The sequence below is a fragment of the Macaca nemestrina genome, chromosome X, assembly GCF_043159975.1.
Source record: "Macaca nemestrina isolate mMacNem1 chromosome X, mMacNem.hap1, whole genome shotgun sequence".
Classification (NCBI taxonomy): domain Eukaryota; kingdom Metazoa; phylum Chordata; class Mammalia; order Primates; family Cercopithecidae; genus Macaca; species Macaca nemestrina.
The window spans coordinates 45,828,733-45,972,911 of NC_092145.1; the positions used below are offsets into that span (position 1 = coordinate 45,828,733).

The 144,179-nt window shown below is 39.5% G+C and overlaps 1 protein-coding gene across 2 annotated transcripts; it reads left to right on the forward strand.

The window, feature by feature from the left end:
- Nucleotides 1-12,812: 12,812 nt before the first annotated feature.
- On the forward strand, nucleotides 12,813-120,050 carry LOC105490463 (guanylate cyclase 2F, retinal). 2 transcript variants are annotated; one of them, XM_011756108.2, is made up of 20 exons: nucleotides 12,813-13,033; nucleotides 18,678-19,498; nucleotides 29,868-30,169; nucleotides 41,575-41,929; nucleotides 43,329-43,413; nucleotides 47,259-47,355; nucleotides 51,641-51,772; nucleotides 60,214-60,303; nucleotides 82,404-82,580; nucleotides 87,108-87,264; nucleotides 92,916-93,065; nucleotides 96,131-96,279; nucleotides 98,524-98,687; nucleotides 99,474-99,666; nucleotides 102,916-103,090; nucleotides 106,261-106,359; nucleotides 109,320-109,414; nucleotides 115,498-115,586; nucleotides 115,679-115,767; nucleotides 119,188-120,050. In XM_011756108.2, exons 2-19 carry the CDS (start codon nucleotides 18,769-18,771, stop codon nucleotides 115,764-115,766), a joined length of 3,327 nt encoding a protein of 1,108 aa, XP_011754410.2. In that variant the 5' UTR covers nucleotides 12,813-13,033; nucleotides 18,678-18,768; the 3' UTR covers nucleotide 115,767; nucleotides 119,188-120,050. The 2 variants fall into 2 exon arrangements, with proteins under 2 accessions (XP_011754410.2, XP_070944621.1); XM_071088520.1 differs by lacking the exons at nucleotides 12,813-13,033; nucleotides 119,188-120,050 and having other exon boundaries at nucleotides 18,769-19,498; nucleotides 115,679-116,189.
- Nucleotides 120,051-144,179: the final 24,129 nt, after the last annotated feature.

Here is a 144,179-nt window from a genome sequence, read left to right on the forward strand (position 1 = left end):
ATGAATTAGATATTGTTTCACACAGTCACTATTTTAGCTTACTCATGTATTCATCACATTATAAATGTTAGATCAAGGGGAAGAAATGTAAGATATATTGACAGAGTTTCACCCTCCCAAGATTCAGGATTGAATATGATAGTATTCAAGTACAGTCATGCTCTGCATCATGATGTTTTGTTCAATGAAGGACCGCATATATGGTGGTGGTTATATAAGATTATAATGGAAGCCAGGCATGGTGGCTCACACCTATAATCCCAGCACTTTTGGAGGCTGAGGCAGGAGGATCACTTTAGCTCAGGAGTTCAAGACCAGCGTGGGCAATATACTGGGACCCCATTCTCTACAAAAAGTTTTTAAAAAATTATCTAGTCATGGTGGTGTGTGTCTGTAGTCCCAGCTACTCAGAAGAATGAGGTGGAAGTATCAATTGAGCCCAGGAGGTCGAGGCTTCAGTGAGCTGTGATCATACAACCACACTCTAGCCTGGGTGATAGTGTGAGTGAGACCCTAAAAAAAAATTAAATAAAAATTATAATGGAACCAAAAATTCCTACCACCTAGTGATGTTATAGCCATTGTAACATCATGATGTAGTTATCTTACTTATTTATTTATTTTTTTACACATTTAGTGTAGCCTAAGTGTACAGTGTTTATAAAATCTACAGTAGTATACAGTAATGTCTTAGGCTGTCACATTCACTCAACACTCACTCACTGACTCACCCAGAACAACTTCCTTTCCTGCAAACTCCATTCATGATAAGTGCCCTATACATGTTTACCATATTTTATATTTTATATTGGACTTTTGCTGATCCTTTTCTAGGTTTAGATATGTTTTGGTACACAAATACTTACTATTATGTGTTACAGTTGCCTATAGTAATCAGTACTGTAATATGCAGGACAAGCATGTAGCCTAAACAGTAGGCTGTCCCATATACCCTAGGTGTGTAGTAGGCTATACATCTAGATTTGAATACGTGCACTCTATAATGCTTGCACAATGATGAAATTGCCTAATAATGCATTTCTCAGAACATATCCCTGTCATTATGTGATGTATGACTGCACTTGGGATTGTCATTAGTGGTCCACTAGGATGACTAATCAAAGCTTAATCTCAGTATATCAATCATGGCCTAGTTAATAAAGCAAAAATATTTGAACATCCTGAATGCACTGTAGAAGGAGTCCATGATGTAGTGGAATTGGATTCTCTGATCACTTTGTGAATAATGGATTTTTGAAATTATAGAACACATATAGTAACACCTAACCATTAGAAATAAGGGAATACAATTATCACAGTAAGCCACAGTGGCATAATGGCAACTAGAGTATTTTGGAATGGAGAGAACTGTGGTAGCTAATTGGTAACAGAATCCCTCAAATGAAATATATGGGCAGCCTATTAAAATGCTGCTTGTTTGATACACGTGGAAAAATTTTAGGTCTATTGGACAAAAATCTAACTTGAGTCAAAACAGTGGCAATTGATAGCCTCTTACCTAGTTCTTAGACTTAAGCTTGTTAATAGACTTGGAGCTTCTCAAATGGAGAGGTGGTTGGATCCTTTTGAAGAAGCACTCTATTATATGGCCATACGTATATACTGTCAATCTTTCCCTAAACTTCTCCCAAAGTGGCCTTCAGCCATGTACTAAGGGGACTGTGCAGTGGGGAAAAAAACATACCAGAATTTTAAAATGATCTATCATACACTGGCTCTGATCCATTGGAACAAGAGATCCATTCAGTGGTTATTTCTATAGACATTGAACGTATAATATGAACATATATACTTAGTAACTGGCAGAATCCCTACCTTGTTCCCACCTGAAGGATGAGGTATCTTATGGTAGGAAGTGGCCAAGTAAAAGCCCTTGGAAATTCCCTTCATCCCACTCAAAGACAATAAACCAAAAGCAATACCATATCTCTGGAGGAACTGCAGAGATAAGACTAGAGAGATGCAGGGGTGATAACTTCTACCTCATCCCCATTTAACTCATCTGATTAACTGGTACAAAAGTGAGATAGGTTGTGGATAATGACTGCAAATTGTTACAGACTTATTCTGGTGATGATGCCAGCCATAGCTCCAGTTCTGGATATGGTATTTTTACTAAGGCAAATCAACACAGATTCTGGTCCGTTGTATGCAGCTGTTGACTTGGAAAATGCTTCCTCTTCCCATTCCTCTCAGTAGTGAAAATCAGAAGTGGGGATGACTGTTATGTTTTTCCTTGTTCCCAGAGCTATTCTAATTTTCCTATTCTGTATCGTAATATAGTTGAGAGGGATCTTGACCATCTTGATATCCCACACTTCATTATTGTTCTATTAAATTGACAATATTATGCTAATTAGATTTCATGATCAGGAAGTAGAAATAAAACTAGATACCTTAGTAAGATATGTTCATATATATATGGTGGGACATAGTTCAAGATCCTGTCATGTAGATGAAGTTTCTAGTGGTCCCATTTGAAGCATCTTGAGATATCCTTCTAAAAGGAAAGTTGCTGCACTTTGCACTGCTCATCGTAAAGAAAAAGGCTTAATGTTTGGTGGGCCTTTTTGGATTTTGAAGGCAATGTACACTATATTTGACCATGTTTAATTAGGTACTGAAGAAAGGCCCAGTGCAGAAAAGGGTCCAGACTGTGGGGCAAGTTGTGCTGCCACTTCGGCCTTATGACTAGAAAATAATAATAAGGATGAGTCTACAGAAGACAAAGTTTCTGAAAGATGTCTCTGGAAATCTCCAATAAAAATATCACATTGCAGACCAAATGCTTGGAGTAAGTTCCTGCTCTCCTTGACTGACAACAATTCTCTGTTTGAAAGTCATCTCCTAGCTTGCTATTAGACCCTGGCAGGAACTGAATTCCTGACTATGGGACATAAGGAAACTATATGACCTGAACTTCTCCTTATAAATTGGGTGTGTTAACTGATTAACTGAATCATGAAATGAATATATTCATCAGTATTCTGCTATAAAATTGAAGTGGTATATACAAGACTGAGCACAGGCAGGTATGAAAGGCATCCACTTGAGCAGGTTATTTAACACTCCTATGGTTACTTGCTCCTGGTACTTTACCAATTTCTCCTGAAACATACTCCTATGGCCTCATGAAGGTTTTCCTATAAAGAATTGCTGTGGTTTAAATGTTTTTGTCTCCTCCAAAACACATGTGTTGGAAACTTAATTCCTACTGTAACAATATTGAGAGGTAGGACCTAATAGAAGGTGTTTACCTTATGAGGGCTCTGACTTTGTAAATGAATTAATGCTGCTATGAAAAGGGTTGGTGGGACTGGGTTCTCTCTCCTGCTTTTCTGCTAGGTCAGGACATAATGTTCCTACCTTCCAGAGGATGCAGCATTTAAGTTGCTGTCTTGGAGGCAGATAGAACAGGCTCAATCCTGCTGGCACCTTGATCTTGGACTTCTCTGTGCCCAGAACTGTGAGTGATTAAATTTCTGCTCTTTATGAATTACCCAGTCTGTGGTATTCTGTTATAGCAGCACAAAACAGACTGAGACCAAAATTGGCACCAGGGAAGTAGAGTGTTGCTATAACAAATACCTAAAGATGTGAAAGTGGCTTTGGAACTGGGTAATGGGTAGAAGGTGAAACAGTTTTGAAGTGAATTCCACTGGCCTCCCACTGCTCCCAATCATGCATTCAACATTCCAGCCAAACCACGTGACGCTCTATTCTCTTTGGTTACACCAGTTCCTCTCTCTGAGTTGCTCTCCTCTTTAAGCTCTGTTAAAATCCTATCTATCTGTATTGATCATGGTCCTTTGTTAGCAAGTAACAGAACTGACCTTGGCTGTGGTATGTAGACTGCAGATGCTCATACATAATAATATTCTCCTCTTTTGTTTGGACACCCATCTAGATTACATTTCCCTGTCTACCTTGCACCAAGGTATGGTCATGTATCTAAGTTCTGGGCAATGGAATGTGAGCAGAAGTGCTATGTGCCATTTTCCATAAAAATCTCCCACATTTTATCCTGCCAGTTGAATGCAGAGGACTTCTAAGACCTGGAAGAGAGGAGAGCCAAAGAATGGAAAGAGCCTGGGTCCCTGAGTAGACCCACTCTGGGTAGGACATGAATGGGAAATAGACTTTATATATATATATATACACACACACACATATATATATATATATATTTTTTTTTTTTTTTGAGACAGAGTCTTGCTCTGTTGCCCCACGCTGGAGTGCAGTGGCCGGATCTCGGCTCACTGCAAGCTTCGCCTTCTGGGTTTACGCGATTCTCCTGCCTCAGCCTCCTGAGTAGCTGAGACTACAGGTGCCCACCACCTCGCCCGGCTAGTTTTTTGTATTTTTTAGTAGAGACGGGGTTTCACCGCGTTAGCCAGGATGGTCTCGATCTCCTGACCTCGTGATCCGCCCGTCTCGGCCTCCCAAAGTGCTGAGATTACAGGCTTGAGCCACGGCGCCCGGCCTGAGGCTTATATTTTAAAGCCACTGCAATTTGGCAGTTGATGTATTATTTACCCGAATTAATACACTGGCTAGTCAAGGAATTTATTTGGAAGACAATGAGTTAGCTTGCAGAAGGAATAATTAAACTAGCAAGTCTCAAAAAAGATGGAAATCATGACATCATCCAGGATCTATATGGAGGGACTTAATGAGCTACTTTTCCAGGTGCATTAGACCCTTATCACATTGCTAATGAAGACATGCCCAAGACTGGGTAATTTATTAAGAAAAGAGGTTAAATTAAGTCACAATTCCACATGGCTGGGGAGGCCTCAGGTAACTTACAATCATGGCAGAAGCCACCTCTTCAGAGGGTGGCAGGAGAGAGAATGAGTGCCAGCAGGGGAAATACCAGATGCTTATAAAACCATCAGCTCTCATGAGACTCACTCAGTATCATGAGAACAGCATGGGGAAAACAACCCCCATGATCCAATTACTTCCACCTGGTCCCGCCCTTGACATGAAGAAATTATTACAATTCAAGGTTGGAATTTGGGTGGGGACACAGAGGCAAACCATATCACCAGGGCACCATTGGCACTATGAATCAGCTCTGTTTTTCATCTTTGCATTGCTTAGCTCAAGATTCAAATTCTTAGGCAAATCCAATTGACTTGGTTTGGACCTAGTGCCCACCACTTTCTTGGTCAGAGCAGGGCAGGGCATATTGATTGGCAGTCCCCGAATGCTACACACCATGGGAGAAGGGAGTCTTCCAGAGGGAATAACATAACTGGTACTCAGAATATCATACAAAGTAGTGGTGAACCTTAGACTTTATGTGGCCCACTATTGAATTATTAATTTCATTTATTGTATTTTTCATTTTCAGAATTTCCATTTGATTCTTTTTATAGATTCTAGTTTTCTGGTGAAATTCTCCACATTGTTTTTCATTTTCTTGAATATTTATGGTCCATGTCATATAACTGCAATAACTTGGTCATGAAGTCTGTTCCTGTTGCCTACTTTTTTTTTTTTTCTTCTTGGTGCTGTTTCTTGGTACATTAGTTAGGTTTTCACTGAGTGCCAGACTTTGTGCCTAAAAAAGTATATAGACTCCAGATGATCTTATGTGCTCCGGAGAGGATTCACCCTATATTTTGCCAGGCAGCGGAAGGGCAAATTATCTTAATCTTTTCAGCCACTGAGCTGACCTGAGGCTGGTTTGCAGTGTTTGCTAGACTCAACCTATTTCTAGTTTACTCCATTGCTAGGATGTAGCTCTCCAGGGATCCCAAATGAAAACCCGGGATAGATGTTTCCCAGGGACACTCCTCCTTGAGAAGTTCTGAACTTCAATTTTTGTATCTTCAGCTCTGTGAATCTTCCCGAAACTCCTCTCTACTTTTTAGCCGACTCTGCAGGGCTTACAATCTTTTGCCCTGCGCAACTTAATTGGCAATTTCCAGGAGTGGAAAAGTTGTGCTAAGTGTCAGGGTCACTTTCCTGTGCTGCTTCTCTCTGCAGTTTCATGGCCGTTCAAATCCTGGCTGGCCTTGGCAGACCTTAAACTTCAATTTTGTACTCCGAGTCCTGTGATATTATCTAAAGCTCTGTTGACTTCTCTGCCTCATAGGAGCCACCCTCTACCCAGTTTCTGGACCAAGAATTGAGAAATACCCTAAGGGAAAAACAACATGCAGAAAGTTGAGCTGATTTTGATGAGCTTCCCTTCTTTCTCGGTTCTTACCTCTCAAGGCCTGGCTCTCTGACGCTTTCAAAGAGGAACTTTTTGGGGAGTATTTCACCTGATTTTTTTCTAGTTGTTCTCAGCAACAGCATTAGTTTGCTACAAGTTGCTGTATCTTAAAACAGAAGTCCCTTGTGTGATAAAATATTTTAACAAGTATTAGGCCTCCAAGAATTTTCTTGTATATTTATTTTATTTATGAGATTCATAACTGGGATGAGAAACCAGCTGTTTGCATCACCTCAGATATATAATGTTTAATGGTGATAATGATGACAGTGTGTGTACCAGTCAGGGTTCAGGGCAGAAAACAGAAACCACTGTAAGTTTCTTAAGCAGAAAGGAATGTGCTTGCCTCTTTAATTACAAAAATGGAATCATACAGACCATTTCCTTAAATGTATCATGGCATACTTTCAGATCAATAAATGGACAACCTTTGCTTTTTAAAACAATTTTTAAATTTTTTAGTTTGATTTATAGTATTCTGCAGCATGGATGTTCTGTAATGAATGTAACCACTCCCTCGTTGGTGGGCATTCAGGGTTTCCTGAGGTTGTTCTCTGCCACTAAAATAACACTGCAATAAATATCTTTGTGACAATGCATGTTAATGCTTTTATTTCCGTGCAAGAGAATTTTCCAAGTACAATTGCTAGGTCAAAGTGTATATATATTTTTATATTGTAATATATACGGTTAGATCATGTTCCAAAAAGTTCCTAACAATTTACAGGAAGGAATTTAAAACAGGGTACTGAGTACTTATAAGATTGCTGGAAGGTCTACAGGTCTACTTCACAAGCATAGTTCCAGAAAAATATGGAACTGAAACTTTAAGGGAATTACTACCTTTGATGTCACCCGTAGAGCTCTGCCAGAATCAAGAACCTGCTATTTTCTCGTTTGCAGCAGCTGCAGCTGTTTCCGAATACTTAGGGAGCTAGACGAAGAGCATCCAATAGCTGTGACCCCGTGATTAGAAACCAGATCAGGATGCTGCTATTGTTGACTCTGGTGGGGATAGCACATCACTTCCTCTTGATACCCAGGAAGGTGGAAAATGAACACTGCAGAAAACCTCATGTATACAGATAGTTTTCCAGCCCACTTTTAACTGCCGAACTTCATATAAGTGCATCTACTTGGTGACATCTAATACACATGCAAAATCTTAGGTACCGAAGATTCTGCGGTGGAATGGAAGTGAAGCAAGCCAATCCATAGTATTAGCACAGTTTATAAGCACTATATAGCATTATTAACTACCTGCTTCTGCATAAGACTGTGCAAAAACACTAATTTTGGGGGATCCTCTGTCTACCACTGGACCTTAGAAGCAGGGAAAGAGACAAAGAGAAGATTCACAAAGCAGAAAATGTGTATGACTTATAAAATTATGAGAAAATAATTTTAAAATAACCCAATAGTAATAGAAAAATAGATGTTAATACCAAACATCTGTTTCTGGCCTATACAATTGACAAATATAAATTTGAGACAACCTGCAGCTGGTGACAGGGCAATAAAATGGACACTTTTATTTTATTGACCATTGGTGAGAGCATAAATTGGTCCAAATATTTTGGAAAGTAATTGGACAATACATGTTAAGCACCATTACTGATATTCATACACTCTGACTCAGCAATTTTACTTCTGGGAATCTATCCTAAATTAATAATCCTAATACACCGAAAAGAGGTTTATATTTAACGATATGCATTGTAGCATCATTTATAAGAAGGAAAATTTGGAAACTACCTAAATATATAATACTAGAGGAATGATTGAGTACATTTTGGAACATATACAAAATTTAATATTCTGTAGCCATAAAATAATGCATAAGTGAAATGATAATAATGTTAACCAGATTCTTTTATTTTAATCCATTGAGCACTACAAGGACAATACCTAAGGCCTACGAACTTCCCAAGGATCTGCCAAAGGGGTTTGAAGCTTGACAAAAGCTATTGGCTTCAAAATATGAAGATAACTGCAAAATCAAAGTCTATAAATGTTTAAGTAAATGTCAAAAAATGTAACTCATCATTTTTATAGATTATTACATTTTGTGTTCAGAACAATTTTGACACATTGGGAAAATGGTTGGTTAGATTGTATCAGTTTGTAAGAATTCTTTAGTATATATAATCTCTGCTAAGAAGCATAACTGATAATAAATTTCAAAGGCAAAATTTTAAAATCGTCTCAAATTTTTAGCAAAAAATATACTTATTTAACATAGGATACGGGGTGTGTACATGTCAAAGTATATGTGATAAAAAATGTAGAGTGGAGCTTCTAAAAACAAGAGTGCCATGGGATTAGCATGGTCTAAAGAAATGCCATGTTTTGAGCACCCACTGTGTGCGACACTTAATATGCATCATTCTTTTTAATCCCCACAACAGTGCTGGGAAATAGTTCTGTTTATCATAATTTCTTTCATTTGAGGAAACCTAAGGCTTTAGGGAAATTAAGTAATTAACCTCAGGTCACACAGCTAGGGAATATGGAGCTGGGATTTGAAGGCAAGTCAGTTTGACTCCAAATCCTGTGCCCTTAGTGAGAACATAGGTACGTTTTAATGTCAAATTAAAAAAAAAAGTTTACAAAATTGTATACCTGGTTTGAGTTTAACCTTGGAAAAATACAGGATTCAATACAAACAAAAAATTTTTTCTGGTTTTTACTGTTCCGAATTTTCTAACATATTTTTACAACAATCAGGCAACTTGTATTAATTTCTAAAAAAAAATTGATCTTAGAGGAGTTTGATAATAGTGGTAAAATATTGACATCTTGCGGCTATATGGTGTCATTACAACCTTGGCTTTACTTTCAGTGTGGGAGCTGACTACTAGAGGGCAGCACTGAGATCTATTCGGGTCACGTTTTCTGGGCTGAATGTGGCAGAAAGCTGGGTCACCTCTCCACTCAAAACTGAAGAAAAGCAAACTCATTTATAATGCCACAAACACACACACATATATGTAAACAAAATAACGTATACTGTAAATATGCAAGCGTAATACACTTCAATAACTTCTTTGCATCCTGAAGCAGTATAGCAGTTATTCAGCGTCAGGCCCTGGAACCATGCTACCTGAATTTGCATCATGGTTCCACCATTGCAAAGCTGTGTGACTTTGGCCAAAGTACACAAACTTCCTGTGCTTTATTTTTTTTTCTCTATCTCTAAAGTGAGAATAAGAATTTTCTCTACCTCTTAGGGATGGTGTGAGAAATAAATGAAGTAATGCTAACAGTGCCAGTTGAAAGGAGACACTCAAAAACCGGAAATTATCATTTTGCTTGTTGCCCAAAGCTATTCTACTTTTATGAAACAATATATGTCTTGCTGAGTGCTATAAGTATTTGTTGAGTACTATAAGCAGACAGAGAATTTTGTTATTACTACTGAATTAGAAAAATAACTTTCTGTCAGGTAGGGTTAGGTGAAAAATCTAAAGGAAAGTCAAGAACCACATTTCAGAGCCCTCACTGGAATGAAGCAAAATGTGTAAGTTTGCCTAACATCCTTTCTTGTAGTTTCCCTCTCTAATTCTAATTTGTCTTCGTCCATCACCTCCCTTGTTCCCCAGGTTCTCACTTTCCCCAGGACAAGGAGCTACTTGTCCAAGCCTTATTCTGGATGATTAACTAGAAGCACACCATTCTGAATCATTTTTATACCTCATGCCCCAGCCCTGCATCTTAGTCTCCAAAGGAATACAAGGATCCTAGGCTAATATTATGTAAGGCCATTTCCCATGGTGTATGTAATTAGGAGTTCCCTGTAGTGTTTAGTAGTAATATATATTAAATGTAAAAGGGCTACATTTTTTTTTTCCTTGCGGCTAATGTTAAGAGGAAAGCTAAAGTGATGTGACTGGCTTCATAGTTTTGTGGAGGGAGAGGGTGCTATTTTGGATTCTTTCATTCCATGGCACCTGAGGAAGTAAAGATCATCCAGAGAAGATGAAAATTTTGTAAATTGTTAGGCTTTGATATTGGAAACATAGAGAGGAACGGATATGAGTTCCAACAACATCTAGTAGAATCCATGAACATTCTGGTGCTGTGAGTCTGTGAGAACACTAAGGTCAATACTTAATCATACAGTGTGCTGATGTTTCTGATAGCAGTTCTAAAAGGTGTGTAGGAATAATTCTTAAGTTTGTACTCGCAAATGGATTTGAAGTATCTGTATAATTTTAGATTCATGAGGACCCCAAATGGTTTTAGATTTCTGTTCTAAAATCATCTTTAATTATACTGTAACTAAAACTTAGAGATCCAATGGGAATTTTTGAGTTTATGGATAAATCCAGTGAGCCCCATACTGTGATTAAGAGGCAGTGGTTAAGAGCTCTGACTCTAAAGTTAGATTACTTATTTTCACAGGTGGCTTCACCACAAACTAACTGTATGCCCTTGGGCAAGTTACTTAATCTCTTTGTGCCTCAGTTTTTCATCTACAAAATGTGGATGATGATAATACCTACCCCATAGGACAGTTGTGATGATCCATTGAGTCAGTATATGTAAAGCCCATAAAGCAACAAGTGTTTGTGGAACTCTTAATCAAAAGAAGCAAATTCACTTTAGAAATTTTATTTATGTGCCAATTCCCAGCTATTTCTACCTATAAATTTAGAATCTTATGTCTATTCAGGATTTTGGAACATTCCTTGAATGATGGTCCCTTGAACATCCTAGTCCTCATCAGAACCTTCTCATAAAATCCATGCTGGAGTTGCTCATGGCACCATGCAGCAGTAGATACAGAATGCTAACTGGGGCCCTCACTTGCACCAGTATTCCCATCAGGTCACCTGAAATTCTACAATTAGGGATTGTTTCCTTTGGGTAGTCATGGTGTGTTTCTGGAGACCCTGTTAGAGTGCAAGCAGTCTTTGGAGGGATAGCACAAAGGTGCATTAGTGGACTACATCAAGGATAAACGTGAGCTTTCTTGGAGCCAAATGGTTTAAATTTTCTGGCTCTATTACCTACTAGAATTAGAGTGTCTGAGTTCAAATTCTGTCTTTACTGACCAGTGGCTGTGTGATTTTCGGTAAGTTACTTTAACCTCTCTGGGCATCTGGGAATTCAAATAGTATCTATCTCATGGGGTCACTGTGGAGATCCAAGGAGACAGGGCTTCCAAAAATGCCTGTCACATCATCGGCACTCAGTAAGTATGATTATTGCCTAATTTATCTCAGTCTTGGCATCCTCATTTATAAAATGGAAAGAATGGGTAATATCTACCTTCATGGTTGTTGTGAATATAATGTAAGATAATGTACATATAAAATACCTGTCATACTTAAATAAAAATATTGATGGATAATAACAAGTGTTGGTAAGAATGTAGGTTAAAAACCCTCATATATTGCTGGTTGGAATGAAAAATGGTGCATACACTTTGGAAAACAGTTTGCTAATTCAAAAAATGTTAAACATAGAGTTATTATATGACCCAGCAATTCCCTGGGTATATGCCAAAGAGAAATAAAAACAATATGTCCATATAAAAACTTTTACACAAAGGTAATAAAAGCAGTATTCACAATAGCCCAAGGTGAAAACAACCCAAATTTCCACCAACTGATAGTGTGGTATATCCAAAAAAGTAGAGTATTATTTGGCCACAAAAGAAGTGAAGTACTGATACATGCTAGAACATGCATGAACCTTGAAAATGGTATGCTAAGTGAAAGAAGCCACTCACAAAAGATCACATGTTGCATGATTCCATTTATATGAAATGTTCAGAATAGGAAAATCCATAGAGAAAGTAAATTAGTGGCAGCCTGGGGCTAGGAGGAGGAGAGAAATGGGGAGTGACTTTTAAACAAGAATAGAATTTCTTTGTGGGGATAATGAAAATGTTGCACAAGTGTTTGAATATACTTAAAAGACCCCTACATTGTATACTTTTGTGGTAGATAAATTATATCTCAATACAACTATTATTAAAAAACATTACTCATTTAATAGAAGTCATTTTTGGCCCTTAACATCTCAGTTCGCACATTGGGAATCCAGAACAGGGCCCTGAGTGAATGGTGCCCAGGACAGAGAGGAACTTATTAAGGAAAAGGAATACATCTAAAGTATGGGAGAAACGATGTCTCTGTACAAAGGTGTAGAGGGAAGTAGGGAATCTCTCTTGGAAGGAAAGGCAGTGAAGGCACTTAAGGGGAATAGGAGAAGGAGACAAAATTCACCTGCTTTGAATTTTGCAGGGAGCCAGCCTGGATCACCTTTTATATGCTAGGCTGACTCACAGCTGATGAATGTTTTGGCATTTAGAACTGTCCTGGAGAAAGGGCGATTGGTGGTTATTAGACAGAATGGAAAAAGGAAGAACACAGAGGCAAAATCTGAGAGTTTGTGTCTGACTTTGAAAGGTAAAAGAAGGCAGTAGTCTGTGGAGGACGTATTTATCCAGAGGACTTTAATTGTTAATCTCTGGGTCATTGCATTTAGGTCAGCACTAACTCTGCTACAGGTGGGATCAATTTAAAGGATTAGAAGTGTCACTCTAAATCCTAATCCAAGTCTTGGTCTGCGGATGCTGAAGAGTGATTTTCAAAACGTTTACTAATGCTTTCAATTATTTACCCCATTAATGGAATTTATCAACAGACTGGAGTCCTTGACAGGATTGTGAATGCATAGAGGATGCAAAGAAATGGGCACACTGAGGTAGCTATGCCAGTGGTCTGCATGCGCAGGCAGTAAACTGAAGACATTTGAGCGGTGAATTACTTGGTGAGTAGTTGACAGTCCTTGTTTATAAGAAAGATTGTAATGGGGGAAATAAAACACAGCCCACCTGGGAGCTGAGACTCTGATTGAGATACATTAGTTTTACTGCAATATGTAGTAAAAAAAAAAAAAAAAATTAAAGAGTAAAGGAAAGACGGGTTAAAGAGAGCCTTCGAGATACTGTAAGTCAAGATTTGAGCTCAAAGGCTCTCATCCAAGCTTTCGTTTGGTTTGTCTCATGATTCCTTTTTATTTCTTCCTGATGTTGTCTTATACAAGCTGTTAACTTGATTCAGGCTGTAACTAGAAAGACAAATTAATCTTTCATAGAAGTCCTCGGCTTGACAAGCTAGTATGAGGAACCATTTCCCTCAGAGCTATTTGTCATAGTCTTTCTTTGTACATGTTTAAAGAACAGTGGTTTTCTGTGTGAAGCCAGGCTTCCCACCAGATTGTGAAAACTACCTGAAATGAAATTACACATCCCTATGCTCTAGCCGCTTTCCATAGAAGCCTGATCCCATGCAGGTGTTCATACCTGAGTAACCTAGGCAATGGCCCCAGAACAACTGTGGGTCACTAGTATTCTATTTCCAAAATTTCATACCTTCAAACTTTGTTTTAGTTATATCCACATTTCCCATTAACCCCAGGAAAGCCTTTAGTGAGCTAGTTTTTTTCCTTAAACCGAAATCAGCAGGTGGAAGTTCAAGGCATCCTCCCCCTATCTTGCCCCTTTGTTTCCCTCCCTCCCTTCCTTCCTTCCCTCCCTCCCTCCTCTTCTTTCCTTCCTTCTTTCTCTTCTTCCCTCCTTCCCTCTCCCTTCCTCCCTCTTCCTCTTTTCCTTCCTTCTCTCTTCCTCCCTCCCTCCCTCCCTTCCTTCCTTCCTTCCTTTTTTTTCTTTTTTAAAGAATAAGTTTCCTTCTGTGAAATATTGAGTTGGGGGATCAAGACTAAATCCTATAGCAACATAAAACTTTCTGGTTGTCCAGGGAGTCCTAACAGAGCTAGAAATATCACCAAATACATCACACCGGTACCAGAAAAAATGTAAGGGCAGACCTTCAGCTTGGGGAATGTTTATCTTGCAGTTAACAAAGGGAAAAGAGCAACAACTGAGAGTGAATGTCAAGGGGCACTTTGTGGCATGTGGCCTGAGGAGGGACCCACGTCGTACGAATTTGAGAAATGGTATAAAAAAGCCAATTTTCAGAATTTGGGGTGGGCATTGTGCTTAGGAGTGACCTGGATTATAACACAAAAATGCCAGCCTTAGACCTAGAATGGACAGTTAATCACTTTGATCTGAGGGGCACCAAAAGTTTCTTCAGTTTTTTACTCAAAAAGTAGTCCATCCTCCTCTGCCTACCTGCAACTGATGCTTGAAGTAGACATTATATTATTAGAGATTAATTATTTCGGCATAAACTTCTCCCCACTCCTTATGAGAAAACAAACATCACTGGTTGGGGAGCAATAGAGGAAAGTGTCAAATATTATCATTGATTTACATATTAGTGCAAATCATTTAAAGAGTTTCTTTAGAGTTGTTTTTCTCTCCATTAACGAGAGGGCAGAGAGAGCTGTACTAGAATTTTGAAGATGAACTTTATCCCTTGATAGTTTTGCCAAAGGTGGGTCCTGATTAAGGCTTAAAATAGAGCATTTTAAATAACATGGTAACACAAAACATTTTATTTGTGCTCCATATCTCCTCTTCAGTGTTAATTCAACACATATTTTTGGGGCACCTACTATGTGTCAGGCACTGCGAAGGGCACTGGAGATTTAATGTTAAGCAAAAGCAAGCAGGGAACTTACTAACTTGGTTTTCTCCCTCCTGAGGTACGTGCTTGCTTTTCTTGTTTAGATTTCTTGGCCAGACCCTTATACTCTCCCATTTTTTTTTTTTTTAGTTAGTCTTAGCACAGACCAGCTTCTCAACATGTGTTTGTTATTAATGATAATAAGATAACCAGTGATTTTAGGAGCCCAGGTTTTCAGTGTAGCGTAACTCCAGCATTGTGGGGGAGTGGGGTCTTCACATCACAGATGCTTGACAGAGGATTCTAGGCCAAAATTTAAAATGATCAGGAACTGGATCTACCAGATAGAAGCAAGAGCAAACTACTTTGGGGGAATCCAACTCCAGTGAGAAGCTAATTCGAGCAGCAAATGTTAGAAAATGTTGAATGAACTCAGCAGTTTCAAAGTGCAGAGGTTTAGAAAAGTAACTGCCTAGACAAAGTACACAATCCCAGGATGGATGGAGGTCAGAGAAGAAAGGGACTTGCTGATCTGCTAGTCCAGCTAAAGGGGAAAACGGAGAGACCTAGAGTAGGCAACAATCTGTTCGGGTCACACAATGAGTCGGTGCAGAACTGGGTCCAGGACCCTGGCCTTCTGATTCCCAGTGGAATCCTCTTTCCAAATAGCAAGGAAGAAGCAGTGTTTATTGAAAGAAAACTGTGTGCTTAGTATTCTAACTTATTTAATTCTTTATCTCAAAATGATTAAATTTACCCCCATTTTGCAGATGAGGAAGTTGAAAATTGGGGCTAATATGCTGAAGGGTATACCCTCAAGATTTCCATTCTCAAAGATTAGGATTAGCTTTATATAGAATGCAGTGGAACTGGTGTTCACCACCCCCAGCTGTGCAGCACTGTGCACTGAGTGAGGAGTAAGTGGGCAGTCCCAGGGCTAGGCTTGAACACTAGTAGCAAATTACTTCTGGTTGGATAATGAATTTCTGGTGGCTCCTCCCAATTTACTCTGCCCCTCCCCAACTCTACCTAATTTATTCTTTCATGGGTGACTGGGGGAACTTCTTTAAACTGCAAATGAGTGATTCAAACTCAGTTTGATTAATATAGCAGGTATAATAATGGTGGTCTCATTGACTTCATAGATGAGGGGCTATCTGCAGAACTTCTATCTAGTATAGTGCTCAATCAACTGGGGTGAAAATCTCCATTCTACCATGGTTTGCCCTTAGGCAAGTTACTTACCCTTTCTGAGCCTCAGTTTCATCATCTGTAAATAGTGATGATAATAACACATACTTCAAAGGACTGTGATGAGTTTTTTAAATTCAGTTTTTAAAATGAGACAATACATGGAAAGAGTGTAGCCCAGCGTTTGACACACAGCAAGAATTCGGTTTGTATCTTAGACTTTGTTATTCTAAGTGCTAATTTCTGGATTAAATGCACAGATACTGGGAAAGAACCCAGGAAACTAGTGTGTTTGGGGAAGAAGACGCATTACGTCAGCCTTCTGGCCCTGTTGCCCTGAATAGGGCTGTTTCCCATATAGAGCTGTCCTCACTGTTGCCCATTCCTAGTGGTCAAAAGAGTGAGGCCTATAAGGACAGAAATATCATGTAGTTCAAGATCCTTGTCACAATACAGACCAGAAATAGAGACCCTTCCTATATTACTCCAGATAATGAGTGGCTCCTACAGTGTCCTGGCTCCCAAATTTTGCCACGGCAGAGAAAAGAGGGAAGCCGGAAGAAGCTGGGAGGAGAAGCATGTGGCTCTTGACTAAAGCTCAGCCTGGGTTGTGAGCTCTTTGAAGCCTGAGTTAACACCTCAGACCTCTACCATCCTGTATCTCACTCTTATGCATTCAACACAGTGCAGAGAATAGATTTAAAGTTTTGGAAGCAGGTTAGACTAGATTATCTTTGAGGGCCTAGGAATAAATTTGAGGCTTTTATGCATATAATCAGCCCAGAATCATCTTTCCACTGTCCCCAAAGCAAAGTTAGAAGTCCTCCGCCATCCCACACACCCCTCAGCCATTGGCTTATGTTGTTTTGTGAACTGTTTGCTCCCCCAAGACTTTCTTGACTCTCGTTCAAATCAGCTTTCACCAATATATGAATGTTGGGGCATACTATTTGTGGTAGGTCTTTAAGATTCACTAGATATGCCTCAGATTGGTCTCTTCAGGAGTCAAGGTTTCTCATAAAATTAGGAGTGAGAGTCAAGATAATAACCAACAGGGCTGGCACAGACAGAATTGTTGCTGCCCATAAACAACCAGTTTGACCTGACTGGTGCACACCATCACTGATGATCAGCCCTGAAGAAAGCTATGCCATTATTTTGATCTTTGATTAGAATTAAGGATTTACTAAGGATTCTCCTTATTAACATCTCCCTGACCTATCTTTAAGTGTTGTGGGGTCTCGGGGTTTTGTCCTTTGTCTTCTTTCTTTACTCCACAAAAGGCATGTTTTAAATTACCCTCTGTCAATTGATTACACTCAAATTTATAACTCTTGTTCAGCTTTCTATTGAGAATTTATAACTCTTGTTCAGCTTTCTATTTTTTCCTAGGCCTTCCAGTATGTGATATTATCTACTGGATATTGCCACCTGTTGACCAATTCAAGATCTCTATCAAAATGCATCATCTCTCCCACCTCCTTCCTCCAATGTTTCCTATCTCAGAGACTTGTGCCATTTTCCAATCAGTTTCCTAGGTCTGAAAAGCTCAAAATCATCCTAGAGTCCTGCTTTCTTTTCACTTACCTTCTATATCTTGTCAGTCACCAAGTTCTTGTTATTTCTATTTTCTTAATCTCCTTGATATTTGTAATCTTGGAGGAAATGATCCCATTCCTCTAGGTCTTCACTACCACTCTCTTGGTCTGTCATCATTTCTCATAGGGATTATTATGATGCACTCCAAACTGGTCTCTCTGCCTCCAGTCTTGCTTTCTTCCAACTCATTCTCCACATTGTTGCTAGAGAAATCCTTTAAAATGGAAATCTGATAATACCATTTCTCTGCTTAAAGCCATTGGGTACACTATTAAATCATGGCATATCTTGGTGATCTGGCCCTTGCCTTGTCTGACATCACAGACTCAAGCAGAACAAATGCTTTAGAATTCTAAGAATCCATATATATATAATGTCTCTCTCTCTCTCTCTCTCTCTCTTTACCTCTGGGTCTTTCTGCATGTTGTTCCTTCTGTTTGGAAGGCTCTTAGCATCTTAGCACCAAACTACTCCTGCAACCTCATTCACCTGGCTAACTGTTTTTCCGTACTCAATCCAGAGAGACTGTTCTTCCTCCCTCCTCTCCTCCCCTGAAATCTGGGTTTAGGTGATCCTCTCTGTCTCTCTGTTTGGGCTACCTCAATCAAAGCACTTTTTACTCTGCATTGTCATTATCTGTTTACATCTGTTTCTCTCCAAGAGAACTGTATGGGACAGAAAAATAGACATATTTAAAACTATAATAATGATACTATGTCTAATATAATGCCAATGACTTGCCAGGCTCTGTTATAAGCACTTGCTGTGTGTTAACTCATGTGCTTTTCACAACACTGTAAGGTGGGCAGCTATTACTGAAGTTGAGTAAACAGGAATTGGTGATAAATTGAATGTGGGGAAAGAGGAGTCTCAGTGATTTCCAGTTTTCTGAAAGAAGCAAGTGGGCAAACAGTGGATGGATGTGCCATGTACTGAGATAAGGGGTACAGGAAGAGGAGGAGTTTTGTCAGGATGGGGGAAAGAAACTTTTAGTTTGGGCACTACCATTTCTTCGCCATTCTTTCACAACCGATTTTTTCCAGAAGCTTCAGAAATAATGTGAGTAACAAACCTTTTCCTCTGATTGACAGGCATTTGGAAACACCACTGTCCGTGTCGGGAAAACAGAATAACTCTCCAGTATCTCGTCATTAGCTTGCTGGAAGCAGCTAGAACAGGGCTATGTTCCTGGGACTCTGGCGTTTTTCTCGCCTTGTGCTCTGGTTTGCGGCTTTCAGGAAACTGCTGGGACACCATGGCCTTGCGTCCTCCAAGTTCCTGTGGTGCTTGTGCCTCCTGGTTGTCATGTACCTTCCGCAGCAGGTGTGGACACTCCCCTACAAGATAGGGGTGGTGGGCCCTTGGGCTTGTGATTCGCTGTTTTCAAAGGCCCTGCCTGAGGTTGCTGCGCGATTAGCCATTGAGCGAATCAACCAGGACCCATCTTTTGACCTGAGTTACTCTTTTGAATATGTGATTCTCAATGAAGATTGCCAGACTTCGAGGGCCCTCTCCAGTTTCATTTCCCACCACCAGATGGCCTCAGGATTTATTGGACCTACCAACCCTGGCTACTGCGAGGCAGCCTCGCTCCTGGGAAACAGCTGGGACAAAGGGATTTTCTCTTGGGCTTGTGTGAATTATGAATTAGACAATAAAAATAGCTACCCGACCTTTTCTCGGACACTCCCTTCTCCCATTCGGGTGCTTGTAACTGTCATGAAATATTTCCAGTGGGCTCATGCTGGAGTCATTTCCTCAGATGAAGACATTTGGGTGCATACAGCCAATCGAGTCGCAAGTGCTCTGCGGAGCCACGGCTTACCTGTAGGGGTCGTCCTGACCACAGGACAAGACAGCCAAAGCATTCGGAAAGCTCTCCAGAGGATTCACCAGGCAGACCGAATTCGCAGTGAGTGCTTTCTCCGGTTGAAATTTAAACGTGACTTCAGGGAAAGAGATTACAATCTCCAAAAGGTTTCCTACCCTCACACCCTAGGGTAGCACATCCCTTCCCATTTCTTCACACATTTGCCCTTTTTCACTCACACTCAGGTCCCAAGACTGCCCTGCTTCAACAGAGCCTATTTTATGAACTGAATAAAAGTACAAAGAACTCTGTGCTTCATATGCCTGTGGACGCTAGTGCCTGCTCTTAGCGCCTGAGTGAAGGATGGTGTCAAGAGCACTGTAGCCATACATCCTTTCTTTCTGCCCTTAGGACCCTGGTAGCTTCAAAAGTGCCAAAATGGTATGGGGAGGTGAGGGTCTTCTTATGGCTTCATTTTTGTTTGTTCTAGTCACTGAGGAGAGATTTACTTTTGACTCCTTTCTGGATACTTTCCTTCAAAGGTACCCAGTGTCCTTGTGGGACACTTATTTAGAATCTGTCTTCTCTGGACTCCAAAATGTCCATACCTTCTGCTTCTTCTCAAAGCAGGGCTTTTCTTTTTGCAGCACACAGCTAGTTGATATGGAGGGAACCTAGCTGATGAATGAAAGCATATTAAAATGAGAAGACTGTCTAAATTTTAACAGTTTCCCCTTCCAATGGAAGCTTAATGTTCAAAGATGATTCTTGCAGAGACAATAGACCAAATGTGAAGCAAAGGACTTGACCCACTAAAGCTATCATTCTCAAAGTTAGTTGGGTGGATTTTGGCAAAAGGGGGCCCTTCCTGGTCCTCTTGAATCAGATCTCTTTTACTTACACTTATGGCAAGCCCTTGTGACACCTGGTTTTGATTTTTTTCTATTCCAATTTTTTAACCTCCATTTTACCTTCCTCTGGAGATGGCTATGATTCATAGAAACACTGCTCATTCCCCCACTGCAGCCACTCCACCACTTTAGGACAGATACCTCAGAAACTATTTGACAAACTGATTCCTTCAAGGATTAGTCCTGGTCCCAGTAATTTCCTTAAAATGAGTTTGTTAGAGAATGGTGCAGCTTTGGCCTGGCCTATAACCAGAAGCCTGTTTTAAGTTTCAAGTGGCTTCAGTATTGGACCTTAATTATGATGATTACAAGAGGATGAGGGCAAGAGGAGTTTTTAGTTCCAGAACTACCGTAATCTGCCTCCAGCTCCAGTTGACAAGATTCCGTGATGTTTAGTAATCAGTGTGGCTCTGATTACTTCATAATAGAGCTTGATACTTTCAAAGCAGAGCATAGAATTATTTTGAAAGATATAAAATCATTTGCAGGGAGGAGCCATGCCAGGAACAGGCTAATATATTTAGTATCATAACTTTATAATATGTTACAAATCTTCTTGAAGCCCAATGTCTCCTGCAAGTTTATATTCCATGAATGTTTCACATCCCACCCATTTGTATACTTTGAAATGACATTTTGGCCTCTACCATAAAATGTTAAATAAATACAGGCCCTGAAGCTCTTTAGGCTGCCAGACTGAGAAGAATTAGGATTGAGTGCTAACCACCCACAACCCCTTTGAGGCAGGGAGGAAGCAAATGCACATATTATTGTCCTACCATTAGAGATTCCTTTAGGTCAAGGGTTCTCAGTCTGGCTGCACGCTAGAATTACCTGGACATCTTTTCAAGACTACTGGTGCCACAGTGCCACCTCCAGAAATTCTACTAGAATTGGTCTGTGGTGGCTCCCAGCAAAGGTATTTTAAATAGCTTCCCAGGCGCTTGTAATGTGCAGCCAGAGTTGAGAAACGCTGCTTTAACTTAATAATAATGCAAATAAATATTTCTCACTTTAAGTTCCCATTGTTTTAATATGACTTCGCTTAGTCAGATTGTTTTCTTTATTACAGTACAGATCTGCTCACTAAGGGAATGGAAATTTTGAGGATGTGGAGAAAAAAACTAGAGAGGATGGTTATGGAGCAAAGGAAGACCTTGAATAGCAAGTACAGCAACAGGAAGTGGAGGAGGGATTCAGAAAGAGAGATAAAAGGGAGTGAAGACAAAAGCTCTGCACTGCAGGATTTTCCTTTGTTTTTTGACAAAACATAGGCAGATTCAGATGAGGCATGCTGGGACCTCAGTGACATGAGTCAGAATGTGGGTGGGGTGGGGGCAGGGGAACTGAGCCATAGGTTGGGCTGTGGCCTGAGTACAACCTCAGGCAGCTCATTGTGCTTTGTTCAAAGGAGTGTGTAATACCCATACCTGGTACAGGCACATGTCTGTATCTGAGGGCATGCCAACTGGTGGGTGAGGTGTAACAGAGGGAATGGTGGAAGGGGAGTGAGTGTTAAAGTAAGATAGACATTGCCCTTGTTGTCCACTTGATCATTTGTTGAAAACAATGCCCCAGCCCATGGAAACATGTAAAGCAGGATCCAGAGAATGAACAAAAATAGATTATCAGAGCTTTAATTAAGTGGCCTAAAGTTCAGGGCACATCTTTGGTCCCATTAGAAAATTGGAGATTTGGTGAGAAACTGCGCCAGAAGCCAATGAGTACAGATTGGGTCAACATAGCAGTGAGGAAGACTGCAACACACCATGCATGGCACATACTAGATCACAGCTTTAGCTAATTTTCCAGCTCTTCTCAACTGCTGGGACTGAGAAGAACTAAACAGACAATAAACTTTTTGTGTGACCTCATCTGAGAAGGGCTGAAGAAGGCAGAGCCTGACTTCTTCCCTATTTTGCTGGATATGAGGCTGCTTTTTAACATTGTGGACCCCCAAGCAAACCTTCAGAGAGGAGCTTTTGTGACGTGCAAAACACAGTGGAAAGGGACCCCTTCCTTTGGAGGGGCCTAGAAATATTTGGAAGTAGTAGAAATAATTGAAAGGTTTTTTTTATTTTTCATTTTTTTTATTATTATTGTACTTTAAGTTCTAGGGTACATGTGCATAACGTGCAGGTTTGTTACATATGTATACTTGTGCCATGTTGCTGTGCTGCACCCATCAACTCGTCAGCACCCATCAACTCGTCATTTACATCAGGTATAACTCCCAATGCAGTCCCTCCCCCCTCCCCCCTCCCCATGATAGGCCTCGGTGTGTGATGTTCTCCTTCCCGAGTCCAAGTGATCTCATTGTTCAGTTCCCACCTATGAGTGAGAACATGCGGTGTTTGGTTTTCTGTTCTTGTGATAGTTTGCTAAGAATGATGGTTTCTAGCTGCATCCATGTCCCTACAAAGGACACAAACTCATCCTTTTTGATGGCTGCATAGTATTCCATGGTGTATATGTGCCACATTTTCTTAATCCAGTCTGTCACTGATGGACATTTGGGTTGATTCCAAGTCTTTGCTATTGTGAATAGTGCTGCAATAAACATACGTGTGCATGTGTCTTTATAGCAGCATGATTTATACTCCTTTGGGTATATACCCAGTAATGGGATGGCTGGGTCATATGGTACATCTAGTTCTAGATCCTTGAGGAATCGCCATACTGTTTTCCATAATGGTTGAACTAGTTATTTTTCATTTATTTATTTTTTTTTTCTGATCTGTTCGCAAAAGTAGTGATGGCATTGCCATGTGGCAGTGGCAGTGATGGTTGTAGTGATGGTGGTAGTGGTGTGGGAGGGGAGAGAAGAGCAGCCTATTACTGGCTGGTATGACACTTCTGATTCTTATAAATTAATATTTCCAATTAGGAACTCTCATTGGCACCTTACTGGAGTTAGAGGAAGTGTCTTTCTCAGAGACAGGTCTAAGTTACACTTACATAATATCAATGCAATGATATATTTAATAGTAGGTAATAATAGCAATAATAATAGCCATGGGCTCTTGGGTGGGGAAACAGCAGAGGTGTTACTATATGCTGCCATAGAGACAATAAGAGCAACCATACTATTACTTTACGTGTAAACAGCTCTCTACATTTTACAAGACATTTGCACATAGATCTCATTTAATTCTCAGGATTATCCAGGAGATAGGCATTTTCTTTCAAGTTTTACAATATCTGCGAGTCTCACAGTAATAAGTACATAGGTGTAAGCACTATCAACACCAAAGAAAGAATAAATAAATTCTCAGAATAGGGGGATTCAGTCTCTCCCAGATTCTCAACTCAACTCTCTTAAGCCTTGGGAGCAACTACCAATTTTCTTTGCTTCTGACAAAGTCAAATAGGAGAGATTATTAATCAAAGACGAAGGCCTTAATTTATAGTCAGGGCTGCTGTATGTGGCTATGTAGGTTGTGCCCTGCACAAGGAAACCTAGCTGATTAGACTTGAGGGCCAAAATCCAGTCCACTCTCTGCTCCTCAAACCATGAGCCCTGTTGGAAGTTTTTGTCCAATGGCACAAAAGGGCATTTACTCACCAAGCAAGGCACCTGTAGGGTTGCATTCATTCAGAAGGGGTTCCTCTTCTAATTCCTGCAAAGGTTAGCAGGAGGCCCTACCTGCAGCTCTTTAGAGAACTTTTCAAATGGCTATTCTAAGCCCTCTTTTCTCCTCATCTTCTTGCTGATCAGCCCTGTGCTTGGCTGATTGTGTAATCCTTTCAATTTGGGCTTACCAGGATGTTGGACCATTTGGGATTTCCTTTCAATCCTTCCAAATTGGGAATGCTTCATTACAACATGATGTTAAGTAAATATGACACCATTGGAATAGCTTTCTCTTGTTCTTCCAAAATTAGATACCTGATTGCTATCTTATTGCCTGGGACAGAATGGCTTCTTCTCATTTATTGAAGATTCTTGTGTATAAGAAAAAGATAGCAATAAAAATAATGATAACAGTTAATATTTATTGGGAGTTTACTATGTGCTAGTAATTTTTCAAGGGCTTTGTATGGACTATGTCATCCAATAATTGCATCACCCCTATTAAGTAAGGGCAATTATTGTTTACCTATTTTATGAATAAGACTTCTGAAGCTAAAAGCGGTTAAATAACTTACCCAATGTCACACAACTGGTGAATGAGAAAGCCAGGATATATATTCGGAGTAGTCTAAAGCAGTGGCTCTCAAATCTCAGTGGGCATCAGAATCCCCTGGAGGACTTATTAAAACACAGATTGTTGGGTTCCTCCTCCAGAGTTTCTGGTTCAGGAATGCTGGGTGGGGCCCCGGAATTTGCATTTCTAATACTGCACATTCTCAGGTGGCACTGATGCTGCTGGTCCACGGACCACACTGAGAACCACTGGTCTAATGCTAGACCAATACTATACTACCTCCCGTCCACTTGTGGTATGCTCCTGAAGCATATTCACTTGAGATCCTGTGTTCTATATGTGGCATATAATTCAGCCCTTCCACCTTTCTTTCGTAACATTTGGACCCATAGATAAAATTCTTTCATGTGCCTCAACGTACAGGTGTCATCCCTGTTTTCCTATGCTAATAACAACAGTGATACTGATAATACTATGATTAGGAGTCTTTGCACCAATAGGGAATTTGGTATAGGATTTGCTATAATGTAACACCAAATGTAAGTAAATATAAATGGCAAGAGGACCACTTGCTTTCATGAATGGCAAATGATCACTAATGATCAAATTATTGAAGACTTGACACAAGAGGAAATCTCTAAACATCTAGACTTCTTGCATTTGAGAGGCCTTATGTATATAGCTATTTAGGAAAAACAGGAGAAAACATATGTTTCAAGGTATGGAGAAATATAAAACCTTATCTCAAGCTGGACAGCAATGTTAAGGCAACAAATGCAATTGCAATACAAGTTTGAGTATGGAAAAAGCATAGTCTGATGTAGATGGAATAGTCTTTGAATGTTATATTTGTGTGCCATCATGCTGAGCTACTTGGACCAGTTCAACACCAGTGGTAGTTAAGTAAGTGGTAGCTTCAGGACTTATGGCCAAAAATGCGTGGGGTGTCCTTAGCTGATAGAGATACCCACACATCCCCTAGTGTAGTGTTCTAAAAGTCTACTTTGAGGGCCTCCTGCACTGAGTCACACTTGGGGATAGGGCCTGGGAAACATGCATGTTCCAGAGCCTCCCACCTTCTTCTTACACAGCCATTTATTAGGCTGGGTGGGAGAAAACTGAGAGGGAGAGGGTAGGAATGTATTCTTTCACAATATAGCCAGATAGGAAAGAATCCTGAGAGAAGATGAGACTTGGGATAAATCTGCATGCTGCCCTCCTCCTCTGGTCTGCCTCCCCTCCCCGCCCTCTTAGCAACTGTTAAAATGAATGACAGTGATAGGAAATATCACAAAGGGGTTACAATAAAGAGCAAAGACAGTACAATGGGGGGTGTCTCTGTGGTTTGTGAGCAATATCGATGGCTCACAAATATGAATATGGCTCCTAAGGACTTCTATAGCAGCAGCAAGTGGAATCATTTCTATCTCGCAAGGTGTGAAACTGGGCCCAGTTTCCTCCATGGAGGACACCATAGTCAGTAATCTGAGAGAAATAAAGTGACCTTTGCCTTTTCAGAAACACAGTTACTCTCTCTCAAGAAAATATTTGATAGAATATTTTAATTTAGGAAGAGAAATAGGAATTGAGTGACATGGAAATTGACTTCTCCCGGAGTTTCATGACATTTCCTGCTGCTAGTGAAAGAAAGGGTCCTAGACAGCCTGCTATGGTTGGTGCCACAATATGAAGACATAGACGCTAGACAGCTCAAGTAGCTCAGAGAAAGTGCTGATGTCATATCCTGGTGAGATGCGATCTCAGAAGGGTGTATTTCCTGGTCCTTGTTTTGACTATAAAGTAGCTTGACAGGATGGAAACTTACCAATTAGTATTATTCAATGACCACCTGTTGACCCAGGCCTTGTTTAGGATTTAAGGTTTCTGTACACTAATCCTTTCCTGACAACAACTTACAGGCCAAATCCCATTTTAATGAATGTAATTTTAACATAATAAAACTATTTAGTAAAATTATCTTGTAGAACAGATGTATCTACAAATCCCTGTTCACGAAGCACTCAATCTATTAAATTAAGATGCTTTTGTTTGAATTCAGTATTTATGCTTTCTACTTTAATCATGTTCAATGGCAAAATCTTGCTAGGCAAAAAATAGAGAAGCCTGTGATTATTCCCTCTTGAGTTTCTTATTTCTTCTTCTATAAAATGATGGGGACAGGTTGGTCTACTTGGTCTTAAAGGGTCTTTTCAGTCATAAAACTTTGGGCCCTTTGAAATATGGTCAGTGTGGGTCAATGAAAGAAAAATAAAGCGGAGAGATTCAGGGTTGAGGGTAAGGTACTGGGCATAGTTAATGATAGTAGGCATGAACAACAGGTATGGCAGTATCTACCTGCCCAGCAAATATCACTTCCAATTGTTCCTCCATCCTAACAATCAATATATGCTCATATCTCATATCTCAAGGAACGCACAAAAAATACCCAAGTGTACAAGCTCTCCTCCTGAAGAGGCTGTTAGTTTACAAACATTCATCTAAACAACATTCATTGTGTGCATAATATGTACAAGGATATGGAAATAAATAAGACACAGTTCCTGACCTCAAGGAGCTCACAGTTTGGTAGTAGAAGCTGATATAGGTAAATAAGAGCAACAAATCTTGTAAGTGCCAGGGTAGAAATCATCTCAGGGTAAGGTGGGGGCTCTAATCCAGTGTCACAAGTCAGTTTCCCTGGAAAGCAGCCTGTTAGATGGAGCTTTGAGTGCAGGAAGCTTATTTAATGAGTATTTTCAAGGAGAACACCTGTGAGGAAGAGAAGACAGTAGCATTGGGCAGAGAGAATTGAACTGCAGTGCAGCCACAACAAAGGCCTCAGCCGGTCTTAGGGGGCGCTCTAGAACTGGTATGACCCTTCAGAGTTGTCCAGAATTGAGATGAGGAGTCTGGGCTCTTCTACCTCCATGTGGAATAGTCATTAGGTTCAGTTGCACCCACAGAAAGGGGCACAGTGTGTAATAATAATTGTTTAACAGTCAGATCTTCAGAGTGAAAAAAGTTCTGATTTGTAGTGTTTGCTGATTTCCATAGTGTAGTCACTCCCACAATGGTCAATTTCAAGCTAATAACATGATGTTAACTAGCTCACAAAATCTCTGGAAGTTGAACCAGCAAAAGTGAGCCCCAACACACTATTGAGATCATGTAACCTTGAGAGAGGTGCTTTTCCTTAGCTGAGGCCAACTCTCAGAGAAAAATCACCTATCAGCTGCCAGCACACCCAGCAGCTAGTGGAATGAGTGCTTCAGTGCTGAAGTGTATATCTTGATGGCACATCGTAATAGCACCTACTACATGTAATGTATGGTAAAGTATTTGCTGTATTGCAATCAGCATCAAACACTAGTTCTATTTAACATTTTCCATGCAGTAAAGTCATTTAAATATCCCTTTAAGTAAATTAAATCAAATTGTATCACTGTTGAGTAACCTTGAACAAATCACTCAATCTCTGATTTGCAGAAGAAAGATGCTAATACTGATCTACTTGCTGAGGATATTGTTGGACAAACTGGCCAACTGAAGCCTCTGACTAAACTCCCTGTGACTACGCTAATTTGACCAAACTAATTTATTTTTAATGGTTCAGCCAAATGGAGAGAGTGAGAAGTCTTCAGTTCTACTTTCTCTTTCTAAATCCAACTCTTGCATTGTCAAACATCTCTGGCACTCCATTTTCCCATTATACAATGTGTGATTATAAACAAGTAAGGCTGAATTCCTTGTGTGGCTCATGCACTAGCTCCAAAGATATCCTTTGAGAATTCTAAGGAAGGTCTGAGCATCAGAATACATGAAGAACCTCTTAGTGTAATTATTTTGAAGGAGTTAATGGTCATTTGAAAACTCATGTCATGCTGTGGTATGTGCATATGTGTGTGGTATGTTTAAATCAACTTCATAACTTATTAGTTACATTTTACAAAATAAAAGGTACCAGCTCTAGCTCAAAGGGAAACTTTCTAGGGGTGCTTAACAAGTGTAAAAAGGTGTTTGAAAATAGATGAAACAATATGTAAATGCCAAAGACAAGTCATTGAATGTAGTTAAGCACCCTTAGTTCTTGAGATTAAAGTTTCCGTGTAAACATATATAATTAATATTTACCAGTAGCAATAGAGTCTTTGCCTTTCTTCAAGGAGCTCAGAATACTTGCCAGGCACTATCTAATTAAACTACTCAGTGTACCTGTAAAATGCATTGGAATCTGCGTTTTAAAGATGTGGGCACTGAAGCACAAGTGGGCTTAAACTAAACTTATTTAGCATGCCAAGGGCAAAATTGGATATAAGACTTTCAGTCTCATGATCTAGCTGTCATTTTTCAACCGTGGCCCCCTTGAATCCACTCTATTCTAGCATAACCTTGCCAAACAACATAGTTTCATAAGTCTAGGAAGAATTAAATTGAGTGCATAGTAATTCCAATTACAGGGAAGTTAGGTTTTAAAAAGTTGAACAGCTCACCCATAATATTATAGAGAGTACATCCTTAATCTGAGAATCTGAAATCCGAAATGCTCCAAAATTGAAAACTTTTGAGCACCAACATGATACTTAAAGGAAATACTCATTAAAGTATTTCAGATTTCAGATTTTTGGATTAGGGATGCTCAGCAGGTAAGTATAATGCAAATATTATACTTAATATCCTAAATCCAAAAAATATCTGAAGTCTGAAGCACTTCTGGTCCTCGATAGTTTGTATAAGGAGTACTCAACCTGTGGTAACATTTATAGGTGAGGGAGTTAGTGCTTTTCATTGTCTATAATAACCTTAGTAAGGATGAGAACACTTGGTCAAAATGTATTAGAGTGCATGTTTGTAGGAGATGGACAATAAAAAGCAATAGTGGCTGTGGTAACATCTCCCATCCTCTCTTACTATTCTCTCTTCTAATTCTTATGTATATAGTAGCTACTATTTATTGGGTGCTATGTACTAAGTAAATGACTTGTCTCCTTTCTTCAATCATCACTACCACCCCGTAAGTACCTATTGTTATCTCCATTTTATGGGCGAGACAGAGAGAGGTTAAGTAATTTAAAAAAGGGTACACAGTTAAAACTGGTGGTGTTGCGATGTAAAGCTGATTTTTCCAACCTTAAAGCCTCTTTTTTATGTTACTCCCCATTTATTATACTAGTTCTTGTTCCTGTCTAGGTATTAGGCTCTGCAGCCTGTAGGCATCTCTCTTGTCACTGTCCCCAATCCAGAGTCCATGAACATACCTCAGCCTCAGCTCAGGACAACATCTTGCTTATCTTGGAGGCATAAGAAACTACTTACAAATTGGTTAGAACACATTTATTTTTCCTCTCTGTAGTTTTTGGTACTGTGCTTTACTAGCAGATTGCTTCCATAACCTCCTTGCTTTGTTGGTTTCAGTAATCATCATGTGTATGCATTCAGCTTTGATTGGGGGAGAGACTCAGACGCATCTCTTGGAATGGGCTCATGATCTGAAAATGACTGATGGAACCTACGTCTTTGTTCCCTATGATGCCCTGCTCTACAGTTTACCTTATAAGCACACCCCCTACCAGGTCCTAAGGAACAACCCAAAGCTCCGGGAAGCCTATGATGCAGTGTTGACCATTACAGTGGAGTCCCAAGAAAAGACCTTCTATCAAGCCTTTACAGAGGCAGCAGCAAGAGGTGAAATTCCTGAGAAGCTGGAGTTCGATCAAGTAAGTAAACATTCATAAGTTATCATGAGCTGAGAACCTAAAACATCAGCATGGTAAATTATTTTCATACCAACAGTCTCAATTCCATAGGAGATCCAATCAATGGCAGGCAACCACAGACAAATTAAAAACATCTTTAGTTTGCTGAAAACATTTGTGAAACAAAGGCATATTATTTGAGATTTTTTTCTTTTATCTTTAAGCAGCCCATGATGACATTATATAGTCAGGAAAAATAAATATATTTAAGAACAGAGCAACAAAACTTTAATATATACTAGTGCTGTTCAAGGGAGCCTAATAAAAAGAACTCCTGTTTGTGGTGTAAGTTCTGAATTAATTTAACAATAAGGCAAAAGAGCTAGTATATAATAAACTATTACCTTTATTTTTGATAACTCTGGTATTGGAGGATATGGCTTCTACCTGTAGGCATTTGAGCTTCCCAATACTGAACCCAAGGATTAAACAAACTTCTCCATCTGGTCAATGGCATTGCTGGACCACTGCAGTCCTGCCCCATGAGGGCAGGCCTTTTGTAAAATGTGTAGTCTGGAGAGGAACAGCAGAGCATTTGCTTCTTGTAGGTAGTCTGCTCCCAAGAGAAAGAAGACAGGAGGGGCTGAGCTACACATACTTAGTTCTCCTTCCAAACTAACCAGTCAGATTAATTCGTTTCTCCTTTGTGGGGAGGAGCGAGTAAGTGGATGAAGACAGGCCACTTGGAATGGGGAAGAAGTCCTCCCTTCTGATATACAAGAAATAGTATTTATATATGTGTAGATAAATGTATGTATAGGCATATTTCAGATTCCAATCATAGCCACTGAAGGCTTAGAGAAAAAAAAAGGAGTGAGGAGGGGAAGAAAATAGAAAAAACAACGGAGAGCAAAGACAAAAACAAAGAGGACGAATACAAAGAAGACGAGGAATACAAGAGGAAGATGGGGAGACAAAAGAAGCCATTTAGATGGGAAAAAGTACAGAGGGACATTTCTGTACACTGGAGGCCAGATGTAGAAAGTAGGCATTTTCAAAAGTACTTAGAACAACATACATGTAAGTTTAACAGCGCTGGCATTTGCTAGAATACTGTATTAGTCATATTGCTTCCAGCTGTAAGTAATAGCTCAATACAAAATGGTTTAAGTAATAATTCTTTTTCAAAATTTGAAGATAGGAGGGCCCCAGGGTTGGTTAATTCAGCAGTCAATGATGTCATCAATGAAACATGTTCTTTTCATCTTTCCACTTTGCAAGCCGTAGCATGCTAAACTTGCCCTCATGAGCTTGTTCCTCTTATGGTCCCAAGGTGGCTGCCACAGTTCCAGACATCACATACAGGTGGAAATGTCCAGAGGTGAAAGTGGAGGCTGTCTTTCCCTTGTATCTCTTTTTAAGAGTGAGGAAATCTTTCCCAGAATCTCCCAAGCAGACTTTTTCCCATACCTTCTTTGTCACAATTGTGTCCTATGCCCATGCCTAAACCAATAATCTGGAAGGAGGAATGTGACAACTGTGATTGAAAAGTGTGAACAAAATATATAGCTGCTGGAAAAATGTGAACAAAATTGAGATTCTGTTAGCAAGAAAGAGGCTGTTAGGTAGGCAGCTGATTGTGTCTGATATTCATATTCTTTTTTATCTGTCCTTTATTTCATCATCCTGTGGGCTGCTTCTCTGTCTGAATAGTGATTCAAATGAAATTTAGGTTTATGTATCTCTTTCTGCTTGGAGGATTTATATCAAATATTTTTCTGATTCTTGTTCTAATAAACAAATTAATAACAGAGATATTAACAGTGCTGGATTTGGACTTTATTGTTACTGATAAGTTTATAATAAGTATTACTCTCTTTTAGGAGACACACACATGCACACACACACATAGCTGAAAACAACTGGTCAGTTTAGTAAAGAATTGCAAAACTCCTCAAATTGCTGAGAATGGTTGGTCAAACCTGTTGTTTGATGTGTTTATAGGCAAGCAACTAGATAGTGAATTTTTGTACTTTTTAGCCAATGGTATGGCATCACATAGATAAAATTAAAGTCATCTTTCTATTTTAATCAAAGAATCAAAGGAAGGAGAGGGTGTATGTGTGTGTGTGCGCACATGTATGTGTATGTGTATTGTTCGTATATATATGAACAGGTATTTTGATATAAAAACTCAGACCTTCTCCTCTTGATATTTGCGTCAATCCTTTTGAGCTTGTGGAAAACATAAGGTAATTAAGGCAAAAAAAGATGCCATTAGCTTGGTTGCTAGGCAGCCTGCACTCTGCTTTACACAAGGAAATAGAATAGCTACAACAAAGAATCCAGAGCTTATGAAAAAGCCTGTTTGGATGCATTTGTACCCCTCAGTTTGCAGGTGCCCAGTCTGGACCTTCATAACTGAAGAATGATAAAAGGGTGAGATAATTATCTTCATGTCTCTAATAAACAAAACCCCCACTTTCCCTAAATTATCTTGCTCAAAGGTGCTTTAGAAGGCAGCCAGTATAGCAGAAACTGCAAATGTTAAGGTTTTAGACAAACTTGGGTTTACATTCTAGCTCTCACTTTTACTAGCTGGGTGCCCTTGGGCAAGTTACTTAGACATTTGAGCCTCAGTTTCTCCATGTGTAAAATGGATTTGTGAGCTATATTTTCTAGGACTACTGTGAAAATTAAACAAAGTAACATGTAAAAAGTGACTATCAGAGTGCCTGGCTCACAGCTACCTTTTTTTCCACTTTTTCTCCTTTGAGGCTAGGATGACCTTATTGATTGGTGGTGACCTAGCATCTAAGTTACAATCTGACTTTAGCTTCCTACTCTCTTGAAGTTTTCTGATTACTGGCAGAGAGTCTCTCAGTATTTCCAGCTTTCAAAATTATAAATGGCATATTCTCAGATCAAATTATGTAGTTTGATATTTGCCTATCCCTGGGCTTCTGTTTTTTGTTCCCTATTTGGTCAACAGGTCAACAACTATTTATGGAGCACCTGTGATGTGCTAGGCACTACGCTGAACCCTAGGTAGAACACTAAACAAGACAGACGGGTTTCTAGCAATGGTATATTAGAACCAGTCCAGAAAAGCTGATTTTGTGCATCTTTTCCCAGCTCTGCATTCAGTGACATCAATTGGTAGCTTGAAATCAGGCATGATAGTAGTAGTTACACCACAGAAACGGGCAAATGCTACAAATAAGAGTTTTTTTTCCCCTCTCCATATGGCTGTTGTCAAACACTTATTAGCACATCACTCATTGCCACCCTTATAGACCTTAAATTTTAGTGAGAGAGACAGATAATAAATGGTTAAGCAAATGCATTAACAGGATCACTGTATTTCTCCCTTGCCCAATAACTTTCAATGAAATGGAGATTTCTATATACAAGGAGCATTGCCTACAGCAGTTGTCTGCAACATCTCTTAATTTATACCCTTGCTTCTTTAACAAGTAAAAAATGAAATGAAGAAAAAGCTATCAAAGTGATACATACACATAGTTTTAAAAGTCAAGAAATGCTAAAAGGTTTATATAAATAACAAAGCAGTCTATAAGGCCTTCTTTCTTCCCTTCATCAGAAGCAACCACTTTCATATTTTTTTAGCTCTTTATTCTGGTATTTACTTCTATGTTTCTAAATGCTATGCTGCTACTGGTGACTCTTGATTAATCAATTTTGAGCGTTATTTGTTGCATTACTATTATAGTTGAGGAGCACTCTTAGTTTTTTTGTAGTTCCTTACTCTCCTTTAAACCTTAAATATGGTTATGTCATGATTTATAGTTAAATCCACATTTAGTATTTTTAACATAGTACCTAGGTAAATATCATTTATTGCTGATCCACATGATATACTATGGTTATAATTCTTGTCACATGTAACTTTTCATTTTTACCAGGGTTAATAATTGCTTTATTTTTTAATTTGCTTACCTTAATTTGAATGTCTAAGTCTTTCCATACTTTCTGATAAGGCTGTAAAATCCTCTCAAAACAATTTTATACATAGTAAAGCCTATTAAATCTCTTATCAATTTCATTTGTTTTTGCTGGGGCTCTCTGTCTTCCTATTCCAATCTAAACATGTTGCTCCCTAAGGCTGCTGCACAACTATTAATATTATGCTAGTTTTCTATTTTCATAATTCTTAAATGTCTCTTTCTCTTCTCTGCAGGATCTACTGTTTTATGAATCTCATGTCCTATTTTCTTGGTTTAATCTGTCATTTTTGTGGAGCACACCCTGTAGTAGCTTTTTACAGGAGGTAAATTTTTGAGATTTTGCATGTCCGAAAAGTCATTATTTCATCTTCACTATTGATTGATAGTTTGAATGAGTATATAAATCTAGGATAGAAATCATTTTCCGTCAGTACTTTGAAGACACGTCACGTTGTCTTCCAATTTCCACTGTTGGTATTGAGAACACTGATGTTATTCTTATTCCTAATCTTTTGATACAACCTATTTTCATTCCTCTTTATCCCCTCAGAAACTTTTAAAATGTTCTCCTTATTTCTGATGCTATGAAATTTCATGATGACGTATGAGTCTTTGACACATAATATGCTGTATTGGTGGAGGCTTTCAATCTAGAAGCTGATCCCTTATGAGAAATTTTCTTCTCTTGTTTATTTGTTAATTTCTTGAAGAACATTGTCTTTCTTCTCTCTGGAAATACTATGAGATATGTAAGATATAAGATGTCCTTGGTTGATCTTTTAATTGTCTTATTATTTATCTTATATGGTCCATATTTTTGTTTTTAGTTTTCCTTCCTGGGAGAGTTTCTCATCTTTGTGTTCCAACACTTTTACTAATTCTTAAGAATGATTTAATTATGTTTTTAATTTCCAAGAGTTCATTCTTGTTGTTTGATTATTTTAATAGCATTCTGCTTTTGTTTTATCAATACAGTATTTTTCCTATTTCACTGAGGAACTCATTATAGTTCTTTTGACATTTTCTTCTGCTCTCTATTTTATCTGTTTTTTCCTCAGTTCCTATTTTTTCATGTTTTTATTTCATGTTGAAAGTTTTCCTTAGATGTCCGCAGATTTGAAGGTTTATGTGCATGATGGATATATTGACAAGTGGGCTTCAGTACAGGGCAATTGGCTAACCTGTTGCTTTTTGTTTGCTTCTTTTGGTCAATATCTGTATGCCTTGGCTTTTGAGGTAGTCTTTTTCTTCAGAGAAGAGTCTTCTAATCTTCTCGGGAGTCATAATCATAGCTGTCAGTATTCCAGAAGCAATGTTGGGAGGAGACTGGGATTCTCACCATTAAGAATGAAAACTTTGGCCGGGCGCGGTGGCTCAAGCCTGTAATCCCTGCACTTTGGGAGGCCGAAACGGGCGGATCACGAGGTCAGGAGATCGAGACCATCCTGGCTAACACGGTGAAACCCCGTCTCTACTAAAAAATACAAAAAAAAAAAAAAAAAACCAAAACAACAACAAAAAAAAAACTAGCCGGGCGAGGTGGTGGGCCCTGTAGTTCCAGCTACTCGGGAGGCTGAGGCAGGAGAATCGCGAGAATCGCGTAAACCCAGGAGGCGGAGCTTGCAGTGAGCTGAGATCTGGCCACTGCACCCCAGCCTGGGCGACAGAGCCAGACTCTGTCTCAAAAAAAAAAAAAAAAAAAAAAAAAAAAAAAAAGAATGAAAACTTTAACTCCATCACTGTTTTTTTGTGCTCCACCTCATTTCCAACTTCTTTTTTGTCTAGTGCCCCAGCTCTGGAGCTACTCTGAATCAATTTAATCTGTTTCCTGTAGACATCTGCACCTCCCAGTAGAGGCGGGTATGGGGGATGTCTACATGTTTATTACGCAGACATTCAAAGAGCTCTCCCTCTTTTAGTGTTTGGCCTCACCTTCACTTCTACAGTACTTGGTGGTTGTAATTACTAAGTCTTTCCAGGATTCTTACGGGGCAGATCTGCTTGTTGCTTATCAATAATTCCCCTCTGCAGGCACTTAGGTTTGACTGTTCTCCACTTTGCTAAATCAGTTGCCATGTTTGTAGCAAATTTTTATTTTCAGATTCTGTGGTACAGGGTTACAGATGTTTCCTGATACCATTAGATATGGAGATTTAGTGTTTCTGTTCCTTGTGTTCTCTTTGTTTGAGAGTGATGTTTGAGAGGAGAAAGAGAGTGAAGTAAAAAAAAAATCTTGATTTCATTACATTTAGTCAGGAAGAATATGGAAAGTCATAAAGGAAAAAATAAGTCACGAAAGGGTGCATGTGATATTATTTTACTGTTGAGTTCACCAAAGCCTATTAATTAAGTTAGTAAGTATTTATTAAGCTCAGACTTAATATGAAGGTTAAGATCATGGGTTTTGAAGGCAGACTGCCTCAAGTTTATTTAAGCTCTCTATGTCTTCTTTTCCTCATTTTAAAAATTGAAAATAACAATAGTACCTACCTAACAGGGTTCTTGTGAGGATTAAATGAATGAACACACTACATAGTTTGCCTGACACCTGATAACCCCTCAATTAATGTTAGCCATTATTATTATTATTAAAGTTATTATTATTATTATTATTGTGGGTCAGGCACTCTGCAGGGGATATAATAGAGATCAAAATAGAAATGAGATCTTTCCCCCAATGAAGGAGAACAGTTTTTCCATTCAGGTGCTAAGGAAATTGGATCTAAAATTGGGACTCTAGTACTTCTTGGTCACCAGTTCAAAACTAGGACAAGGGACTTGAACACTATACTTCCAGGATGATGTTACCAGAGCCCTATGCTCCTCTTCTGAAATGCAAACAATAGCAGCTGTTGTATATTCAGTGTTTACTCTGTACCAGGTCATTTACATAAATGATCCAATGGAATCCTCAGATAACGCCTACAAATTAGATATATTAACATCTACATTTTGTGGTTGAGGAAACTAAGGCTCAAGGTAACTTGCTCAAGGTCATACAGCTGGAAAGTGGCAGAGCTGGGATTCCACCCCAAGGCTGCTACCAGATTCTGATCATTTAACCACACATTAGGCTTGTGTTTTATTCCACTGTGCTAATAATATCTAATGCCAATGCTTTACTCAGGCAAAGTAACATTGCTAAGTGACTAATACTTTGATTTGAATAGATTTATTGAATTGTTTTCCTGTAATGTAGGTGGTACTAGGACCTTATGAGGACCTGTGAAAAGAGAACAATAAATCAGAATAGAGAGATTTGAGGGGTGGGCACACCAGTGATGAACTTCCTAATTTGGTCTCAGGATGATTGGGCAAGGATTATAACTTTGTACCTTTAAATTTTGGCACAAATTAGACTTCTGAATTAGGGTTTGATGCTTGCATTCTTCCTTTTCATTGTATTCCCAATGCTTGTTTTCAGTTAAATTCTATTGGCCACAAATATATATGGCTGGAACACACATTTTGGATATTTTTTCAAATGTACAGTTATTTGATTAAGCAAAGGAAATCCTTAGGATTTCTTAGCAAACTTGGGGACCTTATGCTCGTTATTGCTATTGTTTTCCATTACCCTAAATATGGGTGCCTGGCAGGGGGATGCTAGGCTGCAGCAGATGTGTTTAGGACTGGAACTTTCCAGAATGGGGCACACCAAACAAGGTTGTCAGAAAAGGTTGCCTGCAGCTCACAGTGGCTAAGATTGTCTTTCTACCGCATTCTATACAAAATAAGGGTTTTGTGTTGATGTGCATCACATCAAACACATTGGTCTTTTATCCATTTCTTGGCTATGCCCAAGGGTTGAGATCATGCATTATTGGAGGTACTGCCTTTAATAACAAGAATTCAATTATCATTTGGTTTCTTGATCTGTGCATGTGCCTGACTTTTTGTTCATAATTGATGTGCCATTTTGTCCTTCAAGTGATGGCTTTTCAAGCTAGGCATGTTTTAATGTACACTTCTGAGGACAAAATTCTTGGGAAGCCGGTTTTGTGTCTTCTCAGACACAGTAAATCTGAACTGATGGTAGTCAACTTAACAACAGCACAAACCATTATACTGAACAAATTCAGATATTACTGTTCCTGATCCAAACCTTATTCTCTTGGATAAAAACTTTAAAAGCCTAGGGTAGAGCTATCTAAAGTAACAGAATAAAAACCAGTGATACGTTTTAATTATCATTCATAATTAATTCTTTCAGGTTCAGGTCTATAGAGTAGGCAAAAACAATAGGCTTAGTCATCAGTGGTCTCACCATTTTGGACTGCGATGTCAACAAGATCATCTCTCTGACAGAAGTTCCCGCTAATTCTGTCTTACTTTTTTGGAGCTTCAGTGAGAAGCTGGATAGAGGCCTGTAGAGAATGCTTCTTCTTCCCGTGTTCCACCTTTTACCTTTTCTCTTTCTCATTATTTGTGGCAAGTGCAACTAGAGACCTTTTGTGAATGATGCCAACAGAGTATGCCCTTGATGTATGGGAAGAGGCAATTCCCTTTGCTGAAGGGCACAATGGGTGAAACAGGAACTCAAACCAACTACAGCACAACTCCAAGGCCTCGAAGTGACAGTGGACCATTGTGACAGCCCCTCTTTTGCAAGTGAATGCTGTTACTATAGCTATGCTATAAGTCTCTCTACCATAGTGTTGTGGCTGTGAGTACATGTGTTGTCTAGGCTAGAGAATCCTGAAGAACAGGCTTCAGTTTCAGTCATCTTGGGGAGTTTCTGTCAGTCAGCTCCAATAGGTCAATCAGAGCACAAAAGCCAGCACAGCCTGGCCAGCTGAAAACCCAGTGTGTTGGAGAAACTCAGAGTTGGGAATGTTGTTTTTGAGTTTTAATCTTCACTTTTGGCTGTAGGTAGATGCAGTTTTCTTTCCCAGAGGGCTCTGTGCCTTTCAAAACAGAACACTAGCATTCTGTTTGCTTTCAGGAGCTTGCTGCCCTGTTTGTTTTTTTTTTTTTTTCACTTATTTGTTTTACTAGTATTGATTTTATACTCCACTTTCCATCCTTCACTTATTGTCATAACCTACCAAAGCCCCCAGAAAACAGTCAGGGTTTTGCAGAAATTCCAAAGACAATCAAATAGAGCATCCAAGAATGTCAGGAGGGGGAATTAGTGAAAACCTCTTAAGGGAGCTCAGCGTGCGCTAGGCAACTAAGTGTGGATACCTTGGTGGCAGCACATGCCATCCATTCATGATCTATTTCTACAGAGTACATCTTGAGACAGAGTGATGAAGGAAGATCATTGGAATAAAACCCTCTGGAGACTGAGGTATTGATTTCTGCTCTGCTAGTAGTTAGCTCTGTTATGTGCGGCAAGGTTTTGGCCTGAACAACTAGAAGAATGGAGTAGTTATTAACATAGATTGACAAGACTAGTTGTAGATGGATCAGGAGGATTTGGGGTGAATATCATGAGTTCAACATTGGGTATGTTGATTTTTAACATCCAAGTGGAGATATAAAAGTAGGCAATTGAGTATATGAATCTGGAATTTAGGCTATAGGTCTGAATTGGAAGTATAAATCTGAGAGTTATGGCATAGATCTAGTACTTAAGGCCACGAGAACAAAAGAGATCACCAAGGAAGTTAGTGTGGACAGAGAAGAAGACCAAAGACTGAGTTTTGGGGCACTCCAACGTGAAGAGAGAGGTCAGCGAGATGAAGAAGAACCCTTAAACAGGCTATGAAAATGTCTACAAGCTAAATTTTGTCCCTGAACTATACCAAGTATTAGGAATTTTCACAGGAGTTCAGAGCCAGAAGGGACCACAGGGGACATATATTCCAATAAAGAATGCTAAACTGAGAAACAGGAGACCTGATTTTACTCCTTATTTTATGCTCAGGTATGTGAACTTGACAGATCATGTAACTTCTCTGTGTCTCCCTTTCTTACCTATAATGTAAGATAGTTAGACAAGATGACTTCTAAAGTTTAGACATTCATGATTCTGTGTTCTCTTTTCACAGAGGAAGAAACGGAAGCACAGAGAAAGCTGATAAATGACTTTCTCAAACATTCTGGCATTAGGCACTGATCACAGGACAGGGTATCATCTTCTATACTGATGTCTTAAAATCCTGCATGCGTATTAGAATATTTGAGGAGCTTTCAATAATGCTGATTACTGGAGTATCAAACTAAAAGCATCTCTTTTTGTTGGTCTGGGTTGGGTTTGGCACTGCTATTTTTGACGCTCTTCAGGTAATTCTAACGTGCAGCTGGTGTTGAAAACCCCCACTCTACATTAACAGGACATGGCAGTGTCTTGCTATCTGCTACACCTCTCTGCATCTTGACTTTTATTTCTAATAAAAAATGATTCACTCCATTTTAAGCCCTTTTTTTTCACATGAAGGTTGTTACAGGAGCTTAGCTTTCTAGACCTTGTGAAACCAAAGTAGCAAGTATCAGCTTTCCCTGATGCTCAGAAAAATGGCATGACCATAGCTTTCTTGAACTCCATCCTAGAAATGAAGTGACATGGAAAACCATGAAGCCATGGCCGCGTGTGTGAGGGGCCATGTGGGGGGAGGTACAGAGAAGGGAGGAATTGTTTTCTCATCCTCTACCTTTTTGGAAAAAAGATACAAGATTTTATACAAAAACAAACTTACAAGGTTAATGGGCAGTGCATCTGGGCATAGTATACAAAAACATTGTTGCTTTTACCATATTTATTTAGCAGGCATAGTTATGCTATCCACCCTAGCAGTCCTACTGTTTTAAGTCGAAGCTTTGCCACTTTGCACACCAATAGGTTTTCTGACTAAAATTCATATTCTCTATACTCTGCAAACTTTGGTTCTAGATAGCTGGGTGCGTATGTGTCAGGGTGGATGTTTGCGTGTGCATACATGTGAGTGTGTATGTGTAGGTATGTGTTTAAAACTGAATTCTAATGTTCACTTTCTCTGGGGAGCATGTGTCCAGAAAAATAGCCGTTTTGAACTAAGACAGGATACAGACATGGACTGTGGAGACACATTATTTACAGTCTTTCCACACACACCTACCACTCCAGTAGTGCCAGCAAAATGATTTTACCATGCACAGTGCACCAGTAATTAACCTGGCATATTTCCTTTGAATTCCCCTTGTCTATTCTATAGTTGTTTTTCTTAAGTGCCCTTTATAATTCTAAATCATTTTCTTAGTTTAGAAGCATAAAAATATATTGTGTATGACTTGGTTTGCTCATAAAATTGTCATATTTGATATATTTAAAGATGTGACGGCCTGGGGGAGAAAAACAGGAAAATTCAGGGGAGAAACTGAGCAAGTCCTTAGAAACAATTTTTTTCCTCTGGGTCTTCATAGCTCTACTTCACTCAGACGTGCAGACCATAATAATGAACACAGGCTTAGAATATACTCTGAGATTGCTCTAGGGTGACCAGGGCTCAAGATAATTGTAATTTTTAAAAATAGGTTTCACCGTTGTTTGGAACCATCTACAATTCAATTTACTTTATCGCACAAGCCATGAATAATGCTATGAAAGAAAATGGACAGGCTGGTGCTGCCAGCCTGGTTCAGCATTCCAGAAACATGCAGTTCTATGGATTCAACCAGTTGATAAGGACAGATTCAAATGGAAATGGAATTTCAGAATATGTAATCCTGGACACCAACTGGAAAGAATGGGAACTCCATAGCACCTACACTGTGGACATGGAAATGGAGCTGCTACGTTTCGGAGGGATCCCTATTCACTTCCCTGGTGGCAGGCCCCCTAGAGCAGATGCAAAATGCTGGTTTGCAGAAGGGAAGATCTGCCATGGAGGTAAGGAATGGAAAATCGCTAGTAGTCAATTTGGCTCAGCTTGGGTTACAAGGGAACCTCTTTAGGAGAAGGCGTATTTTAATATTGAAACATGCATAAAATCAGTCATTTGCATTCGAGTGACGTACACCTCTTGGCACTCTATCTAGTTAATTTAAAATAATAAGAACAATGAGAGGTACTTTGCAGCCCTGAATAATCATCCACAATTTAAAAGCCTCCCCACCACTCTTTTTAAAAAGAATCCCACTCTTTCCCAAAGAGTTTACTCTAAAAAGAGGAAGACATTAGCCTTCTTCTTGCTCTTTTGTAGGCTATGACCTATGATTGTTTCTCCTGCTTTCAAGGTCCCCTATCCATCCCTTGATGTTTCCAAATCCTGCCAATCAGGTCCCACCACAGAAATACCATGTCGATACTCTCTCCTCTCTGAACTCCCATTGAAATAAAAGTTTGTGCCTCACAGCTTAGCACAAAATTGCTTTTCAATTGTTTCTTGTGTACTGATTTTGTCTCAACCCCCACTCCCAAATATATTGCTCTTTGAGGATAGGGACCATAGCTAATAATTTTTATGGTGTCCAACTGCCCAACACAGTAGGTATCCAGTAAATACTTGCAGTTTGATTGACTGGTGGAACTCCTCTAGCTTGTGGAAGAGGGGAAACTTGGTCAAATCTCTGAGAGCCAGAGGGGATCATTGGAAGGACCCATATTATTATGCAACTGTATACCATACTCTTAAAACCAAATGCATCTATTTGAAAGGGGCTTTGATTTCTACTTTGCTTTAGCATGATATATCCAGCTACGCCTTCACTCACATCATATTTCCCTCAAAAATCTTACTAATCTATCCAATTATTTAGATTTTATGGAGGCTAATTTACATTCTGATGAAAACACTAATTATCAAAACCAGACTTACCCTCACCCTTGAAGGAGAAGTTCTGTGTTTTTCATCTATAACTTGCAAGGTCTATGGGCTCAGGTGAATTAAAAAGGCCTTTTATTTTATGAAGGCAAGGTAATACTTACCCTTCACAGGTGAGATAACATATTTATTCTCAAGAACTCTATTGCTGTCCAACTTAAATTAAGGTACTCAAAGTTTTCCATTCGTGGACTTTTTCCTCCAAAGAAACACTCTGGTAAGCCTTAATTCATGTGATTTGTTATTGTCAGAGTGGTGAGTGGTTTTGCTTCAGAACAGTGAAATTGCTTTCTGTGTCCATAAAGTCAACAAGACAGACTGTGCTGAGAAAAAATGGAATTAGGTTAGGTAGATGTGGCTTGATTTTAGAGTCACCAGAAAGCATGAGGAGTCACTCTGCGGTGCCCTTTATTTACTGCCTCTCTCTGATAATGCCATTCTTCCTCTTCCTCTCACTCTCTGCAGGCATCGATGCTGCCTTTGCCATGATGGTCTGCCTTACTTTGCTTATAGCCCTGCTGTTTATTAATGGATTTGCTTACTTTATAAGGTACATTTTTTGTTCTTTTTGTATATAAAAAAATACAAGCCCATAATAGCCTTGTTAATATTGATTTCCAGGAAGTCCTGTTTCATTACAATTGCCTCATTACATGACCCACTGATTTTCTTTTTTCCACAGTGGTTTACCATTCCTACAGGCCCCATTTAGAGTGAAGTGTTTTCATGATGCCAAGAATAACTTCCTCAGCTGTGTTGTCAGTGTTGTTGCCTGTGAATAGATCTGGCTCTCAACACAATGGTGAAATAAGAGAACTAGTACTTTAGGGCCTGTGTACTCCCTATCTTTGTTCTCCTTTCTCCTAGCAGAGTCTCCTGTAACCATCTCCTTGCCCAAATGATATGTGATGATGGGGAATGGAATTGAGATATTTTAATGAATTTCAAGAATTAGGCAGACTTTGCTAAAATCCAAGCTCTAGGAATAATGGTATGAACTCATAGGACTATAATGGGGATTAAGTAAACTAAAATAAGTAAAGCACCTAGAACAGTATGTGACTCATAGTAGGTGCTCAATAAATGGTAAAATCTCAACCCCTTCCCAAGAATAAGGAACTCTCTTGCTGATTGTTGGAAGCTCAGGATCTTCACTTTGATACTCATGCCTTTTGTCCAGGGTATCACATTCCAGATTTCTGCCATCTTGCTTCCTTGGGCAAAAGTTATCCTGTCTAACCATCAACATCTTTATTATCATCAAGTTTTGCCTTCCTCCCTCAGATCCCTTAGTACATGACCAAATAATCTAATGAGGTACTACAGAACCAGGGATAAGTGGCTGAAGATGGCCTAACATGACAGCTGTTTCTTAGAAACTTTGCATTTTAACACTTGGACCCTCTCCATACTAGAACAATTGGAGGAAAGTGAAAAATAAAATAAATTATAGCCATCTCATTTTTCCATTGCCACCCTGCAAACCACATCATTGTCACCTCTTAGTAAGGGTGGTCCTGACAACAATATGGCCTGGATTGGTAGGGAATAGAGTGAGGCTATTTTGTTGAGTTCTACGAAAAAATTTCTATAGTGTATTAAATAGCTGTGTGACCTTGGGCAAGCCACCTAACCTTTCTTGGCCAGAATTTTCTCATTTGCACAATGAAGAAATTGGATTAGATGATGTTTAAGAGCCTTCCCAGCTCTGATATTTTAATAAGTCTGTGAAATCCTGGATTGAAACCATAACAGGTGTTACTCTTAGTGTTTAAAATGTTGGCATAGCTGTGAAAAACTTCTATTATTAAATTTCCCCAGTATTAGAAATTTGATAAAGTCACACAGAGTCGTAGGTAGCTTATGAATTGTTAAAACACACTTGATAAAGACACTAGTTCAAAGGAAGTTTTTCTTTTAATTTCTGTAACTGGGATATATTCCTGCTAAGAATAGAAATTCAATATCTTTAACTTAGCTGCTGCCGAAGAATAAAGTATTTAATTAACATCATTAGATACTTAGCAAAAATAAACTCTATCCAATCAAAAAGCTTCCCTGTCTAGAGAAATTTGAGGAGTAACAGACTCTGTCTACCTAATGCCAAAACATCCCATGGCAGTGTGGAAAATGTAGTCACTCAGCTGTTTATGTTACTTGTCAACCCCCCAACTGACAGTTCTCACTCATCTTTCTCACTGTATGGACTGGTTCTTTGCACTTTGAGTGAGCCTAGTCTGCAATTCTTGGAAAAGGGAGGAAAAAAGAAAATAAAAAAACAAAAACAGTGGGGAGGGGTTTGTTTGAATCTTGTGGGCTGAAGGGCAAAGGTTGGAGAGGAAAATTATTGGAGAGGGACCTGATTAGAGAGGAAAATGATTGGAGAGGAAAATGAGTTTGAGACAATTGGTACTTCAAGTGGTCACAGAAAACTCAGAGATGGGAAAGAGGTACATCATTTCCCAGACTCACTTGGTCCTTGGTTCTTCAGCTAACAAAGCACAAAAGATGCCCCCTCTTTGCTGCCTTCCTCCCTCTCTCTGCCCACCACGGCTGCAATCAGAAGAGCTGAGCGGCTGATGAGATTCTGTAATAGACGGTGATTACTTGCAGGAGAGTAACTCTCTGTTCCTTCCTTTTCTGTATGTTTTGATTGTTTAAGTTTTTTTTCAGAAAGAAAGACATGCAAAGAACCCAACCACCCCAAAACAAAGGATTCTTTGAACTCCTCCTTTCTCCCTACTCCTCCGGAACCAGATTGCATCGCCTTTCTATAAAGCTCTCCCGTGCTTTGTTATACTAATGATGATAATGATAATAATGAGCCCTCATACTTTCATAGTGCTTTATGCTTTTCAGAGCACTTTCACATACATTATCTGATTTGATTTTCAAAACAACTCTATAAAGCAGGTAATGCAAGGACTATTATCCTGCTAGATGAGGACGCTGAGCCATGCAGAGGTTAAATTATTTATCCAAGGTCACCTGGACCTGGCTAATTAATGACAGAATCTGCACCACATCCCAGATCTCTGGACTGGGAGTCCAGTTTGCTTTCTACTAGAGTGTACTCTGTAGCATGATTATTTTTACAGGTGTGCCCGTTTTAAGACAATTCACCACACATATGAAACAGATGAGTTAGGGAGTGATGCTTTACTTTGCCAAAAGATTCATGTGCTGTACCCAAGAATCCACTACAGGGCTCTTTTAATTTTCTCTGCAGGGCAGCAGCTCCCACAGTGATAAGGGACATGTTTGTTGGCAGACAATTAGAAACACATTAATTGTTTGTTTACAAACCAGTGGAATCACTGAGAAAAACTGAGTTGCTGATATTTAAAGCTACAGTGACATTGTAAACTTCTTAAAGCAACTTGACAAAGCATTTTGATTCAGTGGTTGTTTTCTCCACGATGGCTCTTGGCTTTAACACATTCCACAGAGTAACCATTATGGGGTTATGGAAAAAGCAAAGCCAAATTGTAGCTGTCAGAGCCCCCAAGACAAAACAACAAAACGAGCATACCGACTAATCAAGATTCCCTCCAGGTCTTCAAGTTGCCCAGTCAGACCTACCTGACTGTGTGAGTACACATCATAAACTCCTGTGTGTCTAGTAATTGATTTGTAGAAAATAATTACATTCACTACAAATTAATGGGCATGTTTAGAGAGAATCAGGTTTAAACTGTGTCTGTAATGCTCAGACAAGAGACCAATTCAGTAAAAGAAGAAAACTCAGTCAGCCTACTTGTTTGGAATCATGTAGACAAAGCAACCAACTGATTGAATTTTTCCACTTTTCAACCTGTTGCTTTGGCAACTTTACAAGACAAGCGTCTTATGGGCAGAAATCTGGGCCCACAGCCAGGGAGCAAGGATTCAAGTTCCAGCTCTGCCTCAGGCTAGGGGATCTCATGCCAATTTGCTCAATTTTGTTTTGTTTCTCTAATGTGTTTTTGTCTATAAAATGGAGATTAATGATTCTTGGCCCTGGTATTATCAGGATAAATACTATGGCATATGAGAAAGAGTATTGAGTTCCTTAAATGTATTCAGACGTGTTGTTATGAATGTGCCCTTGATGTGGGATCACCATTTTATTAGCCTGAGATACCATTCCCATGTAGTGCCTTCGCACCTCTCTTTTGATGCATCTTCAAGAGCATTTTAATTTTTCTCTTTTGGTCTTTGTAACTGCAAGTTGTGCGGGCCGGGGTGGCTTCCTTCTTTTCCTGTGGGTACTATGGTAAGAATCCATGTGTGATTATCCTCCCAATTATTTTGTATACCTTGAATATTCTTTAACTGTTATCTTAGGGCAAATTAACCCTGGCTTTGCCAAAACACCCAGTCCCTTGTGACCCTCTGATTTCATGTTTGTTTTAGGCGTCGTATAAATAAAATCCAGTTGATCAAAGGACCCAATAGAATTCTACTGACTTTGGAGGATGTAACGTTTATCAACCCCCACTTTGGCAGTAAGGTATGGCGTATCCTTTTCTTTTGCTGCCCTGTCCAATATGGTAGCCACAAGCCACAGATAATTATTGAGCACTTGACGTGTGGCTAGTCTGAATTGTGATATGCTATAAGAGTAAAATATTCAGTGGGTTTAGAAGACAGTACAAAAACATGTAAAATATCTTATTAAATTTAAAAAAATATTTAAACAATTACAAAGTTAATTAAATGTCAAAATTAAATATTTTAGATATATTGGGTTAAAGTATATTATTAAAGTTAATTTTACCTGTTTCCTTTTATTAATTGTGACTACTAGAAAACTTAAAATTACATATATGGCTCATGTTACATTTTTATTAAATAGTGCAGCCTTAGAACATTGTTGTGCAAGTGAATGCAGTGCACTTTGAGCAGTAGTTTAGCTTTGACTTAATGTAGTTCTTTGTATATATGGACTCAACATTTGATGGTTATTTCTTCAAGGGCAGCAAGATATCTTTTAAAATGTTAGCCTAACATAATGCTTATAATATAGTAGGTGCTTGTAAAAGTTTGGTGAATTAATCAACTAGTGAAAGAGAGTTGCATTTCACCAAAAGGTCTTCACTGGTTGTGATTGTAATGTAATTGGTGATCTTCATTAAAGGCCTGCTACTATGTCCTACCCCTGGGGCTAGGCTTTGTGAAAGATGACATGTAGTCCCAGATTTCAAGAGGATTGCAGTTAAGTTAGAGAGACAAATCATACCACACAAGAGAGACGCCATGTTGTACAAAGAAACTAGAGTGTGGTAGAACTTCAGAGGAGGCAGATCAGTGGAGGGAGGCTTTTCAGAAACTCAGCACAAAAACTGAGTCTTAATGAAGGAAGGATAGGGTTTGTTTAGGTCACAAACTGGTAACCACCTTTGTTTCACCCTCACAGCTATTAAAAAAAGCCAGAATTTTGAAATTATGAAATTACATATAAAAATCTGGATTTCTGAGTTTTCTTTAAAAGTTGGAAGATCTGTCAACCTTGGATCTCATTCTGACAATTGGCTATAACTCAGTAGTAGTTGTGTTTTGTGGAAAAGGCATGTTCTTTGCAGTTTGATACAATTCCCACCACTCTATATTGTCTTATACTCAGCATATTTCACCTCTTTATATTACCTATCTGGCCCCATAGGTGAGGCATCCTAGGCAGAGGAAACAGCATAAATAGAAGCTTGGAGAAGAGAACATGTGGGGAAGAGTACTGTCAAAGCTAGCTAGTGTGTCTCCTTGTGCTAGTATATGTAGCCACAGTAAAGACACTAGTCTGTAATTTATAGTATGGTAGTGGATATAGGAAGAGTATACAAACACCTTATATTGTCTTCATGTGCCATTTACTCTTGCTACACAACTGTGCCAGATTTGATAATTAATTGTTATCTCAGTGACCAAACTGGTATTTTGCCTGAATGTGAAATTGAAGGGTATATTTAGTTAGTTGGCTGGGTAAGAATGGATTTACATGGTACTACCCTGAGCAGTTGGAGTCAAATTAGTTGTTCAGCTGTTTGATTTAATTTTCAATTATAACCCTAATTCTTACTTGTTTAAATCATCAGATCTTTTCATAAGGTTGATATTGTGTTCCTGGAAATGTATTGCTGAAAGCCAAAACTGTCACTGTGGCTGAAGCCTACACTCTACACTTGTGGCATAAAAATTTATTGATATTAGTCCCCATTTTTGGAGCCACCAAAGGACCCTAGGACTCATGGTAGTGGAATTTGTCTGGATTTGCCATACTCAGTATGCCTCGCATAAAATTTCCTGCTTTAAGTAGAAAGTATAGATGTTGAAATACAAGCTCTGAAGCAATACTAATATGTAACCCAATACTAAGAAAAAAGTATTCACTTTTGTGACAAGATGTTTTATCCAGAAATGGATGTTCAGTAGTAAAAGTAGATGATTAGAAGTTATTGTCTAAATGTAGCAAAATATAGTAAAGTTTCAGTCAAAAGCAATAAACCTATTTGTAAAATCCCCACTTCTTTGGTGGTATCCATGTCAAAATGACAGTTCATATCAATTGCCTAGATGTTTTAGCTCTAACATATCAAAATGATACACAGAGCTCAATTTTGGGCTGAATGAGGCTTTAATTTGTATAGGATTTGCAATAGTCCAGTGTAGTCTATAAGACCTCCACCTATTCCTCCTCTCATTTGTACTGAGACATAAACCATATTTGGGTGACTAAAGCATACCAGGCCTCACAAAGTCACCATAAATAGCTGAGCAGTGCTACCTTCAGGTAAACAAAGTACCTAGGGTTTTAAAATCTTGCTCATCCTGATAGTTTTTTTTTCACTTGTGCATAAATTTTGAGACGAGAATAAAACGTCATCACTTTTTACCACATGAGTGAGAAAAATGAATAGTAACGGGACTATTACTGTTACTAAGGGATTGGTATACTGTTATAAGGGATTGGTAGCCTTATAGTAGGCAATGTTCTTTTGTAAATTGAAAAAAAAATTGTTTTATTTTATTTTATGTTTTTACTATTTTGGCCCAGGTGGAAAAGGATGGCATTACCCTAGAAGAACATAGCTCTTGGCCTCCAGATCCCTTTTGGCATTTGGCTTGTATCAGAGGTTCTGATGGGAAGAGATAGGGGAAGCATACATTTTCCTTAATTGCTGTGTAGTCACAAACTTGCAGCTGGCTGTGCCTAATCAGTCAAGAAGCCAAGCCAAGAATTCCATCCAAATGGAATGTCTGAAAGTGTAAACTCTTAGTGAATATAAAATTAATTCCGTCTAGAAAAATTGGCAGGTCAGGAGAAGTCAGGTTAGGAAAGGAAGTTTTTAGAAGAAAATGAAGCTGAAGTCAAAATGTGTGTGGATTTTGGCAATTCCCTTGCTTTCTCCTTTGCCCTTCATGGAGAGGTCTATATCTCAATATACAGATCTAGGTACTCCTGCTGAGATATGAAAATAAAGAATGAAAGGGAAGTAGATTCCTCCCTGACCTTGCTCTGTTGGGGAGTGTTCAGGTTGATGCTGGGGTTATGTGAAGAGTCAAGTTTTCCATCTTGTCTGAATTTTGAGCTGTTGAGATTTCAGCACATTGGGGGCTGGGTGGAGTTTACCATTGTCTTGGAACTTTGTGATAGTCTTCATAGAAGGAGCTTAACTCTGGGCTAACTCAGCTGTAATCTTTAGTTGATCAAAGACTATTAAGGGGTAGAGTGTTGGGAAGTAGTTAAGATTAATTTTTATTGGCAAGCAAAGTAAAATAAAGCATAATGTAGTTGTAGAGAGAACACAGGATCAGATATAACACCAAGATTTTTGTCCCAGTCCCTATGTACCTCTCTAGGTCTTTGTTTCCTAATTATAAAACAGGGATGTTGGAGTTGAGGGTGGGGGCACTCCTAGACAATACCAAAATGTAACTACTAGCTCTGGATTGCTTTAATTTTAAGAAAGGCACATTTGGAGGTATGGAGAATATGAGGAACCTGTTGATTTATATGTCTTCATGTGAAGTAAGTCTACCGGTTCAATTGAAGATACAGAGGTTCAATTTTAAAGGTTAACACAGATTGCAGGTAACTCTTCCTCTTGTCATTCAACTGTGCAGTTCCCAGCCCTTTCCTACCAGACTTATGTGTGCAACTTCAAAAATCAAGGAATAGAGAATTTGACCCATTTAAGCATCAGACTCATAAATTATATATAGGCATGTGATCTGCTCACTCTCTACTATTATTGCTTTCTGGGATCCCTCTGCCATTAATTTTACCTGCACAAAGAAGGATGCCATTCAGGATAGTATCACAAAAAGAGCCACTCCTGAGAGTCAGCAAGGTGGGATGCTGTCCTAGGTCTGCTATTGACTTTTTTTAATATTAGATTTTTATAAACAATAATTCTTGTAACTAAACAATTGACTAGCTGTACGATATTAGGAAACTTATTTTATCTTTTTTTGGTCTTACTTTTTTGTCTATAAAGTGAGGGTCCCAGATTAAATTATGACTGGCATTCTTTCTTGCCCCCATCTATAATTTTAATCCTCTCTAGGAGATGGAAGCACCTTTATAATTTTTTGGTGCTACATGGTGGTTAAACAAGGTACCAACCCTGACCTAAAAAAGAAAAAAAGTTCAGAAGGATAGGGAAAATCAATCAACCTCATGTTTACAGAGTTCAACTCATACGGTTCTTTTCTTAGGAATAAAAAAGAAAATTCAGATAAGCTCTGTGCTATATCATGAGTATTTTGTTCATAACTTTTCTTTCCTAATCCTTTCACAGAGAGAAAGTCGTGCCAGTGTAAGCTTCCAGATTACCTCAGAGGTCCAAAGCGGGAGGTTCCCAAGACTCTCCTTTTCTTCAGGCAGTCTAACTCCAGCTACCTATGAAAACTCCAACATAGCGATTTATGAAGTAAGATATTTAACAGCTGTCTAATCTACTGCTTTCTTGGATTTTAAAATGAGGCAATGATTTAGTAATTAGTCTTTGGGTAAAAATACTGGGGCTTTTGGCAAGTCTTTCCAGTTTGGTGTCTGTGTTTGCTTATGGACTTGTTTAGTTGACATTCTTGGCAATTATTTTCCTCAGCAACAAATCTACTTATTTATAACTTCACTGGTCTTTCAACTCCATATATTTACTATGCATGTAGAAAAAAGTTCTTGAGACCCAAACATTTAAATGTGTCACTCACTCCAGAAGATATATAGATAATAATAGAAGAAATGACTCCCTGAGTCTATTGTTTGTAATGAGATGTCTAGAGACATGCGTGTGCACGGCAGAGTTTGGGGTACCCTTCTCTTCAAATTCTAGTTGTTCTTCCTATACTTGTACTTCTGATATTGAGACTTTAAAAATTATTCAGTTATTTATTTTTCTTCACCTGTTCTGCCTCTTGGAGTAACAGGTTACTTTCTGCTGCTGAAAATAGAAATCCTTTTCATTCCACTGAGGTTTCTGTCTTTCAAGCTTTAAGAGGCCACCCTGTACCACCTGATCTAAGATACTAGAATTTGGCAACCAGAACAAATCTTGCATCAGAGAGATGAACTGTTTCTTCTCAGCATGAATGAGTTAAGCAGGGGGTAAAAGGGAAACTAGACTGCCTTTCTGTTCCTTCTAAGTGAGGCCTTCTCAGTGTGGTTTCCTTGTTTTGTTTGAAGATACTCCCAAGAGCAGCAAACACTCTCAACTTCAACAGTAACTACAAAGAAAGTCCAAAACAGGACAGAATGAGTTTTTAGATTGTCAACCACATTGGATTTTTCAAATGAATACTCTTCTCCATTAGATAAATAATTGACAGGGACCTTACTATGGTTTGAATGTGTCCCTCTCAAAATTCAGGTGTTGAAACTTAATGGCCAATGTGATGGTATAAATAGATGGGGTCTTTAGAAGGTGATTAGGCCATGAAGGCTCCTCTCTCATCAATTGAATTAAAGCCCTTATAGAAGAGGCTTCATGCAGTGTTTGGCTAATTTGCCCTTCCACGTTCTGCTCTGGGAGGACACAGCATTCCTCCCTTCTGGAGGGTGCAGAAACAAGGCACCATCTTGGTAACAGAGAGCAGCCCTCACTAGACAGCCAAACCTGTTGGCGCCTTGATCTTGGACATCCCATCCTTCAGAACTGTAAAAAATAATTTTCTGGTCTTTATAAATTACCCAATATTAACAGACTAAGACAGAAATTGGTACCAGAGCAGTGAGTTGTTACCAAAAAAATACCTAAAACTGTGGAAGTCGCTTTGGAACTGGGTAATGGGGAGAGGCTGGAACACTTTTGAAGGGAGTGCTGGAAAAAGTCTTGATTGCTGAGAATGGAGTGGTAAGGGAAATTCTGTTGAGGATTTGGAAGAAGAGATGAACTGTATGGAAAGCCTGATTCTTCTTAGAGATTACTTAAGTGGTCGTGAACAGATTGACCACATTGGTAAAAATATGTACGTTAAAGACCATTTTGAGGAAGTCTTAGATGGAAATGAGGAACGAAGTTGGAAAAGAAGCCATTCTTTTTATAAACTGGCAAAGAACTTGGCTGAATTATGTCCATATTCTAGGACCCTGTGGAAGGTAGAATTCGTGAGCAATGAATGAGGATTTTTGGTGGAAGAAATCTCTAGACATCTAAGCATTCAGGGTGCTGCATGGCTTTTCTTAACTGCTTATAGTAAGATGCAAAAAGTGATAAATGACTTAAAGACAGAATACATTTTTTTTAAAAAACAAGGGAAACAGAACATATAGAGTTGTAAAATTCTCAGCCTTGCCATGTGAAGAATGAAAAAGCATGTTTAGGAGAGAAAACCAAGAGTGTGACAAAAAAAAAAAAAAGTTTGCTAAGGAGATTGGTATGGATAGAAGGAAGCCAGATGCTATTCATCAAGATGACGGGAGAATGGGAGAATGACCCTAAAGACATTTTGGGATCTTCAAAGCTGTCATGCCCTTTACAGGCCCAGAGAGCCAGGGCCTTGAGCGTCGAACTGGTTTCAAAGTAGAGGCCCAGGACACTGATGCGGTCCAGGGCACCTGTGAGATCCCAGGGCTTGCCGCCTGGGGCTGACTCAAATCTCTGCTTCCCATGTTTCAGTGCAGGGCTCTTTGACCTTCCCAGTTCTGACTCAGGTGGTCCAAGATGTGGCTTGGCCTACTGCTCTGGAAGATGCAAGCCATAAATCTTGGCAGTACCCACGTGGTGCCAACTTTGCAGGCTCTCAGAGTGCAAGAGGTATGGAGGCATGGATACATCCATCTAGATTTCAAAGGATGTCTTGGACAGCTTCAGCACCCAGGCAGAGACTTGCCACAGGGGCAGGGCCACTGCAGAGAGTCCCCACTGGAACAATCAATACCCAGTGGAACTGTGGGGTCTGGGCCACCACAAAGCGTCCTTACTAGGGCAGTACTCAGCAAAACTGTGGAGTCAGGGCCACCACAAAGATCCTCCAGTAGCATAGTGCTTAGTGGGGCTTTGGGGCATGGCCACCCTTGACACCCCAGACCTGTAAAGCCACCAGAATGCAACGCCAGTCTGGGAGAGCTGCAGTCATACTGACTTCAACCTGTGAGAGCTGTGGCATGGGTTGCACCCAGTTAAGCCATGAAGGTGGAATCCACTGGGGCCTTGGGGGCCCAACACCCACCCCAATGTGTCTGGGAATTGGAACATGGAGTCAAATATTATTCTCAAGACTTAAGACTTAATGTTGTTTGTTTTGTTGGATTTTGGACTTACTTTGGACCTGTTACATCTTTCTTCTTGCCTACTTCTTACTTTTGGAATAGAAATGTCTATCTTGTGCATATCCTACCATTGTATTTTGGAAGCATATGATTTGTTTGATTTCACAGATTGATGTGATGATATTAAGAGCTAATTAGGCCACAAGGGCTTCTCCTTTGTGAACGATATTAAGGCTCTTATAAAAGAGGCTTAATGCAGCCTTCAGCTAGCTTGCTGTTCTGTATTCTGCCATGTGAAGACATAGTGTTCCTCCTCTTGGGAGGATGTAGCAACAAGGCATCATCCTGAAAGCAGAGAGCAGACCTCACCAGACCACCATACCTGCTGGTACCTTGATCTTGGACATCCCAGCCTCCAGAACTATGAGAAATATATTCCTCTCTTTATAAATTACCCAGTCATAGGAATTCTGTTATAGCAGCACAAATGGACTATAGGCCTTCAACACCAACATTAGCATGGTGTATGTTTGTTCAGCCTATGTGAGGGCTTTGACTTAAATTAGTGGCAGAAACCTCTGGATCTTGCTTTGGACTTAATTCAATCAAAGAGGAGAACCGCTTCAAATGTAAACTTGAGGTATTGGGGAATTGTCAGCTCTACTCTCTCAAAGACCTAAGATAGGGTAACCAGATGGCTCTTGAATGTCAAATGGAATGAACTGATGGCTTTAGAAATGTATTGACACCTCTGGGATTCTGAAGTAAATCTCCATAACCTTGGTTTTTATCTGTAAAATGAAGGGTTGAACTAAATTCTCAACCTTGGTTGCTTACTGGAATCTCCTTGGGGAAATTTAAGAAATACCTGCTCCCAGGCCCCACCCTCAGCAATTCTGATTCAGTTGGCATGAGGTGGGGCCAGGTATTGGTATTTTTTAAAAGTTCTCTGATATGTGCAGCCTGAGTTGAGAATTGCTGGTCTAACAGACCTCTAAGGCCTTTTCTGGCTGAATATGCTATCATTCTCTGATTCTGTGGAATAATTTATGTGTTAAATTGTGGTGTGTTTTATTTGGTGGGGTTGGAAGGTTATAGTGTAGAATTGAGAAGGGGAAAAAAATTAACATCTGTATGTAACCGGCCTTTAACAGTCTGTCAGGTATTTTCTCATTTTGGAAGGAGGCAGAGAGCTAAGAATGACTATTGGTCAGTCAGATCATGAGTATTTTTAAATGGTGTAGGCCAAATGGGGACTTTATTTTTACAAAAGGAGGGTATTATGAGAATAATACCTACACGGTGAAGTCAATATTAGGCTGATGGCACAGTGTGAAGGAAGGCAGCTGAGGCTAGAAAACTGCCCTGACTAAAGAGGACTGACTAAAGAGGTTAAAGAGGACTCAAAGAGGGGACATAAGCCAATAGAATTAACAGATGAAACAAAGACGTAGTGTGTCTTCTGAAACAGTATTCTATTAGGAATGTTTTAAAGAAGACTCATTGTCTAGTTTCTGTTTAAAATAAATCAGATTTTCATAAGAATTGTCATTGGAAGACCTGGAATTTCCAGATAAGGTGCCTGGAGTAGCAGATATCTAATAGCAAAAGACAGGTTTCCCTAGGACATGCTATCACATTGTACTACACTCACAAATTCACACTTTATTTTACACACAGATGCATAACCTTTGGAATTGTGTGGGAAAATCAGCCCTCATTTCACAGATAGCCTTTGAAATGTGAAAGGAAAGCCAGATGAGCTGACTTCCAGGCAGAAAGAGCTGTGAATAGCAGATGCAGTGGGGACATGTCATGATCTGCTCTAATAGTTACAGTCTGGGTGAGACGAGGTGTGGTGGGCAGCAGTGTAACCCTGACACATTCAGAGAGAACCCACTGAATTCATCTTCCCTCTTCATTTTCTGACTACTTTTTCCTCTTTGCTTCTCCCCGTGTTTTCCTCTTTGTCTCATCTTTCTTTCTCTCCATTCATCTCTCTTTCTCAGAGCATTTTTTCTGTCTTCTCACCTTCTATATCCCTTGTAACTCTCTCCCTGCCCCCTCCCTTCCACCAACCATCTTTTCTTTCTTATCACAGAATCGCAGATCATCAGAGCTAAAAAAAATCATCTAGTAAGTCCAGAAATCATCTAGTAAGCCCTAAGGAATCATCTAATAAGTCCAGCTTTGTCAGTGAGGAAACTGAGGCTCAGGCAGATTGAGTGGCTGTTCTAAGGCCACCCTTGAGTTTGAAGCAGAGCCAGGTCTAGGATCTAGTGCTCTTTCCCCTTATTAATACACCATGGCTTTTGTTCAAAACTGATGGACATTAAATTACTTCTAAAAAGTTAAGTGAATAGAGTTTGATGTTTCTTGCTCTTAATTAAAAAGTGAGTGATGAGTGAAGTATTTTATCATTCTCTCTTAGAAGAAAAAAACAAAACAAATAGTGCATGTGTGGTGAAGATAAAACTTGCCCATTTCCTCCCTTTTCCTCATTATTCATGAAGTAGAATGCAGACAGACTCAAAAATTTGCTTACAAACTTTGTGAGAATTATTTAAATCTTAAAACAAACACACAAAAATCTCCCAAACTAAAGAAACCCCAACGAGAGGAAAGAGCAACAAAGTAGGAGATGGAAGACCTTGGGTCAACTGTGGCTCTGTTACTACCTAGTTTTCTGACCTTGGGATAATCACTTAATCTCTTAAGTTTTCAGTTTCTTTATCAAAATATGAAGGGATTGTGTTAGGGATACCTATGACCCTTTCCAGCTCTCATATTTGTTGATTTGGCAGGAAAAAGCTCTGCTTAGCTGCTGGTGGCAGTTAATAAGCCAGACAGAAGGTTAGCCCATGTTTGCAATAGGGCTGGCTCTAGGAAGAAGGTATGGGGTACCAGGTGTGAGGCAGAGTCAGGACTGTGAGTACTGATGTTCAGGTTGTGCTCTGCAAAAGGGAACTACATCTAAGAGGGTAATATTCACATTGTAACATATGCCAACTTATGTGTGAGTGGTACCAAAGTGGGCACAGAGATTCTGGCTTCCCAGCCTAGTTCTGGAATGAGGTGGTAGAAGAGCCTTCTCACATCTACATCTATACTGGCACTCCCAGCTATGCACATACACAGTCACTGGTAAACTCATGTGTAGCTGGGTATGTACTATCTTGACTATTTTCCAGAAGTTTCTTGAGGTTGCTTTTCTCTCCTGCCTAATATTCTCAGAGGACCAATTTTGACTTCTCACCCCAACTCCTAATGCCTGACTGCAAAGCTGACAAAGAGGCCTCACTGGGCAGATAGAATTTGGTGATGTGCAGAGCATCCATGCTGCTAGTGGAATGTGCTCTCTGGTGTCTGGGGGATGTGTCCATAAATGAGAGTATGGTATGTGTATGTATACAGCCAGGGTGTGCTGCCTAACATCACAGGGCTGCCACAGGCTGTATGATAATATACTCACAAAGTTAAGATTTTTTAAATTTGAGAGAAAATACCCTTTCTAACTAGCACAAAAGTGCCTGTGGGCTCAGTAACATAACTGCAAAGGTGCCGGGAAGGCTTTTTTGTTCACTAGTCTTTCCCACACGTTGGTTGATTCCATGAATTTTCAGTTACAGAGTTTTATTCTTTCAGCTTAATGTTTAGCCTTTGGTCCCTCTAAAGGGCAAAGTTCTCTGAAGGGTAAAACTTCAAGCTTGTGTCAGGCCCTCCTGACTTCTGTGAATGAGTTTTAGATCCCTGACTGAGAGCAGATTTTGATGAAAGAAACTTAGTAAGAGGTAAATGAAGAGAGTATGAGTGAGGAGAGTTCATAAATATGAGGAAAAGGCAAAGGCTGGGATGGTGGATCAAAAACTTTCACCTGTGTTAGAGTCGCGTGGAGGACTTGTTAAAACACAGATTGCTGGACCTCACCCTACAATTTCTGATTTCGTTAAGTGTTGGGTGGGGCTTGAGAACTGGCCTTTCTAACCAGTTTACAGGTGATGCTAATGCAGCTGGTCCAGGGACCACACTTGGAGATTTAGTGGATCGAATGCTTTGACCATTCTGCTGCAGGCAGGCACTGATCCAGGACTACCCTTCTGAACTCTCTGGGAACTGAGCCTGGCCAGTGCATTTGTTGGGTTTTGTTTGTTTGTTTGTTCGTTTTTTCCAGCTGCTGAAGGTCTCGGAGGGCTATTTCTTAGTTAAAGGGCTTTGAGCTCCTTGGGTAGTAAATGATAATACAAAGTGCTGGCAACTAACTCAGAAGCCTGCAGCTTCCATTAGCCTTTGCCTCTGGCAGGTTTCCAGATGCACTGCCATAGCCAGATATATTCCTTGATAAGAGAGTGGTTACACTGTTTTTTTTTTTTTTTTTTAAAGACAGAGTCTTGCTCTGTTGCCCAGGCTGGAGTGCAGTGGCGCCATGTCCACTCACTGCAAGCTCTGCCTCCCAGGTTCACGCCACTCTCCTGCCTCAGCCTCCTGAGTAGCTGGGACTAAGGCGCCCGCCACCACGCCCAGATAATTTTTTGTATTTTTAGTAGAGATGGGGTTTCACTGTGTTAGCCAGGATGGTCTCGATCTCCTGACCTCGTGATGTGCCCGCCTTGGCTTCCCAAAGTGCTAGGATTACAGGCGTGCACCCGGCTTGGTTACACTCTTTTATTTTTGGAATTTGACTGCACAGAGCTCTCTGCTTTATTATCTCTACTTGATGACAAGTTGGTGCAGCCCGAAATGGAATCTCCAGGCTATAGGTAATGGATGTGAAATCACTTTGAAGAGTAGAGAGAATTGAGCAAATGTAAGGCATTATTACTATTATGGAGAAGAAAGAATCTATATTTGTATTTTTTTAAATTTGGGTTGGATGGAAACTAAATAGGGCTTTATGACTGATGAATCCTTGAGGCTATGCACATAGAAAAAAATTATCAGGCGCTGGTGTTGAAGTGAAAACAATAAAATAATTGTTGTTTTTAACTTGACAGAAGCCTTAAAATAGCAGTTTTTTACTTAATAAGTCAGAAACAGACTTTTGGAAGACTCTAGATTACTCACATTACTATGGTAGTACATTGAGCATTCAAATAAGAAATGTTTAATCTAGATTTAAGCCAATTGGATTATGACTAAAGCATAAGACAACCCCCCCCCCCCCACACACACAAATGGCCTGTCCCACAAGAGAAAAATGGATCAAGGTAAATGCAGGAAACATTTGCTACACTACATCTCCCACCCTACGTTTCCCTCCACAGACGCCTCAAGGCAGTGGGAATTGCAACCACTAACCATCACCATTAATCACGGGGAACCTGGTGCTACATCACTTAGCTATGAAAAAGTGAAATGACCTAGCACTTCCTACAGTTAGTTAAGAAAGGCTTTGCAAAGAGTGGTATCATTCCTTTTCTGGAGTCTACATACCTGCAATTGTTTCCCTGTCTTGAGAAACTGTAATTTTTAAGTTTAACTTCTGTGAATGACTTCATTTCAGCTCAGAATACAGAATGTCTGTGAGGTGGAGGGTGGGAGAGAAGGAAAATGTCTATTTGGATTGCTGGTATAGCTATAAACCCTTTATGTGGAAGGGACATTTTTCTAAAACTGCTGGGAACTAAGTTTAACCACTATTCATTCTCCTCCTTTTCTTTCTAGGGTGATTGGGTGTGGCTGAAAAAGCTCCCCCATGGAGATTTTGGAGACGTTAAGTCCATCAAGTCAAGAGCAAGTGATGTGTTCGAAATGGTATGAGAAACCTTCATTTATGTAAATTCCCACTAAAATAAATCTGTTCTCCAAAGTAACTAACATCAGAGCTGTTTAGGAAGACCCCTTAACAAATCAGTTCAGGGAAACTGCAGGGTTGCTACTGGGTTGGCATGATCATCTTATGCAATGGCAAAGATATGTGCTCTGGAGTCAAAGAGACATGAAGCACTCAAATCTCAGCTCTACCATGTAAGAGCTGTATTAACTTGGGCAAGTCATCTAAACTCCCTAAGCCTTAGTTTCCTTATTTATAAAAGGGTTATATTAATGTCTACCCTTTAGGTTGGATGAGGATTTAAAGAGACAATACACGTAAAGCATCTTGTGCATTTCCTGGCGCATAGCTTCTTTATCAAGTGGTAACTATTAGGATTATTATCAAGTAAATATCCCATAATCATTCCAAATCTTCATTTTCCAGTCACTTGGTAATTTCTATTTGAAAAGTGGTTATTTCCCTAATCCCACTAATTATGTTCAAGGAGACCTTGGATGGCTTGCTTAAGAAAGCAGCCTGTAGATAAGGCAAGGATACTGATGATCCTTCCTAAGCCATTTTAAAATCTTGGCTCCTCCTTGGACTGAGTCCATACAAGACTTATGAATACTATTTTGGGTTCCTTCAGGTTCTTGAAAGTGGGATTTTAAAAGGCAATCACAGATTGCTGTACATTTATGAAGCGGGCCATTTCAAATCATTCCAACAAATCTGAATGAGGCGACTACTACTTCCAGAGCACTGAACAAGTGAGAAAACAAAGGAAATGGAAGATATGTGGCCTGTGGAAGATAGGACATGTCCTAGAGGTTAGGATGAGATGTTATGATTTGGTATTTTTCTTTTTTTTTCTGAGATGGAGTTTTGCTCCTGTTGCCCAGGCTGGAGTGCAATGGCACGATCTCAGCTCACTGCAACCTCTGCCTCCCAGGTTCAAGGCGATTCTCCTGAGTAGCTGGGATTCTCCTGAGTAGTTGAGTACTCAGACTCCTGAGTAGCTGGGATTACAGGCACCCACCACCACGCCTGGCTAATATTTTATATTTTTAGTAGAGACAGGGTTTCACCATGTCGGTCAGGCTGGTCTGGAACTCCTGACCTCAGGTGATCCTCCCGCCTCGGCCTCACAAAGTGCTTGGATTACAGGCGTGAGCCATCATGCCCGGCCAATTTGGTATTTTTCTTACACGTGATTGTAATGCCCGGAGATGAAGGCAAGATAATGAGACATGAGTCCAAAAGGGGGATCAAGGTCAGAACTAAAATAGACAATTCTACACTGGTTTGATAATCCAGGATGCTAAACAGAAATCTAGGTCCAAATTATGGAGCCAAAACAGGCCAAACCTGACAGCTGATACACTAGAAGTATTGACTCAAGGTAGAGTGTGTCCATGACATCTTTTTTGGGGTAGCTTTTAATTTTGACATAATTTCAAACCTACAAAAAGCTTCAAGAATAATTCAAAGATTCAGCAATTATTTACATTTTGCCTAGTTGCTTTTTATTATCTACTTATATATTTATGTACATTATTTTTCTGAGCCATTTGAGAGTAAGTTGTAGACCCTATGCCCTTTTATCTCTAAACACTTCAGTGTGTACTTCCTAAAAACACTACAGTATAATGATCAAAATCAGAAAATTTAACATTGCTACAATACTATTATCTAAACTACTTCCCATATTCTAATTTTACTAATGGTCTTATACAATACAGCTAATATTCCCACAGATCAGTTTCTAATCCAGACTCACACATTTAGTTGGCTGTCATATCTTTTTAGTTGCTTTTAATCTGTAACAGTTTCTCAGATTTTCTTTGTTTTTCTTCATCTTTATATTTTTACTGAATTCAGATCAATTATTTCATGGACTGTCCCTCAATTTGAGTTTGCCTGGGTTCCTCAAGATTCATTTAAACTATGCATCTTCAGCCAGAATACTACAGAAGTTACGTGTCTTTTTCAGTGCACTTTATCAGGAGGCACTTTATGAGGATGATGTTGATCATCCCATTATTAGTGATGTTAACCTGATTACTTAATTTAGGTGCTGTCTGCCAAGTTCCTCCACTGGAGAGTAACTGCTTTTATCTTATTGTAATTAATATATAATATTGGGAGAGATACTTTATGTAAATATCCTGTTCTTCATCAAAGTTTTACCCAATAATTTTGACATCCATTGATAAATGTCGTATTCCATCATTGTTTCTACATTTACTGGTTGACATTTTATTATAAGAAAGAAGCTTCTCTTCTTCCTCATTTATTTATTCATTCATTTATTTATATCAGTGTGCACATATGGGTTTTTATTTTATTCAATTAGTATCTATAATATTCATATCAATAAATCTATCTAAAACCATAAATTCATACTAAACTCTCTAATTCTAATCCACTGCCACAGGGTTAATTCTGTTTTATTTTATTTTATTTTTTACTTTTCCATATTTGTAATTTCCTTCTCCGACAGTGAAGAATTGCCCTCCCATTATCCTCATGACATCTCTTTATGCGTTCCCTTCACTGACTTGTGTTGCCATGTCAGGTATAGAGTATAACTCAAACTTAGAGAGAAAGCCAGGATTTTCTAGAATTTACCAATTTACCATGTAGGCGTGCTTTAATGCTTTTTAGTTGAATGCTTTTTTGAAGCTGGAGGTGGATCTGATCATACTGTCACTGTGAGTCCAGCACTGCCTTGACTATTTATACGTATCTGATCATACTGTCACTGTGAGTCCAGCACTGCCTTGACTACTTATATGTATTCATGACCTTTATAACGTTAGGGCTGGGTACCAGGATCCAGATGGAAAGCAGACCTTTCTGAGCCAGATATAGAAAGGAGCAGTGCACAATGGGATGGATGTCCTTGAAAAACAAGCAGCTAGAGTCAGAAGGCCACAGAGCTGATACTTTTCAACATCTTTTAAGATCACAACTTCTGCAAAATTGTGTGCAGAAAAATTAGGCTGTATCTCTTAGTCTCATGTTCTTCCCCATAATGTGGAACTGATTGGCATGTTCCCTGTACTCTTCTAAAGGCAAATGGAAAGTATCCTGGAGTTCTTTAAAGGAAATTCTCAGTTGTTAGAGATTATCTCTTTCTTTAAGAAATGCGAAGAGGAGTAAACTGCAGTTGCTGTGAAACAAAGTGTTTACTTTGTGAAAAAATATTTGGGGCCATTCTAGAGCCTCTATTGAGAATATTATCTTCCCCATAGCCACTTCTTCTCCAGTGGTGGCTGTTATTATGCCTCAGTACCTCAGGATCATGATCATGTGGTGAAATTGTATCCCTTGATTACTGATGATGCTTCCCAAACGATGATTCTCTTGCCTTTGTTAAACACACTCACAAGCTTTTGAGGCTAATGCCACTCTCTGTTTTAGCATCTTCTACACCTCCTGTTACTTCCATCTACTCTCCATATTCACTACCCCTAATTTATTGAATATTTTGGGATATGGATCATGGTCCTCCTCTCTACTCCAAGACCTGCTGTTATGCTGGTGACATCAATTGGACATGGACTGTGGACAACTATATATCTTGACTATTTCATTCTTTGTCATATCGTCCTAATAATCTTCTCTTCCATTCTGCTTTGGTCAAACACTGCTACCATTATATTAATACCTTCTGCTTTTCCATCTTCTATAACTGCTACTGAAAATGCTTCACCTGGCCGGGCACAGTAGCTCACGCCTGTAATCCCAGGACTTTGGGAGGCCGAGGTGGGCGGATCACGATGTCAGGAGGTCAAGACCATCCTAGCTAACACGGTGAAACCCTGTCTCTACTAATAATATAAAAAAATTAGCTGGTTGTAGTGGTGGCTGCCTGTAGTCCCAGCTACTCAGGAGGCTGAGATAGAAGAATGGCGTGAACCCGGGAGGCAGAGCTTGCAGTGAGCCGAGATCACACCACTGCACTCCAGCCTGGGCGACAGAGCTAGACTCCGTCTCAAAAAAAAAAACAACAAAAAAACCAAAAAAACCAAAAACAAACAAACAAAAAGCTTCACCTCCCAAATTATGAATTCATCACACTCTCTGATTATAACCTCCTTTTATCCCAACTGTTCCTATATTTGACTATATCAGGTCTTCCACTCTACTGACCTCTGCTTTCTCCAAACTCACAAGCCCTTGTTTTATTTACTTTATTGTCCAATTCGGATTCTATAATCCATCATTTGAACATGCTCTTATTAATATTTCTGTTTTTTTGGTCAGACCCACTTGCAAAACTCTAGTTCTATATGATCCCAACTCTTAACTTTATTTGTGCTTGCACTTAAACAGTCAAATATTATAGCAGAAAGTTATGCAACAAAGTATATTGTTTCCACTATAAATTCATGGTTTCTTATATTTAAATGTCCCTTACTACTACCTCATAATTCCATTATACTTTATTGGTTAATTCACTTCCTACAACCCATACATCAAAGCTTCTCCATTTTCCTTGAAGCTCCAATGTCCTTCTCTTTCTCGATTTTTACTCTTGCTATCCTGGTCCAAGCTACCATCATCTCCCACTAGAGCTACTAAGATTGTCTTTTTTTCTTTTCATAGACTTAATTTCTTAAAAAAATTATTTCCATAGTTTTTTGGGGGGAACAGGTGGTAGTTGGTTACATGAATAAGTTCTTTAGTGGCAATTTGTGAGATTTTGGTGCACCCATCACCTAAGCAGTATACACTGAACTCAATTTGTAGTCATTTATCTCTCGCCCCCCTCCCACCCTTTCCCCCTAATCCCCAAAGTCCTTTGTATCATTCTTATGTCTTTGCATGCTCATAACTTAGCTCCCACTTATGAGTGAGAACATACGATGTTTGGTTTTGCATTCCTAAGCTACTTCACTTAGAATTAATAGTCTCTAGTTCCATCCAGGTTGCTGCAAATGCCATTAATTCATTCCTCTTTATGGCTGGGTAGTATTCCATCATATATATAAATATATGTATATATGATGTGATATATATACACGTATATACCAATAGATATATACACATCTATATCATACACACACACACACACACACACAAAATAATTTCTTTATCCACTCGTTGACTGACGGGCATTTGGGCTGGTTCCATATTTTTGCAATTGCAAATTGTGCTGCTATAAACATACGTGTACAAGTATCTTTTTCACATAATGACTTCTTTTCCTCTGGGTAGATATCCAGTAGTGGGATTGAAAACTGAATCAAATGGTAGTTCTACTCTTAGTTCTTTAAGAAATTTCTGCACTGTTGGCCGGGCACGGTGGCTAATGGGAGGCCGAGGCGGGTGGATCACGAGGTCAGGAGATCGAGACCATCCTGGCTAACATGGTGAAACCCCGTCTTTACTAAAAATACAAAAACTTAGCCAGGCGTAGTGGTGGACACCTGTGGTCCCGGCTACTCAGGAGGCTGAGGCAGGAGAATGGCATGAACCTGGGAGGTGCAGTGAGCCGAGATCACGCCACTGCACTCCAGCCTGGGCGACAGAGTGAGACTCCATCTCAAAAAAAAAAAAAAAAAAAAAAAAGAAAGAAAAAAAAATCTCCATACTGTTTTCCATAGTGGTTGTAGTAGTTTACATTCCCACTAGCAGTGTAGAAGTGTTCCCTGTTCGGCTGGGCATGGTGGCTCATGCCTGTAATCCCAGCACTTTGGGAGCCCGGGGCAGGTGGATCACCTGAGGTCAGGAGTTCGAGACCAGCCTGACCAACATGGTGAAACCCTGTCTCTACTAAAAATACAAAAATTAGCTGAGCGTGGTGGTGGGCGCCTGTAATCCCAGCTACTCTGGAGGCTGAGGCAGGAGAATTGCTTGAACACGGGTGATAGAGGTTGCAGTGAGCCAAAATCATGCCATTGAACTCCAGCCTGGGTGACAAGACTGAAACTCCATCTCAAAAAAAAAAAAAAAAAAAAAAAAAAGTGTTCTCTGTTCACTGCATCCACTCCAACATCTAGACTTAATTTTTTGGAACTGTTTTGGGTTCACAGGAAATTGAGCAGAAAGCACAGAGAGTTCCCATCTATCTCCTGTCCCCACCCATGCACAGCCTCCCCAACTATTAACAGGCTGGCTGATTGATTATAATCATGAACTTACACTGACACATCATTATTACCCAAAGTCCATAGTTTACATTGGGGTAAACTCTTGGTGTTATATATCTTGCGAATTTTGACAAATGTATAATGGCATGTATTCACCATTATAGCAACATACAGAATAGTTTCAGTCCCCTAAAAATCCTCTGTGCTCCACCTGTTCACACCTGTCTGCCCCTAACCCCTGGCACCTTGCAACTGTCTTTTAACTATTCTAATCACATCCACTCTCAAATCCATTCTTCACATTGCAAACTACTCTTTTCAAAATTGAGTCCGATTTTATCACTGCTTAAATCTCTTTAGTAGATTCCTATTGTTCTTTCCTTTGTGTGGAGATTTCAAATTATAGATTCAACTTCTTTAATAGATATTGGACTATTCAAACTTTCTATTTCTTCTTGTGCCAGTTTTGGTAAGTTATGGCTTTAAAGGAAGTTGTTCATTTCATATACGTTATCAAACGTATTGGCACAAAGTTGTATATATAATATGCTCAAGCTATCTTTTAGATATCCTTAGGATCTGTAACGATGTTCTCCGTTTCATTCCTGATACTGATAATTTATGTTTTTTTCTTAATCAGCATTGCTAGAGGATATTAATTCTATTCATATTTTCCAAATATCAACTTTGAACTTTGTTGATTGTTCACTATTGTATGCCTGCTTTCTGTCCCATTGATTTATATTCTTCTTATTTTTTTTTTATATTCTTATCTTTTTTTTTCCTTCCTTCTACTTACTTTGTATTTAATTTGTTGCTCTTTTACTAGGTTTCTGAGTTGGAAGCTTTGATGGTTGATTTTAACCTTTCTTATTTTCTAATTTAGTCACCTACAGCTAGAAAATCTCCTCTAAGCACTGCTTCAGCTACAATCCAGAAATTTTTCTTTTTTTCTTTTTTGAAAAAAACCCACTTTTTGTAATCCCAGCACTTTGGGAGACTGAGGAAGGATGATAGCTTGAGCCTAGGAGTTCAAGACCAGCTTGGGCAACATAAAGAGACCCCATTGCTACCAAAAAAAAAAAAAAAAAAAAAAAAAAAAAAAAAAAAAGGAAAGGAAGAAACATATGCAAAATAAACAAAATAGTATAACATTTATGTGTACAAAACTCACCTTCAACAATCATCATTATCCTATATTTTTTCATCTATACCTTCACCCATTTCTCACATCCCTAATTTTGTGGTAGTTATTATTAATTTTCAATTCTGTATTTTTAGGTGCAGTTACACACATTGAAATGCCCATATCATTTCTCTATAATTTTGATAAAATGACATACCCATACAATCTAGACTTCTATCATGATATAAAGTAGGGATTAGCAAATTATGGCCCATAGCCTGTTTTTACAGTCTGGAAGCAAAGAATATTTTCTACATTTTAAAAAGGGTTATGAAAAAATAAAACAACAGAAACCATGTATTATCTGCGAAGCCCAAGTTATCTATTATCTGTAGTTTTATAGAAAAAGATTGCTGACCCCTGATATAAAACATTCCCTTCTCTCCAGAATTTCACTTGTGTCCCTTAGTAAATTTGTGTTCACCGAAAACCAGAGGCAACCACAGTTCTGTTTTTCTGTTTGTTTGTTTAACTTGCATTAATTTTGCTTGTTCTAAAACATCATATAAGTGGAAACAGACAACAGAAAGATTGTGATATTCATCCATGTATAAGTAGCTTGTTCCTTTTTATTGCTAAGTAGTATTCCATTGCATATAGCACAATTTAATTATCCATTTTACCGCTGATGGACATTTGGGTTGATTGCAATTTTGGCTATTGTCTATATAAGTGCAATGGATATTCTTGAACCAGTCTTTTTATGGACACATATTTGAATTTCTCTCAAGAATTTCTCCTAGAAATACCAGGAAGGGAATTTCTAGGTTAAAGAGTAGTGTACACTTAACTCTATAACACCCTGTGAAATATTTTCTCATTTTACTTTCCTGCACACAAGTTATGAGAATTCCCTTTGATCTACATCATTGCCAATATTTGATGTTGTCAATTTAATTTTAGTCATTCTAGTGAGTTGATGAGGTTCTCTCATAGTGTTTTTTATTTTTAATTGTGCTAAAAAGACATAAAATTTACCACCTTAAAGTGTACAGTTAAGTAGTGTTAAGTATATTCACATTGTTGTACAACACATCTCTGGAACTTTTTCACCTTGAAAAACTGAAACTCTGTACTCATTAAACAACTCTCCATTTCCTCCTTCCTGAAGTTCCTGGTAAACACCATTCTATTTTCTTTTCCTATGAATTTTCACTACTTTGTATATCCTGTATAAGTAGAATCATACAGTATTTGTCATTTTGTGACTCACTCATTTCACTTAGCATAATGTTTCATTGTGTTTATAAAATATGTTTTCTATTCAGGTGTAATATAAAATAAAATGTATACATGCTAGATGTTCTGTTCAATGAATTTTGACAATTGCGTGTATCTATGTAACCATTCTCCGAAAAAGTTACTAATATGTTCATTACACCAGAAAGTTCATTTGTCCTCCTTTTCAGTAATTTCTCCTATCCCATAGGCAATCACTATTCTGATGTCTATTAAAATAAATTAATATTTTTTTTCTGTTCTTTGATTTTATGTAAATGGAATGATACAGTATCTTGTGCCTGCCTTCTTTCTGTTAGCACAATGCTTTTTAAGATTAACTTATGATTTTGCATATACCTGTAGGTCACTTTTTAAATTGCCAGTAGTAGTTCGTTTTATGACTATATCACAATTTCTTTATCATTCTCCTGTTGAACATTTGGCTTGATTCTAATTTTTTTATTTTTTTATTTTTTTATTTTATTTTATTTTTTTATTTTTTATTATTATTATACTTTAAGTTCTAGGGTACATGTGCATAACGTGCAGGTTTGTTACATATGTATACTTGTGCCATGTTGCTGTGCTGCACCCATCAACTCGTCAGCACCAGAAGAGTTTTTTTGACGATTTTATGAATGAGGCAACTATAAACATTTTTCGTTATGGTAAAAAAATCACATAACATAAAATTTACCATCTTAACCATTTTTAAGTATACAATTCAGTAGTGTTAAGCATATTCACATTGTTGTGAAACATATCTCCAGAACTTTTTCATCTTGCAAATCTTAAGCTTTTTCATCTTGCAAATCTGATCTTGAAAATATCCCCATTTCTATTTCCAACAGCCCCTGGTAACTACCACTCTTTCTGTTCCTATGAGTTTCACTACTTTAGATATCTCATGTAAGTATAATCATATAGTATTTATGTTTTTGTGACTGTCTTATTTCACTTGGCATAATGTCCTCAAGGTTCATTCATGTTGTAGCATGTGACAGGATTTCCTTCTTTTTTAAGACTGAGTAATAGTCCATTGTATGTTATGCATTTGTTTATTGTTAAATGTTTGGGTTACATCCACCTCTTGGCTAACGTGAATAGTGCTGCTAGGAACATGGTTGTAGAAATACTTCTTCTTTGAGACTGTGCTATCAATCCTTTTGTACATATATCTGGAAGTAAGATTGCTGGCTAATGTGATGGTTCTATTTTTAATATTTTTAATAAACTTTCATACTGTTTTCCATAGCAGTTGCACCATTTTACAACCCCATCAACAGTGCACAAGTGTTCCAATTTCTCCACATCTTTGCCAACACTTATTTTCTGTAGCCATCATAATGGGGTTAAGGTGATATCTCCCAGAGGTTTTGATTTGCATTTCTCTATTAATTAGTGGTGGTGGCCATCTTTTCATAGAAAACTATAAAGATTTTTATATATGTCTTTTGTGAACATATATTTTCACTTCTCTTGAGTAGATACATAGGAATAGAACTGGGTCATAGAGTAGTTGTATGTGTAGCTTTATATGAAACATCCAAACTGTTCTCCAAAACCGATTGGTTTTGGCATTTTACGTTCCCATCGGAAATGTTCCAGTTGCTCTAAATTCTTAATAACATTTGTCTTTTTGATATTTGCCTTTCTAGTGTGTATGAAATGGTATCTTATACTCTAATTTGCATTTTCTTGATGACTAAAATTGTTGAGCACCCTTTTAACGTGTTTACAATTCACTTGTATATCTTCTTGTGTGAAGAGCCTTTTCAAGTTTTTGCCCATTCTTAAACATTGGGAATTTTTTGTATTTTTATTTTTAAATTACAGACATTCTTTATATATCCTGAATAGCCTTTGCTGAACTATTTATTTTGTAATTATTTTTCTCAATTTGTGGCTTGTCTATGATGTCTTCTGTTGAGCAACATTTTTAGTTTTAAGGAAGTCCAATTGTCCAATTTATCATTTTATTTTCCCCTCCAACTCCCCTCCCTTTCCCCCTTCTTCTCCCTTTGTCCTCCCCCTTTGTCCCTCCTACTTTCTTTCTCTTTGTCTTTGTCTTTCTTTCTTCTTTCTTTCTTTCTTTCTTTCTTTCTTTCTTTCTTTCTTTCTTTCTTTCTTTCTTTCTTTCTTTCTTTCTTTCTTTCTTTCTTTCTTTCTCTTTTCTTTCTTTCGCTCTTTCTCTCTTTCTCTCTCTTTCTCTCTTTCTCTCTCTTTCTCTCTTTCTCTCTCTCCCTCTCTCCCTTCCTTCCCTCCCTCCCTCCCTCCCTCCTTTCTTTCTTTCTTTCTTTCCTTTCTTTCTTTCTTTCTTTCTTTCTTTCTTTCTTTCTTTCTTTCTTTCTTTCTTTCTTTCTTTCTTTCTTTCTTTCTTTCTTTCTTTCTTTCTTTCTTTCTTTCTTTTTCTTTTTCTTTCTTTCTTTCTTTCCTCTCTCTCTCTCTCTCTCTCTCTCTGCTCTCTCTCTCTCTCTCTCTCTTTCTTTCTTTTCTTCTCTCTCTCTCTGTCTCTCTCCCTCCCCCCAGTCCAAGATTCTGGGTTTAAGCCTATGATCCATTTTGAATTACTTTTTGTGTACAGACTGAGACAATGATTAAGGTTCAGTTTTTGCATATAGATACCCAGGGTTCCAGTAACAATTGTTTTTAAAAAGCTTTCCATTGAATTAATGTTGTAACTTGGAGAAAAATTAACTGACTATGTATGTGTGCATATATTTTTGGAGTCTCTGTTCTGTTTCCTTCACTCATTAGTGTAACCATAATGCCAATATCACACTCCCTTGGTTATCATAACTATAGAGTACCTCCTAAAGTCAAGTGGTGTAAGCCTCTAACTTTTTTTTTTCAAGATTGTTTTGGACATTGTAAATTCTTTAAATTTAAAATAAATTTTGAAATCAGCCTGTCTATTACTTCCACAAGGCTTTCTGTAAGTTTTGATGGGGATTGCAATGAATTTATAGAGACATTTAGGCAAAATGGATGTCTTAACAATACTGAGTCTTTCAGTCCATTATTGGGGTATATGTCACCATTTATTTAAGTTTTCTTTACTTTTTTCTTATTAAAGTTTTGATACTATTATACAAGTTGAGTAGAAATGGTAACAGCAGACATCTTTGCCTTGTTCCTGGCCTTAGAGGAAAAGGAATCAATGTTTTATTTTTAGGTTTGATGTTACCTGAAAGTTTTTCACATTTCTGCATTTCTGTGATTCTTTTAATCATAAAGAGGTTTTATATTTATATTGCTACCTATTGCAATTATTCTATGGTTTTGCTCTTTCATTCTGTTAACGTGGTGAATTACATCATTTTTAAAAGAAATATTAAGCACATTTTAATATTCCCAGGATGAATTCCACTTGGTCACGATAGATTTTCTTTTTAATATATTGGTAGACGATATTTGCTAATCTTTTAAAAGAATTTTTGCATCTATGTTTTTAAGAAGAATTAGTCTATACTTTTAATGTTTGTCAGCATTATGTTTGGCTTCATAAAACAAGTTTGGACGTCTTTGTCTTTTTCTGAGAGTTTGTGTAAGACTGGTATTATTTATTATTAAATTTTTTTTTTTTTTTTTTTTTTTTTTGAGACGGAGTCTCGCTGTGTCGCCCAGGCTGGAGTGCAAATAAAATCATTTGGTCCTTGGATTTTCTTTGTGGGGATGTTTTTGAAAACAAATTCAATTTCTTTGCTAAATATAGGGCTGTTAGGATTATTATTTCATATTGTGCCAAGTTTAATAAGTTGTATTTTTCAAGAACTGTCAAATTCGTTATTGACTTTATTAGCATAAAATTGTTTATAAATTCCTTTATAACCTTACTGATATCTCTATGATCTGTAGTGATACCATATCTTTCATTCTAGATATTAATAATTTTTTCTTTTTCTTTTTTTATTGATCAGTCTTCTTAGAGATTTATTAAATTTATTACTTTTGTTTTAAAGAACAATGTTTCGATTTTGTTAATTTTCTCTACATTTTGATTGTTTTCTATTTTTATGATCTCTGCCCTTATGTTATTTCTTTCTGCTTATTTTTGGTTTATTCATTCTTATTTTTTGAACATTCTTTCTTTTTAATTTAAATGACATATTTACATTTAAGCTCTGCTGTAGCTGCATCCCATAAAAATTTATATGTTACATTTTCATTGACCTTTCAGCTTGAAATAATTATAATTTCATTATTCTTTTTTGACCCATGTATTATTTTGAAATATATGCTTAATTACCAAATATTTGTGGCCCTTCTGGATACCACAATTAATAGATTTCTCATTTAATTCTGTTGTGGTCAAAGAATATTATCTGCAAATTTAATCTTGAAATGTATCAAAAACATTGGCTATAGCCAAGCATGTGGTCTATGTTGGTGAACATTCCACATACTTTGAAATTAATGCACATTGTACAGTTGTTTGGTGTAGAATCCTATCAATATCAATTAGGTCAAGATGGTTGATAGTGTGATTCAGATCTTCTATATCCTTACTACATTTTTGTCAATATGTTTTATCAATTACCATAAAATTTTCCTATTTTCTAATTCTGTGAGTGTTTTCTTCAGGTGCATTGAAGTTCTATTATTAAGTACATCTAGTAAATGTTTAACAACAGGCTTTCTGAAAAAGATCCCTAATTTGGAGCATTTCCTGATTTCTGTGCTGTAAGTACCTCCATTGTAACTAATTTGGGACTACCCATGTGATGTCATTGAACACAGAGATGGTAAGAAATATGCAAAATATTCTTCTTCTGATCCAGCACATCTTTGCACATATACATTTTATTATTATGTCTTGATTATTTTATCATTATGAAATGTCCCTCTTTATGTCTGATAATACTTATTTTCTTGATTTCTATTTTCTCCAATAATAACATAGCCAATTTAGCTTTCTGATTAGTTTTTGCGTGATTCACTTTTTCTGTACTTTTTCTTTCAATGCATTTGTGTCTTTGGATTACTGTTCATCTTATTTAGGGAGCAGGCATTTGGTTCTTTCTTTTTATCTCCCCATTCTGCAATCTGTCTTCTAATTGAAATGTTTAGGCTACTTACATTTAAGGCACTTATTGACATAGTTGGATTTCTCATCATCTATTTTGCTATATGTTCTCTATTTGACTCATCTATGTCTCTGTTTGTTCCTTTGTTTCCCTTTCCTTGCTTTCCTTTGGGCTAAAAGTGTTTTTCATATATTCCATTTTGTTTCCTATATTGGCATTTTAGCGATACATTTTTGCACTTTTTAATGACTGTTCTAGGAATTGCTTAAATGCATCTTGAATTTATCACAAACTACTCAGAATTAATATTCCACTTCTTTACCTAAAACATAGGAAATTTGTAACGGCAGTGTCCCATTTACTAGCCTACTATTCTTTGCTCTATTATTATCATATATATACCTACATTTATTGTGAACCATATAATATAGTGTTAAAATTTATTTTAAGCATTCATATGCATTTCATACAAATTAAGAGAATGAAATAAAAATATATTCTGTTATATTTATCAACATATTTACTATTTCTGATAACTTTAATTATTTCCTAATAGAGCCAAGTTACCATTTAGCATCTTTTCTCTTCCACCTGAAGATCCTCCCCCTAGGCATTACTTGTATTACAGGCCTGCTGATGACAAATTTTCTGTTTTCGTCTATTTGATAATGTCTTCAATTTTGAATGATACTTATGCTTGGTACAGAATTATGAGTTGATAGCTGCATTTATTTTCTTTTGGCATATTAAATATTTCATTTCATTTTTTTTTTTTGTATTTCTTTGTTTCTGATGAGAAGTCAGCCATTATTCATTCTTTGTATGTAGTGTGTACTGTTTTTCTGTGACTACTTTCAAAAGTTTATTATCATAGTTCAGGGTTTTGACTGTTAAATGTCTAGATATTGCTTTCTTTGTATTTAATCTCTTTGGTGGGTCACTGAACTTCTTAGATTTTAAGCTCATCTCTGGATTGTAGGAGTTTGAATATGATGTATGTAGGGCATTTTCTTTGTGTTTATTCTGTTTGGAGTTCAATGAGCTCCTTAGAATTTTAAGTTGATGTCTTTTACTAAATTCACAAAGGTTTTGACCACTATTTCTATAAAAATTGTTTTGCCCCATTTTCTTTATATCCTTCTAGAACTCAAGTTACTTATGTGTTAGTCTGTTTGATATTGTCCCACTTATCCTTTTTCCCTCTGTTTTTCAGATTAGGTATTTTTTTATTGATCTCTCCTCAAGTTCATTACTCTTATGTCATTTCCTAAGCCCACCTAGCAAATTTTTTTACTTCAGTTATTATATTTTCCAGCTATATAGTTTTCAATTGGTTCATATTTATAGTTTCTTTTTCTCTGCCATGTTCTATACCCAAATATTCATTCTGCATATGTTGTCCTTTAAATATTCCAATATATTTATAAAATCTGTGTTAAAGGCCTTTTCTGCTAATCACAACATTTGTGTCATTTTGAGATTAATTTCTATTGACCTTTTTTTAGCCTGAGTATGGGTCACATTTTTTCTATTTCTTTGTACATCTAAGGCTTTTTGGTTCATTACTGAATATTATGAATAATACATTTTAGAAACTCTGGATTCTGTGGTGTTGCTCTGAAGAACTGTTTTTTTTGTTCTTGGAGGTAAATCCAAATTTTACTCATTTTAGTTGTCTTTCAAATATAGTTCTACCTCCATTTCTGCTTTCAGTCACTCTCCACTGTCTCAGGTTTTTAGAATATTTGATTCATATTTTATAGGTTTCTTTGTCTACTGAGTATTTAAAGACATTGTTCAATTGTCTTCTGACTTTGTTCTGCATTCCCAAATATCTAATATTTTTTATTTTATGCTAGATATTTTATGTAAATAAACTGTAGAAGCTCCAGGTCATATGTTCTACCAGCAAGGATTTTTCTCTTTTCATTTGTTAGGTGGATTGGGTAAGGAACTAATCAGATTAATCGAATCAAAGATTGAGCTGGATTGAAGCTGTGTTGCAGTTTTAGTTAGACTCAGTCCACCACAAATTCTACTGTTTCTCAGGCATATCTTTCCAAGAGTCTACAAGTCTGTCTCCTCCACTTTGAAAGATTGGGATATTCAGACTGTACTTCATAACCTTTTTCCTTTACTCTCAATCCATGCTGCTTCCAAATTTGGCAAATTTCTTGAGGAAGACACCAACCGAATGTTTGCCGCAGGCCCTATTTCTTCAGTGAGACTTTGTTTCCTAAATATCGGAAAACTACAGAAGATCTCAAACAATTTTATAGAAGCTTTCTAGTCTCCTCTATAGCCCCCAGACTCAGAAAATATGCTGTGGGGAGAAAATTAGCTCACATTTAGGTCTCCTGAAATTTATTAATTGTGATACCAGTCTTCCACAATTGCCAAAAGCATTACCAGGTTTTGCATTTTCCCAGCAAATTCTTTCTGTTAAACTAAGCCCAATCTTCGGCTTGTGCTGGAAATCAGCAAATGTCCTCAGGGAAGAAAATGGCTGACAACAGCCTGGTTATCTTAGAAGGGCTCTTGCATCTTTGAATTTTAGATTATTTTTTTTGCACCTGCATATCCCCAGTGGTTTTTTTAAAATATATTTTTTCAATTTTTCTAGTTGTTAAAAGCTGTAGCATCAGGAATGGTGGTCTGCCATAACCTACTACACCCTACTTGGTATTCAATGTCCCTATAATCATTTTTAATATAAATAAATAGCAACTTAAAATGACCTATTACATTCTGTATAATCTGGCTCTTCCCTGTCTCTTCAGTCTTATATCACCATCATATTTCCTTCAACCACTCTGCTTAAGGCACACTGGCGTTTACTTAGTCTTTGGATTATGATATGCTCCCAGCACAAAGCCTTTACCTGTACTATTACAATCCCTCAAATACTTTTCCTTCCCTGCTTTGCATGGTTTAATCCACTCATCTTTTAACTCCCAGATCAATTCTCACTTCCCGTGAGCCCTGTCCCAACTTCTCTGATTGGTCAAAGCCCCAATTATACCTACTCACATTATGTAACTCTCCTCCATAGGACTTGTCAGAGTCACAAATTTTGTATCATTGTGTAATCATCTGGTTAAAACAAGAGGTCAGAAACCATGTAACATTTTGTTCATCATTTGTCCCCAGTCTTTCTCTCAGGACCTGGAAAATAATAGGTACTAAAAAACTTTGTTAAATGAATAAAATATTGCTAGTGGGAAATATAGGATCAGAAGTCTTTCACTAGTACCTGGTTAATGTGTTCTATATGACAATTGACCTCTGGGTGTTAGATAGTGGGTAGGCTGATCCAGGGATAGGAGGTCTTGAACAATAGCTCTTTACAACAAAATAAAAATAAAAATAAATGCAGGAAACAGACATGAATCACCAATTAACTCATGGAGGTAGAAAATTTTCTTGTTGAGGCCAGGCACACTGTCTGGTGCCTGTAATCCCAGCACTTTGGGAGGCCAAGGTGGGCGGCTCACCTGAGGTCAGGAGTTCGAGACCAGCCTGGCCAACATGGAGAAACCCTGTCTCTACTAAAAATACAAAAATTAGCTGAGCATGGTGGCACGCACCAGTAATCCCAGCTATTTGGGAGGCTGACGCACGAGAATCACTTGAACTGGGAGGTGGTTGTGGCAGTGAGCTGAGATCGTGCCATTGCACTCCAGCCTAGGTGACAGAGTGAGACTCCGTCTCAAAACAACAACAACAACAACAACAACAACAACAACAACAACAACAAAGGAAAAAGAAAAAAAGAAAAAAAAGAACATTTTCTTGTCAAAATAGTCAGCAATTGCTGATATAGTTGCGGGTGAGCACCTATGTGGAGAAGGACATTTTCATAAAGGTATACATACCCACCTCTAGGATGAAATTTCAGCTGCTGTGGAAGAGGGACACGGAGAGATTAATTCTGGTGTTATGACATCCTAGGAACTTTTTTCAAGTGGGTGAAGGAGTCTTTCAGATAATTTAGGTCAGTATTTGACTTAGGAACAGATGTCTCTGGTGGCTGTATGCTTAAAGGTGTCATGTCACACTTTGGGAGTCCAAGGCGAGTGGATCACTTGAGGTCAGGAGTTCGAGACCAGCCTGGCCAACATGGCGAAACCCCGTCTCTACCAAAAATATGAAAAATGAGCTGGGTGTAGTGGCATGCACCTGTAATCTCGGCTACTCAGGAGGCTGAGGCAGGACAATCGCTTGAACCCAGGAGGCAGAGGTTGTAGTGAACCGAGATTGTGCCACGGCACTCCAACTAGGTGACAGAATGAGACTCTGTCTCAAAAAAAAAAAAAGAAAAAAAAAAGAAAAAAAAAGATGTCATGTCAAATATGAAGCTAACAAAATCCTTGAGAGACAGGACACATTCAACTCTTAAACATTTGATGGTAGCCAGCCAGATAGGTATTATGGAAGAGGTAGAGTACATGTCTACCCGGTAAATGTTCATCTTGCTAAAGCTGATGTTGCAAACTTTCTCTGCGTCCTGAGGTTGTCCAGAATCTTGGTAGGACATGACTGCATGTAGGCATCTACCTGCTCCTTATATGGGATCTTCTCTATTGGTTACAGCTGAGGATGGATGCATATAGAGATCTATCAAAGATCTAGACAGAATTTTTCCCATGCCAATACCATTAGTGTAATGCTAGATGCTTTAACAAATAGACCTTCAAATACGTAATGTCTCAAACACAGCAGAAGTTTAATTTTCACCCAAATAACAGCACAAGGTAGATATTCTTGTACTGTTGGCAGGTGACTCTCTTCCAATATCATGACTCAGGGACCCAGGCTATAACCATCTCATGGCTCTGCTATGTCTTAAGGCCGTATCATCATCTGCATTCATCCATAGAAGTGGGAAAATAATATGGAAGAGGGTATAAAAGCCTTAGCCTAGAAATGGCACATATCACTTCCTCTCCCATTTAATTGCCTAGAGGAAGTGGCATATATTGGTTCCTCTTCTATTCCATTGCTTGGAATTCAGTCATATGGCTACACTTAGCTCCAAGAAAGACTGGAAAATATGGATTAGCTCTCTGCCCAAGAAGAAGAGAAAATAGATTTGTGTTGAACAGCTAGTAGTATTGAATATGACAACTTTTTACTTTTTCTTCCAACAGAGTTCCAGAGCCCAGTAATTTTGGCTGCTTGCTTCATAAGAAAATAGAACTTTAGGAGCAGTGCCTATTTTGCTGTTTGTGGGCTGAGTTTCTGTCCACCTTAACTAGTTTAGGTTGCAGTGGATGAAGAGAATTGTCATGGGTGCCAGGCTCTTGTGCTTAGAAGGCAACCTTGGTGGTCAATAGCTGACATTCCCACCAGGGATAATTTAACATTTGCTTGTATCATATTCTAAGAGGCAAGCTCATATTCTAAGTCCTATAGTGTAATTCATCTCAATAAATGGGCCACCATCAGTTCAATGTTCAAAATAGAATAATTCTTGATTTCATTCTTTCCTCCCCTCCCCGCACAAGTCACGTGATTTATGGCTCCAAAATACATCTCAGATCTGCCTTTTGCTGTTCATTTACACTGTTACCATTCTAAGCCTATCTCTCTATTTAGATAGATATAGATATACATATCTGTGTAAACATACTTGTAAGTTTCTATAATTAATAAATTTTAATGGTGAAATTCACCAGACACTTTTCTTCATCTTACCTGACCTCTCTGGTATTTATCACACTTTCCTGAAATTCTTTCTGGCGGGCATTTTTCTCACTTTCCTGAAACTAATCCTGTGGTTTTAACGATATTGTTTTAAATAGGCTTTTCCCTACTTCCTGGCCTTTCTTCTAAGTCTTATTGCAGGCTGTTCTTCCTTTTCCCACCCTTCAAATGTTGATGTTTCCTTTTTCTCTTTTTCTTTATACTTTCCTTGGGTAATCTCATCTATTCCCACTGTTTTTACCTAAAATTTAATTGCTTACAATTCCCACATGTATTTATACTGGTCAGAACTCATTCCTGAGCTTCCAACTCTGACTATACAACTGTCTTTGAAATAGTTCTACCTTGATGTTCTGTAGGTACCTCATTCTCAATACGTCTCCAACTGAATTTATCAGCCTTTCCACCACCAAATGTGCTTTTCCATCTGTCTTAGCTGAGATTACCCCAAATCTCAGCCTGAGATGGAAATTCTTGTTCAAATTTTTTATGGAGAAAATGCTTTCAAGTAAAGAGTGAGGCAAGTAGGATAGGACAGGGTAAAAGTTAAGCAAACATTTGATTTCAGCTGGAAACTAGCAATAGTATGATCTTATGGGGAAGTGCTGGAGTACAAGTTATACCATGAATCTTACCTTGAGGCCAGGAAGCTGGACTTTTGTACTGTCCTCAGTGAGTAAATTATTGCCTGAGGCCTGTGGGTGGGACCTAACCTCTCAGGTAAGGTGGCTCACCATTAATTTGTGCTCTAGGACAGTTTTTTTTTTTTTTTTAAATGGAGCAACTATGAGTTATCAGTCAACAATCACAGCAGTTGGGGGATGCATGGTTAAAGGCTTATGTGTAGGGCACCAACATATCCACTATTACCTCATCCCTGAATTCCCTATATTAATATGTAGCACCACTGTCTACCCAGGTATCCAAGTAAAAATCTGGGAGGGATCATGGAGTCTTTTTTCCCCTCTCTCATCCCTCATTTAAATAGTAATAATAATAAATGATAATTATTGAGTGCCCACAGTATAAATTTCAAATTCCATAGCATGGTTCATAAAGTCCCATGGGATGTGGCTCCTGTCTGTTTCTCCAGTCTGGTATTTAATATTCTCTTCCTTACACTCCATTCTGACCACCTAAACCTGTTGTGGATTTCTCAACATAATGTGCTATCACTCTCAACCCCTCTCATCATGTCATCGTCACCTGGTCAACTCTTACTTGTCCTTTGAGAGAGTCCACATATTACCTCCTTAGGGAAGCCTTCTCTGACTACCCTAGGGTGAATTAGATACTTAACATTTGAGCTCTCACAGCATCCCATGCCCCCATTTTTCAGAACACATTTCACAATGAAATACAATTATTGGATTACTTGCCTATCACCCTTCATTGAATGTAAGCTTTTTCAGGACAGTGATGTTACCTTGTTTGTCTCTTTTTCTCTAGCATGCATTCCAGTGTCTTGGATGTTGTGAGCATGCACTAAATGCTTCTCACATTAGTGAAATAAAATGAATGAATGCAAAGAGAAAGTATGGCCAAAATTCTAAATGTTTCTTCTGAAAAAAATTGTATAAGCTCTGGCATGATGTTTATATAGGGAAACTATTTTAATAGGTGCTAGGTAGATGAGTATTCATAGAAAGACAATCTATTCTACATTTTACTGTATCATCTCTCTTTAGTCCTCTTGAGCCACTGAGCTCCATTCCAGAAAGTCCCAAAGGAATCAAGGAGAAATCTGCAGCTTCAGTTTCACTTATAATTATGCTAAAAGAGATCCCTTTCTGAAATTTTCCCCTTTGGCCATTAAATTTGTTTTCTATTGCTGCTGTAACAAATTAGTGCAAACAGTGGCTTAAAACATCACTGATTTATTATCCCACAGTTCTGTAGATCAGCAGTCAATGCCGACTCAGCTGGGTGTTTTGCTTGGCATCTCAAAACTCCAAAGTCAAGGTGTCAGTTGCACTGTGCTCTTATCTGGAGACCTGTGGCAGGGGTCAGGGCTGGGGTGAGGAGGAACCACTTCTAGGTTCCTTCAGGTTGCCTGCAGAATTCAGTTTAGTGGGGTCACAGGATCGATATATTAGTCCATTATCATGCTGCTAATAAAGACATACCTGAGACTGGGTAATTTATGAAGGAAAGAAGTTTAATGAACTCACACTTCCACATGGCTGGAGAGGGCTCACAATCATAGCGGAGGGTGAAGGGGAAGCAAGACACATTTTACATGGTGGCAGGCAAGATGACGTGTGCAGGGGAACTCCCCTTTATAAAACCATCAGATCTTGTGAAACTTATTCACTATCATGAGAACAGCATGGGAAAGACCTGTCCCCATGATTCAATTACCTCCCAGTGGGTCCCTCTCACAGTATGTGGGAATTATGGGAACTAGAGTTCAAGATGAGATTTGGGTGGGGACACAGCAAAACCATATTAATTGAGGCCCCCACTTTCTTGCTGGGTGTCAGCTGAGGGTGGTTACCAGCTTCTAGAGGCTGCCCACGTTCTTTGGCTTATAGCCTCCTTCCCCCCATCTTCAAAGCCAACAATGGCCTGTTGAGTCCTCATATTTTGAATCTCTCTGACTTATCTTCTGCAGTCTTCTTTTGAAGCTTTTATGGGCTCATGTGATTAGATTAGTCTCACCCTGATAATCTCCTTTTTGTTGTATAACAAAACACAATCACAGGAGTAACACTAGGGGTTGGAGATCATGGGAGTCAAAATTCTGTCAACCACACAACCAATCATAAGAAGGGTCAAGAGAAAGTTATGTGCCCTCAACTCTGGTCCCCAGTTGAGACAGGACAGCTGTGACTCTCATTTCTCTCTCTCATTTCCAGATGAAGGACTTGCGTCATGAGAATATTAACCCTTTATTGGGTTTCTTCTATGATTCGGGGATGTTTGCCATTGTGACAGAATTCTGTTCCCGAGGGAGCCTAGAAGACATACTGACAAACCAAGATGTGAAACTCGACTGGATGTTTAAATCATCACTCCTGCTGGATCTCATAAAGGTTAATGGGAAGACTGAGGAAATCTTGGATTTTCTCTGTAGATTAGAACTTTAATGTTTTGGGATATTTTATCTTCCTTAGATTGTTGTGATCATTTCACAATACTTTCTGTATTAGTCCATATTCATGCTGCTGATAAAGACATACCTGAGACTGGGAAGAAAAAGATGTTTAATTGGACTTACAGTTCCACATGGCTGGGGAGGCCTCAGAATCATGGCAGGAGGTGAAAGGCACTTCTTATATGGTGGTGGCAAGAGAAAATGAGGAAGAAGCAAAAGTGGAAACCTCTGCCAAACCCATCAGATTTCATGAGACTTATTCACTATCATGAGAATAACACAGAAAAGACCAGCCCTCACAATTCAATTACCTCCCCCTGGGTCTCTCTCACAACATGTGGGAATTCTGGGAGATACAATTCGAGTTGAGATTTGTGTGGGGACACAGCCAAACCACATCACTCCATCCCTGGCCCCTCCAAATCTCATGTCCTCACATTTCAAAACCAATCATGCCTTCCCGATAGTCCCCCAAAGTCTTAACTCATTTCAGCATTAACCCAAAAGTCCACAGTCCAAAGTCTCATCTGAGACAAGGCAAGTCCCTTCTGCCTATGAGCCTGCAAAATCAAAAGCAAGCTAGTTACTTCCTAGATACAATGGGGGTACAGGTATTAGGTAAATACAGCTGTTCTAAATGGGAAAAATTGGCCAATACCAAGGGGTTACAGGGCCCATGCAAGTCCGAAATCCAGTGGGGCAGTCAAATTTTAAAGCTCCAAAATGATCTCCTTTGACTTCAGGTCTCACATCCAGGTCACGCTGATGCAAGAGGTGGGTTTCCATGGTCTTGGGCAGCTCTGCCCCTGTGGCTTTGCAGGGTACAGCCTCCCTTCTGGCTGCTTTCATGGGCTAGCATTGAGTGTCTGTGGCTTTTCCAGGTGTACAGTGCAAGCTGTCGGTGGATCTACCATTCTGGGGTCTGGAGGATGGTGGCCCTCTTCTCACAGCTCCACTAGGCAGTGCCCCAGTAGGAACTCTTTGTGGGGGCTCTGACCCCACATTTCCCTTCCACAGTGCCCTAGAAGAGGTTCTCCATGAGGGTCCTGCTCCTGCAGCAAACTTTTGCCTGGGCATCCAGGCATTCCTATATATCTTCTGAAATCTAGGCAGAGGTTCCCAAACCTCAGTTCCTGACTTCTGTGCACCTGCAGGCTCCACACCACATGGAAGTTGCCAAGGCTTGGGGCTTCTGCCCTCTGAAGCCACAGCCCAAGCTTTATGTTGGCCCCTTTCAGCCATGGCTGGAGCAGCTGGGACACAGGGAACCAAGTCCCTAGGCTGCACACAGCATGGGGACCCTGGGCCCAGCCCACGAAACCACTTTTTCCTCCTGGGCCTACAGGCCTGTGATGGGAGGGGCTGCCATGAAGGTCTCTGATGTGGCCTGGAGACATGTTCCCCATGGTCTTGTGGATTAACATTAGGTTCCTTGCTACTCATGCAGATTTCTGCAGCCAGCTTGAATTTCTCCTCAAAAAATAGGTTTTGCTTTTCTACTGCATTGTCAGGCTGCAAATTTTCTAAACTTTTATGCTATGTTTGCCTTTTAAAACAATGCTTTAACAGCACCCAAGTCACCTTTTGAATGCTTTGCTGCTTAGAAATTTCTTCTGCCAGATACCCTAAATCATCTCTCTCAAGTTCAAAGTTCCACAAATCTCTAGGGCAGGGGCAAAATGCCACCAGTGTCTTTGCTAAAACATAACAAGAGTCACCTTTGTTCCAGTTCCCAACAAATTACTCATCTCCATCTGAGACTACTTCAGCCTGGACCTTATTGTTCATCTCACTATCAGCATTTTTGTCAAAGCCATTCAACAGGTCTCTAGGAGGATCCAAACTTTCCCAAATTTTCCTGTCTTCTTCTGAGCCCTCCAAACTGTTCCAACCTCTGGCTGTTACCTAGTTCCAAAGTCGCTTCCACATTTTTGAGTATCTTTTCAGCAATGCCCCACTCCCAGTACCAACTTACTATATTAGTCCATTTTCATGCTGCTGATAAAGACATACCCAAGATTGGGAATAAAAAGAGGTTTAATTGGACTTACAGTTGCACATGGCTGTGGAGGCCTCAGGTTCATGATGGGAGGCAAAAGGCACTTCTTACATGGCAGCAGGAAGAGAAAATGAGGAAGAAGCAAAAGTGGAAACCTTTGATAAACTCATCAGATCTCATGAGACTTATTCACTATCATGAGAATAGCATGGAAAAGACCAGCCCCCACGATTCAATTACATTCCCCTGGGTCCCTCCCACAATGCATGGGAATTCTGGAAAATACAATTCAAGTTGAGATATGGGTGGGGACCCAGTGAAACCATATCACTTTCCTTCCCAAGTTTTGCCCCCACCACCCTTCTCACAGTTCTTTTGTCCATATCTGTTATATGATACAGATACAGAAAAGGTTTGCCTGTCCTCTCCCCAATTTGAGGTCCAGATTTTTCTTTACTTCCTGTTGTCATTGAGCACTCTTCTGCCTTAAGCCGTCCTTTCTTTCATCCAATTTCTCTGCTTTGTGGATGTGAGAAAGTGCTCATTCCCAGATTATTTGGTGCTACTTAGCTCTACCTCCTAGTTTTCACCCTTCTAAATGGTGGCTCAGTCTAGAACTAGGTGACAGGTCTTTACACACCATGGCTGTGTATGTGGAACTCAGTGCCACTGGAAAACCAAAAGACCAGTGGATCTATCAAGGATCACCTTTATTCTCTGAGCCAAAGACTCCTGACAGCCAAGGTAGGGTTCATAGATGAGTCCCATGGAGGAGTTTTTGGGGATCCCATGAATGCCACGGAATGATATGCAAATTGTGTATATGTGCATTTTTTACAGGGCTGATCTGCATAATCAATGACTTTTTGGGCTTCTTGCATATTGATCATAGTCTTGATCTTTTTCTGCTAGCCTAATCCTTTTTCAGGGGCCTTGAAAGGGAAAGACATTCTCTCATGCCAATTCCCTTTAAGATAGGTGTGATTAGCCTCCTTTTACAGAGACTCAGGGAGGCTAAATGAGGTACATGTTGTTATAGAGTGTCTGGCACATATAGTAGGTACTCAATAAATATTTCTCATCCAACTATTAGGTGGTGGAGCTGATAATAAAATCCAAATCTCCTGATTCTTATTCTAGTACTTTTTCTGCTCACACTGTAAGCTAAGCCCAGTGAGTTAAGGGAGGAGCCGCTAATGACAATCCTCTCAAGGCCATGATAAATGAAAAGCAACCGTTAGACAACATGGGGGGAATCTTGCCCACTGTAGACTCTACTCAGAAGTACTGAAGAGTGCAGACTATCCAAGAGCACAGGGTGAAAATAATTCCAAGTACAAAGGGGTGTCACACTGCAAAAGAGCCAGATACTTAAAAGGACTTTTAGCAAACAAAGTTCTGAAATGACTGGACTAGAATATAAATGTATGTATATGCAGAATGAATAAATCCATCTGAATGAGAGTCCTGGTCACATTTGAAAACCTTGTAAAGGTTGCCAAGCAAGTGCAGAGATCAGTACTAGACAGCTTTCTTCTTTCTGGTTGCCTATTTTTAAATACAAAAATAATATATTAAATGTAAAACTCAAATGATATATATTAGAAAAATACATTTACTCAACCCTCTTTCTTCATACTCCCCCTCAAAGTTAACTACTGCTAACAATTTGGCAACCACCTTGTAATTAATTTCATGTGTATTTATATGCATTATAGCATTATAGATGACTTTTTTGTTTGTTAAATATACATGCTCTCACATAGTTCTGCAATTACTATATTTCACTTACTTGATGGCTTAGAGTTGTTTCTATGTCAGCTACATACAGGTCTATCTTATTCTTTTTAAGTGCTGTAGAATATTCCCTAGTGTGAATGTATCACACTCTAGCCAGTCCCTTATTGATATTTAGTGCATTTCTAATTATATACTATTATAAAAGCAAAGCTACAACAAGCCGTCTTATCTTTGTCTCTTTGTGTATACATGCAAGCATTTCTCTGGAGGAGAGGTAGAACCCCTGGATCATAGGGTACATATAGTTTAAATTTTGATAATTTTGATAGCTATTGCCAAACTGCCCATGCACAAGTTTGTCCCAGTTTCCATTCTTGCCAATAATGGGTGAGAGTGGGTTAGAACTTCTGGGGGAAATTCTCCAAATTCCTGGCAATTATATGCATATGGATGTATTCTGTATCTGAAATGTTAATAAATCTCCTAGTAACACGTAATTCTCTGTACACACAAGATAACATTCTTCACCAAAACATAAAATTTTGGAGCTACAAGGGATCTGAAAACTGACTCATGTTGTCAAAGGTTTACTTTGCCTGCATAGAAGAGAAAACAGCTGAGTTCTGGATCATAATAACTCACGCCATTAACAATCTAAGAAATTGGTATTAAAAGCACAAAATAGTTAAATGAGTTGCTAAATAAATCCTGTTGTGTCATCTACAGGGCATGAAGTACTTACACCACAGAGAGTTTGTTCATGGGAGGTTAAAGTCTCGAAACTGTGTGGTAGATGGGCGTTTTGTACTAAAAGTGACAGATTATGGCTTTAACGACATCTTAGAAATGCTGAGACTCTCTGAAGGGGAATCTTGTGTGGAAGGTAAGCGATGAATTGTACCCTTCTGATGCACATGAGGTAACTCCAAAGTTCAAATGAAAATATGCACTGAATTAAAGCCTCAGGCTGATTTCAACTCTCCACTTTTGTTGAAAATCCAGACTCATTTCCAAGCCAAGGGACTTGAATGAAGTAGGCCCGCTGTAACTTCAGCCCAGCCTAGCTTTCTGAACAAAGCCAGTGTAATAATGTTCAGTTCCTGCTGTGGCAGGATTAGGCTGTATTGTTTGGAGACCCCAGCAGTCCCTGGAAAAACTTGCTGAGCACTAGGCACACAGTAGGTGCTCAATAAATACTTGTCAAGTTGAATGGAGGGTAATTTGGAAGCTGGACCCCCACAAAGTACATTTTAGAATAGGATGTCACTAGAGCATACCAGCACTGTCTCTGTCAGAGAGGAAGAATTGAGGAGTGATCTCTCAGCAAATAAATGCTCTATGGGTTATGTGGGAAGGCTTCAGGCAGAACTGTGGCCTTCTAGCGAATAAGTAGCCATTGCCTGTCTCAAAGTCAAATAAAAATATAGAGACAAATCTTTAAATGAAACATTTTATTTGGGAAAACAGTATTTCAATTTGTGGCATGCACATAGACCAGGGTGGTCCTTGGTATGTCCAAAGAACACAGAAAAGTTGGGGGTTCTGTTGGAAAGAGAAATGTTATATATGTTTTTTAAAGAAAACTCATTGGCACTACCGAAGTTTTGGGGAGCAGGAAAGCTCCAATTGGTAAGTGATGGCCGTAGGTAAAACTAGTCTTAGAGTCATGGAAGTTTGTTTCATCAGCTACTAGGTAAAACTGATATTAAGATTATAGAAGGTCATTTCGGCATCTGGCTATTAAGATTATAGAAGGTCATTTCGGCATCTGGCTTGCAAGATTATCCCTGGGCAGACACTTGTACCCCAAGTGCTTTTCTTTTTCTCCTGTGGTCTCTGGACTCCAATTTAATTGGATGTAATAAGATAACTCCAGTTCATATCATCAATGTTCACACCAACAATGTCCATTTTGTGTTTTTGTCTTCTGTCTAGTGCACCAATGGTAGCACTAAACAATGCCTGTAGGAGTCATAACAGATCAAAGAAATAGGAGAAATCTGAGATGGGGGGTGGGTGGGTGAGAACCCGGGAGGAATGAGCAGCTAGATGAGAGAGAGAAAGAGGAAAAAAGAAAGAGAACAAATATGACGAAATACATATAGGAAATGTGGGCATTAAATGTTTTAACCAATATTGCAAGCATAAAGAAGAGAGATAGTGACACAAAAAGACAGAAAAGCAAACAGCCCAAAAAAGACAGAGAGAGAGAGAGAGAGATGCAAAACTACATCATATATCCATATTCTTAAAATTATCTTTGGCATAAGTTTTTAAACTGCTGACTTTACTACATAAAAGAAAAGAAGAATGAAAGACACATAGAGAGGGAGACACACATGCATAGACAGAGAATCCAGTCATTGGTGGTATCATCTTTGCTCTTTATAAGACTTGTGGGTTATTAAATTTAGGGAGTTGTCTAGTCCAATTCCCTCCTTTTACAGATGAGACAATTGAAACTCATGATTTCCTCCAAACCTGCAGTGACTTAGCAGCAGTTCTAGGACTTCAAATTCAGATTTTCTGAAGTCTGACCCCTATCCTGTAGACATGGCAAGTACTTAGCATTCTGTCAAAATCAATTCTCTATAAAACACAATACCTTGGGAGGCTGAGGCGGGCAGATCACGAGGTCAGGAGTTTGAGACCAGCCTGGCCAGCATGGTGAAACCCCATCTCTACTAAAAATACAAAAATTAGCCAGGCATGGTGGCACGCGTCTGTTATCCCAGCTACTTGGGAGGCTAAGGAAGGAGAATCGCTTGAGCCCGGGAGGTGGAGGTTGCAGTGAGCCAAGACTGTGCCACTGCACTCCAGCCTGGGTGACAGAATGAGACTCTGTCTCGAAAACAAACAAACAAACAAACAACAATGCCTAGCTTCTCAGAGTTCCGTTTAATTTCCAGATTGGCAGCTTTGAAACTTAAGAAAATCTAGTCTTAAGGTGGGTAGAAGATAGCTGCAGGACTCTCTTTTCTGGTTTTGTGCTTCTGAGGGGACTATGTCTGTCTGTCTCTGTCTCTGTCTCTCCCTCTTATCATTTTACTCCATTCTCCAAATTGCAGTGGCAGTATGGATGGTCAGTCCATTCTTCACACACTGCAGCCAGAAGGAGCTTTCTAAACCACAAATCTGATCATGTTACAGCTGTGCCTAAATCTATTGAATGGCTTCCCATTGCTCTAAGGATAAAGTTCAAATTCCTTTACACGGTTTACGAGCTGAGCCCCGCATGGCCTGGAACTTGCTGACCTCCCATACTAACCACTCCCCCTCTGTCTTTATGCTCTGGCCATGCTGAACTCCTTCTAGTTGTTTATTTACCCCAGGCTGTCTCTTACTACCAAATCTCCACACAAGCTGTGTCCTCTGCCTGGGACACTCTTCTCTTCCCACTCTTTCATATACTCTTCTGGGTCTGGCTAAATTCTACTCCTTCTTCAGCATTCAACTTAAGTACCACTGCCTCAAGAGGCTTTCCATGACCCCTGTGCTGGGCTAGGTTACCCTCTTTATGATCCTTCAGGGCCCTGAACTTTGTTGTGAGACCGTAGTCCATTAGCATTACTCATTCAATTAGCCTTCTCTCCCCCCACCCAAACTACAAGCTCTGTGGGGGCAGGAAACAGGTTTGCCTCTCTCAGTGCCTTTCATAGTTCCTGATAGAATATTTGTTGAATCAACAAAAGAACAAAATAAAATGAAATAAAGGAACTTGTCTCCCTACCTTAGATGATGACGCTAAAAGAATCTTATAATTGAAAGGCCATTGGATGTCATCTGACTCAACTTCCATTTTATAGATAGGGAAGCCAAGGTTCAGAAAGGTAAGCTACTTAGTGGCCAACCTAAGATTTTGAACTCAGGTCTCTAGACTTCCAGTTCTGTGTTCTTTTATACTATACCGCAGTAGCTCTCCAAAGTCAATTCTATCGCCCTAGCAAAGCTCAGAGTTAATACTGGCTCCAGCAGATAAAAAACAAGCCAAAGTAATTTCTCTAGTTTTCTCGAGAGTTCAACTCTAATGGTAGTTAGTGGCTCTTACTTGGTTCTGGAGTGGAGATGAGGAAATGGGGGTGGGTTGTAAGTGTATTCATTACTGTCCGCTTTCAATTATGTAAGTATAGTGCAGAAAAGCCTCATTATAGCCATTAACAACATACATGTAAGTGCTCTTTGGAAATACTATTTGGTAATGATTGTATTTAATCACCCAGCTTTTACCAGAGAGTTTTGCTCTCTTTTTCCATCTTGTGCTTTTAAATGTGCAGGGAGAAAGGATGTCAAAAAGAAGCAGCCACATGCCATTTTTCTTGCTGTCAAATATTCACCCTTGCACTCCTCTCCAAAGCCATGGTGCCTAAAATCCCACAACCATAAATGTATTCCTTTGACATTCAGTCATTAAACTATCATTCATTGTTTCCCGTTTGATTTGTAAATATAAATCTTCCTAGGTAGGGAGACATAGGGTCAAAATCACTATAGTGAGTGTGTTGGAGACTTTCATGGGTGTAGGTGAGTAGTGGATGGTGGGTGGAAGCTCAGAAGGGCCTGGTTGGGGGACAAAGGCTGGGGACGCTTAAAGAGCAAAGAGAGAAGATGGGTGCATGATTGGTGGTGAAGCTGGAATTTCTTATTTCACCATTTTGATCAGGATTGGCTGAAAATAAGAATTTCCACGGTGGAGTTATCTTTCCTGGGTTTTGCTAACAAACCAAAAATAATATCTCACCTTTTACCCTTCTTCCTATTTCATAGTACTTTGTTTCTTGGACTCTCTTCCCAATACCCAAAATTTAACAAGATGAAAAGTTAGCCATTACTTTCCCCCGATACCCTCACTCTTAGCAGATGTTTGTCTCCAGCCTCACTATCTAGATGTCACCTTGTTGTTTACTCCAACTCCCTCTCATTCTCAAGGCACAGGGAGCCTATCCTTAGCCCTGTCACTGCTTTCTCCATTGTAGCCTTCCAATGTTTCTGGTTCCCTGTGTTGCTGCTGCTACTCCCACCCCCATTTAGGCTCCTCTCACCTCACTACCTGCTCTTACTGCAATGACTTCCTAGCTGGTCTCCCTGATTCCAGCCTCTCTCCTTCAATCCAGCTTGTGCATGTTGCCAGATTAATCTTCCCCAACAGGGCTTTCATCAAATCCCTCTCCAGCTCCAGCACCCCTACTGCCTTTTGTATTCACTCCAAATGCCTTTATTTGGCTCTCAGGCCCTCTCACCTTCTGCTGCCATTCTTCCAGCCACCCGCCCTCCTCCACTTCATCAACCCCACTTCTCATTTCTCATTATTCCTTAACAGAGTGCTTCTCTTCAGCCAAGCTAATCTGCTTACCACCACCTCGCCCCCCCGCCGCAATTTGCTCCTTTCTGCCTCTTGTTCTTTTGCACATGCTGTTCTTTCTCCCTGAAAAGCCCTTACCTTCTCAGCTCCAGAAAGTTGCATCCTTGACCTTCCTAACAAGCACATTTAAAATTTAACTTTTCCAGGAAGTCTTCCTGGATTAATTTGCTCAGCTCAGTTTTTTTTTTATTAGTTTGAACCTGATGAAATTGCCAATATCTAACTGTTTTTGATTCACAGAAATGGTAACTTTATATAATTCAATCTAAAACACTCTTCCTCCAGCTTTTGAGTACCATATTTCTATTGTTAAATTACATTTCTTTATATATTGCTTACAGTGCCCCCCCAAGAAAAATTTCTGACATTCTCACTGCCATAAACTCTGAACGCAGAAATAGTCTTTTGTCCCTGATGGGGCCTGAAATGAAGCAGAGCACACGATGGGTGTTGGACTTTGACCTTTACTGGATTCATTTCCCTTTACTATATAGTGGCCCTCATCATTCCCTTTCTTTTATTGCAGTTAGGGGTGCATATGTCTGTGTTTCCTACTGGTCTGTGAACTCCTCAAGTTTGATTCATCTCTGGCACCACCTCTGCACCTAGCACAGTGTGTGGTACCTAGTAGACCGTCAATAAATATTTGCAGAACTGAGTTGAAGGAATTGTTGCACCTTTTTGCACTGCAAGAAGCAGGAAGGTTGGTGTTCCTCTAATCCTTTTAGAGGAGACCTAGAGAAAGCAACTTGTGAATCTCTTAGCCCCAGCACAATCAAATTACCAGACACATATAGATCTCAGCAAACAACAAATCCATGGCAACCAGTGTGGTAGCACACTTGCCTTTCCCTGGAAACCTGCCAACTGCTACTTGCAGGCTCAAGAAAGCAAGCACCAGAGAATTTCTATACTTTTAGCTTCTGCGTCCTTTCCCACATTGCTGCTGTGTCTGCCTGCGTGGTTCTGGGGTGGAGAGAGTAGTATGTTTTCTCTGTTCATAATTCCTTAGAAGAATAGATTCAGACCTGGGGGAATGGGGGACACTAGCATGGCAGTCTGTCTAATAAAAATATAAGGCAGTCAATAAAACAGTACCCTCTGAGCCCTTAAGGGCATTGCAGATGTCGTCAGTTAATCCTCCCTGCATTCATTACACAATGCTTTCTTTTTAGAGCTGCTGTGGACTGCCCCTGAACTGTTGAGAACCCCAAGAGGCGGCAGGTTAGGTTCTTTTGCAGGAGACGTCTACAGCTTTGCCATCATCATGCAAGAAGTGATGGTCCGGGGTACCCCATTCTGCATGATGGATCTGCCTGCTCAAGGTAAGCGGGAGGTGAGAAAAGGGCCCCAGGGGTCCACCATGGCCGAGATCATCAGACCAACTCAGGCTGTCATGATTTTCCAGAAGAGTGTTAGTGCTAACAGCCTGATAGTCTGCAAGCAGCTCAAGTTATGTACAGGTGGGACTTATAGCCAGACAGCTTTAGGCATCTGGAAGAAATTCCCCCACCCAAGAAGCTGGTCTTTTTTTCAGACTGTGACATAAGCCAAGGGCCTACAGGACTGATGCCAATCCTTTTTTTTTTTTTCTTTTTAATTTCACAGTCCCCTCTACTCCTTTGAGACACTCTGCCAAGTATTTTAGTATCCCTCATGATGCTTCTGGATGTCAAGGCCCTACCACTGTTTCCCTGTGACATGCCCCAGGCTTCCATCCTAATCTCCCACCAAGACACTTGGCTATGAGGCAATATCCATCAATAATGACAAAATCAGTAGACAAAACTTTGAGGGGAAACAGGATATCTGTATATTCTCAAAGTATGAACCCACAAGATACTTACAAATTGCAAATGGAAAAAATAGAGTTTACAAGTAGAGGATCCTGTAGACACCACCTTAAGCAAGTGATCAAGATTACCAATAATAAGCTATTACCAGTAATACAGCACACCCATGTCATATACGCATTGACATGATACACTAAGAAGGGCACAATGTCACCTTGTTGTTATTCTTGACAAAAAAAAAAAAAAATACACAACCTCAATCTAATAATGAGAAAACTTTAGACAAACCCCAGCTGACATTCTACAAAATAAGTAGCTAGGACTAATCCAAAGTATCTAAGACAGGAAAGAATGGAAAGACAGGAAAAGAATGACGAACTATCACAGACCGAAAGAGACAAAGACAATAATTACATGCAATATGGGATCTTGAATTGGATTGTGGAACAGAAAAAGGACATTAAGGGAAAACTGATGAAATTCAAATAAGAACCTTAGTAATATTATTGTACAAATGTTAGTTTCCTTTGTACTATGGTTCTGTAAGTTATTAACAATAGGGGAAGCTGAGTGAAGGTGTACAGGAAATTGTACTATTTTTAAAACTTTTCTGGAAGTTTAATTTTTTTCAGAAAAAAATCTTTTAAAAATGAAAAAGAAAGAAAAACTAAAACCACTTAGCTAGGCTGTGTCCCACTCAGGGTTCCACATCATTCCTCTACTTAAAGCCCTCCAACAGTTCCTCATCACTTGTTAAGTGAAGGTGAGACTCCTCCCATGACATACAAGGCCTTTCACAATCTGGCCCCTAGCTACCTCTCGAGGCTTATCTTCTGTCACCCTCTATATCCCAGCTAAACCACATGACTGGCAGGGCCCTGAAAGTATCATGGTCTCTCCCATCTCTGTGCCTTTTCACATACTAGGAGGTGGAATTTTCCCACCTCCTCCCAACCTTGCCTCATCCAACTCATGTCACCTTCTCTGGGAAACTTTCTTTAGTGTGGGTCAGGTGCCTTTTCTGTACTCACAAGTGCCTGTCTCAGCTAGAGCACTTATATTGTTTGCCATTGTTTATTGCAATTGGACTGTGAGATCCTCAAGTGCATGAATCATGCTGTGCCTAAGCAGAGAGGTGGCCCATTCATCTTGATGGTGTTCTGAGAAAGGGACAAAGACTCCATCTGCCAGAGAATGGATGAGGCAGTCAAGTTTCAAGGAGTACATTCTCATGGAATCTGTTGTACTGAGAGCACGATGCTGTAATGGAGGAACCATTACTGGTACAGCCTGACCTGGGTTAAAGGAACGGAATGTGTGATGTCACAAGGAACTGCGAAGTCAGAGGCAACAACTGGAATTCTTTTATGGAGGCAAGGGGCTCGTATCAGGGGTAAAGCGGCACTGTTGGAGTGTTATAGCCAATTCAGGAATGGGAAGGTCACACTGGTGGGGCAAGCAAAGCTTGGTTCCTGATGTGGCAGTTAGAAAGTTAGAATTGGAGGTGGTGGGGAGGGGACTAAAGATGAGAAATGAGCCTGAAGAGATAGGACAAGAGCCTGGATTTTACTCTGTGGGTGATGGGGAGTCATAAAAGGCTTTTGAGCAAGAAAGTGACATGACCAGATCTGGGTTTTAGGAAAGGTTTGGAGAAGGGTAGGTTGGAAGCAGAGAGATCAGTTTGAGGCCCAGTGTGGGTTGCTGGGGATATTGAGAGATAACAATTTTTTTCCCCTGCTGCCAGGGAGTTTTCTTTTTGTAAAAAGGTCAGTGTGACTGCTCCAGACCTTTTGTCACTAACGGCTGTTGGGTCTGAATAGGGAGTCTAAGAATTCCCAGTTGAAGTCTGAGACATTTGGAAGCAGGACAGTGTAACAGATTGAGATTGCCTGGGTTCAAATTTGAACTCTGTCACTCTCTAGCCATGTGACCTTGGGTAAGTTACTTACTCTCTTCATGTCTCAGTTTCCCTAGCTATAAAATTAAAATAAGAGTGCCTACCTCACCTGTTTGTATGTGAGAATCCAGTGAAATAATGCATGCAAAGTATTCAGCACATTACCGGTATATAGGAAATATTCTACTGGAAGTGGAGTTCATGGACCATCAACCAGGAGGATCTTGATGAGGCCTTGAACTGTTTACTGTAGTTCTTAATTCCCTTTGCCTAGACACAAGGTAGAGACCTGGACCTGGGCTGGGCCTGGGCTTGTAAGGAAAGTTAAGTGGGTCTATTGTGGGGATTGGATGGCTTAGATGATTGGGGATGGGTGAGGGGAGCCAGGTCACTGAAGTTAGAGCATTAGAGTTGACATCAGATAGGCAGTATCTAAAACCTAGCAGAAACAGAATAAAGTTGCACCTAAATGATACCAAGAGTCCAACTGATTAATATCTCACTCCTCCCCCATTGCCTGATGCAGCTTTTGCTCAAATATAATCTATATTCAGGTCACCTAAGGAGAGAGCAAAGGAGATGGCCCTTCTGTGTTATCTGCTAACCTACCCCCATTCTTGGCTAAAAGTCAGTTATCTTTGCCAAATCTTGGTCCTTTTTTCCATGATTTGTAAACTTTTCTCTTCTTGCATCTGGACAGAAATCATAAACAGACTTAAGAAGCCTCCTCCTGTGTACAGACCAGTAGTTCCTCCTGAGCATGCCCCTCCAGAATGTCTCCAGCTGATGAAGCAGTGCTGGGCTGAGGCTGCAGAACAACGACCAACGTTTGATGAAATATTTAACCAGGTAAGGACTCTGAATCTTATCATTGCCCAGGAGCCTTCCTGAAGTCAACCTACACAAGGCTAACTCCTTGGTCCTTGTCATATTGTGGAAGGAACCTCTTGCAAGGGGGAAGGGCACTCCTCTCGGAGAAACAGCCTGGGAGTGGCTACTTTGAGGCTCTTGGTGCTGGAGTGTCATCAGCACATCCTCCAAGAGCCCAAAGATTGGTTCTAGTGTTCTTCTGTGTCTGAAGCTCTGTTCCTGACCATCCACAATCTGACCTAATCAACCTTTCAGAGATGGAATTGAACCATTAGGCATTTGTAAGGCAATGGCATTGAAACTATTAGATGATGGGTATCATGGAATAGATGGGGCTCCTCACAGAGCCATGTTTACTTTGCGGATACCAGAGAACTCTGGTATTCAACTCTGGTATTCAACTCTGGTGTTCAAGATGGAAGAAAGAGAAAGTGCAAATGTGGCGTGCAAAAGCAGGAAATTCCTTAAGTTCCCAGGCAATGGGGTACATGAAAAGCGATAACCTTCCTCCTTAAGATACTGAATTTCTAAAGAGGGTGATTCTTTCCCTAGAGGTGGAGATTGAAAGGGGAGTGAAGGAAAGGACAGAGTGGGCCCTGCTGTGGAAACTAAGGTGCAATTCCAATGTTGGAGCATGCGGTTTAGGCTTTGTTGAAATTACAGGACACCAAAACTGAGGGTGCTCACCATGAGTGCTGTGTCAGCTCTGGCAGAGAGGCTTTTGTGCCTGGCTGGAGTACAGCACTGAGATGCTTTATGAGTGGCAGGTATCTGAGGCGGAAAGAAAGAAAGAGTTGAATTGAAAGCCTGAGGGGCCCTGCTTATGAAGTCATCCGTGTCCCCAGCTAACAATGCCTCCATTAGCCCGGCTAAGTTTCTTGAGGACACTCAAACAGGTGTTCAATAGTATGGAAAAGGCGAAGGACCATGAAGGTCAAATTTCTGAAACCTTACCATGAGGCAGGAGAAAGAGCATTTGCCCCTGTGTTGATGCTAGAGATGTTATTTCAGAAGGCAGCAGAGAAGCCAGTGATAGATAGGGGGAGTGTACATCATGAGACTTTCAAACAAGACATTGCTATAGCTGCCCTCACTAAAATGCTTCAGTGGAAGTTTAGGCTGTCTGATGACAAGGCTAGCCTCCTAACTTCCTGCAGTTAATAACACTTAAGTGGGAGGAGGAGGAGAGGGAGGTTCCCTGGGTTAGGCAATAGGGGGAGCCCAAAGGATCTAAACTGGCTACAAGGTTATCCCCAGGACTTTGATGAACCTGCGGATGTGAACCAGGCTCAGAAGGGAAACTCCTAGTGTTGGCCTTGGGGCATTGGGTGCTAGGTGGAGCATGTGTGGCCCAGCTATATATAAAAGGTTCACTGGGACAGAGCCCTAGATGTCTGCTTAGCAAAACCGCCTCCGATTTTTTGTTGTTGTGAACACAGTCATGTGCATGTTGACTATAACAGTATAGAGGGGCTACCCCTCATGATTCTAATACTATGCCTAGCTCCCTGTTACTGTAGATAGACAAGGTCCCAAAAAGGCATATTGAAAATTCATGACATGCAGGCATCTCTAAGGCATTAGGGCATAGAATGGGGGCAAAATCAGTTGAATTTTACATCACTCTGACTGACCGAAGGACAGGTGCTAGAGGACACCCCTATTCTTGGACCTCCATGGTAAGAAATAGGGGTTGATTTTATCATGTGGATCTTGAGCCCTCTGTAAGAGGTCAAGGAGCCTCTCACTGTTCAAAAACTGGCAACACAGTGGCATTTGAGGATAAGAATGATTTAGTAGACTGATGATCCAGAAGAGTAAAACGGCACTTTCGGCCCTCTTTCCCCTTACCTCACACACAACTGGTCTGGGCTCAAGACCAAATCCTGTTGTCTTAGAAGTGGCTACTATGCATATAATAGCATCTCAGAACTGAAGGAGCCTGCTCAGAGCACTTTTGCTCAGGCTTGAAAGAACCAGAAGTGTAGGGGAAGAACTACTGGTGTGCGGGGATGGGGAGGGGGCAGAGGTGCACTGGAAGTGCCCTGTAAATGGGTCAGGGTGACAGTGAGGATGGGTGGTGACTTTTCCTATTTATATCTGGGTTCACCTTTCCTGCCCTGGCATTTTAGTGGAATGGATTTGTGATAAGGGGACCTGCTCCATCATCTCTGAGTTTGAGGAATAAGCATTTTCTGGTTCCCTTTTCTATTTTACTTCCAGTTTAAAACTTTTAATAAAGGGAAGAAGACAAATATCATTGATTCTATGCTTCGGATGTTGGAGCAATATTCTAGCAACTTGGAAGATTTGATTCGGGAGCGGACTGAAGAGCTGGAAATTGAAAAACAGAAAACGGAAAAGCTTCTAACACAGATGCTACCGCCGTATGTGAGAACACCTGAGGAGTGTGAATCTTTATAACAGTGTGTTCTGTTAAAAAAAAAAAAAAAAAGAAAGAAAGAAAAAATTACCCATCAACTAACTGCTCCCTCCCCTTGTCCTGCACCCTCTAGTGGACTTGAGTCACACCTTCAAATCAAAGTAAAATTGGAAACCAAGGGAGCAGAGCACACATCCTAATTTCCACTACCTGTAGATCATGCTGGTCATTTAAGTTTTTGTGCCTTGATTTTTCTGTATATCACTTCGTGACTTTCCTAGGAGGTTGACTGATTAAAAGAAAGCAGTTCTTTGAGCTCCTAGAGGAAAGTAGCAAGGTCGTTTTTCCAGGTCTTTCCTCTCTTAGCTGAAAACCTTATCTGTTGCTAAAATTTCCAAGTTTTCCAGGGCACCTTACTTATTATGTTGTAACGTGATCTTCTAGGATATAATTAAGGAAACTAGCCTCATGAAAGGGCAGTCACCTGGGAGCATTCCCCAGGTGTCTGAGTTAGGCGTTTAGAGAGCTGAAAAACCTCCACATGAAGGCACAGACCAGGTTCATCCAGTGCTGTATTCCAGCACCTGGCATAGTTCCTGACCCATTGTAAGCACTTAAAACTTATATGTTGAATAAATGAATGAATTAATGTTTTCATCAATGTAACACTTTCTTCCTCATCATTTATTAGCAGTGATTTTTAGAGGTTTATTTGGTGTATTTTTAGCAGGTGGATGTGGCATGAAGGGGGACCAGTGTCATCTTAGGAATAGCTGTGTCTGCTTTTCAGATCAGTTGCTGAATCTCTCAAAAAGGGCTGCACAGTTGAACCTGAGGGCTTTGACTTGGTCACCTTGTACTTCAGCGACATTGTGGGCTTCACAACCATTTCAGCCATGAGTGAGCCCATTGAGGTGGTGGATCTTCTGAATGACCTATACACACTATTTGATGCAATAATTGGCAGTCATGATGTCTACAAGGTAGGTTAATTAGCAGGAAAATATATTCCATAGTGAAATTTTTACATGAGGCCCATCCATGTGTATTCCAAAATTGAAGAATAAAATTTATGGAATATTGTTATTTAGGAATAAAAAATTAAATAGTACACCCCTTCCCTTGGTATGTCACTGGAAATGAAAGCCAGGTAGAATGCATGTAATTTCCCAATTTACAAAATAACAACTTTCAACCCAGCAAAAGATTGCCAGTCAGATTTATTTTGAACTTTTTTTCTAGAATTGGGACTAAGAAGATGTTGGGACCAAGAGAGTTATTGCACATCAGTGGCTGAGTACTCATAGTGTAGGCAGTACTGTACTAGGCACTGAAGCTGATAAAGAGGAAGTATTGGTGTTTTGCCCATAGTTGGTGACTGCTACAGAGTTCTTGGTAAGGTTTGTGTAGATCTAATACATGCTATAAAAATTTGGTCTCCTCCTTCAGGTACTGTTTTATACGGGAGAGAACTTGGCATTACAGCAGAGAAATATTAGACTCAAGGCTCTTTGGGATTGCTACAGGGTAACTGAAAGGCTGCCTATTGGTCTGAGGTCTGGGGAAGTGATTAATTGCAGGGTGGCAAGCCCCTGTTCCCACCTTCTCTCACTCCTCCAGCCTGTGAATTGTCACTCTATTAGAGTTTGCAAAATGACTACATTGACTAATTTTGGTGCCATGCTTCCTTACCTTTGTTTACATATGTTGTCTTGTCTCTAGGCAAAACATGACTAAAAATCTCAAAGCTGTGCAGGGACATTTCTACGTTGTCTGCATCATGGATACTTGTCTTATTGAAGAAGAAAGATGCCCCAGGCATCCTAAACTTTAGACAGCTTCTCTATCCCAGGACCAAAGTAGAGCTGGAGAATGAGTAGCTCCATTCATTGGATTCTTCACAGTAGTCTGAAATGTTCTAGCTCTCAAATCACACACAAGAAAGTGTGTTTATCTCAGATTAGACAGGGCCTTTTCAGGTCAGATAGGGAGCCTCAGGGCTAGGCCAAGCCACCTAAATAGGGCTCAGAAATAAACATCATACCTGTCAATCAGCAGGAGCTACAAGCTAATCAAGAAGCACACATGGAAACCACGATGCAGGAAAAATCCATGGAATCAGAGTACCTGTCTTAACTTGTTGAACTCAAGCAGCCTGAAGAGAAAAACAAATCACTGAAAGCTAATTCAGTTGAAACTAAAATCAAAGATGATTCAGCGTGGGCTGTAACACAGCTACCAGTTTAATCAATCCAGCTGATTCTGTTCAGACAATTGTTGGGGGTCTTACCAATAGGCTATTAGATATTTTGGTACTTAATGGTTGCAGTAGGGAGTTAATGGGCTGTTCACAGAACAGAGCAAGGCTATATAAATCCAAAAATGAAATTTATTTTTTTCAGCCCTGTTTATTAAAAATGACACAGTGCAAAGGAAATAAAAATTGAACCAGCAGCAAATGACCAAACTCATTTGTATTTTCATTTTCTTTACCTGTAAAATTTGAATCACGCCCCCTGGTACTTAATAATCTGAAATGGAATGGATAATCTGAAATGGAGGGCTACTATAGAATTGTGAAGTTAGTGATTCCGTTTCAGTTCTCCTGCCACTATCTGCATCTCAATCGCACCCCTTTCTAAACCTCCTTTTCCCTCTCAGCATCCTTATGTTGACTGATAATTTCCACAGCAACCCACAATTTTCCACAGCAGTCTGCACACCAAGACCATGCATGCCCATGCTCCCTGCTCTTCTAATCTCCTCATCCATATCCTTGGGGCCTCCTGGGTGACTGACTCATCAAAGCTAAAGGGTCAACCACTAATCTCTGATAATGGCCAGCCACTGACTTTCCCCTTCCATATAGCATTTACATGGTAATCCTTCCCTCCTGTGTGCAGGCTGGCATGCCTACGTGAGGGCAGGTATCCATTCCTCAGATTGCACAAGGTAAGGGAGACCTTGGATGGAAACATTTTGAGGCAGAAAGTCCTATAGATTGAAAGGATCATTGTTATTGGCTATAGAAATTCATGATGAAGAGCCTATTGCTGATTGCTAAACTTCTTTCTCTGGAGCTGAATCATACCCACAGTTCCAAGGCTAGTTTCGAGACATACCTATTTGATAATGATGATGATGATGATGGTGATAGCTTGAACTAAACATATATTATCTAATAGGCAGGTTTTAAATGCTTTGACATATATTAAATTATTTATTCCTTGGAAAACCCTATGAAGTTTTTACTATCATTAACACTATCGTACAGATAAGGATACTGAAGTACAGAGAGATTAAGTGATTTACCCATGGCCACACAGTTTGCAAATGTTGAATCTTAAATGCTAACCAAGATGGTATAACTTCAGAGTTTCATGTTCTTAACTGTTGTATTCTGTGGGTGCATTTCTCCAGGAACACATGGGTTTTAACTGGATTCAAACTTGTAGTAACACAGTCTGACTGGCACATTTCATAAAAAGTCCCTTCAGCTTAGTTATTTTCTGGATTTACCCGAAAAGTTTCAACTTACTGGTTATCTAAAACAGTGAGCACACTTCTGTGGGGAAGGCGAGGAGCATAGATTTCCCTTTTTTTCAAGTGTCCAGCCCTAACCATCCCCTGCAAAGCAGTTGAGGGCCAGTACTGCTGCTCCTCAGGGAGGTAGTAGTAGGAGAGGAGGAGGTAACTGGTGGGAAGAGACTAATTTCTTATACCCAATAGGCCAGCAAAACTAACTTCATCATACTAGCAAGGCAAAGCAGAGGGAACAGGCTTGTTCTTCCTTTCCCTTTCCCTATATTTTCCTTAAGGCTACCCTAGCTGATTTACCCCAAATAATCTATAGAAACGTTTGCTGGGAAGCATCATAGTCACCTTCTCCTAAGATGCTCCCCCATGGACACCCTAGGGACAGTCCTAGAAATCTCCCTTTTCTCTTCCCCACAAATGTCTCAGAGCCTGGTATTTTTCTAAGGTCAATCAGGAGCCCGTGAGGTAGCTATACTCATTTCAGAATCTCTTGGTGTGGGGCCTAGACTTCAGTATTTTTAATAAAGCTCCTTAAGCAATTCGAACATGCAGCCAGACTTGTGGATCATTGACAGTCCCTCTCTGCCTTTCTCACTTTACAACAAAACCACCTGGCCTCCATTATACCCTTACAGCTCTGTGCTAAAAAAAGCACAAATAAGTTGTTTGCTAATTCTATTTTTCCTAATTCCCAGGTAGAGACCATTGGAGATGCCTACATGGTGGCTTCAGGCCTCCCGAAGAGGAATGGCAGTAGGCATGCAGCTGAGATTGCAAACATGTCCTTAGATATCCTGAGCTCCGTGGGCACTTTCAAGATGCGGCACATGCCAGAGGTGCCAGTCCGAATTAGAATTGGCCTGCACTCAGGTAATAACCAGTTAAAGTAAGGAAACATTCTCATGTGCCTCTAAGAAGACTAAAAAAGAAAGGGAAAAGGATAACTCTCCACTGATCCCTGGCCACTGGATTATCTAGGTGTCCAGGGCTGCATAATTCCTTTATGCCTACCCAAGTTTACTCTCCTCCCAGTACCTGCACTAACACAGTGGGCAGCAGCTCCTTGTTCCAGGTACTAAACCCTTTTAATCTACCATTTTGGTTAGAGGCAATATTTCCATGTTTGACTATGCTATAAAATCAACAAGTGTATCTTGTAGTTAGGATAATTCATTTAATTAATTAAAATCCCAACTTCGGAACTATTTTCCTCCCATATTCATTACCTACTAGCTCCTCTTGCTTCTGTATCCACTCCCTACCTTTTTCTCTTTGCTCTGCTCTTCTAGGCTCCTTTCCTTCCCCCATCCTTTTTACCCCTTTCCTACCAAACTTCTTTAAAAAAATGAATGACATCCACTGTGCCATTTCTTCACTGTCCAGTCCCTCCTTAGCTCCTTTGCAATCTGACTTCAGTTCTCACCACTTTCCCCAATCCTTGTCTGCCTTTACCTCTGCGGCATCTGGAATTCATGACAAGCCTCCCTAAAACGCTTCTCAATTGGCTTTTATGACATGCTCCTCACTCTGTGAATGCTGCTTTTCACTTTATTTACTGGTTCTCTTGACTCTTCCTGTTCTCTAGCATTTTCTGGAAAGCTCTCAGTCTTGTGATCTCTTTGCTGTCTGCATGTATCACCTCTAATTTATTACTCAACCCACAGCAACCTGACTTTCATTTTCTACCACAGTCTGTGTCTCTATTTGTCCCTTATATTGGTATTCTCCAGTGTTCTGTCATGATGCACTTTTTTTCTCCTCCTACATACTCTCATGGGTGATCTCATTCATACCTGTGGTTTAACTACCACTTGTACGCTAATGACTTCCAACTCCACAGCTTTAGTGCAGTCTTCTCACTTAAGCTTCAGCCTTCTATATCAAACTTCCTGCTGATATGCCCACCTGAATGTTCCACATGGACCTTAGACTCAACACATCTAAAACAGAATTATTTTTTACTCATACAAACTTCCTGCTCTTCTCATATTTATTCTCTATTTTAGTTGGTGGTACCACCATTGACCTAGTTTCTCCAGTTAGTCTTGGGAGTCATTCTCTTTGACTCCTCCCTTACTCTGACCTTTAACATTCAACTAACTACTAAGTCTTGAACACTTTACCTTTTAAATATGTATTGATCTATCTTGTCTCTTCTTCACTCTCACAACCCAAGCCTAGGACACCAACATCTCTCGGCTGGATCACTGCAATAGCATCTTCTTGCTTCCACTCTTGCCCCTTACCATCCATCCTTCTCATAGTCATCAGCATAATCTGCGTTTCCTTGTCTGTCCTTCCATTAGGCTTTAAGCTCCTTGGTGGCAGGAAGCATATCTTACTCATGTTTGTATCCAGAGTTCTTAGCACATAGCAGGTGTTTGATTTTTTCTTTTAGAGAAAAGCCCTCATCTGTCATCTGTGCTTCAGTTTCACATTTCCAACCCCCCTCAGCCTACATTTTCTTGAAGCATTCACCATTATTTCAAATTTAACATATTTAAAACTTCAAGTCATCTTTTTCCACAAATCAGCATAAACTCACAAGCCCATGGCAATTTTCTCATGGTTGTCAATCAGACAGCCAACAAGTCTGTTGATTCTTTTATGTCTCTCTTATTACTTTGTGGCCATCCACTTCTTATCATTGCCTCCTTTTAAGTACCTTGTGCTTGGATTACTGCAGCAGCCATCTAAAGGTTTTCCCTGGTTTTACTTTTTCCCCTTTCAGTGCATTTTATATACTGATCTGAGAAAGAAGATCATGTAATTCCTTGCTCAAAATTCTCTAGTGGTTCAAGATCTTCCATCTTGTACAACCCACTTAATCCAACCTTGTCTCCAGTTTCTCCCGAGCCATGTGAACTAGGCAGACTGTTCTCTCTAAGAGCTTCCCAAATTACATGTTCAGTCCCAACCACAGGCCTTTGATTTATGTCTCTTTTCCACTGTTCCAATCTTACTTACCCATCAAGACCTAGATCAAATCCTACCTTCTCCACTGGACCCTTCTTGATTGAGTCAGGTCCTAATAAGCACCTCCCCCCATTTTCTGAACTATTATAGCACTTCTGTCTGTGCTTCTTGCCTCAGCCATATGTTGTCTTGGGTTACTACTTAATTGCTTCCTCTTTGCTAGTATCTTCTCTTCAATTAGACTATAAATTCCTGGAGAACTAAGACTATGTGTTACTTTTCTTTTTTATTCTCCTTGGTGCTGAGCCATAAAAACAGAGCAGAAAGCCAGGCATGGTGGCTCACACGTGTAATCCCAGTACTTTGGGAGGCTGAGGTGGGAGGATCGCTTGAGCTCAGGAGTTTGATACCAGCGTGGGAAATATAGTGAGACCCCCATCTCTTTTTAGGAAAAAAAATCAGAGCAGAAACCAGAAAGGTGAAGGTGAAGAACTTTCTGGATACTCCCAAACTGACTTTTCAGTATGGCTGCTGAAGTTTTCTCAATTACCTTGAACACTTAACACAGCCATATGAAAATGTAAGAACAAAAAAATTCTAAATGCAAAATACTCTTTGATTATTTATACATACTGCTTTTCCATGCCCCAACACAGACAATTGAAAATGAACTCTATTTGTTTTTAGAATAATTCTCTTGATAGACACAGTTTGGGAGCCAGATAAACCCATGAAAGTCTTTCTTCCAACGCTAAGGCATGAGAAAAATTACATTTTTTTCCTTACAACAAACATGTTTGGACCCTGAGTCCCTGTCCAGGCCTTTTTGGTTTGGGTTTGATACTTATTTGTCCCCGTTGACAGATATAAGCATCTCGAGTGTAACTGTTACTTGGAACAAAGGTACAAATCAGTAGGGCAGTCATGTCTGCACTGTTATAAATTTGCTTTCTTGTAGGGCAAAGAGTTCATTACTCATTATGTCTTTCTTCAGATTCCCAGAGCTATATGATGGCAACTTTTATTCTTTTACAAAGATACATTCCTTCCTCTTTGTACCATTCCTCTATTAGCATTGGGTGCGTACCTGTTGACTGTAATTCCAACCCCCTGCTACTCTACAGGGCCGGTTGTTGCTGGAGTGGTGGGCCTCACCATGCCCAGATACTGCTTGTTTGGAGACACTGTGAACACAGCTTCTCGGATGGAATCAACAGGCTTACGTGAGTACCTAATAGAGGGATGGATAGGATGGCACCATCCTGCTATTGAGAAGGTAATTCTTCTTCACAGACATGAAAGAGAGCAGAGTACTTGATGTTTTAATGTTTTAAAGAAAAATAAAAGATAATTTGAGAAGATTGAGATTTATCACACATTTTCCTGGTCTCTAATGGCAAACCAGTAGGGGGTGATGTTGGACTGAACATGTACCTTTCTTGTTCTAGAAATGAAGCTGTAGCTAAGTGACACCAAAACAGCCACTCAATTTGATAAAAACAACTAAAATAGTATTTTGGGTAAAGAAAAAAATTGGCCGGGCTTGTGGGTTTGTGGGAGTCATGTTGAGAAAAGAACTACATGAGGGACTGACATTTTCCATTTTTCAACTAGTTTGTGGAGACACACTGAAGCCAGCTGCCTCCCAGTTGCCTACTGTTTGCTGTTGCAGTCCCCTTTTTGAACCAGTTAGGACCCCAGGAGTTCTGGCTTCATCAAATAGCCCTCTAGAACTTAGCTAGCAATAATCCCTCAATCCAAGTAGCTTGGAATTCTGAAATAATTTATTGCAACTTCCCTGTATATAAAACCCTTAGCTTCTATCAAAACAGGCATAGTATCAAAGATACCATTTCTTCTCTGCTTCTTTGAAAAGAAAACTGTACAAACCATATGCCATTTGTCTGTTTGTAAGATGCTGGCTCAACTCTTACTTGGTTATTTACTGCCACTACAGAATCACAATGTGCCTTTTGCTTATATCATGGTTGAGCAAAGCATTTTTTATGCTATTATAGGAAGAGCATAGAGAATAACATTAAATTCTATATGCAGTTTTCATGGATTTTATACCAAAAAAGGGAAGAAATCAATTAAGCCCTTAGAAGCTCTAGCTCTGGCAAGAAAAGTTCTTCCCAAACTTCAGCAATATACTCAAACTAGTCCCTGATGTTATGGTGGCCTGTATAACAGTGGGTGGTGCCCTGTCTGACCCCACTTCCCATCACTCATGTGTAGAAACAGGCTTACACAATGGGTCCAGTCTTAGTCAATCTAGCCTGTGCAGCCATGATTAAGGAGGCAGTATGGACCTTAGAAGCTGTTGTCAGAATAAATTTTCTGACATCTGGGAAAGTCTTCAAACTCCTTAGATATGGCAGAGGCCATGGAAGTAGCCATCCAGGAACTGCTGCATGAATATGGCTTTGCATATGATTTTACTCTTAAAGTGCAACCCAAGATGAAGTGACATTTATCATGGAACTGCAATGCAGATTTGGCGCAGTATTCTGGACTGATGTAAGCTTGTAGAAGGCTGAAGTCATATTCTGGTCTGAACCAGGGAAAACTCCACACATTTCACATTGGAAATACAAAGTCGAGACCAGAAATTGAATTTTGAGATTTAGACAGCTCCTTGCCCAGTGATCAGCTAGGAAGAAGAAAATGGAGTGAATCACCCACAGCAGGAGTTTATTAAGCACTGACTGTGCAAGGAAGTTATTGTGAAGCATACAAAGAAGTATACACACATGCTCTCTGTGCTAAAGGAGCTGGTTAATGTGCTTTTCTAAAAGCTAATGACCATGACCCAAATATGACATTAAGCTCCACAACTGAATGGAGATCTGTAGAGAGGTAGCCTCTCCTCACATTGGATATGAAATCAGGATATGTCACACATCTATTAATAAAAACATTATTTCATCAATATCTCCTTTGTGCTCAGTTGAAACCACTGAGATTCTGGAATGGAAGTGACTTGTGACCCAGCCCTGGAGTGATTCTCCTTACCATACAAGTGGATGGTCGTTGGTATGAGCTATCTCTCTTTTAAGCTGTGTGTTCCCTACTATCAAGATTACTGAAAGGTTCTCTGAAGACCAGATGCTTGTGGGATGCACACATAGGACTGGCTAGGAATATACTGGCTGGGCATGTATATTTTAGGAATAGGACAACCTTTTTTGAATAAGGGTTTTGGGTGATCATGAGTTAATGAGGAAGACACAAACAAACAACAGTACTGAGCTATCAAGAGAAAGAACGTCATTGTGAGTATACGCAGCAGAAAATCCTTGCAGGTCTCTCAAGCCGTGCCTTCTTACTCAGGTTGTAATCAGCTTTTTTTTTTTTTTTAAATGATTTTCTCAAGCATGTGTGAAAACTAGCCTTGGACTTTTATTTAAGACTCAACCTCAACAAGGTCTCGCTTCATGGGGTGACAGTTTTTAGAAATGTCAAGGATCTTACCTGAGTGAACAAGTGATTATTCTTCATCAAATAATTACTCTTAGGTTCTAAATAAAATTTTAATGTGGCAGTTCCCCATGTAAATCTCTTATCCCAGATTGAGATAATTGGTTAGAAAATAGTACATTCATGTGTAGACACAGCTAGGTGCCCCCACCCAAAGGTGAGCTATAAATGTACAGTCTTCACAAAGTATTTGTTGAAAGAGTTCTTGGCATATTTCTCATTGATGTTTTATTTTTCAGTATAGCAATGTTGAGAGATAATTGTAAGAATGCATATGAAAAAGACATCCTTTTGCCTCTTAAGATATGTAAAGCATGAGAGTTCAGCCATAGTAGCAGCCTGTGAAAGAAGCTGCTGAAGTCAAACTTTCTTCAAATGACGTCACGTTTCAGCCAAGAGCACAGTAGATGCTGGTTTCTCCATCTCGACCTTTGAGTTAAATTAACACCTTTCTATCGCATGGCCTTTCATTTGAGATAGTGTCTAGGAGGCTGATAGGTGCTACAACTAATGCCTTATTTGGACCTGGTGAGGAAGGCAATCACTCCCTCTCCACCTCTTGTGAAACCCTAAGTAAACCTCTCTCAGGACGTTGTTAATGGTCCAGTCCATTTACAAGTGAAGACATTTATTACATTGATATTTTCTCATTAATTTTACCAATGAGAAAGGAGCTCAAATCATGTCTCTCCTTCTTTTGCAGCTTATCGCATTCATGTCAGTCTCAGCACTGTTACAATTCTTCAAAATCTGAGTGAGGGCTATGAAATGGAGCTTCGAGGAAGAACAGAGCTCAAGGTATAATGTCTTTTTGTTTTTTGAGCCAGACTATTTGGATACACCTGCTTCTGGAGAGGTCATGGTCTCCTAAAAGAGTTTACCTGGGAGTCGGATACTCAGAGCTATAACTTGGGCAGAATCTTCAGCCTCATTTGGGGTTCCCAAAAGATTGCTCCATTTTGCCTCAATTTTCGTCTCTTTAAAATATGGCTACAGTGGGGAGGAGTATTGAGATTTTTTCTGCATTTTTCAGACTGTAAGTTGTATCTTTCTCTCTTAAAGAACTGCACAAAATTTGGCTTTCCAATGAGCTGCACTATCATTTACATTTTCTAACCTGCATTTGTTCACTGTTTGGCAGTGCCAGCCATTGTTAATAAGCCACAGTATTTGTTAGTTTGGATTTTCTATTCACTTTCTCAGCGGCCACCCTTCCTGGGTGAAAGGCACCCATTGGCACACTATTTGCAGAGAGACGTTTTCTTTCCCTAAGAAACCAGGAGGAACAAAGTCAGTTTCTATGAAAGACAAACATTTTGTAACTCCTTTTTCCCTGTTAGAGTTATCGCTTGACCTGAGATATAGGATTAGAATAATTTTAGTTTTATTTTTTTTTTGCCATTTCCACTACATTCTATTTATCTATTTCTGAATGACCCAAAGACCACCGGTTGACCCAGTTGTAAGAGAGCTCAGTGATATAACAATCTAACTCCCTCATTTTCAGATGAAGAACCAAGGTCCAGAGAGGTGAAGTAGTTTGAGCAGGGTCACACCGTCAACTGATAGCAGAATCAGGTCAAGACTCAGGAAGCCTGACTTCCTTTTTAGCGACCTTTCCATGACATCATGCTCCATGAAGATGATTTTCTCAGTGATTATTTTTGGGTAAAGCAAGAGCAGGGCACTAAGTGATGCACAATTAGCTTCTGACTTTGGCATTCCTTTTCTAAATGGTGGCAAGTTACATGTAGCTAGATTTTAGACGTTAAAATTTGGAAGGTCTAATTCTCGTTGATAACTTCCTCCTATGGCGAGTCCTAGTTTTTTCCTTCCAATAGGTTATTAGTATCTTCCAGTAGGTTGGATGAGTCACTTACAAGGGGACAGAGGCTCCTTTCCCACCTCTTGCAGAGAACTCAGACAGTGAAATGATGGGGACAGGGATATTACTTGGGCAGCAAATCTAACTGTCCAAAGCTTTTGTGATCCTTCTATACATTATGTCATATTTCAACAGAGGAGTAGAAATGCAGCTTGGTTTCCTGAAGACCTTTTCCTCTGCATTGCTGGGCAGAGATCCCTCATTTAAAAACCGACGAGTTGCCACTTTTGAAACTGAAAAACGAAAATGCATCCCTGTCCCCATGGTTTTTATTGTCCCACAAATTCAGTTCAGGAGCACTCACATCTTTGGGTATTTCAAGTACAAAATCAGGACTTAACTTCAAAAGGGCCCTTTGCAGTTTTGTGGTTTCCTCAACCCCAGGGAATCTGGGAACATTTTGTAGCAGGTTGGAAGAGGAGCCTTTCCCTGATGCCACATTGGGCCTGGGTTATTGTAGTGTCAGGGTCCTTATAAGGAGGAGAGATTAAGAGGGAAGAGAAGAGGGAGCCTCAGAGGAAAGGAAGGGGCAATGAGAACAAGGAAGAGGAGAGGAAGTAAGGCCCAAGGAAAGGTCAGGAGAGGCGGAGGGATCCTTTCTGTGTGTGTACCCTCTACCTCACCACCAGAAACAGGTGTTGTACATTGCATCATAGGGGCTGAGGGGCATGGGGTTTCTGGTCCACCAGGGACATGCAATATACCCCCAATAAGACCATGTCACCAGCACACTTCAGAAATTCTGATTCAACATTTTCACTCCTCATCTACTCTGTGCTACTAGAAGCAAGAGTTGCTCTAGTACATGGGGCAGAAATATCACATTTGATGGTGAGCCTGGTGTGATTTCAAAGTTGATGGCTAGAAATGTCTTTTCCTTCCAACTGACTGATGTTTGAAATTCCTCCATTAAAGCCTTTTCTCTTGGGCTCAAGGCTTGTATCCAGTAAGAACATTCTTCCCCCCACCGCATCTCCTCCACTAGGTTGATGACACTTTATGTTGTTTCCCTCAGTGGAATCAAAAACATGGATTAATTGGGTGAGAGAGGAGAACATAGGGCAGTTGAGTAATTGGCTGGGTTGAGGTTACAAAGAAAGAGAACAAAGTGAGGAAGCTGAAGTAGCTTGGGGGAGGACTCATTTAGAGATGAGAACCTCGGCCTCTTGTGCCCACTGCCCATTGCCCACTTCAACCCCCTCTTGTACTATACTGGCAACAAATTATCAATGCCTAGCTGGCCAGTTCTGCTTTTTTAATATTTCTCTCCTGATGGGCTAGTGATAAGTCACTGTATTACCTCTTCTCGTAGATGAGTCGTGTTTCAGTCACTGTTTTTCTGACAAGTGTGGAGCTCCTTGCTGAGATTTTTGTATATATCTAGGCTTATCAGCTGTATTTACCAGAAGCTTTTAGGTAGAGCTACATTCTGGGGAGACTTTCTCAAATGATTGCTCTTCAGACAGTTTATGTTGTTGTTGTCAGAGGTGGACACTTTATAAATACTTCGTAATTTTTTATTGTAAACTGACAATTAATAATTGTGTATTTTTATGGGGTACAAAGTGATGTTAGGATTTAGTAATACAATGTGGAATAATTCAATCAAACCAGTTAACATATCCATCACCTCAAATACTTAACATTTCTTTTGTGGTGGCAACATTTGAAATGCATTCGCTTAGTGATTTTGAAATGTACAACATTATTAACTATATTCACTATGATATGCAATAGAGCTGAAAAAAATCACACGTATTCCTCCTGTCTAACTGAACAAATTTTGTGTTCTTACACCATCATCTCTTAATTTCACCCACCTTTGGCTTCTGTAACCGCCATTCTACTCTCTACTTCTATTAGTTCAATTGTTTTAGATTCCACGTATAAATGAGAACATGCAGTATTTGCCTTTCTGTGCCTGGGTTATCTCACTTAGCAAACATTTTCAATTCCATTCATGTTGTCACAAGTGATAGAATTTCTTTCTTTTTAAAGGATGAATAGTATTCCATTGTGTTTATATGCTACTTTTTTTATCCATTCGTCTGTTGATAAACGGGTTGATTCCATAACTTGGCTATTGTGCCTAGTGCTGCAATGAACATGGGAGTGCAGATATCTTTTTGACAAACTAATTCCAATATTTTGAGTAAATACCCTGAAGTGGAATTGCTAGATCATATGGTAATTTAACTTTTTGGAGAAATCTTCATGCTGTTTTCTATAATGGCTGTACTAATTTACATTCTAGAGGTGGGCACTTTCTGAACTTGTCTTTGAATTCTGGGGTTAAACAGTATTTGGTTCTCAGGTTCCTAAGTATTAGTGTTTGTTTTATTTTCCCCAATATTTTCTACTCATACCCCAACCCCTAGCGTACACACACAAGCAGTCAAGTGTGCATATAAGCACACACATGCACACACACCAGCAACTGAATTAAGAAATGGTGAGATTGTACTGACAGATCCATGAAGGTCAGAAAGTTTTGCCTCAAATTCTTGCCCCATAACTGACTTAATGTCTGACATCAGACAAGTAATTTCACCCTCTCTCCGTGCTTTCATTTGTCCACATGGAGGCCTCATCTGACTTGCGGTTATCAGGAAGCTCATTAATCTCACAAGCTTCAAATTTCCCAATAGTTGCTTTTTGGCCTCTAGATCTGCCTTTTGACTCCAGTGTGTTGGAGAAGTTTTGTGGTATGGAAGGAAGAGCCTTTAAAATTTGGTGTCTAGGAGATGGGTTCAAGTCCCAGTTGTACCTATTTATTGACAAGTCATTTAATCTCCAGGAACCTCAGTGTCCCCATTCGCAGAATGAGATTAATAATTAATGGAAGGAAGAGCCTTTAAAATTTGGTGTCTAGGAGATGGGTTCAAGTCCCAGTTGTGCCTATTTATTGACAAGTCATTTAATCTCCAGGAACCTCAGTGTCCCCATTCGCAGAATGAGATTAATAATTAACCTATATTCTAGATTTTTGTGAGGATTAAGTAAGATCGGAGATACCAAAATGTCTCAGAAGCATCATGCCAAAGTAAGATGCTATTATTTGGGGGATCTCTAGGACTGCTTAGGGATTGATATTGGGTCAAAGAGTTTGCTTCAGGCTTTAGTTGTTGCCATACTTGTTTTCTCTCTTTTTCTCCCTTTAGCAAAATTGTGGAAGTCAGGTAGGTAAACAGAGAACTAGGATTCTAAGAATTCTTTTGGATGGGCTCCAAAACCTCAGAGGGCCCCTGGAGCTCCCCTGCATACTCTGATTTGGAAGCTTGCCTGAGTCCATAACACTTCCATCCTCTTTTGCAACCATTAGTTTTGGCATCCCAGTGTGTCCTAAGACCCACCCAAATCTTTGGACAATTCTGGCATCTACAAAGCTCCCTTGGAGATTGGCATGCTGTCCTGATAGCCTCTAGATCTCAAGACAAACAGTCAAATATGGCTGAGGGTGGGGGACTCTTGAGTTTGAACTTTAATAGTATGTTTTTCCAAAATAAGATCCAATGGCACCTTGAGTATTCCAAGTGCACAAGGGCTGAGAGTTTCAATTAATGAAACAGTCTGATTATTTACTGGGCAACTGTCTGTATAAGACACCACACTAGGTACCGTGTAAAAAGAAAAAGCTTTGGAAGCAGAAGAGTTGGGCTTAATGTGTTTAGGGCCTAAAACATGGCCTAGTGGTTGTGTTTAACCATACTGTGAGCTCCTTAAGGATGGAGCCATCTCTGTATTTCCAGCCCTAGTACAGGAGGAGTGGAATAAATGAAAGAATGCATGAAGGAATATATTTTCAAGTTGTTTACCTCTTCTGAAAACAGAGTAGGCTCAAATAGTCCAATTATTTGAACTGTTTGAGACTTAGGGAGAGTCTGATGCCAGTTAATGGAGGTTGGACTATGTGGTATGCTCTTTCTACTTGCCTCATAGAAGGCTTGTTCAAGCCTTGAATCAAATATTTGCAAAATGCTTTGAGATTCTCCAATTAAATGTGCTAATTATTATGGTCATTGTCATTATTATTAAGGGATAAATATATGTGATGTAAAATAGGGAACAGTGGATTTGATATTTAAAGGGGGCAAATCTAATTGGAATTTCGAAGTTAAACAATTCGGAACTGCTCCAAATGAGAGCTGCTGAGAGTGAGACCATATTTCAGATTAATGAGTTGGAAACACATCCCATTACTTTCCTCAGTCTTGGTAAACACATTTTTTTCTTATGGATTAGAGGAAATGAGAGAACAGATGAAAGAGAATTGAAAGGAGGAGAGAGAAGCACATTGAGAGGAAAGTTTACTGGAAAGAGAGGAAGGCAGAACAGAGGCAGAAAATTTGACTCCTCTGAGGTCGTCACTCAGGCCCTGGGGTGACTAGCTTGAGTGTACACTCCTTTTCTCTTCTTAGACCTGTGGTTCTTGACAACCAAGTAACTGAGCTATAAATGGAGGCCAACTTGGGGTCTTGCCCTACCTGTGAGAGTCCCTTGGCTGGAAGAAAAGAACACTGCACAAATGTAGACCTCTCAAAATAGCCAGGATAATTTAGGCTTAAAATTTAACAGCCTGTTTTCTATTTCTACTCTCTTTTTGGGTTTGGTGAGAGCCATTGAATGAGAGGGTAAGGAGGTAGGTAGAATCTGAATATATGCACCCTAGATACAGAAGACAATGGCTTGCCTAATGCCAAAAGATCAGGGCACAAATGATATACAAAATCTTCAACTGGGCATCCAGACATTTGGTTGCTGTGAAGCCAAACATCCACATATTCCCAATGATGAAGCTATATGGTGGCGGGAGACAAAGCATCTGGATGACAGCTTGATATGGTGTTCACTTTTCATCTGGCTGCTCTGGCTCAGCCCCGTAGGGAGGAAGACTCCAGGGAGTGGTGAGGCAATTTCTGAGCCAACCTGAATGCTTGTATCCTTTTGGAATATTGATTATAACATGCTTAAGATTTTTCATGTTTTCTATAATAAGGGCAAAGGCACAGAGGAGACCTTCTGGCTGATTGGGAAAAAAGGCTTCACGAAGCCCCTTCCTGTGCCCCCACCAGTGGACAAAGATGGGTAAGTGGAGTTCACATTTAATTGGAGTCTTCCTATGCCATACTCTGCCACACTTTCTTCACTACCTATTTAATGTCTCCCCTGCCCTGCAGGCAAGTGGGCCATGGCCTACAACCAGTGGAAATTGCAGCCTTCCAAAGAAGAAAAGCAGAAAGGCAGTTGGTGAGAAACAAGCCATAAGGTAATAGCCAGGAGGAAAACAGCACAGCAGCTTGCCAAATTTTCAAATCTGGAGCTTCCTTTGGCATGCGTGCCAGTGTCAGCCTACACTCTGTTGGCATAGTGTGATGGAGCTGGAGAATTTCCACGGTCTAATAAAATGGGTGAAAATCTTGTTGTGGGGAGGCCTGCTGCAGGGTGAACTGCACTTGAGGGAAGTTGTCTGCCCTGGCCCGAGAGAGACCCTTGCCTCTTGCCCTGACAACACATTTGAATGCTAACAAAGCTGGCCTTGCTATCCAGTTATCAGGTAGGTACACCTGTCTCTTTTATTGTTGAGCACCTGGGCCACATGGTGAGCCACATCAGATCTTTAGAGACTTACATCTGTCTAGGCAATAGTAATAGGACTACCTGCTATTCCTGGGATCTGTTGGCAAGACCACCTTGGAGGGGATATTTATGTCATTTCCTCCGGAGGCACTGCCTGATCCCTTTCACGGTTGGCCTTGCCAAGCAAAATAAGACTGGCTACTCTTTAACTGCCTGGCTTGTATTCAGGACAATTTCTCCCATCCTTTCTCCCCTACTAGGATGGTACAATTCTGAAGCAGCAACAACCACCTAATTATCAGGAATTCTCTCCACATATTTATCCATATTTATCTCTGAGGAATTCATTGTGTTCTTTGTCTCTTCTCAGTATCTCTTATCTTCTTTATCGTGTTTGCTTTTTGTTTTTTTCTTTTTTAAAATCTTGCTTTCTTATTCTCTCTTCCATGGAAACTTTGACCCTGAAACACTTCGCTCTCTCCACATATCCTTGGAAATCACAAGATTCTAAGGTAAACATTAAGGCATCTCCACATACTCCTGCTCCCTTGTTCTCTAACCTGTCCCAGAATAATCACAATTCTAACAGCAACTACTAAAGGCATCCACATACTTTCATATTCTCCTACTGGCCTCTGATGACTTTGTTGATTCTTTGTGACTGTTTCTGTCCTAAGGAAACCCCAATGCATCTTCACTTCTGCAATAATAACAGGTACCCTGAACTAGTCGTAAACATTTATGCATTACAAAGGCTTCTGTATTGAGTGTGTGGCTCTTCTGCAGCCTCCTGCATCACCCTCTGACTCCCTGACACCTGGGGCCAGGATTTGTTCTACAGTCTTCCAATTTCCAGAACCATTCTTTCCTTTGAGTAGGGAAACACAGCAACAACCTCTGACACAGACAAACACACACACAGATCCAGACACATACTCTCTAGCCCCTCTCTCTCTCTCTCTCTCTCTCTCTCTCTCTCTCCCCCCTCCCTCCCTCTCCCTCTCTCTCCCCTTCCCTCCCTTTCTCCCTCTCTCCCTCTCTCCCTCTCCCCCCTCCTCTCTCTCTCCTCTCTCTCTCCTCTCTCTCTCTCTCTCTTTTTCTCTCTCTCCCTCTCTCCCTCTCTCCCTCTCTCCCTCTCCCCCCTCCTCTCCTCTCTCTCTCTCTGTTTCTCTTCAGGAAAGTGTTTGGAAGCTCTCGAAGGATTTATCCCTTTGGAAGGGTAGTGTGGCATTGGAGGCACTGTACAAGAACCCATCCATTCCTAAGAATGTGTTGGAGTTTGCAGCACAAAATACTGCAACTCACCATCATTGGCTGTGTGCTTGGTAGTGCTTTCCTGACATACAGATGAATGTTGCTTAGGTCATTTGTAAATTCACTCATCTGGAACCCCTTGACAGAGGGCCAGCTTCTGTGTACTGTAGATATATGGAACAGATCAAAGCCATTGGGTCAAGAGAGGATTCCACCTCTGGTCCTGGCCTCGTTAACACATGTACTTCAATCAGCCTGTTAACTGACCACATGGCCTTGCTGGCCTATACAAATCACAAAAGTCCCCAAGAAGTACACCCCTGACAAATTTCAGAAGGCTTGTCCTAAATCCAAGCACACCTATGTTGCTGTTACTTGCTAACACCGCCTATTCCAGAATGTTTCCAACTTTCTGTGAATTTACAGGCTGACACTTACTGGGATAGACCCAACTTACAAAAGACCTATGACACCTATGAATGCCACTGACTTGCTGCCACCATCGTAAGAGATGTTGAGGAAAAACTTGAAACCTTTAAGAGAGCCCTGTGAGGTTGGACAGGAAGGATGAAAAACTGCTATGAAAGGGGGCACAGCTTTGGTGAAGTGATTATAGGGGCTGCCTCAAGCAGGGCCCTACCTGATAACTCTTACCTTGTGTCCCCAAATATCCACTACTTCTCAAACCTGGTTTTTGTATCATCTGGTTACTTTCCATAACATTTCACCAACTGGGGTTAATTTTGGGCTGACAAGCCCCCTCTTTTAATCATAGATGTGCTTTTTTGAGGGTGAGAAGCAATTAATCACCCATATCATAATGAAGGTGAACTGAGATAACTGTTCAGGAGGATTTGGTTATTTTGATTAGGACAAGGAGAAATGGCGAAGTTGGCAGTTTTGAAGAATAGAGGGTCACACTGGCAGACTTGGGATAACACAAAAGCAGTGGATCCCTGGGAAATAGGAAAGGGTGAAAGTAAGTATGAAGATGGAAAAGTTAGCTTACATTCCACCTCTTTTAAGCCTTTTGAGTCTTTATTGGACTCAATGAATGGAGAGAAAGCACATTTTCCTTCTGCTATCAGGACCCAAGACCCCCACGAGAGCTTTAATATAACTCTGCTCCATGTGAGTTAAATCAGCCTTTGTGGACTGGCTAGAAACCTGACCACCACACATATAGCACTGTTACTATGGAGGAAGCCATTCCAAGTTCCAAATCATTGACTTATAAATGTGTAGAACATACCTCATTAGTAAGTTGAGACCACCTGTATATTAACATGCCCTCTTTTTTTTTTAAAATTTATTTATTATTATTATACTTTAAGTTGTAGGGTACATGTGCATAACGTGCAGGTTTGTTACATATGTATACTTGTGCCATGTTGGTGTGCTGCACCCATCAACTCGTCATTTACATCAGGTATAACTCCCAATGCAATCCCTCCCCCTTCCCCCCTCCCCATGATAGGCCCCGGTGTGTGATGTTCCCCTTCCTGAGTCCAAGTGATCTCATTGTTCAGTTCCCACCTATGAGTGAGAACATACGGTGTTTGGTTTTCTGTTCTTGTGATAGTTTGCTAAGAATGATGGTTTGTTAAATTTGTAAAACCCCTGTAAATAGCAATGTCTAATCATGCAAATCTGACACATGTAATAATGTTTATTTGTTTAACAATCCAGGAAAGTTGAGCAATTTGCAAGCTGTTTATGGAATATAATAGTGGTGTGGGGCTTGGAATCATTCATACTGAAATCCTGTGAAAGGCCTAGGATATATAAGGTATGCTTACTGTTTTGGCCTAGGATATATAAGGTATGGTTACTGTTTTCTCTTTCTCTCGCCCAGGGGCAAAGGGCTCCAAGATTTGAATCTTCTCTTGGTGAGGCAATGGAAAAGCTCACTTCAGTTCAACAAATTGTTCTGCTTGGGCAAGAAATTAGTGAATGACTACACCTCTGAGGATGACCTAATTCCAGTGTGAGCAGGACACTGGGAAGTATTTTTAAAAGTTTCGCTCAGTACCCAGCTATCACTAGCAAGGCCGTATGAATGTAAACTGCAATAGATGTGAACCTTATTGAAGAGTAGAGAGCCACCTCCAAGTTTAGTCATTCCAAAGTAGCAGGCCCAACTTGGATGAAGATGAGAAGCTCTCTATTTTCACAGAAAAAAAGTAGGAGGCACTATGTTTTCTTTTTCATTTCATTTTAATCTCTAGAAAGTATTTAATGAACATAATTTATCACTCAGATACTATAAGATTAGTGCCAGGAAAAAAAAAAAAAAAAAAAAAAACCTTCACAAACATACATCTGAATCCCAGTCTATTGTGATCTCAATTGGCTGGAATGCATAAGGAAGAAGGAGGGAGAAGAGTCTGGTTAATTGTGTTGTTTGGATAACTGAAGGCTAAGAAGTTTCTTTGTTTCCTTATTGCTCATTTTTCAAAATCTTTCCAAAACTGTCACGGTCTCTTTTCCTAAGTTGGGCAACATAATTGGATTGTCCTTGCTAGATGAGTATTTCATTGCGACTCAGGGTAGTATTCTAAACATGACAGAATAAATGTAAGATATGTTGTCAGGGTAAAATATATAAAAATCATGGATTGAACTGAGCGATTCCCTTAAAGTTTTGTACTTTCCCTCCCTTTTCCTGCCCACCCTGCCTTTCAACCCTCTACCCCTTCTCCTAAAATAAATCCCTTTGAACATTTGTTTTTACTTTATGCTTTTAGTTTTCCAGATTCCACTTTCAAGGGGTTATTGGCAGTGGCTTGCCGCAGTCACGTGGACCAAAGCAATAAGGCTTAAGTCTCAGGCATGTTTAAAATAGTTAAGCAAGCTTTTCCTCTTGTTTATTATATTTAAAAAATCTCCTTATTAAAACAGTTGAACCCAAACATATCAGCTAGTAAAGCAGTTAATTCTTTTTAGTACAACCCCTTTTAAAGAAATAAATGCCTAAGGTATAATTTGATACCTTTCTCACTATTATTTAATTTTTCCACTATCAACTCACCCTGAATCTGAGCTTAGAGTCAAAAGTTCTCCCCAGCAGTTTTCCTTCAACCTTTAGTCAAAGGCCCTTGGACTACTTATCTCTTAACAGAATCCAACTTCTGCCAGCCTCCGGTGGTCTATTTACCGTGCCAAAGCTGTTCAAGAGGACGCAGAAAAGGCTTAAGTTACCTTTCAACTTCCTTGAGCTGAGTTTCTAACTCCTTTTTCCAGACATATCAGAGAAGGACACATAAAATATCATCCTCTATTTTTATCAAGGTCTTAGTCAAAAACTGAGCTTTTAAGACCTAACTAGAAGTTTGGGCGACAAATGTAATAATGTTTATTTGTTTAACAATCCAGGAAAGTTGGGGAATTTGCAAGCTGTTTATGGAATATGGTGGTGGTGTGGGGCTTGGAATTATTCATATTGAAATCCTGTGAAAGGTCTAGAATATACAAGGCATATGTTTTCTCTTTCTCTCACCCTAGGGCAAAGGGCTCCAAGATTTGAATCTTCTCTTGGTGAGGCAATAAAAAAGCTTTTCTTCTTCCAGAGATGGTAGCATTATCCTGCAGTATACATATGGAAGGATAATTGAGGGCAAGGGAGTGGGAGTGGGGCTGCAGCTCCAGATCCTCCATGAATTTGTATTCTCCCAAACACAGTTCAGTTATTTAGCCCTAGGACCTACAGCTCCAGCGTGGGCGTGCAAAATGAACGTTGCTCAGCCAAAATCTTTTATTAAGCAACAAAACCCACTGAGAGTGATTCCTAACTTTGTATCTGATCCTATCCCCTATTTCCCTCCTTAGTATTTCTCTAGTCCAGCATGTCAACCAAGTTTATCTTGTCAAGCCTACTAATTCTGTCTTGTTCATGATCACATCTCCCTTTGCTTGATTTTATCATGAGGCCCTTTGTAAAACTATTCCATCCATTTTTAGATTCTTTTTCATTAAGGCCTTCTACATTGACCAAAACTAAGTTTTCTTCAATTTTTCTTAGTGCTTTAATTATCTGATCAGAAGAAAAACCATTCCCTACTCTCATATACTATTTGATTTATTTAGTGAGGTACAGCATGATTCTCACATACAGCTGATTATTTCTCTATTTGTCTGTTGCTACTAGCACACTGGCTTGAGTTGGTCATTAAGAGGGAGTAAAAATTTCTTCCCAGTTGTTTTCCTAAGTACCCTTATATTCCTTGTATAAAATAAATTATTTAGAAAACAATTCAAATAAAGTTTTCAAACAAATTTAAATTTATCTTATCACATCCCTCATATCTGCTTGTTTTCTTGTGATTTATCTTTTAAAAATAAATTATTGGAAAAACAAAGCCAAATGTGAATGGACTGCAAGTTAGGTTTTGCTTATTTGAGGTTTTACTGTACTTTACAACATAACTTAATAAAGTGATCATCCCATGGGGAATTATATAAGTCCTTTTCTTTAGATTTTTTTTTTCCTTATGGACCTCAGCAGCAATATATGTTCATTGTAGAAAATTTAGAAAAACACAGAAAGGCACACAGGAAGTTAGGATTGTTCAAAATTCCTTTAGATCCTTTATTCTATCTTCCCTGTTTGGCTTCACTTCATAGATTATTGCATGTTATTATAGCATCTACCTAGCCAAAGAATACCTGAACTCAGCTGATTCTGAAATTACCCACTTTGCTTTTATTTTATTTTATTGTTGGCAATATTATTCATATTTTTGATGGTAGAGGTTGACTCTGTTTAGATTTTGGGAAGCTTTCAGTGATCCAGTCATTCTTTCTTGCACTTGGGATAGTGAAGCAGGAGGAGATAGCAGATGGCTATCTACTTCATCAGAGGGCCATAACTAGGTTTACTACGTAAAGCAACTCTAACAAGAAGTATTGTTGCAAGGACTCTCGTTTTTCCTACCCTGTCTTAGACATAGTATAAACAACTTTATTACCAAACTACTCATATAATTACATTCTTGTCCTTAATCCAACTGGAATCAACTTCCAAGGAGTAGGAGGTGGCAAACAGCCAGACAGTAATACTTCATTCACTGGGTGGTCACATCTATGTGACATCAAATAGTTGAACGTAACTTAAACACTCAATTGAATCAAGTAAGCATTAATTAGCCAAAAGTCCACAGAGGATTGACCATTTTACTTTAACCTCTTCTCCAGCCAAAGCTTGTGGACCTAATCAATGCATTTCCCATCTGACCGGTTGAATATAGCCCATTACAATAGTGGAGTCTGCGCAATAGAATTCTCTCTCACCCCTTCTGTGGTCCATGCCTTTTTCTTGGGTCAAGATAATTGGTGAGTAGACCATAGACATGGACACAAGTTACCTTTTATAAGACATTATATGTCTGTTATTTGTGTGGTGTTTGTGTTTCTCCTAGAGTAGTTTGTAAAACCCCTGCAATCTTACTTATTTTCTAGTTTGGATTTGCTGTAGGCCATGAATTGCTTTCAAAGAGAGAAGCCGAAGTGACCATTCATCTATACATTCACTTTGGCTCACTATAAATTAGAGTGGCTCCAGTTGCCACTAAAGATCTTTCAAAGGTGACTAATTCCAAGCAAATGAATATACATATAGAAGCATAGAGCTGGCAGGGCCTTTGGAAACTATCAACCCTGTTATAGTATGAAGGAGAATATGAAGATTCTGAGAGGAGAAGTGATCCTTTTAAAGTTACCATCTAGTTAGTAAATAAGAACTTGCTTTAACAAGTCAAAAACAGATCTGAATTGTCAAGGAAAACCTCTGGCCCTTAGGAATACTTCTTGGAAATTCTGGGGGTAAGATCCCTAACCGTGTACGTACAAGCTTGGGCTTGGCAGGAATACTCTGGTTTGGGGTGTTTTGAGCTAGATGACTGCTGACATCACAATCCAGAAAGAAATAGAGTACAGAAGGAAGATAGCAGATTCCTTGATCACTAAATCAGCTTTACCATGCAGACAGGATCTAACCCATATACGTCCCTATCTAAGATGCTCTGACCCAAGTGAATGGAGAATAAACCTCTAATTCTGCCTGGCCCTATGGATTCATTTGTAGCTTTTAGCACAGGACCCAAGTCCTATAGAACTAAAGTCTCAGAAATACATGAGGAAATGCCTGACTTTGGAGAACACCAAGAATGTCTTCAATGTGCCCAATATCCAAATGGTAGCTCCTATATATAGTGAGAGGAGTCAGGGGAGAACCAAACCTGTGAACTTTAAAGCAAGATAAGAACTGAATCTGATTACTACTTGTCGACACCAACTTTCTCCTCCAGAGATAGGGAATTTCCTGAGTTGTGAGTACAATTTTGTATCCACTGGGTGTAGACTAGCCAAAGAAGGGCTTTACTTCATGGGTGGTTGAGCTTATCATGGGGAATAGACACAGGTGAACTTCTCATGACCATGGCTTCCTGGAATGGGAGATCATAGGAAAAACAATTGTTCAAGCAGCACTGGTAATAAGAATGAGCTCTCTCAGGGACTAGCTGATGGAGCTAGTTTGGGTTTGCTGTAGGTCAAGCAATAATGAATCTCTTTCAAAGAGAGACTGGGGGGAGAGGTGACCATTAACCTATATACTCACTTTGGCTCACTATTAGTGGCAGTATTTTAATTTCATTGGGACATCTTTGATGTGGTTTAGAAATAAGTCCAACTTGTTTGGTGGGGCATCCCTTGGTCCAGGAGCAATCTAGGGTCAGATTAAGTTTTTTGGATGGTTGTGAGACTGTAGAACCTACCTCATTGGTCAGATTTGGGTTGACTTAGTCACTGACCCTACAGGGTAAACATTAATACAAAATATCCCCACTTATGCTTATAATTAGAAAGTACAACACTATTCTAATGGTTTTTAGTAACAGTATTCCAAACCATATCATAAGAAGGTTATGTTACTCCAGGGAAGTAACTTTTTTTCCTTCTGTATGTGTATCTTTGCTGCATTTAAGTGTATTTTTCTGGGATCACAGTTCACCTCCTGTAATTTTCCTGCTCCAGAAACTTCAATGTTCCACTAGTTTTATAAATTTCTTAGTTGGTTTCCAACCTAGCTTTCTCTACCCTTCTTCTTGCAGTTTATTCTCTAGTCAAAATCTATTATTAGCTCTTTCCTTTGACATTTTCTGATTTCATGCCATTAATCATGCTGTTTATTCTACCTAAAATTCCTTCTCTGTCTCCTACCACCACATGTCCAAATTCTACCCATTCTTCAAAGTCTAGACAAATATCTCTTTTCACCAAAAGCCTTCCTTATTCACTATAATCACATGTCTCCATTTCGAAATTCCTAGCTATGCTTCTTTAATGGTTATGTAACATTAACTTATTTTACGGTTGTTTACTTATCTTCTTGTCTCAACTATATTTGACCTAGATTTAAAAAAATTTTATAAGCTTCTTGAAGGCAGGAACTATGTTTAATTCATCTTTATACTCTGCACAGTGCCTGATGCATATGACAGGCACTTAATAAATATATGTTAAATAAATAAATGAATATTTCTATGTCTTTCTGCATATGTGTCTTTTTTCTGAGCACTTTTACCCCTTTTGTTATTTAATGTTTTTCTTGTGTTCCCATCCATCTATTTACTATCACCCTCTCTCTCATCACCTGTGAAGATATACATATATATACTCACATATATATAATGTAACTTCATACCTATTATTTAAAAACAAAGTATATATTGTATTTCTTGTGTTTGTTAGATGTTAGATACCTCGCTCTTTATCTGAAAAGTGTTTGAGTGTTTTTATATTTCCTTCATAAAATACTAAAGAGTTAAATTAAGTTACATTTTTAGTATATCATAGTTGGTTAACTTTTTTCTTGAGGACCATTAACCTTTGATAATGAAAACATTCCTCATTTGTGCATTGAAAACAATCTAGTTATTGTTTACTATGGTTATAACTTGTGGCATTGAGGGTAGTTGGTTTTATGAATTGTTATACTTAGCCAAGAGAAATGGACACTAAGGGACAAAGGAAGGGCAAGATAGCTCTCTTAATAAATATGAAGGGATACCATGGAGAACAGGATTTCTTTTGGTTTTATGTTGCTTCAGAAGATAGAATCTGAATCAAATGATGGAAGCTGGGGACATAAAATCAACATAAGGCAGAACTTTCTAGTAGTCAGAGCTATCTGAAAATGAATGTTAGAGTCTGAGAGGTGGTGAGTTCTCTGTCATTAAGGATATTCAAACAGAAGTTAAATGATCATGTAATGGGAAGAGAGTAGATGATATTTTGTGCATTGTATAGGAGTTAGGATAAATGATATCTCAAGTTCTATTCCCACTCTGAGAGCTTTTGGTTCTACGATTCCTTGACACACCTTCTTAAAACAGACCTAAGTGGTTTTCAAGTGTTAAGAACACATGAAAACAGGTCAGTTCAAACCCCAAACCAGAAAAAGTTATAAGAAACATAACTAGAAGCTTCAGACAGTCCCATGATAAATCACTGTATTTGCCCACTAAATCTCACTCTGAGTTTCTTGGTAGTTAAAGCAAAAAGGGAAGAAAAAACCAAAATTGAGTTGCATAGTTCTCTGTCAAGTAAAAAAAAAACAAAACAACAACAACAACAGCAACAACAACAACATGCCCGTGAGTTCATCTGCCTAGAGAGATTTCTTTTTCCTGCCACTTATTTCCAGGAGGACTTTATCATGTGAATCCTGTATAATAGATATTGTTTATTATAATGGGCAATGTGGTTTTACAAAAGATATAGACACAATCTTCAAATGGAAATATCTTTTCTTCCTCTTCAAAAAGAAATAAAAGGCTGTAAAATGTCAAATCTTAAGCCATTAAGGATCTCCCCCACCCAGAAAGCTAAGGTATTATGGCTCCAGTAATTTGTTTTCTGTTGATCTGGCTTAATATAGGGACCTGGCACAGAAAACCTACAAGAATAGACAGTTAACATGACCCTTATAAGCTCTCAAGTGTCTTCTGTATCAAGTGATCCTCCTGGGTCATAGAACATTTATTGTCGAATTTCCTGAAGGTTGCCTCAAGGAGAATGTGTGGTCTCTGCCAATTACTTACTGGCTTTGGTGGTTAGCTGTTGGGAAAAGCCAGTTTGCCAGATCTGCTATGAAGTGTCATTGCATATCTATAGGGGCAAGGCACTCAACCTCACAGAGAGATGAATTTATGAAATTAGTAAAGCTTTTATGGAGTAAGAACCCTTCTCAATGAGTATCAGAGTAGTGCCTTGATCAAAGACATAGTCTAGCAACCAAAAGTAATTTTAAAACAGTTTAAATTCTTGCATTAAGCAAAAACCTTGGAGAACTCATTAAAATCTCCTTTCCTCTATTTATTTATTTATTTTTTGCATCATATTCCAGGGGTTTCTAGTGCCTCTCTCTTCAATTCATCACCACCCTCCAACTTTTCCTGTACTTTCAGATTGAACAATTACTTTTCTCAATACTCCCCCTCTCTGAGGGCTTTATTATGCATATTGACTAAGATTGTAGCTTAAATCTTTTCTCCCTGCCTCTCATGTGTTCTTGTTTTCTCTTCTTGATTCTGAACCCAAGAGGTCAAGAATCAATTTTGCCAATAGTAGGAGAGAGTGGTTGGAATTGTGAGAATCTGAAAAAAGAAAAACCAACCTCTCCTTGATGCACTCGGGCAGGGAAAAGGCTGTGAACATAAACACATTCATAACTTTCACCCTGTCACACTGTTTCATAGAAGTTTACTCTATTATTTGGATGGATGAATTATCCGAATCACTCAATTTCAAGCCTGTTTTGTTATTAACACAATTTCTTTTCCTTTTTACTCCATTTTATAAACTAGGCTTTCCCACAAGAATTAGAAATAAAGATATTTGGAAACAAACAGTTAATTATGGCAAAACCTTATGTTAAACATGGTTAGAAAAGATAGCAAGTCTGGTGGGAAGATTGGGACTTCTCTTAGACTGTTGGTATAAATCATTCTAAGAGTGCCATCTTCAGCATGCAGAAAGGAAGCAAGGAAGGGCTGGCTGGACTTCCCAATGCTTCCTAATCTGCCCTCTACAGTGCGGCTTTAATACAGTCATGTGCCACAGAAGAACGACTTGGTTAACAACTGTCCACGTATATGATGGTGGTCCCATACGATTATAATACCACATTTTTACTGTACCTTTTCTATGTTTAGATACACAAATGCATTGGAACCTGGAACAGCATGGGTTTGAACTGCATGGGTCTATTTATATGTGGATTTTTTCAATAAAAGTTACACTGAGTGTTCCTGCCTCTCCTGCCTCCCCTTCCACCTCCTCCACCTCGTCTGCCTCTGCCACATGTGAGACAGCAAGACCAACCCTTTCCTCTTCCTCCTCCTCCTCAGCCTGTTCAATGTGAAGACGAGGAGGATGAAGACCTCTATGATGATCCAAGGGCACTTAATAAATAGTAAATATATTTTCTCTTTCTTATGATTTTATTAATAACATTTCTTTTCTCTAGCTTACTTTATAGTAATCATAAAATATATAATACATATAACATACAAAATATGTGTTAATTGGCTGTTTTAATTTTTTAAATTTTTGTGGATACACAGTAGGTGTATATATGACCATTTATGTTTCAGTAAGGCTTCTGGTCAACAGATTATTAGTAGTTAATTTTCTGGCAAGTCAAAATTATTTGTGAATTTTTGACTGCATTGGAGGTCAGTGCCTCTAACCCCCACATTGTTCAAGAGTCAACTGCATTTACCATTGTTACATTTGACTACAGAATTCAGTACAGTAACATGCTGTACAGTTTTGTAGCCTAGGTGCAATAAGCTATACATTACAGCCTAGGTGTGTAGTAGGCTATACCATCAAAAATTGTGTAAGTACACTCCCTGATGTTTACATAATGATGAAATTGCCTAACGGTGCTTTTCTCATAATGTATTTCCATTGTTAGGTGATACATGGCTATCTCTGGTTTACGGTGTGAAGTCCTGAAGCATTGGGAGCACCTTTTCAAATAAAAATGCAATCCCAAATTATAAGGCCAAATGTAAACATTTCAGTAACTAATCACACCATTCTTCTCAATTGACAAGAATTCTGGCTAACAGACAGAAATTCTTGGTGGTTGATGACAACAGTATAGATCCTTAGTCATTTACCAAAATGTCCTGCTGATAGGCCTTCAAATATTTAGTTTTTGTACCTTGTGATTCCTTTTTACGGTCCCAATAAATAGAGTCATAAAATTTCAAAGCTAGAAGGGATTTCAAAGATCATTTGGTTCAACTTTCTTATTTCACAGACGGGGGAACTAATCCCAGAAAAGAAAGTACCCTTTCAAAGTTTGCGCAGCTGGCTAGTGGCAGAGCTGGGACTAGAACTTCCTTTCTCCCTGTTTCAGGTGCGTAGTTGCTGTTAAATTCCAGCACTGGCTGTCAGCAGAGTATCCACTATTGAAAATGCACCAAGTGTCCTTAATAACTTCTGTATTTCAGTTCAGTATATTCCAAACCCTTTCCATTATGAAACTGATGAATCATTAGTGACTAATTAGGTCTTCATGTGGCAGTATCATTTGCAGCCTGCTCCTTGATCTTGCATTTTATCCCTTCCTCTTTGGCATCGATTGAAAAAGCCACACAGACTATGTTTTGGATGAGCTCAGTTGGTTAGTTATATCACATCAGTAGAAAGGAAAGACCTCAACTTTTGATTATTTGGTCTACGATCTGAAGAATTTCCTGACTTACATTTTTTAAATGGACTTAGTCTTTAGGCTTTACAAGTAAGTAAGCATATTATTCACTTATTTACGTGAGTAATATATTTATTCAGCTTTCTCCTCCCCCATGGGAGAAAGGTGTGAAATTGCCAATCTATGGATCAGTTTAGGATCACATATCGACCAACTAGTTTCCTTTTCCTCTGACCCAAATCTTTTGACTGTGAAAAGTTACAGTTAGTTCAAGTATCTACTAAGAACTGCCAGATCTGCTCGATAGCAGCTTTTCAGATTAACTTTTTAAACTAATGCTTTCATTGTATTAGGTTAACTGATTTTAAAATTCCATTTTGTATTTATATCAATGAGTGCTAATTCACTTAATTGTGACATTCACCAGAGTGGTGTCATCTATCTTGGGAAAGAGAAACCTGAATGTATTCAAAGTCAGCTGTAGGCAATGAAAACATTAACTTCAGTAGAACTTTAGTTCTGACCTGTTCTACCTGTTTCTCTCTCTGGTCAAGCTTAGGTTTCAGAAGGATGATTTAATATGTTGAATGCTAACCAGTGAGACAGACTACTAACCAGAGGCGTAATAGACCATCCACCTAACTGACTGCAATGAGATAATTTGGGATAGGCTATCTTCTAGATTCTGTCCTAGGTGTTATTCATTGGAGTAACTCATTGGCTAATCTGCATTCTGCCATGCTATATGAAGACAAGTTAGGTATTCATATAGCCTGGCAGTCCTTGGCATGTGCTTGGAAGTTTCTCCAGTCTTATTTTAAATCACAGTGTCAAACAGGTAGTGTAGATGGGCAAGACTTGGAGTTTCTTTTCTGCTTCTCTTCCAATTCCATGTCAGAGCCAAGGAATCAAGACAAGTTTGACACATATGGCAAGGAGATCTGGCAAATACCTTCTTAATCAGATCCAGAGAAACAGCCAAACCAGGTAAATTGTCTCCAAAGTGAGTTTTTATTTGCAGTTTGGGTACTGAAATGATCTGGATTATCTATGAGAAATCAAATAACTGTGGAATTTCCAAATCTTTACTTCCTTTTAAGCTCATCATCCTTGTTGTATAGCTGTTAACTCCAGGCACCATTAATTTAAGAGCCAGTTAGCAACATGTCAGTTTCAAATCAGGAAATTGCTAATCTATTCCCTTTAGCAGAAAATCTCATCATCATGATTACAGCTATCACTATATTCCTACTATATGGCAAAAACTACATGTGTGATATCTTCTAATCTTCACAACAATCCAGGGAGTCATGTATTATTATCAACCCCAATCTACAAATGAAAAAACTAAGGCTCAGAGGAGTTAAGCAAATTGCTCAAGGCCACAGAGGTGATAAGTGACCAGCAAAATCGAACCCAGACCCATCTTGATTCCAAGGCCCATTCTCATTCTACTATACTCAAATGATGTGAAATTATCCAAGGAGACCAAGATAACATTTTTTGCTGCAGACTTTGCAAAGCATTGGACTATTTAGAATTCTGAATTTATTTCCCACTTGAGGGAACAGTTTCCTAGCTTTGAGGCTTGGTTCAACAGATACTTGATGGATGAGGCAGCTGCTGGAGAACATCAAAGGGTGGGGGTGCGGCAAGCATATTCAGCAACGAGAGTCAGAGCGTGTACTCTCTTGGCTTTGTCTGACCTGGTAGGTGGAAATAAGTTCTCTCAAATTTTAAAATGAAATAAACAAAACCAAACATTTTTGTTAACTAGAGTTTTAGCCTTAAAAGAAGTTTTGTTTCAAAACATTTGACAGAAGGAAAACTATCTATTGAATCATTTTTAAATAAAAGTTTCACATCACTGATACCATCAGTGCTTCAAGAATGTCTACCTTTGTCTACAGAGGAGTCTCTGGTGGATATTGAATATTGACTGGAATTTGAATGGAACCCAACCAGGTACCAAATTATGGGAAGTAGCCACATTCTATTGCTAAACCCCAGATCAACCGAAGCCGAATATTCTTACTGAACTGTGACCTGAACCAATGTTTGCTATTGTTTTTTTTTTTCTCAACATACAGTGAATTAATTCAAACAGGAACAAATGTTGTGTATTTTCTAAAGTGATTGAACCCAAACTAACAAAAAACTTCAAAATAATCTTAATAACAAATGTGAATGGAATTGATACACAGTCCAGTAAATTTCAGTCCTTGATTAATGATGCCACTGAGATTCCAGGGTTAAAGATCTGCTCTGTGTTTGGAGAGCCCAGCTCTGCCTTGACTAAACAACTCAGCCACACTGTCTTGAAGACCATGGGTCACATTACCCATAAACCCACCCGTGTTCTGAGAGAGCATGAGCAGCAGACTAAGGTGGAAGAGAGTTGTCTGCTTCCAAATACAATAGGATGCACATGATGACACTGAAAAATGTTCACTGGCTTCCTTTGCTATTCCTCAAACATACCACACATACTCCTGCCTCAGTCTTTGCATATGCCATTCCTTCTGTCTGAAATACTTTGCCTTCACTTAATTTGCTCACCCCTTCTTTAAGGTCTCTGCTGAAATGTCACCTTAATAGAGAATGATTTCTGTGATAACCTTATTAAAACAGAAACCGTTTTCACTAGTTTAACCCCATGTAACATCATGTTATCTTTTCACATTCTCAAACTAAGATAAACCCCTGGGGACAAGAAGCAAATAAACTACCTGCCAATGGACCTAGCCAATCTCACTCCCTGGCAGAGTATGCCTAAAGGTCAAAAAATCAGTCTAAATGAAGCCAGAATCTTAACTGATTCTCTTTGCCAAAACTTGTGCTGGTCCTGGAAATGAGCTACATATTTGAGGCAGGGACTCAGGCTAATGATCCATTGAGTTCAGCTACCTCATGAATCAAGCTAGAGGCCCCTTAGTCCTTCAAGATTTGGTCAATCAATCATCAGTCTCTCAAATGGCCTAGGGCCATGAGTTCCATGGAAGTAGTTGGCCTCTTTCCTAGAATCCTGTTCTACCCTCCTCTGGCCTGCCATGGATATATACTGAACAAGTAATCAGAAGTCACCAGATATCTCGGTGTCCTTGTGTGTATCCACCTGCCTCGAGCCCAAACCCAATACAGCTAAACAACAAGCTGCTGATAATGTATCTGAATTAAATTTATGTGAAAGGTGCTATGGTCTGTACATACAAATATTCTTATTCATTTTCCATCCATCACCTGTGCATGCCTTTAGGGATCACAGGCTGGAATAGTTTTGAAATAGGAAATTTTCCTTGACTCTTTTGTGGGCCTCACGTCAGGGGTGCCTCATTTATTTGTCTGCAGCAACTCTCAACCCCTCATGGGACAGGGAGCACACAGGTAAGTGGGTGCAGGAGCCAGAGTGAACACTTTTTGGTACCGGTAGGAGCAAAACTCTGTGTGGCCCTGTAGCAGAATCTAGGGTGGTACCTGTGACCTCTGAAGACCCAGAGGGCATGTGTTACAGTGCGCTGTTTTAGCTTTGCCATTTGTGGATGGCTGAAGTGCTAACAGCTCAGTGAACGGTCAGTGTGACAGCCTTTTGCACCTGCACCCAAGTCCTTGTCCAGTGTCCAGGAGAAATGAGGTTACATGAACAAATTGAAGGGTGGTGAATGTGGAGGATTTTACTGCCAAAGAAAGTGACTCTCAGTGGGAAGGGGAACTGGAAGGGGGATGGAATGGGAAGGTGGTCTTCCCCTGGAAGTCCTGTTGTCATTCCATCCCTCTGAAGTCAAGCTACTTCTCTCTGACATATGGCTGCTGTCTCTCTTCTCTCCTTCTCTGCCCTCTGCCAGTTGGGTCAGGGGTTTTTATGGGTATAGGATGTGGGGCAGGGTGGGTCATGGGTGGTTTTGGAAAAGGTAACATTAGAACAGGAAAATGGGGATGTTCTCACTTTGGGCCGTGGTTCCAGGCTTGATGGTGGGGCTTCACCAGGGACCCCTCCCTTTTCTGTCTAGAATTTCTCTACCTCCTGTCCCTATCACTTTGATGAAATATAAAAACAAATCGGGGGGGGGGGGGCGTGGAGCAAGATGGCCGAATAGGAACAGCTCCAGTCTCCAGCTCCCAGCACGAGCGACACAGAAGACAGGTGATTTCTGCATTATCAACTGAGGAACGCAGCTCATTGCCAGCAACGGATCAAAGCTGGACGGAGAATGACTTTGACGAGATGAGAGAAGAAGGCTTCAGTCCATCAAACTTCTCAGAGCCAAAGGAAGAATTATGTACCCAGCGCAAAGAAACTAAAAATCTTGAAAAAAGAGTGGAAGAATTGATAACCAGAACAATTAATGCAGAGAAGGCCATAAACGAACGGACAGAGATGAAAACCATGACACGAGAAATACGTGACAAATGCACAAGCTTCAGTAACTGACTCAATCAACTGGAAGAAAGAGTATCAGTGATTGAGGATCAAATGAATGAAATGAAGCGAGAAGAGAAATCTAAAGAAAAAAGAAGAAAAAGAAATGAACAAAGCCTGCAAGAAGTATGGGATTATGTAAAAAGACCAAATCTATGTCTGATTGGGGTGCCTGAAAGTGAGGGGGAAAATGGAACCAAGTTGGAAAACACTCTTCAGGATATCATCCAGGAGAACTTCCCCAACCTAGTAGGGCAGGCCAACATTCAAATCCAGGAAATACAGAGAATGCCACAAAGATACTCCTCGAGAAGAGCAACTCCAAGACACATAATTGCCAGATTCACCAAAGTTGAAATGAAGGAAAAAATCTTAAGGGCAGCCAGAGAGAAAGGTCGGGTTACCCACAAAGGGAAGCCCATCAGACTAACAGCAGATCTCTCGGCAGAAACTCTCCAAGCCAGAAGAGAGTGGGGGCCAATATTCAACATTCTTAAAGAAAAGAATTTTCAACCCAGAATTTCAGCCAAACTAAGTTTCATAAGTGAAGGAGAAATAAAATCCTTTACAGATAAGCAAATGCTTAGAGATTTTGTCACCACCAGGCCTGCCTTACAAGAGACCCTGAAGGAAGCACTAAACATGGAAAGGAACAACCGGTCCCAGCCATTGCAAAAACATGCCAAAATGTAAAGACCATCGAGGCTAGGAAGAAACTGCATCAACTAACGAGCAAAATAATCAGTTAATATCATAATGGCAGGATCAAGTTCACACATAACAATGACAGAGAATAGAAAGATGGTTACCAGAGGCTAGGAAGGGTAGTGGGGTGGAGGTGGGAGGAATAGCTAATGGGTACAAAATAAAGTTCAATAGAAGGAGTAAGATCTAGTATTTGATAGCACAACAGGGTGACTACAGTCCACAATTTTTTGTATTTTTAAAAGTAACTAAAGAGTATAATTGGAATATTTGTAACATAAAGAGAAATGCTTGAGGAGATGGATACCCCATTTACCCTGATGTAATTATTATGCAGTGTATGCCTGTATTGAAACATCTCATGTACCCCATAAATATATACACCTATCATGTACCCATAAAAATTAAATGTCTTAAAAAATATGAAAAAAAAACAATATTAACCTTAAATGTAAATGGACTAAATGCTCCAATTAAAAGACACAGACTGGCAAACTGGATAAAGAGTCAAGGCCCATCAGTCTGCTGTATTCAGGAGACCCATCTCACATGCAGAGACATACATAGGCTCAAAATAAAGGGATGGAGGAAGATCTACCAAGCAAATGGAGAACAAAAAAAAGCAGGAGTTGCAATACTAGTCTCTGATAAAACAGACTTTAAACCATCAAAGATCAAAAGAGACAAAGAAGGCCATTACATAATGGTAAAGGGATCAATTCAACAGGAAGAGCTAACTATCCTAAATATATATGCATCCAATACAGGAGCACCCAGATTCATAAAGCAAGTCCTTAGAGACTTACAAAGAGACTTAGACTTCCATACAATAATAATGGGAGACTTCAACACCCCACTGTCAACATTAGACAGATCAACGAGACAGAAAGTTAACAAGGATATCCAGGAATTGAACTCATCTCTGCAGCAAGCAGACCTAATAGACATCTATAGAACTCTCCACCCCAAATCAACAGAATATACATTCTTCTCAGCACCACATCACACTTATTCCAAAATTGACCACATAATTGGAAGTAAAGCACTCCTCAGCAAATGTACAAGAACAGAAATTATAACAAACTGCCTCTCAGACCACAGTGCAATCAAACTAGAACTCAGGACTAAGAAACTCAATCAAAACCGCTCAACTACATGGAAACTGAATAACCTGCTCCTGAATGACTACTGGGTACACAACGAAATGAAGGTAAAAATAAAGATGTTCTTTGAAACCAATGAGAACAAAGATACAACATACCAGAATCTCTGGGACACATTTAAAGCAGTGTGTAGAGGGAAATTTATAGCACTAAATGCCCACAAGAGAAAGCTGGAAAGATCTAAAATTGACACTCTAACATCGCAATTAAAAGAACTAGAGAAGCAAGAGCAAACACATTCAAAAGCTAGCAGAAGGCAAGAAATAACTAAGATCAGAGCAGAACTGAAGGAGATAGAGACACAAAAAAACCCTCCAAAAAATCAGTGAATCCAGGAGTTGGTTTTTTGAAAAGATCAACAAAATTGACAGACCGCTAGCAAGACTAATAAAGAAGAAAAGAGAGAAGAATCAAATAGATGCAATAAAAAATGATAAAGGGGATATCACCACCGACCCCACAGAAATACAAACTACCATCAGAGAATACTATAAACAGCTCTACGCAAATAAACTAGAAAATCTAGAAGAAATGGATAATTTCCTGGACACGTACACTCTCCCAAGACTAAACCAGGAAGAAGCTGAATCCCTGAATAGACCAATAGTAGGCTCTGAAATTGAGGCAATAATTAATAGCCTACCAACCAAAAAAAGTCCAGGACCAGATGGATTCACAGCTGAATTCTACCAGAGGTACAAGGAGGAGTTGGTACCATTCCTTCTGAAACTATTCCAATCAATAGAAAAAGAGGGAATCCTCCCTAACTCATTTTATGAGGCCAACATCATCCTGATACCAAAGCCTGGCAGAGACACAACAAAAAAAGAGAATTTTAGACCAATATCCCTGATGAACATCGATGCAAAAATCCTCAATAAAATACTGGCAAACCGGATCCAGCAGCACATCAAAAAGCTTATCCACCATAATCAAGTGGGCTTCATCCCTGGGATGCAAGGCTGGTTCAACATATGCAAATCAATAAACATAATCCAGCATATAAACGGAACCAAAGACGAAAACCACATGATTATCTCAGTAGATGCAGAAAAGGCCTTTGACAAAATTCAACAGCCCTTCATGCTAAAAACTCCCAATAAATTTGGTATTGATGGAACGTATCTCAAAATCATTAAGAGCTACTTATGACAAACCCACAGCCAATATCATACTGAATGGGCAAAAACTGGAAAAATTCCCTTTGAAAACTGGCACAAGACAGGGATGCCCTCTCTCACCACTCCTGTTCAACATAGTGTTGGAAGTTCTGGCTAGGGCAATCAGGCAAGAGAAAGAAATAAAGGGTATTCAGTTAGGAAAAGAAGAAGTCAAATTGTCCCTCTTTGCAGATGACATGATTGTATATTTAGAAAACTGCATTGTCTCAGCCCAAAATCTCCTTAAGCTGATAAGAAACTTCAGCAAAGTCTCAGGATACAAAATTAATGTGCAAAAATCACAAGCATTCTTATACACCAGTAACAGACAAACAGAGAGCCAAATCATGAATGAACTTCCATTCACAATTGCTTCAAAGAGAATAAAATACCTAGGAATCCAACTTACAAGGGATGTAAAGGACCTCTTCAAGGAGAACTACAAACCACTGCTCAGTGAAATCAAAGAGGACACAAACAAATGGAAGAACATACCATGCTCATGGATAGGAAGAATCAATATCGTGAAAATGGCCATACTGCCCAAGGTAATTTATAGATTCAATGCCATCCCCATCAAGCTACCAATGAGTTTCTTCACAGAATTGGAAAAAACTGCTTTAAAGTTCATATGGAACCAAAAAAGAACCCGCATCTCCAAGACAATCCTAAGTCAAAAGAACAAAGCTGGAGGCATCATGCTACCTGACTTCAAACTATACTACAAGGCTACAGTAACCAAAACAGCATGGTACTGGTACCAAAACAGAGATATAGACCAATGGAACAGAACAGAGTCCTCAGAAATAATACCACACATCCACAGCCATCTGATCTTTGATAAACCTGAGAAAAACAAGAAATGGGGAAAGGATTCCCTATTTAATAAATGGTGCTGGGAAAATTGGCTAGCCTAAGTAGAAAGCTGAAACTGGATCCTTTCCTTACTTCTTATACAAAAATTAATTCAAGATGGATTAGAGACTTAAATGTTAGACCTAATACCATAAAAACCCTAGAAGAAAACCTAGGTAATACCATTCAGGACATAGGCATGGGCAAGGACTTTATGTCTAAAACACCAAAAGCAATGGCAACAAAAGCCAAAATTGACAAATGGGATCTAATTAAACTAAAGAGCTTCTGCACAGCAAAAGAAACTACCATCAGAGTGAACAGGCAACCTACAGAATGGGAGAAAATTTTTGCAATCTACTCATCAGACAAAGGGCTAATATCCAGAACCTACAAAGAACTCAAACAAATTTACAAGAAAAAAACAAACAACCCCATCAAAAAGTGGGCAAAGGATATGAACAGACATTTCTCAAAAGAGGACATTCATACAGCCAACAGACACATGAAAAAATGCTCATCATCACTGGCCATCAGTGAAATGCAAATCAAAACCACAATGAGATACCATCTCACACCAGTTAGTATGGCAATCATTAAAAAGTCAGGAAACAACAGGTGCTGGAGAGGATGTGGAGAAATAGGAACACTTTTACACTGTTGGTGGGATTGTAAACTAGTTCAACCATTATGGAAAACAGTATGGCGATTCCTCAAGGATCTAGAACTAGAAGTACCATATGACCCAGCCATCCCATTACTGGGTATATACCCAAAGGATTATAAATCATGCTGCTATAAAGACACATGCACATGTATGTTTATTGTGGCACTATTCACAATAGCACAGACTTGGAATCAACCCAAATGTCCATCAGTGACAGACTGGATTAAGAAAATGTGGCACATATACACCATGGAATACTATGCAGCCATCAAAAAGGATGAGTTTGTGTCCTTTGTAGGGTCATGGATGCAGCTGGAAACCATCATTCTCAGCAAACTATCGCAAGAACAGAAAACCAAACACCGCATGTTCTCACTCATAGGTGGGAACTGAACAATGAGATCACTTGGACTCGGGAAGGGGAACATCACACACCGGGGCCTATCACGGGGAGGGGGAAGGGGGGAGGGATTGCACTGGGAGTTATACCTGATGTAAATGACGAGTTGATGGGTGCTGACGAGTTGATGGGTGCAGCACACCAACATGGCACAAGTATACATATGTAACAAACCTGCACGTTATGCACATGTACCCTAGAACTTAAAGTATAATAAAAATAAAATAAAATAAAATAAAAACAAAAAACAAATCTGCTTTTCCCCAAAGTTTCAAATGAATTGACTTCACAGCCATTGGCTAATGCCCCCAGTGAGACTGAGTACTCCATGCTGCAAGAACGATCTTGAACTTTAAAGGTGGTGGGGTAGTGGTGGGTAGAGGCTGAGCCTGCTTTGTGAATAAAGAAGAGAGAAAAAGGCACATCTAAGGAGACCTCTGTTGCCTAAGGCCTGTGAGTCTAAAATAACTTAAGAGTGGGTTCCAAGATAGGGAAAAGGGGCAGAAAATAGACTTCCTCATCCTCTCTGCTCACAGCCCACCCCATTCCAACTCTGCCTTGACTACCTATCACTTTGATCTTTTGTTTCTAGGAGTGGGTGGTAATGGTGAAAGGAATCCATTAATGCCCCTAGGAGTAAAATGCTCTTCCTAGCCTTTGCCCAACCTTGGAGGAGGTCTCATGGCTTTGCTTCATGCTGACCACACCAACCCCAGGCTCTGGGATGTAAGTGCTCTCATCTCCTCTCCCTGTCAGTTTCCTATGGCCTTAGCTTGCCCTCCCTCTTCAACCAGTTTAAGTTGGTACCAAATATACATTCACAGACATTACAAAAGACATGCATACTTATTGACAAATTTCATCTATCTATCTATCTATCATCTATCTATCTATCTATCTATCTATCTATCTATCTATCTATCTATCTATCATCTATCTATCTATCTTAAAACTTGAAAGTTTCCCCAGTCTTCACCCCTGTGGTTAAGGCTATATGCAGTTTGACATGTAGAGTTTCATTTAATTTTCTAGGTACTGTATGCTCAAGCAACTCATCCAGATTATTAAAAATTCCAGGGAATGTCAATTTTGAATCCTGGTAAAGCCAGATGCTGCAGACCATAGGACAATTAGGGTAAGTGAAAAAGCCTTGGGTGGCATGGCTTTTTGAGACCCCTGCTAGTGGGTGCCAATGCATGTTTGCCCCATCAAGGGGGTGCTTTGTGAGACATATGTGAGACACTATACCCCAGCAGGCTGTACTAAAGCAGCCTAGATACCAGGATGAACATTCTTAGCTTCTTTGGTGATCTCTGCATTGTGGCTGAAGCCAAATATCCATGCCCGGCTAACAGATAAGATGTCTTTGTGAAGGTAAAAGGCCAATGTCTTTGAGGAAATTTTGACTTTTTCTGGGTACCTTCCCACCCTACTGTCTGCCTTGCTCTGCCTCCCCTCCCAGAAACAAAAAGCCTTAGTCAAGTTTGTTAACTTAGTCAATCAAAAGCTCATAGTATAAGAGCCCTAGATGCAACCAAGAAAAATAGCATGCACACATGACAGATTCATGGCTTAGTGGTTAACCAAGGCAGTTTGTTTGGAAGGAACAAAGATCTGTAAGCCAAGGATTTATGGAATGTATAAGATCTTTACATTTATTCATTCATCCAGAGCACTCCCTAGCTTTGCACCATCAAGAACTTTTCCTTGCCGTTTCCTCACAAGTGTCATAACCTATGACGTAAGTTGTCCTCCTTGGGTTGCCAATGAAGAAGTACCGCAAGAGTGGAGGTCAGCTGTTTGGCCTGTGATAAAGACAATGGAAACCCCAGCAATAAGAAAAAGAACTGAAAGGCTAGTGAAAGCCAGGAGTTTCACTCCCTGTTTTCTGCTTCTCAGAACCGGGGTCAATAGAGTCAGATTTTTAGCATGCTTGCATGCATTTACTCATTCACTCCTCGTTTTATTTTACCAAGGACCCAAGGAAGTTAAGAATCTTAGCTTTTCCATTCTACTTTAAAATTGATACACAGTGGGAAATGTTTCTTGAGGGAATGTCACACTTTTTTTCCAAACTGGATAATCACCAACCAACCCACTAGTGTTATATTTAGGGTTTTTAGAACTCAGGAAGCTGTACAACTCACTGGTTTAAGAAACATGCTGCTTTGTTCAGGGAGGACTTAGTCTAATCAGAAGGTTTAAAGATCCAAGATCACTATAATAGGCAGCCTATAAAGCATAACCCCACAGAATGGCAGAGCTGGAAGCGATCAAAAATCATATAGTCAAACATATACCAGTATCTCATCAGACCATGGGCATATTACTCATTTTTTTTCTGTGGATGCCACTGGCTTTTCAGAGATCAGTGGCTTTGGGTCATGGGAATGGTCTTTTTGCCTTGCAGCTTTCATGTTCCAGCTCTAAGGGTTTTGTGTTTGTCTTGCTTTCCAGCTCTAACATGAAAAAAAATGATTTTTATATAAACTAGAATGTTAAGGTGAGAGCATGACAATGGTCATAAAAACCCTAATCAACTTTCTTTTAAAAATTTATTGAAATTGTATATATTTAAGGTATATAGCATGATGTTTTGATATACTTGAGCACCTTTCTAACCTCCCCTACCCCCTGGCTTAGCATTGAAAAATTCCCTTGGGGTGTCCCCAGTGGAACAAATTATTTCTTTTAATAGTGCCAATGACTAGGTGGATGAGCCTGAGGGGTGTGTGCGTGTCACATAACGAGGCAACTAGTTTATTAATAATACTGTGACTGCCCCTAATTCCATTAACAAACATGCATGATGTGTGTGCCTTCCCCTAGGCACTTCATTAAGCATTTGATAGAGCAGTGATTAGCATTATCCTCACTAACACCTGACACTGGCTGTGTGCTTTGCATTTACCTTTCAGGACAGGAAGCAAAGTTGAGAAAATAAGCAGCAAGTAGAGGTAATAAGGCCCAGAGAAGGGGCAGATATATTGTCCTCAGAGTTTAGAGTTTTGTAGAAGAGTAAAAAATCATGTAATTTGGGACTCATATAGGGTGACTGGCATCTATTTTGTGAAACAGACAAAAAAAAAAAAACCTGTACAAGTGAGAAGCTCTATCATTTCACTTAAAAATGACATTTTAACTCCAAAGATGTAGAAAGGTCAGAATAATTTAGAGTAAATTTAATTCATAAAAAACTCACTGCTTTGTCCTAATTCCTGTGGAAACACAGTCACAAACTGGAATTGGTACACACATTGGTTTTTGGAAAGTTCTGGTCTACATGAGAGCTAACAATCTCAGCTTTATGGAGGCACCTACTGGCTGGTCTGGGGTAACATTGGTTAGTTTCCCAGAAGAATAATCAGATGTAAAGGCATAAGATAGGAAGCTTCTGGGACAAGAAAGCAAGAAGATGGAAGGATCATTCTTTCCACTATCATTGTGAGACAGGGGGATATGCTAAAAGTGCAAATGTCTTATGGACAGACAAATTAATGGTTTTCCAGCAATAATCTGGTATAGCTCCTGGATAGAGCAAGGTAGCACCAGAAGACTTTCTTGTGGAAACTCTTCTCCACAGTGTGGTTCCTTCCCCACCTCTCCAAACACACACACACACACACACACACACACACACACACACACTTAGGACACTCTTTCTTTTTCTAATACTAGTTGCCTGCAATATGTATTGACAAGATGAAAAGCGCCTTCCACTTAGAGTCCAAATACTCATGTTCCAGTCCTGATTCTGACACTAGCGTGATTTCTGGCAAGTTTTCTCCTTTCCCTGAACCTTGGTTTCCACACTTGTATAATGGGAGAATTGAACTAGGCTTATCTGCAGGCGCAAGTAGCTCTGATATCCTCTCCACTCCACCCCACCTCTGTCGCAAGCTGGCCTTAGTTAATTTCTTTAGTTCATTTGGGGCTGACAGAAGCATGATTCTTATCTGGTCTCTGTTGGATTGGTGGCAGAGTCCTCCTTACCTTGTTCTTCCTCTTCTCATGCACCATTGCAGGCTCAGCAAGGTCAGCTCAGGCCTGTTTCCCTTTCAACTGTGCATGATATCACTGAAAGAGTGCTTCATGCTGGAGTTTGTGGGCTCAGAACCCAAGGGCACTTCACTAATTTTCATGGTCTCCAGCTATATTCCATTTTTCTAATAGATTGATTTGTCCATTTAAGACAGACAAGATTGCTTTGGGCCCAGAAACGCTCTTTGAGTGGATGTTTCTATGGTGCGGAGGTGGCTTCTAAACTGAATTGCTGTCCTCCATTAGATATTGTTGGAGCTGCGCTCTTAAGACAAGGAGGAGTGGAGAGAAGGGGAGTTCAAAAAGAGGAAGGAGCTAAAGTAGAAGAAGGGAAAAATGTAGTTGAAACAGAAGTGGCCACTCTTCCAAGCACTCCTTTCCCCTCACGCAATACCCCCATAGGGGCACTAGAGGCCATACAGATCTCAATCCATGCCCTGCACTGTTGCTTATTAGCTGTGCCATCTTGAGCAATTTTCTTGACGTTTCTGAGCTTCAGTTTTTCCATTTGCAAAGTTTGGAGAGTTTTGATGCAGATTAGACAAGAATATAATGTAGTTAGCATATAGCAAACATTCAATAAATGGTAGCTATTGCAATTCTTTATAACAGTTCTATAGCTATATAATGAAGCTCTTACTGCCCTTCCGGGCAGAGCTGGATAGTCTCCCCAGCTAGGTGTAAGAAAAAACAGCCAGTTTCTTCAGAAAAGTGAAATATATACACCCAAACTGACAGTGACAGTCAGGCAGCCATCTTCAGCCCTCAAATCAGGGACTAGCTCCAGGCCTCACTGCATCTTGAGGAAGCCAGCCTGAATGCTTCTGGAACCACCCTGTGACCATGAATCTTCATGGGGCAAAGTGAAGGCTTTTACTGTGGTGTCCCTTTTCTATCTGTGTCTGGCATGTGGTATTTCTAATGCTGACAACACTGCAAGTTAAGAATTACATCCTCATTTTACTGTTAAAGAAAGAGGCACAGATTAGTTTCACATGCTACTGTGGCCTTGGTGGTGCCATGCTCTACCTATTAATTAGTTTAGCTCAGGGATAATGTTCATGTTCATGTTCACGAATACTTTGTTACACCCATACTTCACTGTGTGTGGGCTGGGAGGTAACAAGCTTCCTCAAGGGACTGACACCAAGATGGAAAAGGAGGCACAGCACCACAGACATACACTCTGGAAGAGACAATGTTATGTGTTCGTCAAGTCTTGTTTTTTTCCTCTTTCTGCTTGCATAGAAAAGTTACATTTCCCACCCTTCCTTGCAATTATATGGGGGCCATGTGACTACATTCTTGCCAATGGGATTTGGAAGAAATGACATAAGCTACTTCCTAGCCTGGCCCTTAAAATATCTCACAGGAGTCTTTAACCCTCTCTCCCCCTACTATAGAGAACTTGGGGCATCATATTGAGATGCTGCCATCACATAATGGAAAGAGCCTGGAGCCTGGAATTGCCAAAATTGGAGGAGAACCCCCTGATGACACTCATCAGATTTTATGTGTATATGAAAGAAACTTTAGTTGTGCCTCATCACTGAGATTTAAGTCTATTTGTTATTGCAACATAGCATAACGTTATTCTGATTAATGCATATAACTGTCATATATAGTTAGAAACATATACATATGGTAGTCCCCCTTATACTCAGAGGATATGTTCCAAGAATCCCCAAAACCACAGATAGTACCAGGCCCTATA

Excerpts from the sequence above, each read along its gene's own strand:
- LOC105490463 (XM_011756108.2), top strand. The coding sequence starts at position 18,769 with ATGTTCCTGGGACTCTGGCGTTTTTCTCGCCTTGTGCTCTGGTTTGCG. Across the intron at positions 19,499-29,867 it reads CCAGGCAGACCGAATTCGCA|TAATCATCATGTGTATGCAT; the intron begins GTGAGTGCTTTC and ends TGTTGGTTTCAG. Across the intron at positions 93,066-96,130 it reads GATGGATCTGCCTGCTCAAG|AAATCATAAACAGACTTAAG; the intron begins GTAAGCGGGAGG and ends GCATCTGGACAG.